General features: G+C 40.5%; 5 protein-coding genes across 11 annotated transcripts; 1 reads left to right on the top strand and 4 right to left on the bottom strand.

The window, feature by feature from the left end:
- Positions 1–2,804: 2,804 nt before the first annotated feature.
- Positions 2,805–21,570, bottom strand: LOC109414474 (dehydrogenase/reductase SDR family protein 7-like). 2 transcript variants are annotated; one of them, XM_062851689.1, is made up of 5 exons: positions 21,461–21,566; positions 21,197–21,370; positions 20,989–21,132; positions 9,301–9,766; positions 2,805–3,146 (listed from the first exon to the last, which is right to left on the bottom strand). In XM_062851689.1, the coding sequence occupies exons 2-5, from the start codon at positions 21,356–21,358 to the stop codon at positions 2,935–2,937; spliced, it is 984 nt and encodes a 327-aa protein (XP_062707673.1). In that variant the 5' UTR covers positions 21,359–21,370; positions 21,461–21,566; the 3' UTR covers positions 2,805–2,934. The 2 variants fall into 2 exon arrangements, with proteins under 2 accessions (XP_062707673.1, XP_019543857.2); XM_019688312.4 differs by having other exon boundaries at positions 21,197–21,570.
- LOC115261839 (uncharacterized) lies at positions 11,377–18,599 on the bottom strand. 3 transcript variants are annotated; one of them, XR_003895029.2, is made up of 3 exons: positions 11,765–18,599; positions 11,645–11,705; positions 11,377–11,591 (listed from the first exon to the last, which is right to left on the bottom strand). XR_003895029.2 is itself a non-coding variant. In XM_062851647.1 (3 exons), the coding sequence occupies exon 3, from the start codon at positions 17,945–17,947 to the stop codon at positions 11,930–11,932; it is 6,018 nt and encodes a 2,005-aa protein (XP_062707631.1). In that variant the 5' UTR covers positions 17,948–18,189; positions 18,243–18,303; positions 18,363–18,599; the 3' UTR covers positions 11,377–11,929. The 3 variants fall into 3 exon arrangements, 2 of the variants coding, with proteins under 2 accessions (XP_062707631.1, XP_062707630.1); XM_062851647.1 differs by having other exon boundaries at positions 11,377–18,189; positions 18,243–18,303; positions 18,363–18,599; XM_062851646.1 differs by having other exon boundaries at positions 11,377–18,303; positions 18,363–18,599.
- Positions 21,571–22,809: 1,239 nt separating the features above from the next.
- On the top strand, positions 22,810–75,342 carry LOC109414473 (E3 ubiquitin-protein ligase TRIM37). 2 transcript variants are annotated; one of them, XM_029872315.2, is made up of 14 exons: positions 22,810–23,144; positions 23,204–23,425; positions 23,494–23,659; positions 39,893–40,196; positions 40,261–40,368; positions 40,635–40,844; positions 42,102–42,634; positions 42,691–42,923; positions 45,003–45,390; positions 45,454–45,579; positions 45,697–45,752; positions 73,630–74,355; positions 74,785–74,843; positions 75,061–75,342. In XM_029872315.2, the coding sequence occupies exons 1-14, from the start codon at positions 23,061–23,063 to the stop codon at positions 75,074–75,076; spliced, it is 3,231 nt and encodes a 1,076-aa protein (XP_029728175.2). In that variant the 5' UTR covers positions 22,810–23,060; the 3' UTR covers positions 75,077–75,342. The 2 variants fall into 2 exon arrangements, with proteins under 2 accessions (XP_029728175.2, XP_029728177.2); XM_029872317.2 differs by lacking the exon at positions 73,630–74,355.
- On the bottom strand, positions 33,598–37,202 carry LOC134288027 (uncharacterized). Of its 2 annotated transcripts, none has more exons than XR_009997705.1 (2): positions 33,849–37,202; positions 33,598–33,791 (listed from the first exon to the last, which is right to left on the bottom strand). XR_009997705.1 is itself a non-coding variant. In XM_062851645.1 (2 exons), exon 2 carries the CDS (start codon positions 36,754–36,756, stop codon positions 34,120–34,122), a length of 2,637 nt encoding a protein of 878 aa, XP_062707629.1. In that variant the 5' UTR covers positions 36,757–36,977; positions 37,035–37,202; the 3' UTR covers positions 33,598–34,119. The 2 variants fall into 2 exon arrangements, 1 of the variants encoding a protein (XP_062707629.1); XM_062851645.1 differs by having other exon boundaries at positions 33,598–36,977; positions 37,035–37,202.
- A 7,494-nt stretch (positions 75,343–82,836) lies between the features above and the next one.
- Positions 82,837–107,601, bottom strand: LOC109621324 (calnexin). Of its 2 annotated transcripts, none has more exons than XM_062851672.1 (7): positions 107,440–107,601; positions 88,031–88,540; positions 87,561–87,694; positions 86,886–87,474; positions 86,687–86,827; positions 83,868–83,996; positions 82,837–83,511 (listed from the first exon to the last, which is right to left on the bottom strand). In XM_062851672.1, the coding sequence occupies exons 2-7, from the start codon at positions 88,538–88,540 to the stop codon at positions 83,188–83,190; spliced, it is 1,827 nt and encodes a 608-aa protein (XP_062707656.1). In that variant the 5' UTR covers positions 107,440–107,601; the 3' UTR covers positions 82,837–83,187. The 2 variants fall into 2 exon arrangements, with proteins under 2 accessions (XP_062707656.1, XP_062707657.1); XM_062851673.1 differs by lacking the exon at positions 83,868–83,996 and adding an exon at positions 83,631–83,747.
- Positions 107,602–111,308: the final 3,707 nt, after the last annotated feature.

Raw genomic sequence — 111,308 nt, 5'->3', positions numbered from 1 at the left:
AGTGGTTAAATATTTGGCATTTGGGCAAAAAGCGTACCTGCACCTTTTGTTTCAATTTCTCTATTGAGATCTCTATCGGTTCAGAAAATCTGCAACAGGGTTGCAATGCAAGGTCTATCGAGGGTTGAAAAAAAAAATAGACACGCTATAACTCAGGTAGGGTTCAGACCGCCTTATTGTATACGTGAGAAAACTTCGTAAAGAACAAGTAGTGACCTTCGATAGTAGAATGAGCGCAAATTATTTGCATTGATCATGTTCAACTTCAATCGTCTTTTATTTAGAGTTACGCTAAATGACCATTCTACAAAACGATCGTCGTGCCAAATTACTATATATTATGTCAAGTGACTGTACGCAAAATGGCATTATGCCAAACGAGGTAGAACCACCAAAACCATAGCCTTTGAACAGTTTTCCTTCGTCCCTGTAGGATCATCACCAAATCTTGCTTCGGAGAGGAACTAGTGCTAATATACACCCTGAAGGGCCTCTATAGCCACAACTGGAAATGCGTGGGTATTTAGCATGACCATGCTGAGGGTGACGGGTTCCATTTTCGATCAGTTCAGGAACTTTCCAAATTTCCTTGATTTCCGTAGGCATAGAGTGTCTCCGTGCCACGTTAGGCAAGAAAAAGAAGTTTAACTTCCTAGTCATGAAGCTTAGAATTTCCTTTTTGTCGTCGACATGTGGGGCTGGGTCGTCCCAGATCTGAAGACAAAGCCCTGTCCGCTTGCACACACAAGCACTTGCGAAAATCGTGGTTACATCTGTCCAGACCCTCACCAGGATTCCTTTCCACTGTCTGGGTCGAATCCTCTGCACAGGATTGCCTGGAGTTGTGTGTCTACCGCGGACACACGAACAGTACGTGCTTAACCGTTTCAGATTAGTAGTCTGATCATTGTTAATTATATGTGGCGGGCAAAAAGACACTGTATTTCCAACAAAGCCAAGAAAATGTTCATCTCGAAAAGTTCCTGGACTGACCGGGAATAGAACCGGTAACCCTCAATATGGTTTTTCTACAGATATTACATATCTGTGATTTTTCTGAATTCCCGTGCACTTACCGCTTTTTAGCTATATGGGTCAGGGTCACACAAAAACTCTGCTTCTTCTCTGCTTTTGAAAATACACTACTCTTTTGATAAATATTGCCATAATCATGTGGCTCATCAATAAAGCATACCATGAACTGGATATGATCTTGGGAACGGCTGTTTTTGAATTGACGGCGTCGAATTTTCATTTCAGCCTTTTGAGTTTCGACTTATCGCACGTATGCAAAATCAAAAATGTTTTATGCCATTTTCCAATGTCGGCAAACTTTAAATTGATCAACGATCGACGATCAAATCTGACAATACATGTCACTGGTTGCTCCCCCGTGATTGATCTGAGCTGGGCTGGGACACTTCACTTATTCTCTCAAAGTGCAATTTAAGTAGATCATACATTTTTGATCAATAACGGCGCTGGCCACGTCCTTATAGTCAGCTGGGAAGGAAAAGGAATGTTAGAGTGTGCTGGTTATTGCTACTAGAGACCGAGAGCACCTCTGCGTCCCCACAACCCGCACGAACTGGGGTATTTGTTATACGGAAATGATGGGAGATCTTGGGGTCACCGTTGGGTCGGTGATGCGATCCATGGATAAGGGTTATTTATAGTGATAGATTGTGTAGTGAATACTATGAAGGTCAAGCGCTTTGGTTTGCATAACTTGTAGGCGTTATATAAACTGTGCTATGAAAGTTGGAAAGAAGGGAAACAAATTTTTCAATTTTTCAATTCGTTTCTGGTTCTAGCGCTGGCTATGAACATATACATGAGTTGCATATCTAAAGAAGAGAGAGAGAGAGAGAAAGTAGATAGAAAGATACAAAGTATGAGGAAAGGGACGGGCCGGGGATTGAACCCATGACCTTCTGCATACAAATCAGAAGCGGTAGCCACTAGACCACCAAGCCCGTCGATGTTGGCAAACTTTAAATTGATGCTAGAAAGTCACTGGCGGTCAAATTTCAAAGCAGTGAGAATTTGTTTTAAGACTTTTTTTTTAATTTACTTATCGATCAGCCTAAGGCATCAGTGTCTTCTACTGTACAGAACGGAGTCGTGGCAGTGGCTGTCAGTCCATGGTAGTCACATTCTGCGAAGGGTTCACAGATCGATTGTCATTTGATTGGTCCATCTTGCTCGCGACCCCGTGTAGCCTTGCTCTAGTCGGATTCATGAAACCATCCTGATAACGTCTGAAGATTAATAATGTAATCGATGATGGACTGCACAGGAAAGTTAAGAGGGTAAATAAATTGCGCTCAGTAGTGTGATTGCGCGTTAACTCTACTTTAATTTTAGAAATGACCCAGTATAGTGCTCTAACCAATTTCAGTTCCCTATTTTTATTTTATAAAGGTATTGATTCACATATTATTCAGTTGTTCAGTATTTAAAGGCAAAACATCTTGGAAATAACATCGATGTCGGATGAACAACCTTTAAAGCAGTATTAAATGTTAAAAGCCCAAAGTGTCAATTAACCAGATATTAATGTTTGATGGATCAAATTAGCATCACGACATATCCTCGTTGGGCAAACAAGCACAAATAAATATTGCAACGGTATTTGAAACTTGGGCTAAAGTGACCTTCAATGTTTTTGAAATATATATATTTGCAAGTATAGCAAAAGCAGTGGATAGTCAATATTTTGAATGTATTAACACAAATAAGAATGAATGTTTTAACATGGCAATACTGTTCTTTTTGTTCTATCTGTTTGAAAGAAAGGTCCATAGATAACGAGTATTTTGTATTTGGAGGATCGAGAATCCTCATAGTCACGTGAAGCCATCACAGAAAGAAACCAACAATCTTTGGTTTAAATTTACCCACCTACCTTTATCATCATCATGCTCTGCATGATCAATCGTCTTTGTTGGCGGTTGAATCAATCTTCTGTGCCCGTCTTGCCATTATCCAAAAATATAACGGTGGACACAAATGGCGGATCCAGTATGCTACTCGTGGAGCGATGGGGGCGATCGTGATGTCATCCTCGTCGCGTAGAACAGCTTTCAGTATTAGCTTAGCTACCTTTTCCGGTGAAGCGCCGGTTGCAGTTGCGGCGTCATTTTCTGAAACAAGAACATGAATCAGTGTAGCGATAATCCCGTACATAATGCTAGCAATCTTCATTCAAAAGTGAAAGAGACTTTCAAACAAAAATCATTTGGAAATCACTGAGCTAAATGAACAGCGTTTTTTCTCTATTTCTTGCAACATAAACTACATAGTTATCCAAAGTAACGTAAACGTAAAGTGCTGCGAACGATACTCGGCGGTAAACTGTATAAACGGTAACGGTATAACGGTAACGGTATAAAGAGATGGATATAGTGAAGCGAATACAACACGGCAGGCTGCGGTGGGCTGGACACGTAGCTCGTATGCCGGAGGTACGACAAGCTAAAATTATATTCAGCAGAGATCCAGGAAGAAGTCGTCGGCTTCGTGGAAGGCCACGCACACGTTGGCTTTTTGCAGTTGAGGAGGACCTAAGGACTCTAAACGTTCAGGGCGACTGGAAGCGATTGGCCCAGGACCGAGGCCAGTGGAGACGGATACTTCATTCGGCGTAGACTCACCGCTACGAGTTGTAGCCCATCAAGTATCAAGTAAGAATTTAGCAATCAAATCATAAATTGCGTATTTTTTTTTGTTTTAACTGTATGTCAACATATTATTATATGTTACGTATATTGAATTTTCTTTTTGAGTTGCTTTAGAAATTTATATTAACAAATATTGGACACAACAGTTCTAACTACATGAAATTACAAGACATTGCATACATTTAGGCGTTTATCGATTTCCGTCCCAATTTTCAAAATTGACTTCAATTCGTGAAAACACACTTCGTTAAAAGATTCAAGACCTTATTTAGGTTCTACTATGATCGATCTACCGAGGAAAGGCCACAAATTGAAAAAATAACCTGTGGTACTCATCCAGTTGACGTCTCGACTAATAATGATAATCCCAAGATCTCGGCCTACATTGATGTGATAAACTACCACATCTCCTTTTCTTTAACAGCATACCAAGTTTAGCAGACATTGGCGTTTATTAGAGACGTGAAACCTACTTTTTTTATGCTTTTGCGTTTCTAGTAGTGTTTATAATAGAAATATCTTTCCAAGGCAACGCCGTCACTAATAGAATCACATGGATATCCGATAGATATGACTTGAATAAGCGCGATATTCTTACATGAGAGAGACTTTGGATTCGAAACCGACCTTCGTCCATTAACCGCAATCTTTGCCGATATTACTTCCAAGAAAGAGAAGACATGAGGCGCCATGCAAAACCCTCTGATATTCAAGTAGGAGATCGCGTGTTGTTACAAAATCTTGTATCGTCCGGAAAACTCACTCCAACATTCAGCGGCACGGAATACCAAGTCATGGAGAGAAGAGGAAGCCGTGTAAAAATTGTTGATCCTTTATCGAGAAGCGTTCTTGAAAGAAATGTCGACGGATCTTGATTTTTCCATGGGGTGGATCTTCAAAATCGCTGAGTCGTATTGCTAAACGCTCCGATAATCGCTTCGAAAGCTCCAAAGCAAACAGGGTTCGCTCGTCGCCAATGTGGTACTCATCCAGTTGACGTCTCGACTAATAATGATAATCCCAAGATCTCGGCCTACATTGATGTGATAAACTACCACATAACCAAAACGTTGTTGTAGAGCAGTGGTGCTCAAACTGCGGCCCGCGGGCCGCATGCGGCCCTCGAAGCTCTTGTTTGCAGCCCGCAGAGGATTTTGAAAAAAAAAAATTACTGATTATGGTTCAAATTATGCAAAAATATTATACTAATGCTCAATCTTATGCAAATATTTATTTCCAATTTGAGATGAAATGATTTCGATGGCAACATTAATACACACTTATTTCTGAATTGCCTGTTCGGTACTTTTTTGACGAGATTATAACAGCAGTACGATCTCGGTAGTTTCGGTAATCGATTTTACTGAGGCTCAGTAAAACAACTGTCAAAATCGTATGGAAAAGGTAAACAATGCATTTTTGCTGAACGAGTTCGGTGCTCAGCAGTTTTAATCTCGTCAAAAAATTACCGAACTCGGTAATCAAAATTAAGTGTGTACTCTTAATAATTTTCTAAGATTGAAAAAGTTGTGAAAAAAAGTTATTTTAGTTTGTGTTAATCTTAACTGTAGATTTTATCATTATTTTTAGATATTTGGTCTTACCGAGGTAAGATTGAAAACATGATTCCAAGTCCCGTTTCTTTTAAGAAGCGGTTTAAATACTCTCCAAAAAATCTTTTGCTTGGTCCACAATTCTCAAAATAGTAGTAAAAAATAATGTTAACCCTCGAGCGATCGCGCTATTTTATTTTGAACAACACGTTGAAAAAATCTCGCTTTTCGTACTCAGCATTAGCGTGCTACTGACGAAGATGGCCAACCGCACGAGTTACGGAAGGTTAAGCAAATATTTTGTTTGTTATATAAAACTTCAACCATGCTACAGTATCTACAGTTTCTTCTGTAGTTTGAAGCTACATTTTGAAGATGGTGTGTAGATAATCCAGCCATAAGTAGCAATAAATGATAAGCTACTACAAAAGACTTGCAATTGGAAAGAATTTTCTATTTTCAATGTGTTTTCGATGATCTAACTGAGATCTTTGAAAATGTTTAAGTGCAAGGGATACTTGTCGAAATTATCCAAAAACCTATGGTTTTCCAATATGTACTAAAATTGCCTTAGTAAAAAAGTTAGAAAACTTTTAATATAATATTCAAGGCAATTTTTATCCTGCGACCCGAGGCTCAGACGTAAAATCTCAATTTGGCCCGTGATAAACATCCACCTGAGCACCACTGTTGTAGAGCAAAATGTTTGAAGGCGATCTCCTTTGGCCAACCGACGTACCCCACTGGGTTTCCGTATAAATCCGGAACCGGTCAACCAACTTGCCCAACCGATGCATTCTATGAAACGGTAGTAATTTCCGGTTGTTTAGTCAAATTTTCATCAAAATCGGGTGAAAATTGAAGAAAATAGAGCTAAATGAACATCAAATTTTAAGTGCGCAAAATACGTTGGTGACGCAAAGGTTAAGGCTATGGATCGCCAATCCGGAGATGGCGGGTTCGATTCCCGTTCCGGCCGCGAAAATTTTCATAGTGTATCATTGTACTTGCCTCACAATATACAAATTCATGCAATGGCAGGCAAAGGAAGCCCTTCAATTAATAACTGTGGAAGTGCTCGAAGAACACTAAGTTGAAGAGAGGCAAAAAGGCCAAAGAGCCAAAAACAAGAAGAAGAAGAAGCTTTTAAACCGGTTTTGATTTAGATTTTGTTATAGGATAAACATCTGTTATCTGTGCTAGCACGATACAAGCGTTTTCGAGCTATGAAACTATGGAACAATAAACGCGATGGAAATGTATCCACGGATCGGTAAGTATAACAGCGAGGAAAGTAAATGATAATGCTCGAAGACGACCAAAAAAACAGGCCGCCAGGTGGTACGGAGGGTCTTCCTTACTTTAAAAAAAAACCTGATTTAGTCCACCTAGGTATAGTGAACAGAACCCTTCTTAAACTATTCAAAATCGTTCCTCTATTATTCGATTCGTATGTAAAATATTTCTTTTGCGCAATTTTGATTTTTTTGTTGTTCTTGAAAATAAATTCTGTTCTAATAAATTATCATATCTTTAATGTTCTTGTCAAATAAAAAAATGTCTAACGCGCGCACATAAACATTAATCCGTTCACAGTTAGAATAAATCATCCTAGTTAAACGACATTTAGCGTTATAATGTACCTAAACCATAATTACAGCCCAGTCGTAGTTTCCGTTGAACTTAAGTGTAGTGTGTACAATAAATCACAGTTTAGTTAAAATTCTCGATTATCTGTTCCATAAAAAGAAATCCCGCTCGACAGTGATCCAAACCTACAGACGCTCTTATGTGCGACAACACAACCCTAAAAGGTGTTACGGGCTCCGTTAACGATCGAGCATCTCTTCCCCTCAACTATTCATCTATCAGCACGGGTCGCCTGACACCTTGGATTGGGGTCCCCTGTTTGGTGAACTTTTACCCCTGGAACAGGGGGTCCGTAGTCATATTCTAAGCCGGCAGCTACACGGGCAGATGGTATCAGATTGTCGGAATCTCTCTATGGCAAATTCTTGAGCGCCAAGCGAATGAATCGTTTCTGTATCCGAGCAATTCTAATGCACCACGTAACTTGACATGGATGCCACACGAACGAAGCATTCTCCATAATTGGGCGCAAAAGAGCACAGTACAACAATTTCCAGCAGTGCGGGTTCGAGAAATCCTTGGCTACTATGAAAATGAAGCCCAACTGTCGAATCGCTTTTGAAACAATTTCAGATCACTGCAGATCAAAACCCATCTTGGTATACAGACGAATTCCCAAATCTATTGGGCAAGTAACTATTTCCAGAACGTTTCCGATGGTAGTCAAACATTACTGGGGTTTTCAAGCGATGGAAGGTGATCACTTGACATTTCTCAACGCTAATAATTATGTACATAGTGTCAGCGATCTCTGTTGGCGCCATCTTCGGTACGAATCACAATATACTATTTTAAATCGTCAGCATAGGTAAGCTTGAATTCTTTGCCTAGAACCAAAGCTGCAACGTTGACGAACAAGATGAATAGTAGCGACCGGAGGCAGCTTCTTCGAGGGACATCAGATTTAATTAAAAAATATATTATAGTTTCAAACAGTTTTGAAGCAACTGACAGACTAGTGATGCCACAATAGTTCGTAACATTATGTCGATCGCCACGTTTGAAAACGGGTGTCATGAACGATTGCCAACGGGTACTCATAGGTTGCGTCTGTAATATCCAGCGTTGAAGCGGAGTAGGGTGGGGCGGGGCAAGATGGGTCGCATAAGGATGGATCACCATAACTTTGTAAATACAAATCGTATTGGTTTGTATTCGTCCGCTACTCTTTAATACACTAGTTAGCTATGCTAAAAGTCGATAAAAAGTTCATTAAATACAAAATATGATGTTAAACGAGCAGTTTTAAAAAGTGATCGATTTTGCACCGTGAAAAAAGTGCGGGGCAAGATGGGTCTCCTTTTAAGTAATTCACATTTTCTCAACGAAAAACGTCAAAATATAAGATTTGTTCCGCATTCACATATGCTCCATATCCATACTGAATAAACAAGAGCTACTAGTAAACATTTTATAGATTTATTTGGAATATAAAAAACTTTACGATTTGAGTGGTCCTAAGGCGTCTTGAAAATTGATGTTTTCATTAAAAAATTATCATAATTTTATGTTATAATTTTGAGTGTTCATTCCGCTTGATTGAAGTCATTTATGAGATAGTCTTGTAATAAAAAATAAATAACTTTTGAATGCACCAAAAATACGTTCAAAATTGAAGGTGACCTATCTTGCCCCGCGGCCGTTTATATGGAGATTATATGGAATGTATCGCATAAGAAAAATGGCTAAAAACCATTTTATTTTTTATTTCCAATGAGAGTGAATAATTTTTCAATCAATGCCCCAAACTTTTGTATATTCATGCTGGTCATCTAACAAAATTATTAATCTCAACAAAACATGAGTAATGCGCCCAAAAATGGCACTGACCCATCTTGCCCCGTGACCCATCTTGCCCCGCCCCACCCTATGTGACAAATAAGTGCTCTCAAGTTGAAGTATTTAATCTACGAAGTATACCGTAACTACGCTAACGCTAACGCTAATAAGTGCTCTCAAGTTGAAGTATCTAACTATAAACTGTTCTACTAAATTAGGCGAGTCCCTGTCATTTCTAAGCATAGACATTTCGTTGGGAGGCGGCTTCCACGCGAATGAATAATTCATTTCAAGAACGGTACTCAACTAAACGAAGACTAGTTAGAGCATCCGTAACAGCGGCTACAACTTGAGCTACGCTCAACGCTATCATTTTAATTTAGCCGCCCTTTTCCACACCGGTCGCTATCAAATTATTTGCCTTTATTCGTATCTGGCGGGTTGTCATATTTTCATAGCATTTTTAGTAGCGCAACTGTCGCGACGCTTTCAAAATAGAAAGGAATTTCATTCCTAAAATAGCTCAAACAGATATTGGAAAACATGTTGGTATTAATTTAAAAAAAAAGTTACCTTAGCAATACAAAAAACAGTAGTTATTTGTTTTTATGTTTTACTATCATAAGATTACTTACTTCCATACTGATTCCCCGTTCCGGTGAGTGCATTGAGAGATAACGCAGTGCTTATGTATCCGGGTGAGACCAACGTCACTTTTACGTTGTGTTCGGCCATTTCTGCACGAAGACTGTCGCAAAAAGCTTGCAGAGCATGTTTTGAAGCGCCGTAGGCAGACCGATGGGGAATGCTGAACTTTCCCTGGACGCTTGAAATGCACACGATTCTGCCCTGTTTGCGTTTGATCATCGACGGGAGGCAGGCCTTTGAGAGGGCCACCGTGCCGAAATAATTGACCAGCATCACCTTGATGTCGACGTCCAGCGCGGTGGACAGGCAGTCCGACCTGACGCTTATGCCGCCGTTATTGATGAGAATGTCTATTTGTCCATGGATTTCCAAAACTTCTTGGGCCTTATTTTGGAGCGAGTTGATGTCCGATAGATCCAACGGAATCACCACAGGAGAGTGCGTAACAACGGTCTGGAAAGATTTTTTTGTTTTTGAAACTTATCCAAAATAACTTTAGACACCGCGATATCAATTATTTTGATTTGTCAAAAGAAGTGGTTTATACTTAAAGCAATATGTAAAAAGTTACTATTATCTGCGGCCTCGGTTATTGAATAATGAGTTACAAAGTTATTACATAATTCATTACATACTAGCTGTCCCGGCAAACTTTGTCTTGCCAAGCTGTGGTAGTAGACCGGCCCAAAAACAAAAATGTCGAAAAATTCCACGGGGCACCCTCTAAAATCGTGCCTATGGATGAGAAGAGCAATCTGTGAAAATTTCAGCTTAATCGGTTTAAAATTGAGCTGGCGCAAATGAGTTGAAGGGTTGTATGGGATTTTCAGTTCAAATATATGGGAAATTGGATGGCCTACAGTCTCTCACTCAGTACGCTGGTTCAACGAGTTCGATTTAGCTCAGAATTGAAAGAATGGTAGTTGATACCCTAAGGAACAATTTTGTAGAAGACCATATCATGATAAAACTTAATTTTACTTGCAGTTTCAGCTAACGAAAGCAGGATGAGGACATCTTCCCCTGTTTACTCTTGGTTGTTACATGCAGCACGTGTTTGATGTTCGAAACTTGCGCTCTACATCATAGGCGGCTATGTTGTCCTTCATTTCAATTGCTCACGCACGTGTGCGGGTATCGAAACAATGAAGAATCACATAGCTGCCTATGATGTAGCGCGCAAGCTTCGACCGACAAACACGTGCTGCATGTAACAACCGAGAGTAAACGGGGGAAGATGTCCTCATCCTGCTTTCGTTAGCTGAAACTGCAACTAAATTAAGTTTTATCACGATATGCTGCCTATGATCGCATAATTGTCCCATATGAATAGGAAACCCAGCAAAGATGGGACTGATATGCGACCATGGGCAGTATGGTCTTCTACAAAATTGTTCCTTAGGGTGTCAACTACCATTCTTTCTATTCTGAGCTAAATCCGTCTCGCTGAACCGGCGTACTGAGTGAGAGACTGTAGGCCATCCAGTTTCCCATACTAATCCCATACAAACCTTCAACTCATTTGCGCCAACTCAGTTTTAAACCGATTGGGCTGAATCTTTCACAGATTGTTCTCCTCATCCAAAGGCACGATGCTAGAGGGTGCCCCGTGAATTTTTCCAACTTTTCTTTCTCGCCATACAAATGTGGGCCGGTCTACTGTGGTGGTTTGACAACTGTTGAGGTCATAACGTCACCGCACTCTAGATTGGTTTCATTTCAATCGTGTTGATTTCCTTCCCAGCTCACGAAAATCAATACTGAGAGGAATTCTATCGACTGAGGGAATCTGGCAGTAATATTTTATCGGCGTAGCAGTCTCTTTAGGAAATCAAAAGCTAATTTGTTTCAATGTCCGACGTTTCGATGTATTTAACACCTTTTTCAAGGATTCTAAAAGTGATTACAAGGATTACATTAATATCGCATAGTCAAGGAAACTTACGCAAATCTTACAGAAACAGTAGCAATTTTATCAGGAGGCTCTTGTTGAGCAGTGGTCATTGAACATTTAAACATTCGAACAAATACTTCCTATAAACATTATAAAAAACATTAATCATCTATGTTGTCGTAGCAACAGAATCAAAAGGCGTCACGAACTTTATAACGTATTTATTCGTGTAACGTTAAAGTTTCCTACAATTACAGACTCATGATTAGGAATTTGGTTATGTTGTTAACTGTATGTTTACTCACGTTTTATGCGTGTAATGATTGATTTAACGTCTCGCTGCTCAGTGTTATCAAAGATCGTGTAAGGTAAAATATCGCTGGCCTAATTGAACAATTTTCTTTAGAAAACGCAAGATTTAGTAATTGCAAATTTACCTTATAGTCAATAACAACTGCGGTGACGGACCAGTTTCGTTCGATAACCTCACATGCGACTCTAGGAACAAATCTGATTATTATGGGCGATTTCAGTCTAGTTTTGCACAAAGTTCTCACCTGATAGTTGAATTAACGCTTAATGATAACTAATAGGTTAAATAATAACAAATTCAACAAAATCAAACGAAAAATATAAATCGAATTCAATATCGCGACCTCACGCTTCAAAGATCTTATTGTTTAACCCTTATTCGTTGACACTTCCAAATCTGTCACTCCGTCCTATGACATAGATGTCACTCCGACCGAATGTGCAGGGCGCTGGGCAGCAGATGCGACACAACTAGAGGGGTGTTCGCAACAGTCCCCCCCAGCAGGTGGACCCTGGTCCAGCATGCTTCCGTTACCTGCAATGTCCAGCACTGCCAGTTTGACTACCGGTCGCTCGTAAATTCCGGTAATGGTTTGAACCGTCGCTGATCGTACCTGACCATCCTTCGAAGTGTTGATTGCTATCACTCGGCCTTTGGGCCAGCAATTTCTCGGAAAAGCGGAGTCCACGATGATAACGACATCTCCCACAGCAATCGGCTTCGCAGGGCTAAACCATTTAGTCCTGCGGGTGATTTCCGGAGCATATTCGTTGACCCATCGTTTCCAAAAATAGTTTGCTAGGATGTCTGAAGTCTGCCATGAGTGTTTCACGGCCTTAGCACTGTCACTATAGGGTACAAGTGGTTTTGAACCATTCGACGAGCCGACCAAAAAATGGTTCGGTGTTAAGGCCGGTGATGACTCATCGTCGATAGGGACATGAGTTAAAGGCCTGCTGTTCACGATATTTTCTATTTTAATCATTGAACTTCTTAAAACTTCGTCGGTGGGTGAATGATTCAGTTTCATTTCTGACAAGATCCGCTTCACAGTCTGTATTAGTCGCTCCCACGAGCCACCCATATGAGGGGAGGCAGGGGGGTTGAATCTCCAAGTTGTGGAAGGTGTTGTGAATTCCGACGCCAACTTATGGTTATCGATCAGAGCTTGTGCTTCCTTCAACTCCTTGGATGCCCCCACAAAGTTGGTACCGCGGTCACTTATTATTTGTATCGGAGTTCCTCTTCTACCAAAACAGTTGTTCAAGGCCATTATGCACGAATCTGTAGACAGCGAGTTGGCAATTTCAATATGAATGGCCCTAGTCGTCAAGCAGGTCACCAATACTCCCCACCGTTTCTCAGGCCGTCGTCTAACTGTAACCTGATAGGGCCCAAAATAATCAACGCCCACATACGAAAACGGGCGCACGTAAGCCGCCAACCTTTCCTTTGGTAAGTTGGCCATCATTGGAGGATCCGGTTTGGCTCGGCGAATTTTACACCGTTGACATTCTCTGCGAACTCTATTACACTCGACACGCACTTTCGGTATGTAAAACTTTCGTCGCACTTCGTTGACGAACGTTTCGTTGCATTGATGGTGGTATTTTTCGTGGATATCTTGCAGCACTAACTTGGTAAGGGGGTGACTTCGAGGCAGAACTATTGGAAATTGCGTGTTTTCACCGGCAAAGTCACATGCATCGATGCGACTATGTATACGCAGCAATCCGGTGATGTCGAGAGACGGGCTTAATTTGTAGAGGGAGTTTGTCCTGGGTAAAGTTGACTTTCCTATTGGATTCTCGTGGCGGGACAGCGTTGTCATCTCGATGCCATAGCATTCCCATTGAGCACGCTTGTAGAGAAAGGTTTGCGCTTCTGCTAGCTCTTCGCTAGTTAGCGGTCCTCGAAGAAGTGGCACATCCTTCATTTTTCGTCTGATGTTAGCAGGAAACCGCAGGACTAAAGCAGACATTCGTTGTAGACGATTCCAATTTGAATAGTTTTCAGGTCGCAGCATATCGTTCCCTTCATTGATATAGTGGTGAAGTAACGTTGGCCGCAGCTCTTCAACGGTTTCTTGGTTGAACGATGTGCTTGGCCAATCCTCTTTCGGCCTTGATAGGAAAGGAGGTCCAGAGTACCACCGAGACTGTACATCGAAGCTTGGATGATCATTCCATTTTGTGCCCTCATCGGCCACGTTAGTTTTACCTGGCAACCACTGCCACTCCGATAATTCAGTTGCTTCTAATATTTCACCAACACGAAAGGCGACAAACTGCGAGTACTTCCTGTGGTCTGATTTTAGCCAACACATAACGTCACGTGCGTCCGTCCAAAAGTACCGTCTGGTGATTTTAATGGAATGCCCCTCTTCGATGCTTTTTGCTAACCGCGAACCTACGACTGCTGCCTGGAGTTCCAAGCGTGGAATCGACACAAATTTGATCGGCGCAACTCGACTTTTAGATCCTACCAGCGAGCATGAGATTTGTTCTCCTTCAGTGAACCGAAAGTAACAAACGGCGGCATATCCGAGCTCGCTGGCGTCAACAAAAGTATGGATCTCCACGGTCCTTTCAGTCCCTCTGGATGGGGACTGGTGGTAACATCGAGGGATTCGTACGGATTCAGCCGCGGGAAGTAGACCTAGCCAGTGATTCCATTTTTCCATTTGCCTCTCGCCAATTTCGTCGTCCCATGAAATGCCTTCTCGCCAAATTTCTTGGAAAAGCAATTTCAAGAGTATCATGTAGTTAGATAACAGGCCAAGGGGGTCGTAGACCGACATCAATATACGCAGGACGTCCCGTTTAGTGGGATGTTTTTGGCCTGTGAGCAATTGCTGATTTCGCTCGGTGGATAGCTTGTAGCGGAATGTATCTGATTTGGTATCCCACCACATGCCTAGGACCTTTTCTAGGATCGCTTCTTTGTTCACGTCCAGGTTCTTCTCCGTTGTTACGGTTTCTCCTAGCGCCTGTACCACCTTCGGTGAGTTGGAGATCCAATTTCTCATCATAAAACCTCCCTGCTGATGTATATGGCGTACGTCCCTCGCTAGCTTTATAGCATCTTCTTCCGTATCAACGCTCGCTAGCATGTCGTCGACATAATGTCCCTTCTCAATAACTTCTACGGCTTCCGGAAATTCCGATTGAAAACGAGTAGCGTTTTCTTTAACCACGAACTGCGCGCAACTAGGAGAACATTTGGCGCCGAAGGTCATTACCGTCACTATGTACTCACCGATCGTGCCATCTTGACTGCACCAGAAAATACGCTGGCATTGTTGGTCGTTTTCGTTCATTCGGATGCGAAGGAACATTTCAGCGATATCGCCAGAAATAGCAATACGTTTCTCACGGAATCTATACAGCACAAACGGTAAAGCATTAAGCTGGTCCGGCCCCTTCATGAGAACATCATTGAGAGAGGTCCCTGCTGTGGTCGCTGCCGCATCCCAAACGATTCGAACCTTGTTAGGTTTGTTCGGGTTGTATACGGGAAACATTGGTAAGTACCATACACGACCACCTGGATTTTGTTGTTCTTCCGGGGAAATTTTTCGAACGTAACCTTTTTCCATATACTCGTCCATCTTGTTAGTCAACGTTGCAGCTAAATCAGAGTCCCGCTGCATCCTCTTCATCAGACAGGTATGACGTCGGAGAGCCATAGGCTTGCTATCGGGAAGTTTGACATCATCATACTTCCACAGCAATCCAGTACAGTATCTTCCATTATCAAACGTTGTTATAGATCGCATCATCTTCATGGCACGTTCATCTTCGGACGAGAGGAGTAATCTTTCCGGCTTCGAAACCCCTAAGTTTTCCAATGCGAAATAGTTTTTTACCGCAGTGTTTAATTCAACGTCATTTACGTGGTGGCAAACGTGGAAGCTATGTGGAATCGACGTTGAGCTAGATCGTCCTCCTGAAGAGCATGTTCCAAACACCATCCACCCCAATCTCGTTTTGGCTGCAATGGGTTCGTGTTCGGCTCCTTCCCGACTTTCCAGGGGGTGAACTAGTCTAGCGTTGTTCATCCCGATCAGGATTCGTGGCTGAACATCTGAATAAGATTCTACCGGTATTCCCTGTAGGTGATCGTACTTTGTCGCCAGGTCTTTGAACGAAAGAGATTGATGGGGTAGCTGCAATTCCTTAACGGTGAATACTTCAGCAAGTCGGTGTTTGCTTGATTCTGCGCGTGGCCCGGAAACGTCCAGAGCAACGATTTTGGCTGAATCTTCATACCGGCAAGCATCGCCCGTCCAGCGAAGACATAATGGATAATTCTGTCCTTCCAGACGCAGCTCGGACGCTAGTTTCTCCTCCAATAGTGTTACCGAAGATCCAAGATCCAGGAAAGCGTAGGTTCGAATCTTTATTCCTCGGTTATGAAGCGTAACCGGGACGTACTGGAATAGAACAGGTTTGCTGTTTGCTTGATGAGTGTTACAGTTGTGTGCAGCATCGCTGTGCTCGGCATGATTGCTTTCGCTTTCCTGACATCTCGCAGCCGTACTTGTAGCAGGAATCATTGATCGGTTGTCCTTGGCATCATTGTGCAGCAGTCTGTGGTGCTTAAAGGTGCATCCATATTTCCCACAGGTCCTGGTCGACTTGCACGGTCCTTGATGCTTCGCGAGACAACTTCGGCATAGTCTGTACTCACGGACTAGATTCCATCGTGAAGGATGGTCCAGGATTAAAAACTGCTTGCAATCACCTACGCTTTCGCAGCCTCCTTGGCAAATTATGCATCCACTGGAACTAGCTGTCAGTTTTGGTTTGAATTCACGTGATTTCAGGTTAGTCTCAGTGTGAGTGTTCAGAAACCCGTCATCTCTTCGTACACGTCGCGCTTTCTCCTGATCGTTCTGAATTTGAGGTATAGTTACAGTACTCGCCGCCTCGGCGAGCGTGTACAGCCACGTGCTGAATTCTGTCAGGGTGACACGAAACAATCCTTGTCGATGGGTCGCCCAATTCAAGCGTATCATGGGCGGTAGGCGATCTACAAGACTCTGTAGAAGAGAAATATTGCAAAGATGCTCGTCTAGGTTGCAGTTTTGAACCGTTGCGACCATATTCCTAACGGCTATGGCAAAGTCGATCAGCGTATTTAACTTATCGGGCTTCGGTGCCGGTAGAGAATGTATCTTTTGAACAAGCGAGTGGACGATTATTTCTGGTCGACCAAAAAGCATTTTTAAAGTTGCTATAACACTGTCGAGGTTTCCTGGGTGAAGCAACTGATAACGTACCGCTTCGAGCGCCTTTCCTTTTAAGCACTTCTGCAATCTCATCATGTTTTCTTCCGCGGTATACCCACAGATTCGCGTTGTGCTCTCCAAGGTGCCGTAAAATAAAGGCCATTGTTCCGGGTCGCCGTTATATTCCGGTAGCTCCTTTGACACGGCCTGACGAGCAGCAATTTGGCTTCTGTTAAGCATTGTTGAGTCATTACCAAATCCAGTCCATTGTAGGGGATTTGCGAGGGGAATATCTTGATTCGCCCGATTTTGCACCGGAGATGGATGCGATTGGAAACAAATGCCTCCACGAGGTGGCCTACTAGAGCTTTGAGGATTGAACACCGGAGAAGAGTGGTACTGCGGATTAGGTAAGACTGGAGCTGGTGGTAGGCTAACTGTTGCCATCCGTGGTTGATGAGCTGAGAATAGACGACACTGTTCAGCGGAGGTCACTGCACCGCCGGTTTGCGTCGCCGTTGGAAAAATGCTGGTAATCGGAGGAGGTGTTCGGTCGACTAATAGCTGGTACCTCTGTAGAAGATGCTTCATTTCGAGAGCCTGCTCTTCCTCTAAGAACCGGAGCTGCAGTTCCGATGGTAGCTGAGAGACAAGGTTCTGACGAAGTAGCGAATCGGATGTGGAATTCATTGTTTGTGGTGGTGGAGCAGGCGCAGCGTACAGTGGCAGTGTCGAAGGTGCGGTTGTCGTCAACGGATCGTTCAATGGAATTGATACGAAACTTGTATAGGTGCGTGTTGGATCGACGTGGCCACCACCCGATGATGACGGGAGCAGCAAAGCTTGATTTAGCGATAAGCTAGTAGGCATTGAGGAAGCTGCATTGAAAACTCCTTGCGGGTTGTGAACCACTGAAGAAACTGCTGGTTGCGATACTGCACTGACGGGTGGCAGCATATTGCTTATTGATGTAGTGGCGGCCGTGGCCATCGCTTGAACAGAGTTTCTGGCATTATGACATCTCTGACAACTCCATTCGTAATCAGCAATAGCTTCAGTCACGCCGACACAAGCGAAGTGAAACCATTTTCGGCATTCGTCGCAGCTCACCATTTGGCTAGTGTCCGGTTGTCCACATAGGAGGCAGCTTTGCTCTAAGCTGTGTTCGTGTTGATCTTCATACAAACGCGACATTTTTCACTAGAGCAAAACGAAACTTTAAAATGTTGTCGTAGCAACAGAATCAAAAGGCGTCACGAACTTTATAACGTATTTATTCGTGTAACGTTAAAGTTTCCTACAATTACAGACTCATGATTAGGAATTTGGTTATGTTGTTAACTGTATGTTTACTCACGTTTTATGCGTGTAATGATTGATTTAACGTCTCGCTGCTCAGTGTTATCAAAGATCGTGTAAGGTAAAATATCGCTGGCCTAATTGAACAATTTTCTTTAGAAAACGCAAGATTTAGTAATTGCAAATTTACCTTATAGTCAATAACAACTGCGGTGACGGACCAGTTTCGTTCGATAACCTCACATGCGACTCTAGGAACAAATCTGATTATTATGGGCGATTTCAGTCTAGTTTTGCACAAAGTTCTCACCTGATAGTTGAATTAACGCTTAATGATAACTAATAGGTTAAATAATAACAAATTCAACAAAATCAAACGAAAAATATAAATCGAATTCAATATCGCGACCTCACGCTTCAAAGATCTTATTGTTTAACCCTTATTCGTTGACACTTCCAAATCTGTCACTCCGTCCTATGACATAGATGTCACTCCGACCGAATGTGCAGGGCGCTGGGCAGCAGATGCGACACAACTAGAGGGGTGTTCGCAACAAAGGTCACAATCTTCTAAATTATACATAATAGTTACCGGCACAAAACACTTAATTTTAACACTTATTACAATATTTTCTTTTCTTCGTCGCAAAACTTGTTTATCCAACTGTCGTTTCGGTCCTATTTTTACTAACTAATGTTGCATGCAAGTACGTTCTCAAGTTTGGGTATTGATTGTCGGGTCACGATCTTCTTCTGGTGGGTCATGTTGTATTCTGTCTGTGTTGTTCTGTTCTCTTCTTTGGTGTCTGATTGTGTGTAGCACACCACACCTGATTTCCTAAAGAGACTGCTACGCCGATAAAATATTACTGCCGAAAATCAATACTTTATCAATTTTCTTACTTTTCTAGTTGTTTTTCGTAACTTTTTAGACATATAAACACAGCCAACACGAATACGAACCGAACCGTGCAAGAGTCAAGCTCAGTCTTGTGCATTATCACCATCATAACACAAAAAGCCGCAACATCAACATTGCCCTTCTTCCCCCATCAACGCTACAGCCGACCGTCTCTATGTTGCTATCGAACACATTCGAGACGAACGCATTGATACGGTGGCTGCCGCCGCCACGCTCTTTCTCTGCAAATCTCTTGAGTAGCCGAACACTTCTTAACCGTCGTTCCGACGCAGAGCTATGTCACTCACTGCTGGGTGACTCTCGTCTGAAAATGCCAGGATGAGGGTCAATTTGTTAAGTAGAATAGAGGCTTGCATCAAAAACATAACCTCATCGAATTCTCATACGATTTGTAAACATTGCCCTCAATTTTTTTTTGAGGGCAAGGACGGCTTTATGGACCGACGCCGAAGGAAAGAAAGAGAAGGGGACAGTGATGACGTCAGCGTGCAAGCGCTCATTGCATGGCGCAGCAAACACAACCATAGCACGCCCTATGAATAGAATGCAAAGCGTAGAACAAAAACTCGCTTCGGTGTTTCATCGTGTGGTTCGAAAACAAGAGACGATCGCTGCTGTTGGATGTGGTTGACTCTGCATTGAACGAGGGTTGGCTTGAGTGGCTTTTGCATGAATCGATTATGTTTTGATGGACTGCGTTTGTCGTATGAAGTGATGGTTAGAGCGAGTGTCATTCGACATTGACCCTCCTGAAACTCCACAACCCTGGTCCAAGCTTATCGGTTCATCCGTTCTTGAGTTTTGTTGCCTCAAAGGGACTTCAAACTCATTTTTATATATATAGATAGATAGAATAGATAGATAGATAGATTATTCCGGTGTATAATTGAATATTTTCCAAACTACGTATTTAGAGAACCTGACAGACACTTTAACGTTCCAACCGGGTTAAAACCTGCTCCCCAGCTTAGTGTTCTATCAGCACTTTCACCGGGAATCGAACCCATGCTGAATATCCACGCCTTTACAACTCTAGACAAACATTTCAAAATGGCCTATCTGCTTTTTGTAAACAAACATGTTTCTGTCTCTGTAGGGCCCATCTGCATCAACCCACGCACACCAACACCCTTAACAGATAGCTTGCAGAACACCCTTTCTGATAAGGGTGTTGATGTGCGTGGGTGGATGCAGATAGGCCCTGCAGAGACAAAAACATGTTTGTTTACGCAAAGCAGGCAGGCCCTTTTCAAATGTGCGTCTAGAACTGTGGCTATATGGGCCCTTCCGTGAAAGCCGCGGAGACGCAGATGTGACCTTGGTCCCTAGTAGCAATGCACGTCGCACTAACATTCTATTGTCGTTTTCGTTTTTGCGGTGGAGCTACACCGGTGTAGCACTTTTGTATCGAAAATGTTCGTTTTTGATTTTCGTGCTACACCGGTGCAACACTTTTTCTGCACCGCGCATGATAGTGTAGCACTCAAAAAATCGGGAGTGTAGCTGGTGCACACCGTGTCCACCAATCAGCGTTTGCAAAGTTATCAATATTTTGATGTTTATACACGCACACCAATGCAACTGCACCGAAAATGTTCGTTTATTCTGCAAAAAGTGTAGCACGAAGCGGTGTAGCACCGCCGCAAAAACGAAAACGACATATCCTTCACTCGATAATCTCCCATATCGTTAAAAAGCTTGGAATTTTTAATTTGCACATTGAGGATGGTATGCTCCGTGTGTTGGTTCCTAGTTCAATTTTGAAAAATGTGGTCAATCACGGTAGTACGGTCATACTTCAGTTTGTTTCAATATGATGCATTGAATGCATTACAGGTAAGTACAGTGATTATTGACCGTGATTAATTATCAACAAGTAACAATCGATATGCCAACAAATGCTTATCATCGACCAATGTTCCCAAATCAATGACCTCAAGCACGATTCGAACCCATGCTCGCAATGATGATGATTGTGAAGGTAACACAATAATTATTTAATAATTATATTTACCGTGTGGAGGGCCAGCAAATCCTTCCGAACCCGCTCCAATTCGTCTTTCCGTCTGGCAGCTAGGACGACTTTGCAGCCCGCTAGGAAGAACGTATGAGCCAGAGCTTCACCCAGTCCCGAACTGGCGCCAGTGATTAGCACTACCTGTGAACAAAAAAAAAAGTGCAAATCACACCATGCAAAAGCAATCATTTCCAATTGGTTTCACCTTTCCCGGCAGACACTCGCGGTATCGTCGCTCCCTTATTATGCCTATGATTTTGAATATCAGATGAGGCAGGGTGAACGGTAGCCATACTGTGGACAAAATCCACCAGAAAAGGCTTCCCTCCGAACGGCACAGAGCTGGCGATTCCTCCAGCTGTTTCATCTTCAAGGTTCACTACGAAATGCACACCGATTGATATCCAAGCAAAACGCAATATATCTAAGGATTCTCCACGGCTAGTCCACCGTATAGGCAATGAATTACAATTATAACTATTATCCAATCTAAAATTTCAGCTCGTTTTTGTCGCACTTTTATTCACAGAAGACTGACCGCAACCATCCACACAGCGCTGCTAATCCAAGAAGACTGCGGAAGAAAATGTAAACAAACATGACGGTCATGACGTTTGAAGAACACTATTCACATCTCTGTTCTCCTGGCGCACGCACATACAAATCTTTTCAAGCTCAATAAATATATATTTATAAATATAAGATTTTTTAATAGAAATTAAATTTTCTAATAATTTGTAATCTTATGTAATTTGTAATTGTATTTATTAATCATACAAAAACCAAGTCTTGAATAAAGTCAAGGCCAAGGAAACCGTAAAGGGAAACAATACTAATGAAAACAATCATAAACAATTAACAGTGCTTATTTGAAATCGCTTCGGCGACTCGCAATAAGCTGATTTAAAGGTTACACTGAACCTCTAAATTTGATCCCGACGTTCATGGATCGATTCCAGTCTCGGGTTTCAACCAGGGGACCCGCATGCGGCCCTATAGGCCTATATATACACGCTAACCTGAAACTACCCATCGACTGGGTCGATTCGACCCGGATTTTCATGTTGTTAGCAGTTGTCATAATCCGGGTAACCCGAAAACCCAGATTCGTTGAATTTGGGTAAAGATCTGGGTAATCGGCACTTTGTCACTTTTCAGCTTGAGAATATGGCAGCGGTCAGGAGAACGCTGAAAACTATGAATGTTTTCGCGAAAAATATGCCGATAAATGACGGGAAAACAGTGGAATTATTCCGGGGAACTGTTTTCCAGCATCAGGTAAGTGAACAGCACATGGAAATTAAGAGCTTTTTATTTAAAATCTAAATTGAAAATAAATTAACAAAATCAAGGCCCCGGAGGAGCTGGGTATCGTTTACCCAGATTTTGCCACCAACATCGGTAACCCAGATTTGAGTAAAGGTGCCTTTACTCAGTTTAGAGTAACTGCAGTTTTGCTCAGTCTGGGTCGCTTTGACACCAATCTGGGTAACTGAGGGTTAGCGTGTAGGCCCTATAGGCCTACTGCTCATCTTTTGCGAGTGTGTTAGTGTGACTGGCAACGCGACCAGAAGCTTAGTTGAATCCTGCTTGGAAATCGGTTTGTTTTGTCGATGGGGATGGCCCGCGAAATCGCATTATGTTGTTTGGGAAGGCCCGCTCGATGCATGTTAGGTAGGCGTAGTTTGTTCGAGTTTGACGTGCCTGCACCCTCCCTGGTTTCAACCGCGACGAAATATTTTTATTTATTCATATCGAAAGTCATGGCTGCAGTTTTCAATAACTTTATTGCTGCACAAGACCTTTTGAAAAGTTACGCGATAACTATCCCGTTTGCGGTTGTCAGGTCCAGTCAACAACAAAATTTGCAGCTTCGTCCCATTTTCTTTGTGCACTTTCTTTGTGTAAATTTGATCGCATTTTTGTGAAATAAATACGGTTCCGTTTGGCTTCGGGTTGGCCCGACCTCGGCCAGTATCAGTGCTGAAAGCGACTAATGTGCCCAAGTGGAAGATTTTGATTCGCTCACTGCGGCTAGCGAACCGATCCGCAATTATTTATTTTGTTCAATGGCGAAACGTCTTGGCCCTGGCGCTCCAGCGACAAATGGAGCGAACAACTCTTCCCCAGGCCAAAATGAGCATCTCCGGGAGGTTCGTATGAATGATTTTCTGGAAGTTTTTGTAATTTACTTTTTGTTTTTGAATTCAAGACAATCAGCGATGTGTTCCGGTGTTTCATATGCATGGAGAAGCTGCAGGAGGCCCACCTATGTCCGCACTGCTCAAAGCTTTGTTGCTATCTTTGCATTTCTCGCTGGCTGACGGAGCAACGGCGGCAGTGTCCCCATTGTCGGGCAACCCTGCATGTGTCGGATTTGGTAAACTGTCGCTGGTTCGAGGATGTCGCCGTCCACATTGAGAACCTCCAACAGGTACGTGTTTGAGGCGGGAGGCTTAAGTTAAAACCGCAACGCATAGTAATTGAGTCGCTATTTTGCAGATTTGTCAGAACATAAAGTCCTCAAATTTGAACCATCGCGATCAGGATCAATGTCCGACGCACAAGGAGAAGTTGAGCGTGTTTTGCTGGACATGCATGAAGTGCATTTGCCATCAGTGCGCTCTTTGGGGCGGAACCCATTCCGGACATACCTTCAAACAATTAGGTAAACTGATTTCCTTCTAATTTTACTATTAAAGAGATGTGTCCAATCTAGTAAATACTGCATAATAGTTCCTGAAGGTTCCTTAATATGTTATACCGTGCGAGCATCATATTATAGACAGCTCCATATTCTGAACAGTCAGCGAATCCAAAATAGATTTTTCTCTTATAAAGCAATATCGAGAGTTGAGGAATTAATTTTATTGAGGCCTTCTATGATCCAATCGTTACAAAACATATAGTTTTTGACTCAATTGCGAACGTAGAGAATGTGTTTGTTAATAGTAAGTAACATTATGTGTTCAGAATAAGGACCACGGCTTCTTATGGTATCCATAATTAGGAACACGTTGTCCTCCAACAAAAATATGTCTAGATCGTAAACTGCAAGTTATTATAAAATCAAATATAGGTATATACATTTGGCTAAATAACCAACCTACTTATTCATTTATTAATATTATTATTAACATCAACAGACATCTTATGCCCCAATGATGGCCTCTTATAACTAATACATCATTCGAAGTCGGGACATTGTTGTTAAAAGTAGCAACCGCGTACGCGCTCGAAATACCGTTGTTTTTGGTGGTTTTTCGCGATTTTTTTTCGGACAGACCATCCACTGTGTTGCAGTTGGAGTGGACTAGTGTATCTACTAGAAAGCAGGTCAAAATCGGTGAAGAAATAGTTTAAGTGAAAAGTTTTACCATCGAAGTGTTAGAGTGACAGAAGTAACACTTACGTTCTGTATTAATATCAGTGTTTCCCAATCAACGCGCTGCGGACCACGAAAAGAAAAATAAGTAGTCAACACACTCTTCTTGTGGCCAGCCGGCGCCATGCTGGCTAATGGCCGACCACCCCATCCAGGGGACCCAGGGGGCCCCGGTGGTGGTCACAACAGTGCGGGAAATCGACGATATGGTGACTACACCGGCCAACTACTGCCGGACTATATGGACCCAGAGGGTACAGCAGGTCAGCTGCAGTATCTCAAAATGGAGACAACCAATGGTGTGATGCCGCAGGATCCCTTTCTCCTCCGCCTATCTGTGGAAAAGGCAATCGGAAGTCCTATCTTCGGGGCTTTCAAGGAGAATAAGGGGCTATCCTACGTCCTGAAGGTGCGAAGCCAGGAACAAGTGAACCGACTACTACGTATGACACAGCTCCAGGACAGCACTCCCATTCGAATCTCGGAACATCCGTTTTTAAATCAGAGGAAATGCGTCGTGACGAACCACGATTCCACTGGACTGACCGATACATACCTACTTGAGCAACTGTCGCATCAAGGTGTCAAAGAGGTGAAGAGGATCACGCGACGAACTCCGGAAGGCAAACGCGAAAATACAGCCACCGTAATCCTTACGATTAGGGGTACTGTCATTCCAGACCACATTGACTTTGGGTGGTCCCGATGTAAAACACGCAAGTATTACCCATCCCCAATGCTATGCTTCCGTTGCTGGGAGTACGGCCATACTGGGAAGCGCTGCACAAGTCCGCACCGCGTTTGTGGTCGATGTTGCCAAATCCACCCCGAGGATCAAAATGAAACAGCCGGAACTGATCAGATGCCAAAACCAAGATACCAGTGCCAGGAGACACCTTTCTGCAAACACTGTAGTGCAGGAGATCATCCCGTGTCCAGTCGCAAGTGTGCAGCATACGAGAAAGAAATGGCCATTCAACACATCCGAGTGGATATGGACATCTCCTATCCGCTAGCACGCAAAGAGTACGATGCCCGACATGGAGCTAGTCGAAGTAACGACACCTTCTCAGGAGTCGTCAACGCCAGTAAAGATACTGAAATACAGGAACTCAAGGACACAATAAAGAAGCTGCAAACAGACGCCGAAGCGAGGGAAAAGAGGATGGCAGAGATGGAACGAGCGTTACAAAGCCACACCGTTACTGACCGCATCGAAACGGTAAAAGAGCATGGTACCATCGGAGAGCTTGTAAAGCAGGTCGCGGCCCTCACCGAAACGGTAAAAAACCTACATGACTCGCTAGCAGCTAAGGACAGATTCATCGTACGACAAAATCGCATCATCTCCGAGCTCAGAGGAAGTCTGAAAGCACCCAGTGAACAGGACACCCCGACGATCGTTGCTATTGAGGAACCACAGGACCAAATGGAAACTACTGCCTCCCAAATCTCTTCGGATGATTCTGCCACCAAGTCGCCCAATCTCAATTCAAAAGTAGCTGAACGGGTCTCAAACTGGATCTCCAGTGTGATACCGGAGAAAGAACGGAATCCGAGCAATGACAAAACAAACGATGATAATGTATCGGTCCATAGCATGGCTTCGAAAACGACAGAAAAATCTAACGCCACTCACAACTCCAAGAGAGTCCACTCGGGCTCCGACTACAGCTGCCCCTCCGGAAATTCCAAAGGATCACCCACCAGCTCCAAGCGGAAAAATAAACACCGCAGGAAAGGTGATAAAACCAGAAACTAAAAAGAAAAGCATTCACGCTCAGTCCTCTATCATCTCAACGGCCTAATCAAGGTAAAACATCCCTACAAACTATCCTTTTCACTGCGCAACCAACTGTAGGAAAAGAGGAAATGCAAGAGTCGACTGAGCAAACCCACAGCAATACCACAAATCGAGAAAACCAGCCAAACACAACAACGACAACAGGGGCAACGGATAGCCGGGGCCCCGTTAGTGCGGAAGTTACACCCCTACCGGAACTGGCGGACAACCTCCGGCATCCTAGCGTAACTGTTGTCTCCGGGACGCACAAGGGTCATTGTACCCGTTCCCCGGGATTCCCAACATACTGTCCGGGCAACCAGAGCCCCGTCGGTGCGGAAGTCTTGGTCGTACCGGAACTGGCGGACAACCTTTGGGACTCGGTCAGGGTTGGAAGAGGGACGCAAAAGGGATTCACATCCTATTCCCCTAAGGACAGCGAGGGAGACAAGAAACTGGATACCAAACGAAGAGCGAAGATCGGGACGCCTAATACCCCGAAGGACAACGATGGATTCAAGCATTTTCCTAGGAGAAATCCGCGAAGAGCCTGCCGCGCCCCAATACTGCAGAAAGCCTCTGATATTTCGGAATCCCAGCGTCACAAGCCAGCGGCTCCTTCATCTCTGCCTAGCCTGGGTTCCACGTCGGGGCCTGCACTGGGTGGAGCTCTGTTGGGGTCCGCACGCGGCCCATTTTTTGTTCCAGAAAGTCCTAATATGGCAATATCCCGAAACTCAATTCCGTCTAAGAGTATCACCGTCAACGAGCCTGTTACAGGGGAGGCATTTTTCGCAGCTCTCGGTGTGGAGACGACAAACGCACAACTCTATGATACGCTGCACCGTTCTCGCTACGGCAATCAGGCTGTGATACTACCCGGATGTTCGAATCTGCAACTCTCATTGAGTACAAATTCCAAGCCACCCACCCATGCACAATGGGAAAACTCCGCAAACCAAAAATCTACTGTTTCCACAACTTCCTCGATTGCCCCTACCACACCACACCGTTCAGCTAGTCCGCCGCCGATTATCAGTAGCAAAATTTTCGCAATACAGTGGAACATGAATGGTTTCTTCCATAATCTCTCAGGCCTCGAAATGCTCGTCCGCGACCTCCAACCAACTGTACTTGCACTGCAAGAAATCCATCGAACAACGCCGGCTGCAATGAACAGAACACTTGGAAGCAGTTTTAGATGGTATACCAAAACCGGATCTAATATATACCGTTCAGTGGCTTTGGGAATATCCACCGAAATACCAGCCGATGAAATCCACCTCAACACTGATCTGCCTATCGTAGCGATCCGCCTATTATGGCCCTTCCCTGTATCGGTCGTGTCATTCTACCTACCAAATGGGAAAATTCCGAACCTCAAAAAACAACTGGAAAAAATCATTGAAGCAATTCCAGACCCGATGATACTAATGGGAGACGCCAACGCACATCACAGGGCTTGGGGTAGTTACCAGAACTGCCCTCGCGGTTCAAATATTTTGAACGTTGCTAACAAACATCTACTAGCTCTTCTTAATGATGGCACTCCAACCTTCATGCGCAAAACCACCGAGTCTGCCATCGACATATCATTGGTATCGTCCCGCCACAGTAACAGATTTTCCTGGACTGTGGATACAGATCAGCATGGAAGTGACCACCACCCAATCTTGCTATCTCTTACTGGACACACCACACCTGAAACATCGAGGCGACCCAGGTGGAAATATAGTGAAGCGGACTGGGATAGTTTCCAAACGGCTGTAGAGAGTAAACACTACGCATCGGCACCATCAAGTACAACAGAATTCATCGACATAATCAACAGTGCGGCCAAGGACACGATACCCAGGACAAGTCCCAAGCCGGGGCGACGCGCCTTGCACTGGTGGTCGGACGAAACAAAAAGAGCGGTCAAGGCCCGACGCAAGACTTTAAGAGCTTGCAAGCGGCTTCCGAATGGGCACCCGAACAAGAATGAAGCCATCAATCGATATCATGAAGCCCGTAATAGCTGCCGCCAAGTGATACGAGAAGCAAAGGATAGATCCTGGGCTGAATTTTTGGACGGTATCAGTGACAGCCAGTCCTCAAGTGAAATATGGGGTAGATTCAACAGTCTACAGGGTAAAAGGCGACATAAAGGCATTGCCCTAAAAATCGACGATATAGTAACAAGAGACCCGATCATCATCGCAGACACACTGGCGGATCATTTTATGGACGCTTCGTCCATACAGCGGTATAGCAAAACCTTTCTGGATCGACATCCATTTGCAGCAACGGCTATCGAAAATTTCGTCGTTCCACCAGATCAGGGACAGAACTTCAACGCTCCTTTCTCTATGAGGGAATTGATGTTTGCCCTTCAAAAGACCAGAGGCAATTCAGCTGGCCCTGACGATATTGGATACCCAATGTTAAAAAATCTATCTATATGTGGTAAGCGTTATCTTCTCGAGAATATCAATCGTGAATGGGCCAACGGGACCATCCCAGAAGAATGGAAACATGGGCTAGTAATTCCGATTCCGAAAGGCACCGGACCAAGCAACACGGTTAAAAGCTATAGGCCAATCACCTTAACCAGCTGTGTGGCGAAAGTGATGGAACGAATGGTGAATCGTCGACTTGTCGAATTTCTTGAAATGAGTAAAAAACTTGACCCCAGGCAGCACGCATTTCGACCTGGCTTCGGTACTGGCACATACCTCGCTTCTCTGGGTCAAATTCTGGACGACGCCATGAGGCAAGGTGATCACGTTGAGTTAGCCTCGCTGGACTTGGCCAAAGCCTACAATAGGGCATGGATGCCTGGAGTGTTGCGTCAATTGGCGGACTGGGGCATTACTGGAAATATGCTGAAATTTCTGCAAAATTACCTGTCTCACCGAACTTTCCAGGTCGCTATTGGTAATCATCGCTCGAAAACGGTTTGTGAAGAAACCGGAGTCCCACAAGGCTCCGTCATAGCCGTTACCCTGTTTCTCGTTGCCATGAACGGTATTTTCATCAGATTGCCGGCAGGCATTTTCATCCTAGTGTACGCTGACGACATTTTGCTGTTGGTGGTGGGCAAGCACCCTAAAATGATTCGTAGAAAGTTACAAGCAGCTGTATCTGCCGTCGGTAGGTGGGCAGCCCAGAGCGGGTTTGACATAGCAGCTGAAAAATGTGCAAGACTACACATCTGTGGAAGTAATCACAAACCGCCGAATAGACCAGTGGCCATCAATGGTATTCCAATACCAATGCGGATGGCTTTCAAAATATTAGGAGTGACACTAGATCGCAGGTTGAATTTCCAAAACCATTTCAAAAACGTCAAAGATAGTTGTAAAAACAGGTTGAATCTCATTAGGGCGATATCTGGGCGACGTACACGTAGCGACCGGATTACAAGGTTCCGTGTAGCCGATGCCATCATTGCAAGCAGAATCCTGTACGGCATAGAAATCACTGGTCGCGCTTCAGATGAACTTCTACGCATACTCGAGCCCACTTTCAATAAAACGATCAGAATCATCTCAGGACTATTGCCATCTACACCAGCCCCAGCAGCCTGCTCGGAAATGGGAATCCTGCCACTCGAATTCAAGCTAGCGCTTACACTCTGTAACCGAGCGATCAGTTTCCTGGAGCGTACCAAAGGTAACAGGAACCTTGGCTTCCTTCCCTATCAAGCCAATCGTGTCCTGCAGACTCTGGCTAATTGCCGGCTCCCCCCGGTGGCTGCGCTTCACCGCGTCGGGCCAAGAAGCTGGTTAGCGAAGAATATCCTTATTGACAACTATATCAAAACAAAATTCAGGAGAAATGCCAACCCCAGTCAAGTACAAGCTCATGTCAAAGAGCGAATCAACCAGAAATACGCCCTGGCAGATGTCAGATTCACAGATGGCTCCAAAAGGAACAACTCTGTGGGTGCTGGAATTTTCGCTAATGGAATCAGTGAATCCCACAAACTTCCAAACATCTGCTCTGTTTTCTCAGCAGAAACAGCAGCGATTTTTCGAGCAATATCTCTACCGAGCGATGTTCCAATTCTAGTGGTTACTGATTCAGCGAGCGCATTGCAGGCTATTGAATCCCCGACAAACAGGCACCCATTTATACAATGGATACATAGCACGATGGAAGAACAAAATAAGGATGTTACATTTCTCTGGGTTCCTGGTCACTGCGGTATACAGGGTAACGAAAAGGCGGACGCACTGGCAAACCTCGGCCGGCAAAGTCGTCTGCTAACACCAACGTCACCAGCTGATGATGTACGTTTGTGGGCAGGGTTGACAATCGTCCTTCTCGTCACCACTGCGTGAAGATAACAATAAACCAATCTTCGTCCGAAAGAACAACGGTGACGATTAGCCTTTTCGTCGCCGACTGCGGGCGTCACGACGAAGCTTAATCATAAATAGTCACCCATCAACTTTTTCGTCGTCCTCTTTGTTCTCTGGAAACGAACGACGACGGGCCAAGCGAACACCAACTGGGAATAGCTTTTATTGGCGTTTCGGCACTTACGGTGGTGTGAAACCTCACTAGCTCAGTTGGTAAGAGTGCTGGATTGGCAATCTAGAGGTTCGTTGTTTGATTCCAGGTGCAATTATTTTTTTATCAAAATCTTTTTTTTTGTGTGTTGCTGGTGGCAACATTGGCTCCGTCGGCTAGACGCACTTGGACGAAGAGCGAAACAAAATGAAGGAAGATTTTGTTTTCGTCACGACGCAAGGCCTTCACGACGATTCGCTGGCTTGAATGAGTCATCCGATGTGGAACGAGCAACGATGACGATCTAGTTTTCGTTCTCGTCGTCGACTTTTTTGGTCGTACGGCGACGATTTTCAGCCCTGTTTGTGGGTCAAAAACGTCATCTGGGACTCTTGGGCCCAGCGCTGGAATGGAGACCGTACTTGTTTTGCCAGAAAAATAAAACCAACCGTCGAACGATGGGAAGACCTAACATCCCGGAGAGAGCAAGTGATCCTCTCCCGACTACGCACGGGTCATACTAGACTCTCGCACAATATGAGCGGAAGAGGCGATTTCAAAATACTCTGCGAAAACTGCAACACCCACAACTCTGTTGAACATTTCATCGTCAACTGTCCGACCCTGGAAAACCTCCGTATAAAACATAATATTACGTGCATCCAGACAGCACTCAGTCCACAAAAAACTGGACAAACCGCTTTACTAGACTTTCTAAAGGATGCAAAGCTATACGACGCTATATAGCTAAAACTACAACCTCGACAAAACCTATGACGACCCCAGCAAGAATAAGGATAAGAGATGGATACCGGAACAACTACAGAAATTCCTTCGAAATTTGAAGCCTTTGCTTTAAAACAAAATCCCATCTGGACTGAGAGTTATGTAAATGAAATGTAGCAGTTATCATTGCCAGCTTCCCTTCCCCCTGACTATGAACCAGGTTTCCTTTCCCAAAACACCCTATCCTCACTTAGCACAGAGATGAACCAGCCTAGGGCTGAAAATCTCTTTAATAAAGACAAAAAAAAAAAAAAAAAAAAAAAACTAATACATAACTATAAAAACTAAAAACAAAACTGCATTTGAAATACCGTGACCGCACCTAATTCCAATCAGCTCCTAATTCCGTTCACACGAATCAAAACATCGAGTATTAGCCGAAATTGTCGCAAATCTTTAGCAAATTGATTTTTGTAATTTTCAATAATTATGTCCACGCCAGAATATAATCAAAAAGTTAAAGGGTTTCTTGTGTATTAATTTGAAAATACATCAAATGCCATTATTTATCCAATCGGCCGCCATATTACTTTTTTACTTTTGTGGACCTGTGAATTGCATCAATTTATACATTTAATGAGTTTTCATTGAAATACTAACAAAATCAATCAAAAAAGCACCATAGCAGAACAATAAAGGACATATTTTTATAAATTTAACATCAAATCATCTTATCGAAGAAGACTTCTGATGCTAGAAATGAAAAAAACACATGACCGGAATTAGGATACTACAGGTTGTACTTGCTCCTAATTCCAATCACCATATAAATGCAAAGGAAACTATGAAAAATCTGCAGTACAATCGAAACAACCAACTCCAGCATCAGTCAAGGCTCCCTGACGATTGATGTTTGGTTCATATCATTTCAATAACAATTTTTGAAAACGACCTAGGTATAATCAATGGTGTAGCATTGATTATACGTCGTTTTCAAAATTTGTTACTGATTTATTGGTTGCCCCAGCTAGCAAGCATAAATTGTGGTGTCGTCGGTTTAAAGATTTATAGATGACGTCAAACCCGACATAAACCTATCATTGACCTGTTTTTATTTTGGTCTCCAAACCCAACATAGACCCAACAGTTATGCAATGTGGGCCCAACATTCGATAAAATTTGACCCGACTTTGACGCGACATTCGACACTCTGGTGGAATTTTGCAGTTTTCCCAGAAAGCTCTCAAAAAACGCAACCACATTAAAATAATCCAATGTTATTACTTCAAATTATTATAGAACTAACATGTTTTGACAAGTAAATAAATGTATTTCGACATATAAAATATAAATATAACCATAAAAACCTATGCCAATATGATTATTTTGTCAACTTGATAATTACTTGGAGTGATCGGAATAAGGAACACAAGTGAACGGAATTAGGATCATACTGATTGGAATAAGGAACAGCAACTTGTTTCAAATAGCGGCAATTTTCCAAATAAGTTGAGTGCTTGCAACCTTGATTATATTTTTCTAGCAGTATAGAGTCATAATGAAACAGCGTTGCACAATTACAGCCACTAAATGCAGAACATGTATTTTCTACAGCTATTAGACTTAGTTCATCGCCTTAAGTGAACGGAATTAGGTACAGTCACGGTACAAGACAAAACAGAAACAAAAATGCAAAAAACATATAAAATCACAGTTCGTTATTGTTCGTAAAATATCTGCGGAATATTTGGCGCATCGTTTGGCGGGACAAGTGGAAGTCGAAAAGTTGGCCAACTCTATTGAGCGCACGTTCCAATCCAATCAGCGACGTGTGTTGACCGTAATTGGTTCGTCGGAAAGGCAATCTAAGCATTGCGTTGCTCCGAAGGGCCCTAGGACGAACGGTCAAGTCAACCGCTTCCAGAATGGCAGGGCAATCGACTCTTCCCTGCAAAGTGTCGGCAATAAGCATAGCCTTTGCCATATCCCTGCGCTATTGGAGAGTTTCGAGTCGAATCAACTGACATCGATTGCTGTAGCTTGGTAACCGGAGCGGATCACGCCATGGAAGCAGACGGAGCGTATAACGGATAAAACGATGCTGCACTGATCCGATTCTGTTAGAACCATTTTGATAATGCGGATACCAAACAGCAGAGCAGTATTCGAGGGTTGAACGGACCAACGAGCAGTACAGGGATTTTAAACAGTAAATGTTGCGGTAGGTTTGGTGGAGTTCTCCCAGCAGAAATAAAACAGTCCCAGATTTGGTGTTTATCGGCTTAAAGCTAAAATATATTGTAAATAAGAGTTCGAGTTCATGCGTTTAAGTTCAAGATGTACTCACAATTCAGTCTCCGACCTACTCTTGACCTAGCCCGCAACAAAGTGATATGTTTTGACCTTTTCCTACAAATAGGTGTATAAGTTAAACTAAATAAAGTGTAAATATAAGTATAAAATTACAAATCAAAAACCTAGCAACGATCTACTCGCGCACTACTTCTAACATCACTCTGAAAGCATTTGTTATTGTTTATCTATCTATTATGTCTTTCTGGATCTATGTTGACTCGTCGGATCGTTCGCGTCAGGTTACCATAGGGATGGTTGATACAAGGGGCTGTTGTGGCTAACATTCTCCCCCCCGTGTCGCCTTAACTTCCGGTTCAGCGTCACAAAGCTCAATAGGTCCAACACAGCCCCTTTTGTTAAGCGCCATGTTAAACGCAGAAGTCTATGATGAACTGTAGCTATCACTTTGATAATCTACGGTTGCTGTCGGCATGTAGTGTAGCATGCGGTGATGCCGCTTTGGACAACCATTGATTCCGCATACCTGTCCTTTACAAGGCCACCGTGCGTGTGACATAAGGCAGCGAGCACAAAGTTTGTGCATCTTCACTGCTTCCCACCTGCCATCCAAATCAAGTGCGTTAAATGACGTGCAGCTACTGATTTGATGACTGTCTACATCGCAAATTGAGCATTTGCTCTGATTATTTCTTCCTTTTTGCACCTGTCCATCAATTCCAGCTTTCTCTACATCTTCTCTATAATTCGGTTCTATTTGTTCCGAAGATCCATGCATATGAACAAAAGATCTATCCTTCGGTCTAGTTCGCTCATCTTTCAAACAATTCTGCGGAATATTAGCAAGCTGTGTAATGCCACTTGCAGCCGAAGTAATTTTGGCCATGTACTCACTAAATACATTTAAATCTACATCCGGAACTTGTTCCTGATGAAGCGCCCAGTTAAACTTTACTGTTGTCGGTAGCTTATCGACCAACTCCTGGAGCAATATTGGGTTAGTAAGATACCTGTGTAACCCGACTGCTTTAAGGTGCCCGCAAAGGTTTTGTACCACCAATCCAAAACTAACCAGTGTTTCCAATTTATCTGCTTTAGGAGGTGGTGTTGCTCGAACTTTAGCAATCATATTGTTAACGATTTGTTCCGGACGGCCATATAACAATTGCAGGGTCGACAAAACATGGGGAACTGTAGACGGATGTAGTAAAAAACTACTCACGGAATCCTTAGCACTACCTCTCAGACAACGTTGCAAACGCAATAGGTTTTCTGAGTTAGTATACCCACAAGTTTCTGTTGAATGTTGATAACTGCTAATGAATAGAGGCCAGTCGACCGGATCTCCAGAAAAAATCGGCAATTCCTTGATGACTACCAGTCTAGCGGCTAGCTGTTGAGGCGATGGCCCCAAATAAGAGGCAGCCTGGCTTACAGCTTGAGACGACAACTGCGAATCCATAGCCGGTAGTAGAGGACGATGGAAAGCTCGGTTTAAATCATAGTTCATATGATTTCCCGCATCAGACGCACTCGCATCACCTATCCACGACGGTGGAGGAGGGGGTAGCGTAGAATAACAATCTGTGTCTACTGATTGATCTTCGTTCCGCTTGATTATCTGTTGTATTTCTTCGTAGAAGTCCCAATAATCCTTCTCCGCTTTCTTTCGCTGACGAATGGCCTTTTGCTCACGCTGATCAGCCGCTTCATTTTCAAATTGCAGCTGTTTTTCCCTGCTTCGCAAGGTCTTAATTTCGTTCTGCAGCTCTTTAACCTGATGCTGCAGCGCCTCAAGTTCACGATCTCGTCGCTGGAGTTGAGCCTGCAAATCTGCTTCGGAAGTGCGCATCCGCTCCCTGTCCTCGACAAGTATCTTCTCCAAAGCCTCAATCTGAGCTTCCAGCTGAAACTTTTCACGATCTCGTTGTTTAAGCTGGATATACAAGCCGTCTTCCCTTTCTCGTACCAGCTTCTGCTCAGTTGCGTGCTGAAGCTGCAAACTTCTAATCTGGTTCACCAGTTCTACTTCTCGTTTTCGCCATCCGTCGATTTCTGGCTGCTCTTTCACCATCATGTCCGCTTCCGTTTCCCCCTGCAGCTGATGCGCATTGTGTTTCCGGAGCTCACTAGTTTCCATACTCCAACGCTGATAGCAGTGAGCGCCAAAGCGATTAACTTTCGAAACTGCCCCTGAGTTTACTGTTGCTTCTTCAACTTTTAAGAGATTGGCATACGGTTGCAAATTGACGAACGGCAAACGTGATGAGTGTTTGTCCTGTTCCTGTCTATCCGCCTTTGGTCCAACGGCGATGGCTTCAAGAGAGTCCTCAGACTCATCCCCGATCGAGATACTTTCCAAAATTGGTGGAAACGATTTCACCTCTGATTCCAATTCTCGTTTCCCATCACCTAGAGGATGTTGCAGTGTGGATACAGCAGCCTTGATTGGCGTTGAAGAAACATGCACTTCAGCTAGACCTACGCCCTCTGGATGAGCGGTAATCGCAGATGTCGGTTGGGGTACTTGTCGAACGTCAACGACGACCTCGCCGGCTTCATCGATCACCTTTGATTGATTCACCCAGTCCTCAGTTCGTTTTGCGATTCTTTGGCTACTCCGCATACTGCAAACGCTTTTTCCTTCTTCTTCTTCCTGTTGCCTCAGCAATTCATGCTTCCGAGCGATAAACTCTTTTCCTCGCTCTAGTTTTTGCTGAAGTTCCTTCTCATTCAAAGCCCGCTCTCGTTCGATCTTCTCACGATTCAGATCGTCGATTAATTGCTTCTCCTCTTCCAGACGTAGCAATTCACGATCTAGTAAGGCTTTACGAGAACTAGATGTGCCCGAAAGCGCACTAATTATACTCGATGTCGTTTTTGATACACCACAAGCATTTGCGGACATACATGCTCCATCTCTATCGATTATGGATTGGATAAATGAGCCTTCTGATGAATGACTCGACATTTTACCATCATCTCCCGGCATGAGATTAGCATTCCCCTGCTGAATTCTCGTCTGAGACCGGGTCTGTCGAACATTCGCTTGCGAATTCATTACAACTCGGATGAATTCTTTAAGTTTGTTGCGGTAGGTTTGGTGGAGTTCTCCCAGCAGAAATAAAACAGTCCCAGATTTGGTGTTTATCGGCTTAAAGCTAAAATATATTGTAAATAAGAGTTCGAGTTCATGCGTTTAAGTTCAAGATGTACTCACAATTCAGTCTCCGACCTACTCTTGACCTAGCCCGCAACAAAGTGATATGTTTTGACCTTTTCCTACAAATAGGTGTATAAGTTAAACTAAATAAAGTGTAAATATAAGTATAAAATTACAAATCAAAAACCTAGCAACGATCTACTCGCGCACTACTTCTAACATCACTCTGAAAGCATTTGTTATTGTTTATCTATCTATTATGTCTTTCTGGATCTATGTTGACTCGTCGGATCGTTCGCGTCAGGTTACCATAGGGATGGTTGATACAAGGGGCTGTTGTGGCTAACAGTAAACGTCGGTGAAGTTCTTGGCGTTGCGAAAAATGAATCCTAAGGTCCTAGATGCTTTGTCAACGATATATGCGACATGGTGCTTAAACGTAAGCTTAGTATCCAGGATTACTCAAAGATCTTTCACTTAATCGATGCGTTGGATTGTTACGTCACGGAGCTTGTAGTTGAACTGAATTGGTTGACTTATTCGGGAGAACGAGGTCACCGAACATTTACTTGGGTTCACAACCATCCGATTTAATGCGCACCATGTTGCGAAAGAATCGATATTTTCTTGAAGTTTCAAGGCGTCAGAGATGGAACGGATTAAAAAGCTTCATATCGTCCGCGTATGACAGCCGAGGACATCGCAGTATGCGGTTTACGTCATTAAAATAGAGTAGGAAAATCAGAGGCCCTAGGTGACTTCCTTGGGGAATTCCGGATGTTGCCAGGAACTCGGTGGATTGGCAATCGGCGCAGTATCATAACGTCCGAGGCCATAATGTCCCAGGGCTTTATGGCGCATTTTTTCGGGGCATAACGTCCAAACATGCAAGTATGCCACGAAGTTCAAGGTAAGAAGGCACATAGGATATTAGGGGCTGTCCATAAACCACGTGGTCATTTTTTGGGACTTCTCAACCCCACACCCCCCCCCCCCCCCCCCGCGTGGTCATTTGTCCACACAAAGTTTTTTATTCGTCCATACAAAATGGTCATTGGCCGAACCCCCCCTCATGACCACGTGGTTTATGGACAGCCCCTTATGGCGCACCTAAACTTTTGGACGTTATATCGCAAAAAAACGCGACTTAACGTCCGCGACAGTATGGCCTCGGACGTTGTGATCCGGCCCCTTGGCAATCGCCTACGGAGACGCTTAGTTTACGCATAGTAAGATACGATTCAAACCAACGCAGAAGGTTGCCAGTTACGCCGAGTCTCTCTAATTTAGCAGTTGCGATGGCGTGGTTAATTTTGTCGAAGGCCGCGGACAAGTCGGGATAGATGACATCTGCGATTTTTCGGCAAAGCTGTCAGCAATATCAGATGTGAGGCACAGGAGATTAGTAGCGGTGGATCTGCCCGGGAAGAATCCGTGTTGCGTTTCGTTCAGGTATTGTTTACAATGAGACAGCAGTGGGTCCATCAAAACTATTTCAAACAGTTTTAGGGATCGCGCATAGACACGAAATACCCCGATAGTTGTTGGCATTTTGCCGGTCGCCTTTCTTGTACACAGGAAACATCGTAGATGTCTTCCAAATTGATGGGAACACTCCATTGGACAACGAGAGATTTTAAACACGTGCAGTATGGGAATCAGCAAAGTTTCAATGTGCTTTTTTCAGAAAATCAGAAGGAATTCCATCCGGCCCGGGTTTCGTGGATGTTTTTAACCGCGCAGCCGCATCGCAAATCATTGTCGCATCGACAACAAAGTTGGCCCAAGAGTGTCCCCTACCAAAGGAACATTATTTGCTGCCTCAGCAACACACGCTGCCGCCACGCTATGTCTGAACCAGCAGATTATAAAAATCGAATGTACATCAGGTTTCTTTCCACGGTATATCAGAATTCATGCTGTATTATCATATGCAGAAACTTTTACAATATTTCATCGGGGAAATTTTGAGTTTTTCATCTTTTTAGCTGTTTTTCATACGAATTTGCATGAAAATCCCATTTTCGGTCAATTTCTCTCCCATACAAAATGTATGGAAAAATTTTCACCGATAGAATATTTTGAAACCTTCTGCAAATGAAAATATAGCTAGAGTACTGATGTTTGGTGAAAATAAACCCGATGTACATTCGATTTTTATAATCTGCTGGTACCGACATAGCGTGTGCCGAAAGAGTTTTATTGCAGAAAATGCTGGAGAATTTTTCTGCAAAAAGCTGGCAAATAGTGTCTGGTGTGGATGCCACCTTTTCGCCCAAAGTCATCGTCGTAGGAAGACCAGATTCTTTCCTTTTCTCATTCACGAACCTCCAAAACTCCTGCGGTTTGGACTTCAGATTTTGCTGAATTTTGCGCTGATATCGATTGAAACACAGACGACTAGCGATCTTGTAGGTACGCCGAGTTCAATCTGGTATAGTGCTCACGGAGAGAGAAGGTCCGGTATTTCGAATAATGCTTAAGTGCAGTTCGTTTCGTTGTCTTCATCCTGCACAGATCGCGAGTTATCCATGGATGGCTATTGTTGGCGCGAATCTTTTTAGGCACATGCCTATCGACGATATGTCCCAGAATGTGCGAGAGAGCCCGCGCTGCAATGTCCACGTCACGTTCATCGAGAACATCATTCCAGTCAATAGCTGCCAGGTATTCGGTAATGCTCTGATGGTCGGCTTTACAAAAATCGTAAAAAACCGAACTGATCGATTGCGCCAAGCTAATCTGGTGATCATGGAGTGTGATAACTAACGCTTTGTGGTGACTGACATCCTTGACCAAAGGTGACGGAGCATCGATAACCTACTTGATGGTATTGTGGAGCAGTACCTCTAGAAACAAAAACTTCTATTTATTTCAACCTTTATTGTGAGATTCTCTTAATCGTTCAGAATATGGTACCGCACGGTAGCTCAATAAGTTCATCAATCCATGTCGGCTAATCTCTGAAGATTTCAATGCAAAACAAAATTACCGAACTCTATTTAGTTGTAAATTGATTTTACTTCTCTTGCAGAACTCGTCTACGAAACTCACCTAGCTCAGGTGAAAGAAGAACAGCAGCAGCTCAAGAGTCGCCTGTTAGAGTTGATTAGTCTGGTGCAGGACGTCGAGCAAAATGTGAACACCGTTCGGAGTGCCAAGGATGAACGTGTCAGCGAAATGAGGACGGCTGTCAATCTAATGGCAGGCCGACTCGAGTCACAACTGAAGGGTAAATTCGGCACCCTAATGGACCGAAAGACCTCGTTAACCCAAGAGACTGAACAGCTGGAGCACCTACTGCAAGAAATTGAACATCAGCTGAACACCTGCTCAAAGTGCGTTGTTTCTTAGATTAAATCTTGGAGAAGAGCAATAAAATTATTTTGTTTTGTTTTTTAGATCACAGCTTATAATGAAATCGGCCGAATTGCTTAAGATGATTAACCAAGTGCGCACAAAACCGATGACCAGTTACGTAACTGCACCGGTGCCAGCTGATTTTATTAGGTAATTTTAGTTATTACCCGTTGCAAGAAAATAGAGAGCGAAAAAGGTGCAAAATCGCTAATAGACCTCCGCTGGTATGTTTAATCGTTATGGTGTCTTCTACAATAAGTGCGCGAATTGGCCAAGGAATACTGCGCCGAAATCACCGAAATGATTTTTCTTACAGGCGGAGGTGTATGGGCGCTTGCGCGTACAAATTTTCGCGCAACGCATAATACATACTCATCAGCATTTTCTTTCCTAAAAATCTCGTTTTTTTTTTGCAGCGAAATTGTACCAGCGTACGACACCGGAGTATTTATTATGCAAAATTTTACAAAACTGCAGAAAAAGGCTGAGCCAGTGTATTCTAGTCCGCTCTATGTGAACGGACTTTGCTGGAGACTGAAGGTTTATCCTGGGGGTAATGGTGCCATGCGCAAGGAATACCTATGTGTGTATCTAGAACTGACTGTTGGATATCCGGAAGCGAGCACGTAAGTTAAATTATTTATTTTATACAAAACACACTGCAGTGAACTTTTCGTAAAGGAAATTTTCCTGATTTCTTTGGGCATACAATATCTTTGTGCCCGTCAGATGCAAAATGGTCATTGGTAGGGAAGCTCTCAGCTAACTGTGGAAGTGCTCAGAGAACACTAAGCTGAGAAGCACGTGAAAAAGAAGAACGTCGCTATAAAGCTCCATTGAAGCACTCCCGAGGAGATATCGAATTTGCAGGACCACACTAAATTGACAGAAACGCATGTTGAACGGTCTGAAAAGGTCAGTTCTCCGTTTCTGCAATGAAATAGTGCAAAAAGCGTGGGTATTATGATTCTTTGCCTAATTTGATGCTGTTTGAGTAAAACTTTGGGCAACAGTGTTGTTGTTTTCTCCATTTCTTGCAACATAAACAACATAGTTATCCAAAGTTTTGCTCAAACAGCATGAAATTAGGCAAGGAATCATAATACCCACGCTTTTTGCACTATTTCATTGCAGAAACGGATAATGGGGCACGTTCGGTGTAGTACTAAATTTGTAGTAATGAGCTGAATTTTAGTATGGTGAGAAGGTCAATTCTCCGTTTCTGCAATGAAATGATACAAAAAGCGTGGGTATTATGATTACTTGCCTAATTTCATGCTGTTTGAGCAAAACTTTGGATAACTATGTTGTTTATGTTGCAAGAAATGGAGAAAACAACAACACTGTTGCCCAAAGTTTTGCTCAAACAGCATCAAATTAGGCAAAGCATCATAATACCCACGCTTTTTGCACTATTTCATTGCAGGAACGGAGAACTGACCTTCTCACCATACAAAAATTCAGCTCATTACTACAAACCTAGTACTTCACCGATCTGTCCTATTGGCCTTCTCACCATACTAAAATTTAGCTGATTACTACAAATCTAGTACTACACCGAACGTGCCCCAAGGAGAAAGCATTATCCTCTAGAGGTAGGAACGGTTCAGTTACAATTTGCATAATGCTGGCACTAAAAAACAATATCGCCATTATGTGCGCATAGAGTCAGGGATGGCATGCTCTTCAGTGTGAGTGCAAGTGTGCGCGGTTTTAATATGAAAATTAGCTGCACTGTGCACATTTTCAGTGCGGAATGCCACCCCTGCATATAGTAGCATCTGGAAGTTTAAAATAATCAGCTTCCTTCTTATACTCGCAAAAAAAAATAGTAACTAAACCCTGATAAGTGTATATTTTCTATTTTCTTTTATTTTTGAAAGGTATGAATACCGGCTGCAAATGATACATCCCAACACATCGAAAATCATTCAACGAGAATTTGTATCTGACTTCGAAGTTGGTGAATGTTGGGGGTACAATCGATTTTGCCGACTCGATGCGTTAGCTGAGGAAGGATATTTAAACACAATCAACGATACTCTAGAGTTGCGATTCCAGGTGAGGCCAACTACATTTTACCAAAAATGCCGCGACCAACAGTGGTACATCAATAACCTGTTAAGGACCCAAGCCCTACATCTGACAGAGATAAAGACTCTGAGTGAACGATTAACGCGAACCGAGCGAATGCTGGGAACAACGAAACAGGCATCTTCCATCGTTGCCGAAATTGCACCTCATAAGTCGCACAGTGCATCAGATGCTATTGCAACTTCTGCATACAATAGCCGTAAAGCTGATAGTAAATCCATAGTAAAAATCAATTCCAACACGAGACGGTTATCAAACAACGAAACGCCTGCCAAAAGTTCTAGCAATCCGTCGCGCACAAATTATGGTCATACATCTGCGGGTAAATGAAACTCATACTCATATGAATTCTCGAAATAAACAAATCTTACTTTTCAGATGAATTTAGCGCTCTACTTTCAACGCTTCAAATGCAATCATACAATATTGCCACAGAGAGCAGCACAACATCAGCGTCCCATTGCAACGAATCTCAATCGAAGGCCCTCATCAAAATGGGACCAAGCTCCTCCGGTACGGCTGCAGGACCAAATAATAATACTCATCTGCTCTCAGTTTCACAATCATCGCCAAATTTTCAGTCTCACAGTAGTAATTCCGGTACGGATTCGGTAAGAACGATATTGATTATGATATTTGTCTTTTAAGCTATTTCTACTATTGAAACAACGATCAATGGATAACTAGAATAAAATAAAATAAAATTCTTAATCAATACTTTCAATGAGACACGTTCGGTGTAGTACTAGATTTGTCGTAATGAGCTGAATTTTGGTATGGTGAGAAGGTCAATTGGGTTGTTTAGTGAATAAAATATTGCTATTTTCTATGGCCTAATCGAAAGAGCTCATTTTTCTGAGTACAACGTGATTTTATTGGATTCCAATACCTTTGTTTTGATGGTTAAATTAACAAAACAGTTTTAATTTTCGTGGATAGAATGACAGTTCAATCGATAAAGTGACAGTTCGACCCGAACAAAAAAATTTTCCCATATAAACTTTAAATAAATTTTAAAAATAGTTCCCGGACTCCAACAATTATGAAATTTTGGATTTCGACTAATTTTTGGGCGGAGAATCCGATTATGAAATAATCGTGATACCCCTAAAGAACCCAATTCTCCGTTGCTGTCAAGAAATGGTGCAAAAAGCGTGGGTATTATGATTCCTTGCCTAATTTGATGCTGTTTGAGCAAAACTTTGGATAACTATGTTGTTTATGTTGCAAGAAATAGAGAAAACAACAGCACTGTTGCCAACAGTTTAGCTCAAACAGCATCAAATTAGACAAGGAATCATAATACCCACGCTTTTTGCACCATTTTAATGCACAAACGGAGAATAGACCTTCTCACCATACTAAAATTCAGCTCATTACTACAAATCTTGTACTTCACCGATCTGTCCTATTTGTAGCCGCAATAAGTACTGGATTGAAAGTAGTAAGCTGGATTTTTGTACGGTGAGGTGATCAATAGGACGCCATCAGTGAAGTGCTAGATTGAAAGTAGTGAGCTGGATTTTTGTATGGTGAGATGATCAATAGGACGCGATCAGGAAGTACTAGAAGTGTAGTAAGGAGCTGAATTTTAGTATGGTGAGAAGATGAATTCTCCGTTTCTGCAATGAAATGGTGCGAAAAGCGTGGGTATTATGATTCCTTGCCTAAATTGATGCCGTTTGAGTAAAACTTTGGGCAACAGTGTTGTTGTTGTTTTCATTTCTTACAATTTAAACAATACAGTTACCCAAAGTTTTACTCAAACGGCATCAATTTAGGCAAGGAATCATAATACCCACGCTTTTCGCACTATTTCATTGCAGAAACGGAGAATTCACCTTCTCACCATACAAAAATTCAGCTCATTACTACAATTCTAGTACTACACCGAACGTGTCCTATTCTTCATTTCTGCAATAAAATGGTGCAAACTGCATAGGTTTCTTGACTTATTTGTTTGTTGTTAAAGTTGCAAGAAATAAATAATACAACAACACAGTCACCCAAAATTTTGCTCAAACAGCATCAAATTAGACAAGAAATCATAATTACCTACCTATGCTGTTTGCACCGTTGGAATGGAGAATTGATCATCTCACCATACAAAAATCTAGCTCACTACTTTCAATCTAGTACTTCACTGATTTCGTCTTATTCTCCATTTCTGCAATGAAATGGTGCAAGCAGCGTGGGTATTATGGTTTCTTCCCTAATTTGATGCTGTTAGAGCAAAATTTTGGGTAATTGTGTTATTGTATTATTTATTTCTTACAACTTCAACAATAAATCTAACACAAACTTTTGCTCAAAAAGCGTCAAATTACTCAAGAAATCATAATACCCACGCTGTTCGCATCATTTTATTGCAGAAATGAAGCATTGATTATCTCACCATACAGAAATCCAGCTCACCACTTGCAATCTAGTATTTCATTGATTGCTTCCTATTATAGCTACGATTCCCACCACAAAAATCAAATAAGACAAGAACTGTATGAAAGCCTATTAAATGTAATCGAAATGTTAATATTTTATCAGCAATTAAACATTTTGTGTAATGCTCGTCATTCATCAAGTGAACGATAAACTTTTCCATTGACGATTGGATCTTTTTGAAAATATTAGAACGTCGACATTGAAGCTAATTATGTGTTTACATTATTTTACAAAAATATTGTTCATAACAGGATGACGATTTTGCTTCCGATCGAAATGAGCTTAAGGATACCAAGAGGAACATTCGTAAACTAAACACTGCCGAAATACATATATCTTTCGAAGATGCGAGCTCTTTCGAAGACAATGACGCCGATCCTGAGGAAATTTTATCTGGAGAAAATGATGTCGAGTATGCTGAACTATCCATGACGCAGAGACTACCACCGAAATCAAATAACAACACGGCAGACTCCAGTAATTTAACCAACACTAACCAGTCCACGGTTGTCAGCGGTGCAGTGGCAGAGGACACAACTGCCATTGACGAGGAGCTAATGTTACTAACCTTGTTTGACGATTCTCCGTTGAACTCTACTTCTCTAAATGAAAGCGGCTCAATGTTAAGTAACCAAACAAGTGCGTACATTCTTTTCAGGGTCAATCTTAAGAACCTTAGAATACATTTTTATGTTTATGTAGGTCGTACATCGCTCCGACAACCGGTGATATCTGCCAGCGTTTTCGAAAGTCTATTGGAGCCACCTAGATTGAATGCCATACCACTCACCGTCAATGATTCGGATTCAACAGAAAGTAATTCGAACTGTAAGTATATATGCAGCATGTAAATGCCAAAACTACAGAAAATAGTCGAGCTCAATCATGTTGATAACTCCCCTGAATCGTACGATTAAATTTTTAATGAGTTATGTCTTTTCCTAGCTGCAACTACCACATCCTCCAATGGTGACGATAGCAATTTAGCATGGAATTCTCAGGTAAGTAATGTGCCCACCCAATTTTCGTATGTATGACAGCAGTTTGATAGATTTCCTATGGGAAACCCATAAAAAACGCAAACCTCTACGGAACGGACGCTATGCATCACCGTAATGTTTACGGTGATGCATAGCGTCCGTTTCGTAGAGGTTTGCGCACGCGCTCCACTACTCGAAAGATGGTGACGCGTCGATCGTTGCAAGTTTATCGTTTGAAATTCAATAGGCTTATTCGAGTCATCCCCAATTAGAATGGAGAGACGAACCAGCCAAGGGCTGAAAGTTTCTTTAAGATTCAAGGATTCGTCATTGACATAATCGTCATCATTGAAAATACGAAAGCAGTTTTCTCGTTCAAACCTGAAATTTCCGCAGTGAAAATGTGTTCACAGTACTTCATTCGCCACCCGCAATGCAGTGAATAACTTTTAATTGCTGTATTTTAAGTTTTGAACGAAAAAACTGCTTTCGAATTTTCAATGATGACGATTATGTCAATGACGAATCCTTCAACCTTAATAAAGACAAATCAATCAATCAATCAAATCCCCAATTGTAAAGGCGCTACATTCTGAAACATCTTCACGTCCAATTCTCGTGTAAAATCACGTACAATTTCGTTTTCCTCTTTCCGGTCCCTTTTACACGATTTCGGTGATTCTTACATGAAGTCAGGTCAGTTCCACCTTTAATTCATGTACGAGTTACATGATTTTTCTGTATGAAAAAAATATGAGTAGAGTAAGGTGGGGCAAAAGTTCGACCCTAGTTAAAAAATCATTTTTTTTAATCGAAGCAGATAAAAATAAATGAATACCTCGTGGTGATTCTACCATCCATGAGCTTTGCTGAACAAAGTTACGCCAAAAGTCTTTTCATTTTTGTAAGTAGGCATTAGGCCTTAAAAGAAGAATAGAGCATGGACGTACCTGGTCTCATCCCAGGGGCACCTAGCCTGATGAGAGTGAGGTTGGGGGGATCTACGATGGCCCACACCGTCGTTGGTCGCTGGTCGTCGTTTCGCTGGCTGGAACACATCCACTTCGCGCACTAACGTAGTCGTCCGGATGAAGACGAAAAGACGCTATCTTCAGCCGAGGCCAGGGTTCGGATAGGTTTGGGTCTTATGATTTCTTGAGCACTCGCGGATCACAGGCTTTCGGGGGTCTTGAAGTTCACCCGTATGAACACTGTCACCCTATTGGCCGCCACTGATTTACCTGGCCCTAATCACAACCACGTGGGAATCACTTCCACTCCCCCGAGTCGCGGGCGGAGGATCACTCCGTTTCAACGGTTCACTCCCACACTTTCGCGCCGCGGAAACTTAACGCGTCCACTGGTCAATCACGGGTTCGCGGGACCACGATAGCCTCTTCGTCGCACTACAAAATTACTTGACTCTTTTTTTGCTTTTTGGAGTACTAATGGCTTCTTCTCTAACACTCGGAGGACACACCTGATCGCTTTCAGCGCTCAAACCAAAGAGACCCGTTTCGCTGACTCGGGGCTCGGACCCGGATCAAGCTGGCTTCACTCGTCTAATTTTTTTCTCTTTGTGCCTTGTCTAATTGAATTTTTATTGCACTCTATGGGCGCGTGTGGGGGGAATGGTGTACAAATTGGGCATTTTATCGGAAATAATTTAACAATACTAAACCTAGCTCCTAACACAAAACTAATTAACAACCATTTAAATATACATATTTTTAAATTTTATGGGACATGCACATTAGGGTGGCCCACACTTATATGAAAAACAAAAATTTCGAAAAATACCAAGTCTTACCTCCTGAATCAGTTGTTTTTGACTCCCAGAAGCTACGTTCAAAATTTGAGCCAAATCGGTTGAGCCTAAGGGGGCGCTCAAAACGCTTGAAGTTTGTATGGGAAAACTTGGCCAAATGTATGCAGAAATTTTAAGTTGTCGAATTTTGCCTCTAGGTGGCGCTGTAAGCGTTCAATAATCAAATCCTTTGGTATTTGACTATATGCCAGAGAACTTTGTCGAAGACCGCGAAGTGATCCGACGGCTGTGAAAAAAGTTATACCCTAGGCAAAGTGAGGCAAAGTACTGAGATTTTGTTATTGATATTACCCTGATAAAAAATATCATAAAAATAAGATAAATTTTATTGTTACAACACCATTTTTTCGAAAAATATTCACCATTAAACGTATTGTAATTTACACAGCACACTCACCATCACCCCTATTGTTCTATACCATTCGGCGAATGGTAAATGGCACTTTTACAATAAAAAATGGTGGTCGTTATGTATCTTAACCATAAAATTTTGAGAAAATTTTCATACACTTTTTCGCGAAAAACAATAGAATGTATTGTGTTTTTATGAGACATTTTTGGGGCAATTTTCAAAAGAAAACAATATATCTTAATGTTTTTTCATTGTTCTTACAATACAAATACAATTAATTGAATGGCGTCAAATGAATCGTTGTTACAATAAAAATACAATAATATTTGTTGTTGTTTGTAAGCAGTTTTCGCTTTTGAAAATCCATAGAATTTATATTTTCCGCAAACATTTATATCCAGCATTTACGAGCACTAACGGCCGCCAGAATGATATGCACATTTTAGGATAAGAATCAAACACTCTGATGTCTGTCTGGTATGCATTGCTTGGCAGCTGTTGATAAGATCTATCTTCAATCTTTTCAAATAACTGCCAAATATCACAAGTCAGACCTCAGGTCGTATGATCCATACCATAAATCGTTCACAATTCATGTGGCCATTAGTATCTGTAAATGCTGGGGAAAAATGTTAGCGAGAAATATGAATTCTCTGGTTTTTCAATGGCGAAATCTGTTTATCAGGGTGTCTACTACCTGGAAAAACCTGGAAAACCGGGAATCCTCAGGGAATTTTATTTAACAGGGAAAACCCTGGAATACTCAGGGAATATCGTGAAGACTCAGGGAAATTTTGGGCCAATGAAAAAAAAACAATAAAAAATTGGGTCGGTTTTTCCAGGAATTCTGTCCGCGTTTGTTTCTGGAATACCTCTTGAAATTCCTCCCAGAGTTTTTTACGAGATTTCTTCCGTATTTTTTCACGCCATTCGTCTTAGTATTCCTTCCGGAAATTCTTCCGGATTCCTACCTGCATTTTTCCTAGATTCGAACATTTATTCCGGGATTCTTCCCTGAGAATCTTCCGCAATTCCGATTGATTTCTTTTGCAATTTTTACGGGGATCATAGTGAATTTCTCTAGAAATTTTCCTAATATTGGTCCCGTGGGTTCTACCAGGATTCATCCCGAGATCTCCACAACAGTTTCTCTCAGGATATTCCACAGATATTGTTGCGGAATTTCTGTTAGAGTTTCTCTCGGAATTCCTCTTGAAGGAGTTATTCCTGGGATTTCTACTTAAGGTTCTCCAACGGTTTAATGAGTTTTTCACTAACTTTCTGCTGGAACTCCTTCCGGGATTTCTTCCGAAGTCTCTCCTGTGATTTGTTCAAGATATTTCCCATAGCTTTCTCCTCCTTGGATTTCCACAGAAGTTTCAGCTGGTATATATCCCAAATGTTGTCGCGGGATTACTTTTGAGAGAGGCTTCTGAGAGAAAGATTTTTTCCGGTGTTGATTCTGGGATGTCTCAGAGTTTTTTTTTTTTCTAAATTTATACTGGACTTTCTCCTTAGATGTTTTAGAGAGTCTTCTGGGATTTCTGCGGGAGCTACTGCTGGCGTTTGTTATGAAGTTCGTTCCGTGATTTTTTTTTCTTCGGATATTTTCCAAGGCTTTTGTTGTAGTTGATTATCTAATTTCTTAGAGTGATCCACCTGAGATTATTTTCTTAGAGATTTTCATATTTTCAGAGCTCTACCGGAAATTATCCCGAGATTCTGGATGCTCCTCTTTGGAATTTCTTCAAAAATTTCTGCATTTTTTCCAAGAGTTTTTCTCGGAATATCTCCTGGAATAACTCACGAAATTTCTTGTAAAAAATACTTACTTGAGGAGTATTTGAAGGAATCTCGGTCATATTTTGCGAAAATCTTTGCAAAGACTTATCGAAAGGAACTAAGGAAGAAATCCTGAGAGAAAATGGGATGTCTCGGGAAAAAGTTCTGGAACCAATCCCAGGAGGAAATATTAAGGAAATTTAAGGAGGAGCTCTGAAAACCTCTAAAATTAATCCCGAGAAAAACTGCGAGCGAAATTCCGCAAGGAAATCCACGAGGAATATCTGAAAACTGCCTTGGGAAAAATCCCTGGAAGAACTTTTGCAAAAATCCCTAGAGAAACTCATGGAAAACTGTCCCGAAATCACTAAGAGAAATTCCTGGAAGAACTTAGGAAAACATTTTGAAAGATCTACAGGAGGAATCCAGCGAGAAACTGTGAAAGAAAGTCCGGGGTGTACGTACTCTAGCAGAATAATACGTAAATAGTTAGCAGAATATCAGAAATGCGTAAAAACCTGGATGTACTTGGGAAAACTGAAGAAAGCCAGAAAAGAAAATCTTTGATATTTTCAAAAGAAAACTCTGAGAGAAACTGGAAATGAATTTATAGGAGGAATTCTGCACGGATTTGAAGGAAGAATCGTGGGAGAATTTCAAAATCTCAACATTAGTACACAACAAGCACAGTACAAACATCCAAGTTCAAATTCAAAACTGTGTATGGAATTTAACTGTCATATGGTTGAACTCCTGAATGTTTTTTTTTCCTGATGTTCTACAGTATTTTGATGTCATTGTAGGTGGAAATGTCAGAGCATTTTTTTGCAATTAACCCAAAAGAACCTTGGGAAAAGTTTAGAAATAATCCTCAACCGATTTTTTCGTTATTTTCAAAAGATTTTTGTTAAACAGTTCTTTAAAGAATGTAGCGATTTAGTGGAATCTCTTGAATAATAAATCTTGCACATTTTTCCTTAAATTTTTCTTTTAAGTTTTGAGGATATTATCGTATATGTTTTTAGAAGTATAGAAATTTTATAAAAATTAGGCTAATTTTTGATTAATTAATATTTAATATTTCCCTCTGGAAAAATCTGGAAAACTCAGGGAATTTTTTTTTGTCTTATGAGTAGACACCCTGGTTTATATAACAACAAATATTATTGCATGTTTATTTAAGAATCGGTTCAATTGACCCCATTAAACTAATTGTATTTGTATTGTTATCAATGATAGTTTACTACTTACTAGATTCCTTTAATTTATTGGAAAACATTAGAAAAATCATTGTTCATCTTTTTCTTGTCGTAACATCCTCACTTGGCTAAAACCGAAGACCACATTATCAAGAAGACTTGCAACACTGCTGAAAATCGGGAGTCACTGCTAGCAGCGCCACCCCGGATGAAGGTGGCACTATTCATGATAGTGTGTGTAAATTTTCATACTCGCGCCAATACACTCTTACACTTTTATGCAAAGGTACCACCTTAGCTCACCAGGCGGCGGTGCCATCGGTGACGCTTGCCGTTAGTATGGGAAAATAACAGAGTTGCATGTCTTCTTGATAAAGTAGTCTTCGCTAAAACGTGATTTTCAGCTAGTTTTCTATAAGTACTTCCTCAGTTATTCATTGAGAGCTTCCTCTGCCAACACGGCTTGACATCTGTCAGTCGTTGAAGCTTAAGCGAAACAATGATTTTGTTTTTGATTATACAAACATGATCCAAGCAACAATAATATTTATTGTTATTTATTTGTTACGAATTGTTTTTAAGTGTAATTGACAAATAAACTCTTTTTTAATAAGAAGTCCATGAGAACTCTGCAGGCACTTTTGCAACTATTTAAAAACAAATTAAATTAATTTTTACTGATAGTTACATTAAATTATTATAGAGCTATTGAAAAACAATCGAATCAATTAGTCACTAATAAAGCTAATGTTCACTTATTGTACGAACTATATGGGTTTGATTTCAATTGTAAAAAGTAACAATATATCTACTATGTGTTTTTTTGTGAACGATAAAACCAGTCATATGTTAATAATATTTACCATGTAATGAATGGTAATTTTTTATCCGGGTATTCCTTTACATGTACATACTGGAAAAATAACAATAAAGTTTATCCACAGACAAACAGACGTAACACTCTGATAATTCCCATCGTACATCGATTTAACGGCCTTTTTCAAAATTGGATAGGTGGTCAACTGCCCACCCGTGGCGCTCGCATCGTTTTTGTTCGAGTTTGACGTTTGCTCACTACCGCCACCTAGTTGATGGTCGGCCAAACTTAGTCGTTTTAGCATTGGGCGAATATGTTTCCGTGACTATGATTTGAATCGAAAATTGTTCGAAGTGTTACGTCTGTTTGTGGTTTATCCTCACTTTTTCTAGGGTATAACTTTTTTCACAGACGTTGGATCACTTTGCGGTCTTCGACAAAGTTGTTTGGCATATAGTCACCTACAATAATACCAAAGGGTTTGATTATTGAACGCTTACAGCGCCACCTAGCGGCAAAATTCGAAAACTTAAAATTTCTGCATACATTTGGCCAAGTTTTCCCATACAAACTTCAAGCGTTTTGAGCGCCCCCTTAGGCTTAACCGATTTGGCTCAAATTTTGAACGTAGCTTCTGGGAGTCCAAAACAACTGATTGAGGAGGTAAGACTTGGCATTTTTCGAAATTTTTGTTTTTCATATAAGTGTGGGCCACCTTAATGCACATGTTACATTTTTGAGTTACAACAGTTTTCGTATGTGTCTTATTCGAACTCTTGCCCCACCACTGAGGCAAAAGTTCGAATCTAATGTTTGTGTAATTTCGCTAACCGTAGCACATTATTTTGACACCTTGGTAATAGGAATACCTAAACCAATTAATATTTGATGTTGGAACTTGAATACACTTTAAAGTTCGATCTGGATTTTACCCAATTCAGGGTTAAATTTACTATACCAAATATTAGTAGTTATCCGCCAAATTAAGATACTTTAGATTAGATTTTTTCAACTTTAATCGAATTTTCCCACTGATTTCATCATTTTTAGAGATAATATTTACATTTTGCAGAATTTTAAGTTTCTACCTAAAGTAAAGTTGCTACATGACTCTAACTTTTGCCCCACTATGTGTAAACTATGATTTCCAAACCTTTTTTGCAATAAAATTATACATGCTAAAGCATCTTCAAAATATACACTCCCGTTCAAAAGTTTGGGGTCACCCCCTCAAAAACATGTCATTTTTTAGGCCCATATCTCCGCCAATTTGCGTCCGATTTCAAAACCCTAGGTTTCATTCAAAAGATAATAAGTCAAAGAAACTTTGAACATGATTTAAAAGAAACTTTTTAAAAAAAAATTGTATGTAAACTTAACCCAAAGTTGCCAAATTTTCTGAAAAAATAATATAAACTTACGGCAGTGTCGCTGGAAGTTGGGTCGACCAAATTTTAAGATGAGAGCGGTAATATGACCCATTTTCTATTAGCTTTCAACTGCTTTTTACAGAACTTAGCTAAAAAATCTATAAAAAAAGTTATTAAGTAAATTAATCCTTGATGTCATCGACCAAAAGTTTGGGGTCACCCCTCAAAATGATGTATCGGCCAAAAGTTTGGGGTCACTATCGTAAAACATGGAAAAGTGATTTGTTGATATCTTTGCCATCTTTCATTCAATTTTAATTCTTCTTGGCTTATTTGAAACAAAATGAATGATACTTACTGCATAGACATTGAACCACACATATTTGTTGAAATTTACATACTAAAACATAACGTAAAATTGCCACATTTTTTGAAGCGTGGTAAAATGTGCTAACTTTACATAACATTTTTATATACAAAAATCGTTAAATACGTTAAGTTAAAGACATCAAACGTAAATTTAGTTAATTGGGGTATTGTACCATTTGGGCAGGTGTACCTATTTTGGGCACTTGCCACTATAACTAAGTCAATTTCAAACCGATTGATTTGAATTTTTGTACAGAGTTAGACACTGTACGTGCCTAACTCTGTACAAAATTTCAATTCGATCGGTTTGAAATTGACATAGTTATAGTGGCAAGTGCCCAAAATAGGTACACCTACCCAAATGGTACAAGACCCTATCTTTGAAATGAGTCAAAAATAATTAAAATTGAACTATAGATGACGAAGATATCACCAAATCACTTTTCCATGTTTTACGAAAGTGACCCCAAACTTTTGGCCGATACATCATTTTGAGGGGTGACCCCAAACTTTTAGTCGATGACATCAAGGATTAATTTACTTAATAACTTTTTTTCTCGATTTTTTAGCTAAGTTCTGTAAGAAGCAGTAGAAAGCTAATAGAAAATGGGTCATATTACCGCTCTCATCTTAAAATTTGGTCGACCCAACTTCCAGTGACACTGCCGTAAGTTTATATTAATTTTTTAGAAAATTGGGCAACTTTGGGTTAAGTTTACATACAAAATATTTTGAAAAAGTTTCTTTTAAATCATGTTCAAAGTTTCTTTGACGTATTATCTTTTGAATGAAACCTAGGGTTTTGAAATCTGACGCAAATTGGCGGAGATATGGGCCTAAAAAAATACATGTTTTTGAGGAGATGACCCCAAACTTTTGAACGGGAGTGTACCTAGTTACGCCCACAAAATAAACTATCGTATTCAATTTCATTACAATTCCATTCCATGCGTTAGAAGAACCATCGCATATTACAATCTTTTGATCAAAAACCTACATTTTGTCATAATTTTTCGAAATATCGATCAACTTTCTTATTTTTTGGAGTGAAAGGCTCTTCTTCAAAAAGACTTAGAACAACCTTGACATCCGAAAGAAATAATTTGAATAGAGTTTAAAAACTTCAAAAGAAACTCTTGTCCCACTCGAACTTTTGCCCCAGACGAATTTCGCACCAACTCGTCTTCGGGGTTGGCAGCACCCCCTCAGAATGTTATGAAATTTTGTAGGTTTCAAGACTTTACCTTTTCAAGCAACTTTGCGTATTTTGTTTTTTCAAAATTAACCTAGACTAACATTTAAAAAGAGTCAAAGTTCTTTAACCGTTTTTTTTTCACAAAAAATAACTCGAATATGATAAGATGTACAAAAAAGTGATGTATGGGTGACATTTAGAGAATTGTCCAAGCTTTCATGAAAAAATATTTTAAAAATTCTAAATACATTTTTACACGCTAAAAAATATATTTTTAAAATTAAAAGTCAATTTACAGAAAATGCCCACTTTTTTATGTTTTGAAATTTTTTTCCAAGAAAGTCAATATTGTTGCCTAACTTTCCTCCATACATCACAAGATGGGCACTTTTAAGGGAAAAAAGTTTTTCTAACAAAAACTTTTTCATGTTAGTTTTTTTAGCGTGTGGCGCATTAGCCGTTTTTTTCACAAAAAATATAACTCGAATATGATAAGTTGTACAAAAAAGTGATGTATGGGGGTCTTTTAGGGAATTGTCCAAGCTTTCATGAAAACATATTTAAAAAATATAAAAAAATGTTTTACACGCTAAAAAATATCTTTTCAAAATTAAAAGTCAATTTACAGAAAAAGCCCACTTTTTTATGTTTTGAATTTTTTTTCCCAAGAAAGACAATATAGTTGCCTAACTTTCCTCCATACATCACAAGATGGGCACTTTTAAGGAAAAAAAATTAAAAAAAAAACTTTTTCATTTTATTTTTTTAGCGTGTTGTGCATTAACTCGTACAGTAATGTATCCAGAATCCTTATGACAATCCATTAAAACTTAATGGGCTCAACTACTTTTTTAATATCTTAACGTGCTTGACATTGAAAACGTACTTGATATTGGAAAGGGCTCAAGACAAATTTGCTTTTAGGGTTTTATATCAATGAAAACGCTTGTGTATTGATGAAATATGTACATATGTATATGTGTATTCAATTATTTTCTTTTCTACAATATATACATCCTTCTTTTATACATTCTATTGTAACGTTTTTTGAATATTAGATCTTTAGTCTATCTGAAACAAAGTAAACTTTTTTGGATTATCTTTTGAATTCGAAAACTTCTTCGCTTCAATTTGATTTTCAGAAATTGGCACAAATGAATGAAATTTTTGTGTACCAGGTATTGTTTTTACGTGACTGTATGTGTATAGTTCTTCAAGTTCATCCGTCATTTTTGCATATTGTTCATTTGAAATAAAGCAGAAATTCAAAAATGTTATATGTATATCTGACTGTTTAACTGCCCATTCATACAGTTCTCGAGGAGTTGTGATTGTGTTTCCATAATCTCGAGCAAGACTTGCTCGTTTTGCCATTCGCTTGAGAGTACCTCCAACAGCGTCACATGGACCTTTGCCATGTGAAGTTGCGAAGAAGTGCCATTCTGCTTCCAATCCATAATTGGACCGAAAACTGCACAAACTGGCAATTTTTTTTTTTGTTCTTATAATGAGCTGCTGCTCCATCTGACATGAAAGTAATTTTTGAGAAATCAATCGATTGTTTAATGAAATCCAGCAGTTTTGATATAAATAACTGAACTGCTGTTGTATCGTGTGTAAGTACTTCAGATATTATTATAAAGCTCAAGTTTTCCAACTTATTTTCTTTTATGTAGTACACTTCAAAGGGGTGAACGGTAGCTTGAGAATTATTCCAATGGTAACCTTGAGCTGAATTTTGAATGATAAATGAATAATTTTCTGAAAAGTCACAAATTGTTAATACTTCACCCTGTTTAAGAGATTCTTTTTTATCCCGCAAAAATGAGGATTGTTCTTTATAAATGAAATCATGAGTTATAAGCTTATCAACTTTTTCTACAAAATACGGAACAAACTCGTCTATAGTCTTAGTAATAGTTTCCAAATTGCATCGATCAGTGGTTAGCCATTGTTGAAATAAAACCGATTCTTTATCATTCGCTTCTTATAATGATGTTAGTTCACTGGTTCTAGGCACACAATAATACAATTTCAGCAAACAGAATGCTGTTTTAAGCATTCAGATATCAAAACAAGCTGAGAAACAGGTTCTATTCCAGTTGGGATGTAACGCCAAGAAAAAGAAGGCACCCAATCAAACAAAGTTGTAATGCCCATTGAGTGTTATTAAATGGGTATAAGGATTCTTGATACATCCTGTACGAGTTAATGCGCAACACGCTAAAAAAAAAAATAACATGAAAAAGTTTTTGTTAGAAAAACTTTTTTTCCTTAAAAGTGCCCATCTTGTGATGTATGGAGGAAAGTTAGGCAACAATATTGACTTTCTTGGAAAAAAATTTCAAAACATAAAAAAGTGGGCATTTTCTGTAAATTGACTTTTAATTTTAAAAATATATTTTTTAGCGTGTAAAACTGTATTTAGAATTTTTAAAATATTTTTTCATGAAAGCTTGGACAATTCTCTAAAAGTCTCCCATACAACACTTTTCTATAGGTCTTGTCATTTTTGAGCTGCATCGATTTTAAAATTTTTTTCGAAAAAAAGTTAGGCCCTCTTCAAATGTTACTCTTGAAAATTTTCGAAAATTTAAGTATGCAAAGTTGCTTATAAAACCTAGTCTTTGTGCCCACCAAGTTTCATTCGATTCTGAGAGGGTGTTGCCAACCACTGGTCGAGTTGGCGCGAAATTCGTCCCCACCATTTATACTGAGTGATCAATATGGCGGCGGATGGATCAGCAACATTTGTTGTTTACAAATCAATTTCTTGTGTAAATCCTAGCTGCTAGCTACCTGACTCTTGTTCTTCATTCGGAAAGTGAACGCCAAGGCGAACAGACCTCTTATCGGAGCGTAGCTGAGAGTGAATTTTCCGGGTTTTTCTTGCGAAGACGAAAAAGTGAAAAGTAGTTGGTGGAAAGAGTGAAGATTTTGTTAACGAAGAGAACTTGAGGAAAAGTTGAAATAATCAAGAGTGAAGCGGGAAAACTAAATATTCTGAGGACGGCAGCAGGAACAAAAAAGGCGGATAGTGGAGGCGGCTCGGACCCGCCAGACCCAGGAGCACATGGTGGAACAAAGATGGCGGTTGAGACGAGAAATGGAACCAACACACACGCAGAACAAGAGCGAGAGACGTATCTGTACACGGTTCGCGACGAGGCGCCATACCGCGTATACATCGAAGGCACAGGAGATGAACGAATAAACAAATTCGCAGTAGGATCGATGATCAGGAAACTGGAAAAGTACCGAAATCATGTGACGGATCTACGTTATCTGGGACGAAACAAAATCGTAGCGTTTTTCAACAGCTACATTAAGGCAAACCTGTTCGTGGGAGAAGATCGTCTGAAGGAAAGAGGTTACAAAGCGTACGTGCCCCGGCATCTCATCAGTGTGCGAGGAGTGCTGGTCGGAATCCCAACCGACATCTCCGAAGAGGAAATCATGATGGAGATTGAAAGCGAGTATCAAGTGATCGATGTGTATCGGCTGAATCGATTCGTCGATGGAAGGGCCAGACCGACAAACAGAGTGAGTGTGACCTTCAGAGCAAGCCGACTGCCAGAAAAGGTGAAACTTTTCTGTTGCACAAATCGAGTCCGACCATTCATCCAGAAAGTGTTGTTCTGTGGAAAATGTCACCGCTTCAACCACAAAACCAACAACTGCAAAGGACGACAACGATGCTCAAGGTGTTCGGAAGTCCATAACGAGGAAGATGACGACTATAACAACTGCCAAAAACAGGTCAAGTGCTTCTACTGCAAGACTGCCCACAGCACCACGGACAGGAACTGCCCAGAGAGAGACAAGCAGGAACGGATCAAGGGATTGATGGCAAGACAAAACCTAACCTACGTCGAGGCTCGAGAGATGCTGACACCTCGCCTGAACAGCAACATGTACGACTTGCTAGCGGATGGAGTTGAAAACCCAACACCAGCGGAAAGTTTTGCGAAGATGAATGAATTTAACAAAATTCAATAACATATTAACTAGTAAAAATACAAAATCAGCTCCAGGAGAAGATAAAATCTCATACGACATGCTACGTGCATTGTCAAACGAATCAAAACTTTCAATAATTAAGGAAATCAACAAAAACTGGCGAAATTGTACTCTTCCACTTTCACTGAAAACAATAAAAATCGTAGCAATACCTAAACCGGGGAAGGACCAGACAAACATAGATGGGAAACGTCCAATATCACTTGTACCTACAATAACCAAAATAATCAACTCTGCAGTCCTAGAAAAACTACAACACGCAATAGAAACAAACAACATAATTCCAAATACTTCTTTTGGTTTTAGAAAAAACAACTCCACTATAACATGTACAAACTTTGTAATTAACACAATAAAACAAAACAAACGGGAAGGATTTTTAACAGCAGTAATATTTCTAGATCTATCAAATGCTTTCAATAAAGTTGACACAAATATACTAGAACAAATAATGAATAATAATTTAATACCCCTCGAAATTGTAAACTGGGTCACGAACTTTTTAAAAAACAGAAAAATAATATTTAAAACCAGAAATGGGTCCATTGAGAGGTTTGTGTCTAATGGTCTCCCTCAAGGTGACGTACTTTCACCAACGTTATTCAATGTTTATACAGCTCAACTGCACAACATATCGAATGGGGACGTTGTACTTGTGCAATTTGCCGATGACTTCGGTCTCATTATCAAAGCTAAAAATTTGGAAGAATTAAATCATAAAGCTCAGCAGGCTGTGGATAATTTTAAAAATATATTTTTTAGCGTGTAAAACTGTATTTAGAATTTTTAAAATATTTTTTCATGAAAGCTTGGACAATTCTCTAAAAGTCTCCCATACAACACTTTTCTATAGGTCTTGTCATTTTTGAGCTGCATCGATTTTAAAATTTTTTTCGAAAAAAAGTTAGGCCCTCTTCAAATGTTACTCTTGAAAATTTTCGAAAATTTAAGTATGCAAAGTTGCTTATAAAACCTAGTCTTTGTGCCCACCAAGTTTCATTCGATTCTGAGAGGGTGTTGCCAACCACTGGTCGAGTTGGCGCGAAATTCGTCCCCACCATTTATACTGAGTGATCAATATGGCGGCGGATGGATCAGCAACATTTGTTGTTTACAAATCAATTTCTTGTGTAAATCCTAGCTGCTAGCTACCTGACTCTTGTTCTTCATTCGGAAAGTGAACGCCAAGGCGAACGGACCTCTTATCGGAGCGTAGCTGAGAGTGAATTTTCCGGGTTTTTCTTGCGAAGACGAAAAAGTGAAAAGTAGTTGGTGGAAAGAGTGAAGATTTTGTTAACGAAGAGAACTTGAGGAAAAGTTGAAATAATCAAGAGTGAAGCGGGAAAACTAAATATTCTGAGGACGGCAGCAGGAACAAAAAAGGCGGATAGTGGAGGCGGCTCGGACCCGCCAGACCCAGGAGCACATGGTGGAACAAAGATGGCGGTTGAGACGAGAAATGGAACCAACACACACGCAGAACAAGAGCGAGAGACGTATCTGTACACGGTTCGCGACGAGGCGCCATACCGCGTATACATCGAAGGCACAGGAGATGAACGAATAAACAAATTCGCAGTAGGATCGATGATCAGGAAACTGGAAAAGTACCGAAATCATGTGACGGATCTACGTTATCTGGGACGAAACAAAATCGTAGCGTTTTTCAACAGCTACATTAAGGCAAACCTGTTCGTGGGAGAAGATCGTCTGAAGGAAAGAGGTTACAAAGCGTACGTGCCCCGGCATCTCATCAGTGTGCGAGGAGTGCTGGTCGGAATCCCAACCGACATCTCCGAAGAGGAAATCATGATGGAGATTGAAAGCGAGTATCAAGTGATCGATGTGTATCGGCTGAATCGATTCGTCGATGGAAGGGCCAGACCGACAAACAGAGTGAGTGTGACCTTCAGAGCAAGCCGACTGCCAGAAAAGGTGAAACTTTTCTGTTGCACAAATCGAGTCCGACCATTCATCCAGAAAGTGTTGTTCTGTGGAAAATGTCACCGCTTCAACCACAAAACCAACAACTGCAAAGGACGACAACGATGCTCAAGGTGTTCGGAAGTCCATAACGAGGAAGATGACGACTATAACAACTGCCAAAAACAGGTCAAGTGCTTCTACTGCAAGACTGCCCACAGCACCACGGACAGGAACTGCCCAGAGAGAGACAAGCAGGAACGGATCAAGGGATTGATGGCAAGACAAAACCTAACCTACGTCGAGGCTCGAGAGATGCTGACACCTCGCCTGAACAGCAACATGTACGACTTGCTAGCGGATGGAGTTGAAAACCCAACACCAGCGGAAAGTTTTGCGAAGATGACAGCAGGAAAATACACGAAAAGAGCACCCCAGAACACCGGAGCACTGCCGAAGCGAAGGGCAGAGATACCAACGCCGAAGCCACACGACACAACTCAACAGGCAGCAAATGTTAACGAGAAGCGCAAACGAGTGGAAGAAGAACGGATCCGAATCCTGAAGGAAAACAGGACGGACATGTCAACCGACCAGGGAACAGCGCTGCACAACAAGCACGCAGTAACCGACAAGGAACGATGGGAAAGGATTACGGAAGAAGCAAACCAGGCAGCAAACGAGACGGCAGAGCGGAACATGCGCGGAGCATTGATGAATTTCTATTCGGACCTAGTACAGAAGAACGATCTACCTCGAGAGTGGCAAGAAATCATAAAACAAATCTCCAAACAACATTTCAAGCTAGATAACGCAATATTCTAAATCTCAATCTTTTACAACAATGGATTCTTTCAGGTTGATACAGATCAATATACAAAGCTTATCAAAACACAAGGAGGAACTTCAGAGGTCGCTGATTGGAGGTGACTATTCGGCGGCCTTACTATCGGAAACATGGACAGATTCGAACCAAGAGCATTCTAGTAAGTACCATATATCGCGATACCACAGGTTTTTTTATTCAAGGGAAGATAATTACGGAGGGACAGGAATTTATTTGAGCCAGGATTGGGGTTACTCAGAAATAGAGTTCCCGACTTTATCGAGAGAAACACAGGTGGTAGGAATAAGAATAGTACGCTTGGACATGGTTATAGTTTCGGTATACATAGCACCGTCTATAACCCCACAAAACTTAGAAGACGACTTAACAAAGATTTTAGAAACAACTAAAACGTATAAGAAGGTTATTGTGGGTGGTGATATTAACGGGCACCATACGACCTGGGGTAACGATTATGACGACAGGAAAGGCGAAATAATTATGGACAAAATCAATGATTACAACGTTATTCTACTTAATGACGGATCGAAGACCTATTTTCCAATAGAATTAAATAAAAAGCCTTCATCGATTGATATTTCCTTTTGCTCTCCGGAAATGTACAACAACATAACATGGAAAACCTTAGATTACAATGTCGGTAGCCATCACATAGCAATAGAACTAAATTACTCAACAGATAATCACACAAATAGAGAGGAATATATTTTTAATTACAAGAAAATAAAACAACAGATTGGGGAACTAGATCCACAGAGAAACAGACGTCACACTCTCATTGCTTCCCATCGATCACCTTTTTAACGGTTGATTCAAATATTCAGTAGTAGGTCGATCTACCACTCGCGGCGCTGGTATCGTTTTTGCTCCTGTTTGACGTTTGCTCACTACCGCCATCTAGTGGCGGCCCGGCCAAACACAATACGTTTAGCATTGGGCGATTACGTTTTTGTAACGGTGTTTTTTAATGAATTTTGTTCTAAGTGTTACGTCTGTTTCTCTGTGCTAGATCTATCAGGCATTACTGATTACAATGATTTTCAAGAAAAAGTAGATAAGATTTTTAAAAGCAACAAAATTAAAAACAAACGCTGTCCAAAATACTGGTGGTCAAATAAAGTAGAGGAAGCATGGGGAAATAAAAACAAAACTAGAGCAGACTATAATAAACAGTCATCACAAGCTAACCTTCTAAAATTTAAAAAAGCACAGGCTATTTTTGAAAAAGCTAAGAAAGAAGAAAAAGCAAATAAATTTAGGGAATTTGTGGAAAGCATTGATCCATCGTTAAACTCTTCTCAACTTTGGAACAAAATAAATAGACTTACCGGAAAAAATAGAAAAAAACTTAACAATAACATAATAATAGAGGATGATAACTTAGCAAATCAGTTTTTGGACAAACATTTTGGCAAAAGCCAATTTGTGATAGTCGAAGGGTACTACGGAAGCGTAAATTATAACATAATGAATTTAACAAAATTCAATAACATATTAACTAGTAAAAATACAAAATCAGCTCCAGGAGAAGATAAAATCTCATACGACATGCTACGTGCATTGTCAAACGAATCAAAACTTTCAATAATTAAGGAAATCAACAAAAACTGGCGAAATTGTACTCTTCCACTTTCACTGAAAACAATAAAAATCGTAGCAATACCTAAACCGGGGAAGGACCAGACAAACATAGATGGGAAACGTCCAATATCACTTGTACCTACAATAACCAAAATAATCAACTCTGCAGTCCTAGAAAAACTACAACACGCAATAGAAACAAACAACATAATTCCAAATACTTCTTTTGGTTTTAGAAAAAACAACTCCACTATAACATGTACAAACTTTGTAATTAACACAATAAAACAAAACAAACGGGAAGGATTTTTAACAGCAGTAATATTTCTAGATCTATCAAATGCTTTCAATAAAGTTGACACAAATATACTAGAACAAATAATGAATAATAATTTAATACCCCTCGAAATTGTAAACTGGGTCACGAACTTTTTAAAAAACAGAAAAATAATATTTAAAACCAGAAATGGGTCCATTGAGAGGTTTGTGTCTAATGGTCTCCCTCAAGGTGACGTACTTTCACCAACGTTATTCAATGTTTATACAGCTCAACTGCACAACATATCGAATGGGGACGTTGTACTTGTGCAATTTGCCGATGACTTCGGTCTCATTATCAAAGCTAAAAATTTGGAAGAATTAAATCATAAAGCTCAGCAGGCTGTGGATAATCTAAGTTCAGAGATGGAAAAACTTAAGTTTACCGTCAATTCAGAAAAAACCAAAGCAATATTATTCCAGAACAGCAATAACATAATAAACATCAAAATAGATAACCAATTAATAGAAACGGTAAGACACCATACTTATCTAGGAATAACGTTAGACAGATTCCTCAGTTTTGGCGCCCATATCAAACAAACTAAAAACAAAATTAACGAGAGATTAAATATGCTAAAAGTGATAAGTGGCATCAAGAACGGTAGCCACCCACAAACTATGATAACTATTTACCAATCCCTAATAAGAAGCACCGCGGAATATGGCGCGTCCATTTTCAATAATTCTAAAAAAACCAACAGGAAAACCTTACAAACTGCTACAAATTCTGCGCTTAGAAGAATAACCGGTTGCACTCGTTCCACTCCACTAAATACCTTAATAGCAATATCTGGTCAAGAACCAATTGAACTTCGTCATCAATACAGTACAACAAAAGAAATAATCCGGTACTTCCACAGTAAGAATATTGTTTACGAACAAATTGCGTCGACAGACTTTGAAACCATACCCGAAGAGAAATTGTCCTATTTAGAAAAAGTATATTTAGATAACCAAGATCTTATCAACAGTATTTCTCCTTTAGAAAAGCTATCACTACAACCATGCAATTTAAAAATAGAATGTGATATAGAGCTAATAACGGTCAAAAAATCAGAATTAAACCCAATCCGCCTCAAACAGGCTTCATTATGTATAATGAACGGAAAATACAAAAACAAACCTAGGATATTTACCGACGCATCAAAAATTGAAAACACATGCGGTGTAGGTATATACAATGAATATTTGGGAACGAGACAGGCGGTTAAACTTCTAAACGAAACGTGTATAACTACAGCAGAACTAATCGCTATCGATTTAGCACTAAATAATATAAATGAGAATCAAATATACAATGCAGTAATATACACTGATTCTAAATCAGCATGTAAAATACTACAAAACGCAGGTAAGCAAGCTAAAAATTCAAAACTTATAAATGAAATGATATGTAAAATCGTGCGCTGGGGTGTTGCTATACAGTGGATACCCAGCCACGTTAACATTAGGGGTAACGAAATCGCGGACTCATTAGCAAAACACGCAATTGACGGAACTATAACCATGTCCAACGTTATACTGATCAAAGATGCTTTTGTGATTCTTAACAACAAACTACTAGAAAAGGTTAACCTGTGGTATCGCGACTATGTTGAAATCGAGGGTAAAGGAATTAAGTTCTACAATTTCCAAAATGTAATTGAAAAGAGACCGTGGTTTTTCAATACGGATCTGTCTGGGACCGAGGTAAGGCTGTTGAATAGATTACTATCTGGTCACGACTATTCGAAGTCCTGGATTGCTAAAATGAAGTTAGCTGACGATCCTGATTGTGCAATATGCCAAGAACCTGAAACAGCAGAACATGTCGTATTGTTCTGTAGTAGATTTGTGAGAATCCGTGCAATGTACTCCTTCGAATGTAAATTTAAATCTTTGCTTGATTTGTTCCAATCAAAAGACCTTGCTACATTCAAAGAAGTAGTGAAATTCTTAAAACAAATAAAACTAGAATTGTAATTCAAATCAATATATCGATGTGAAACGCATGGTTTGCAAATGCTGGTAAGCCCCAACAATACTGTCCGAGCGACAATAAAATCAATCACAGGGCAATATAGTCTCAGTCACTCAGCCCTCCCCTCGAACTGTTGCAATGGCAGTTCAAATAGAAGGAAGAAGAAGAAGACTCTTGTTCTTATTGAATTCTGTGTCGTACAGCAGTAGGGGGAGGCGGGGCAGTATGGACACCCTAAGGTTTTTGCCAACTTTACCTGGCAAGATGCCATAAAAGTTTAATTTTTTGATACATGTATACTTTTTTAAGTCTCTTTAGCATCTATTGCACACGAGTGTAAACGAAAAACTTGATTTATCCACTTCAAAAAATGTTTTAAAAAATGTTACTATTTCATGACCGTCTTGAAACATACGGGGAGAATGGACATAATGAGACTTTTACGAATTTCGTACATTATTTACACCTATAAAGGTATTTCATTACAAAACAACTACTATGGATGAATAATTCCCCAAAATGAACTTTTGTTTAGATAATTTAAATTCATACTGTTTTGGATAAAGCTTTGTTTCCACCGCAGTAGCCTGCAGTAGGCCCGACTTCCGCTGATGATACGCCTCCGAATGTCACGGCTCACGTTGTTGTCAGCCGTCAGTAAGGATCCGAGGTAGACGAATTCCTCCACCACCTCGAAAGTATCCCCGTCTATCGTAACATTACTACCCAGACGGATCCGGTCGTGCTCGGTACCGCCTACCAGCATGTACTTTGTTTTTGAGGCATTAACCACCAGTCCGACCTTTGCTGCTTCGCGTTTCAGGCGGGTTTACAGCTCTGTCACCATTCCAAATGTTCTTCTGGCAATAATGTCCATGTCGTCCGCAAAGCACACAAATTGTCCGGATTATGTGAAAATCGTTCCCCGGCTATTGAGCCCGGCTCGTCGCATCACACCTTCCAGAGCGATGTTGAAGAGTGGGCATGAGAGTCCGTCACCTTGTCGCAGTCCCCGGCGAGATTCGAATGAACTGGATAGTTCACCCGAAACCCTTACGCAGTTTTGGACACCGTCCACCGTTGCTTTAATCAGTCTAGTCAGCTTCCCAGGAAAGCCGTTTTCGTCCATGATTCTCCATAGCTCTGCGCGGTCAATACTGCCGTATGCCGCTTTGAAGTCGATGAACAGGTGATGCGTTGGGACCTGGTATTCACGACATTTCTGGAGGATTTGCCGTACGGTAAAGATCTGGTCCGTTGTCGACCGGCCGTCCATGGAGCCGCCTTGATAACTTCCCACGAATTCATTCGTTTTAGGTGACAGACGACGGAAGATGATCTGGGATAGCACTTTGTAGGCAGCATTCAAAATAGTGATCGCTCTGAAGTTCTCACATTCCAAATGGTCGCCTTTCTTGTGAATGGGGCAGATTACCCCTTCCTTCCACTCCTCCGATAGCTGTTCGGTTTCCCAGATCCTGACTATCAGCCGATGCAGACAGGCGGCCAACTTTTCAAGGCCCATCTTGATGAGTTCAGCTGCGATACCATCTTTACCAGCTACTTTGTTGGTTTTGAGCTGGTGAATGGCATCCTTAACTTCCCTCAGTTCATTTCCGGGAGCTGGTTCATTTCCGTCCTCCGCTGCACTGGCGTCGTCGTTTCCTCCGTTGTCGTGCGCTCCCGTGCCGAGGTTCTCCACGCCGTTCAGGTGCTGATCGAAGTGCTGCTTCCACCTTTCGATCACCTCACGTCCGTCCGTCGAGAGGCTTCCGTCTTTATCCCTGCATATTTCGGTTCGCGGCACGAAGCCGTTGCGGGATGCGTTGAGCTTCTGGTAGAACTTCCGTGTTTCTTGGAAACGGCACAGCAGTTCCATTTCTTCACACTCCGTTTCTTCCAGGCGGCGCTTTTTCTCCCGAAAGAGGCGGGTCTGCTGTTTTCGCTTCTGTTTGTAACGTTCCACGTTCTATCGAGCCCCTTGCTACAGCATTACCGCTCTCGCTGCGTTCTTCTCCTCCAAAACCGTTCTGCACTCTTCGTCGATCCATTCGTTCCGTCGATTCCGTTCCACGTACCCGATGGTGCTCTCGGCTGTGTCGTTGATGGCTGCTTTTACTGTACTTCAGCAGTCCTCTAGAGGGGCCTCATCGAGCTCGCCCTCGTCTGGCAACGCGGCCTCGAGATTCAGCGCATATGCTGAGGCGACATCCGATTGCTTCAGTCGCTCTAGGTTGTCAAATTTGCAAGTAAACGATAACAGTTAGAAGTTTGGCGTCAAAGAACGAATTGTAGAGTGGAACAGGGGCCACAACTTTGCCAAAGAAAGAATTTTAATTTATTACGCATGTTTCAAAGATAATTGACATAAACAAATTAAAACACACTTTTTTTAGCTATTTCGCTCTAGAAAACTTAGTTATTTAACTAAACCAATCGATTCAAAGATGCCATTTGAGAGAAAATTCAATAATCTTTCGAATAAGGGCAAAAAAAAAACTACGATAAGTTTGACCATTTTAAAGTTACAGCCAGTTAAGGCAATAAGAGCAAAAACATGGGGAGTTCGATAACTACGTAACGGTTGAGATTTGACCATATGCGTAGAACAATTTTTTTCACCATTTATGGTCCTCTATCACCCTTTAAAAAGTTTGCACTCAGGAACCTAACACCCTATATACCCTTAATGTCCCAGTAGCCGCTCATGTTCCAATAGCCGCTCACGAGCGTAGAAAACAAAATTCCCTGCAAAAATACGATCTTTAATTTTCCACGGATATTCAAAATATGCGTGCTGAATTATACACGGATGAAGACAATCATACATATTTATGCCAATAAACATCATTTTCAAGACGGTGAGCGGCTACTGGTACACTGACAGTATATATATATATTTATATATATAAGATACCAAAAACTTGATCTTTTGAGGAAGGCTTCGAAAGAAAGTCACTCAAAACTTTTATATTTCTACCAAATTTTTCAATTTCCGGAGTTCTAAAAATTTTGATTAAGACTTTGAAATTATTATTTTAATTTTTTAGGATTCTGCTTATAGTTCGATTCGGGAGTCGAAATATCATTTTGACTTACGTCACTATCGTATTTTTTTACATTATTTTAAGATTTTCAACCCCAAACATGATCATTTTCGTATCGCAAAAAATCTGCGAAAATTGATAATTCCTGCTAATTCTGAAAACCCCTTTTTGAGTTGTGTGCCTCTTGCAAAAATGCAAAAAATAGCCCTTCCTTGTCACAGTCAGCCATCCTGACTTGTTACCCATTTAATTTATTTTTTTTCCTAAAATTTGGTAAACTATGTACAGGGGATAGACAAAATGATCGGGACTGGCAAAATTTTCACTTTCCGAAAAATGTTCAACTAACTGTAACTTTTCGAAAAGTGCATCGAATATTCTCAAATTTTTACTGTAAGTTCTTCAACTAGTTGTGAATCAGTGGACAACATTTGGAAAAGATCGGACAATTCTTCACGAAGTTATAAAGATTTTTTAAAAAGATAAAATTATCCTATAGCCAACTTTGAGCTGTTATACCTCCGGATTCAATAAACCGATTGCAATAAAATTTTGACCATTCATGACTTATATAATGAACTCTGGAAAACATTTGACTTAACTTAAAATTTTTAACAAGCGAAAAAGTTATAGCGATTTTATTTTTTCACGATTTTTTAGTAAATTGGTCTATTTTTAATATGCATCCCATTACTTTTTCAATTTATTAACGGCTTTGTTGTTACTTTCCCACAAAACGCATTTATACAGGGTGTTAGGTTCCTGAGTGCAAACTTTTTAAAGGGTGATAGAGGACCACAAATGGTGAAAAAAATTGTTCTACGCATATGGTCAAATCTCAACCGTTACGTAGTTATTGAACTCTCCATGTTTTTTACTCTTATTGCCTTAACTGGCTATAACTTTAAAATGGTCAAACTTATGACAGTTTTTTTACTCTTATTCGAAAGATTATTGAATTTTCTATCAAATGGCATCTTTGAATCGATTAGTTTAGTTAAATAACCAAGTTTTCTAGAGCAAAGTAGCTAAAAATAGTTTGTTTTTATTTGTTTATGTCAATTATCTTTGAAACATGCGTAATAAATTAAAATTCTTTCTTTAGCAAAGCTGTGGCCCCTGTTCCACTCTACAACTCGTTCTTTGACGTCAAACTTCTAACTCTTATCGTTTTCTTGCAATTTTGATTTAAATGTGCGGCACAGTGCGCAAAAAAGTGCTTACCATGACGATTTCAAATTTATGATCTGAAATGCGACGTTCAAATCGAAATTGCAAGAAAACGATAAGAGAAAGAAGTTTGATGTCAAAGAACGAATTGTAGAGTGGAACAGGGGCCACAACTTTGCCAAAGAAAGAATTTCAAATTATTACGCATTTTTTCAAAGATACTTGACAAAAACAAATTAAAACACACAACTTTTAGACTATTTGCTCTATAAAACTTAGTTGTTTAACTAAACCAATCGGTTCAAAGATGCCACTTGATAGAAAATTCAATAATCTTTCGAATAAGGGTAAAAAAACTGCGATAAGTTTGACCATTTTAAAGTTATAGCCAGTTAAGACAATAAGAGTCAAAAACATGGGGAGTTCAATAACTACGTAACGGTTGAGATTTGATCATATGCGTAGAACAATTTTTTTCACCATTTATGGTCCTCTATAACCCTTTAAAAAGTTTGCACTCAGGAACCTAACACCCTGTATATAAGTCAATTAGAGGGAAACTAAATGAACTATAATTTGCATCTTGAATTTTGAAACGATGTTGATGTTTTGGATAATTTGGTGTTTTATTAGAAAAATAATCTAATCGTTATAATTTTCTTCCGTGTTAAGAATATTAAGTAAAGTCGATGGTTTATCATAGTTCATTATATAAGTCATTAATGGTCAAAATTTCATTACATTCGGTTAATTGAATCCGGAGATATAACAGCTCAAAGTTGGCTATCGGATAATTTTACCATTTTCAAAAATCTTTATAACTTTGTGAAGAATTCTCCGATCTTTTCCAAATTTTGTCCACTGATACACACTAGTTGAATAACATACAGTAAACATTTGAGAATATTTGATGCAATTTTCGAAAAGTTACAGCTAATTGAACATTTTTTGAAAAGTGAAAATTTTGCCTGTCCCGATCATTTTGTCTATCCCCTGTACATACTTTATTGAACAAATTTAAATGTTTTTTACTGCAATCCTCCAGTAATTTAAAATTTTTGTTATGTTTCTCAAAAAGCATTTTTAAGAAGCTTTTTTCGGATTACAGTGAGGGTTCGCTCGTTGGGTCACGACTGCGCCCCGATTAGCGAATCGTGTTCGTTCGTTGGGGCAACTGACAACCCTAATAAAAATATATTATACACTGGCGATTTAGTGAATGATTGTATCATTCCATGTATGATCAACATGATAGCCCGAAAGGGTTGTTAAGCACGTTGTATCATATTTTTCTATTAGGGAACTGATCAAAATGCTGTACACACACGCAAGTGACGAGAAATACGTCACGAAACACTCACATACTTGCACAAACGATCTGTATATAGGAGCTGCAATGCGACGGCGATCAGACGTCAAACTCGTTTTGACATCGATTTTGACATTGACAGTGCTTTTTAGTTGGGTTTTGCTCCAACCAGTGAACATTCAACTATCAAGACAGCCCATCTAACGAGCCGCCAACGAACGAATCGGAACTGTATAAGAAAACAATACATTAAAGGCTTTTCAACGATTTATACCCTCAGCGTACCAATAGCCGCTTGTGTTAAAATAGCCGCTCACGAGCTTAGAAATGAAGCGAAGACTACTTTATCAAGAAGACATGCAACTTTGTTATTTTCCGATACTAACAGCAAGCGTCACCGACGGCACCGCTGGTGAGCTAAGGTGGTACCTTTGTGTAAAAGTGTAAAAGTGTATTGGTGCGAGTATGAAAATTTGCACACACTATCATGAATAGTGCCACCTTCATCCGGGGTGGCGCTGCTAGCAGTGACTTCCGATTTTCAGCAGTGCTGCATGTCTTCTTGATAATGTGGTCTTCAAATGAAGTTTACTTGCAAAAATACAATGTTTTTATCACGGTTATTTAAAATATGCGTGCCGAATTACAGTTGCACGGAGAGGATTGCACATATTTATGTCAATAAACATACGATTCATGACGGTGAGCGGCTACTGGTATTTGAAGTTTTGAACTGAAAGTGGTACAATCATACAAATTATTTGTTAAAAGTTGCTGGTGCACCGCGACATTTTTGAAAATTTAAAAAGGCGCCGCGTAACCAAACAGTTTGGGAACCTCTGTCGTACAGAACCAAACGTGCCATTTTCTGGAAAATTCAGATGCGCTTAGTGTCTAAGCCTTAGACCCGGTAGGTAGAAACTTTCGAACAAATTGTGTGTTTGAATTGAGGAGATTTTGTTTGCAGCGGGAAATCTTCCGGATCCGGTGTATGTCGCCGTAGACATTGAGAATGTTTAAATTTGAAGTCATTGCAAAAGAAAAAAATCTACTTATAGAACAAAGTATGAGCGAAGACTACTTTATGTTTCATGATCACCAAATTTCTCAAATCGATTATTTACCAAAACAATTAAATTTACCTTTATATCAAAACATCAAGTCGAAGCATTCCATTAAATCAGTGAATGCTGGCCGAACTTGAATCGATTCGATAACATCGATGTTTGAGCCAAGTATGACCATTGATAAGTCCAATACCTACTGCAGTTTTCCATGCGACAGCCGAAGTATAGTTTGCAATTGGCTAGTGTATTAGAATGGGTTCAAATCCCACCGGTTGCAAGATGTTTAGGACAATTTTACGATAGTTACATCTTATTTTGGCTGACACCTCTAACTACTGATATTGACTAAAATGACTCAAAGTAATAAAAATAATAATTAGAATATGGTCGGTGTCTCATAATAGTATGTTTTCTTCAGCTACGATGTTTCAAAACGGTTTGGATAGGAGGAATAATGGTCATTCGACAATGGTGCACATTAGGGTGGCCCACACTTATATGAAAAACAAAAATTTTGAAAAATGCCAAGTCTTACCTCCCAAATCAGTTGTTTTGGACTACCAGAATCTAGGTTCAAAATTTGAGCAAAATCGGTTGAGCCTAAGGGGGCGCTCAAAACGCTTGAAGTTTGTATGGGAAAACTTGGCCAAATGTATGCAGAAATTTTAAGTTTTCGAATATTGCCGCTAGGTGGCGCTGTAAGCGTTCAATTATCAAACCCTTTGGTATTATTGTAGGTGACTATATGTCAAAGAACTTTGTCGAAGACCGCGAAGTGATCCTACAGCTGTATAAAAAGTTATACCCTACGCAAAGTGAGGCAAAGTATTGAGATTTCATTATTGATATTATTCCTTTACATGTATTGGAAAAACAACAAAAAAGTTTATCCTCACTTTACCTAGGGTATAACTTTTTTCACAGACGTTGGATCACTTTGCGGTCTTCGACAAAGTTGTTTGGCATATAGTCACCTACAATAATACCAAAGGGTTTGATAATTGAGTGCTTACAGCGCCACCTAGAGGCAAAATTCGAAAATTTAAAATTTCTGCATACATTTGGCCAAGTTTTCCCATACAAACTTCAAGCGTTTTGAGCGCCCCCTTAGGATCAACCGATTTCGCTCAAAATTTGAACGTAGCTTCTGGGAGTCCTAACCTACTGATTTGGGAGGTAAGACTTGGCATTTTTAGGAATTTTTGTTTTTCATATAAGTGTGGGCCACCTTAGTGCACATTGGTCATAAAAAAATGTTACAAATTGATTTATTACCTTCATACCAAAGAATAAAAATAGAAAGAATAGGGCACTTGCTGGCTTTGTTTAGTGTGCCCAACAGACCCATTTGATTTTGCTGTGAAACGTTTCGTAACGCGATTCTCATTACAAAGCGTTACCAGCAAAATCAAAGGGTCTGTAGGGCACACTAAACAAAGCCAGCAAGTGCCCTTGCCTCTTATTGCCTTGTTCTATGTAAACGTCAAACGATACGACAAGTGGCGTTCTCTAAGCGTATCAAAGTGGAAGATCTCTGTAAAAGTGTTCGTGATTTGTCATAAAAGAAGATGGCTTTTATCTGCAGATAGCGCTGCGGTAGTGTTCAAGAGCATTAGCTGAGTAGGCATTCTTGATATTCTTATTCTTTGATCATACATTATTTTTACAATTATTAAATTTAATTTTATAAATAATTTTAGTTTCTTATTTATATTTTCCTTTTTCTTTATGTTTGATTTAGAAACCGTATGACCGATTTGATCGCATGTTGAATAATATTCAGCTAATGGAGAATACTGCCATGGGTGTATCATCAAGATCAAACGCGTCAACTATTTCAAAAGCAAACATAATTAACTGCCGTTTGCCAGAGGATACTCATCAAGCTCCAGAAGCTAGTTTGTCTGCTCCAGTGTCAAAAACCACCAGTACAAGCGGAAGGCATGCTTGTCAAAGTCATGCATATGATGCCCTTTCGTCTTCTGCCAGGACTCGCAAACGGGAACGAGATTGGGACAGCCAACACCGAAACATTCTTTCTATCAGTACAAATAGAAGTAACTCGCCGCTAGCGGTGGATTTGAACTTAGCCACATCTTCCAACGATGCCAACCCATCGAAAAATTGGGTGGGAATATTAAATCTCGATAGAACCAACGTGCCATCGACGTCGAAGGATTACCAAAACCATATTGCACATGATACTCATTTTTGGACAAACGTATTTTTTCCATCCACAAGTGCGGAAGGTGTTGGACCGGCACACCAGCAACATAAAATGGAACAAGACATCGGAAATCAGCTTGATACCCAGGAAAACGCGTCATCGACATCCGTGCAACCGGCTTCCTCCAACAGTGATCCTGCATGCTCGCAATCAGACGTTAGCCGGTTTACTGTACATTATTTGAACAAACTAAAGAAGATTAAAAAAAGTTCCCTCAATAGGAACAGAGATTTCGATAATGTGAGTAAATCGGCATTCTAAATTGGTGGCTTGAAAAGTATGATTTTCATTATATTAGGTACTTCATTATGTTAGGTCAACCGTATCATTTTACAAAGTGTCTAGAGGTTTATTGAACTGCTAGGCACCTCAATTAGCTAGTTTTGCCGTAATTAATTTCATATGATAGTTAAACTATTCGATAAGCATATCTGCAAATTGCAAAAAAAAAAGTAAAATTTGACATTTCTTTGGCATATCTGTATGTACAATCAAACAGCAATACTGCAAGTCAAAACAAGAACGCAATAGGCAGGCAGTGCAAAATTTTACCAGTTATCGAGTTTTTAATAAAACTGGGTGGGTAACTAAAGAAAGTAAAGACCGTTCCTATTTGCAGCATTTACAGCTCACCGGCGATCATTCATGTTTCGTTTCTGTCTCTTTCAGGTTATTAATGAAAGCGCACGGAATACATCTACATCATCTCAGCTCAACATAAACGAAAGGTTTGTTCTACACTGATTATAATAGAATAACTTTGGTATTTTCAGCAGAGTATTATTTTGTTTATTATGAGTATTTTTTTAGTTTGGGAAGAAAAGAATTATAACCTATTTCGAGTTCAATAGGTTTGCAGTTCACACACCATGACGAAAAAAATAGTTCTGAAAAGCAACATAAGTTTCCTACCTACCTAACAAAATATTTTATTTGTCTTTTCAGCTTGTCTGATGAGTAGGTTTGCCATGAAATAACAACATCAAAGCGGAAATAAGAACTGAATTAAAGATTTTATTCGTACTTTTATAAAAACTATACTTAGCTAGTCTGAAATACGTAGTTGCAATTTCAAAACATCGTAATACGTCATATACTCTCGACATTAGACAAAATTTATTGACTGAATTCGTAACATTCGGAAATGAACTGATATTATAAACAGTCATCCTATTGAAATTAAATGTTTTAAATAATCAAAAAAATATGGTTTGGAATAATTAAAAACGTATGTTTTTATGCATTTATGATGACATCCTATAGGGATCTTTGATTAACCTAACAAACGAACGATAACGCGATGCTAAAAAGTTTTATTATTTGATTTCATATAAAAGACATCGTTGGGGTAGGCGAAGCGGAATTTTCTTCCAGCACACAACATTAGTACTTCTTTATGAACGACGTATTAACCGTCTCGCGTCTATATGGAGGAGCACGAAGCGTTTGCAGACAACGACAGTTCACTAGGCCTTTGGATAGGATAGAGCACGTAATCCTCAGAAACAGTTCACCAGCCGTGCACGGAGCATGTCGTCCAGTAAGACACTGTTGCCTACTGACTCAGAAGGTTACGGTAGAAGGTGTGAAAGTTTTGGTTTTGTTGTATGGCCCATTCTATTTGTTCTTTTGTTTTGCCATGTCAAGATTTAAAGCATGTTATTGTTCAGATAATTGTTATGCCCAGTAATTCAGTAATCTGTGGGTGTGTCTATGATCTGTAAGATGGTTGATGTGTTTGTTATGTTCATTTTTGTTGTTCTTCATTTTAGTATTTTATTTTATTTTATTGATGCACAAGGGGGTCATGGTGTCATGGGGCCAAGTCTCCAATGCAAGTTCAAGAATTCACATCGTCATAATACACCGTGGAATTTGGGAGTAGGCATTGCAACCTCTTTAGCCATGTGGCTTTTAAGTTTTGCGTGGCCTTAAGGATGAGGAAAGGTGGATTTTGCGTATTGAGCTGTGAAAGAATGCGGTGTTAATTAAATAGTCAACGTTATTTACCTTTGCGTATTTTCACACAAAATGAACAAGTTTGACGATATGATGCTTGATTTTCAGTGAACTATAGTATACTGCATGCTTATTTAACCAGCCACTTGTCATCCAAATACTACCCCACAGTAAAAAAGCGAGCCAACATCTCTGACCCCATTGTGCGTTGAACCCCATTTTGACAGCAAAATTTGTAAACAGTAAACTTTTCTGGACCAACACTTGAAAAGCGCGTAATATTTTCCTCAACAAAAAAGAAAATTTTCGAAAATACTAGAGAAATTATGAAAAAATCTAATTCTCTTAGCTGAAATATGTTACAATAAATAAAAACGTATTCAAATTAGGCCGCAATTGGTGATGTAAAGAACTTTTTTTGTTAAAGAAAAAATATCACTCGTAAACTGCGCCTAAATCAAATGTTTGACCTGAAACAGATGATGACTTCAAAAACATGGCCGCATCGCAGCTGGTTGTATTTAACCGCTGAAGCTCAAAAGTGCTTCCTTGAGTGTTCGCCACATATTCGCGATTCTAGCTGATGGAAATAGCGTTTTTCTGGCGAAGCTCTCACTGAAACATTCGTTTTGGAAGCAGCATAAAACGAAGAACTGGCTGGCATGTCTACTTGTGCTGCTGCTGCTCAGAAATGCTTTCACCTTGACTTTTGCAAAGTTTTCACCTTACCTACCTCTTCAATCATCCTTATAACGATGCTCTGCACCGAGCTCCTGGCATAAATCGTAAATATCGGGAGAAATCTCCCAAATAAACCTCCAAGATTCGTTTTCGGTTTCAAAAGTTTGGATCGTTGTAAATTTCTGGCGAAAATAACAAAACATTGCTCTGTCAAATGCGATGCCGTAATACCTTTGCTTAGCTTTACCCATCGATACCGAACAGAACGATAAAGGTGTCTCGTGATCAATCTCTGTGTTTCCATACCAATGTGCAACGTTACGTTGGTATCGAAAATTGAATAGGGGAACTTACGTATTTTCGGCAGTTTTGTTCTCTTCGTCACGGGGTTTTTTTTGAAACCCATTGATCTCAGATTTGGCCTCAAATGCTGAGTTATATGCCCAAATTTCGGGCAATTTGTCTAACAAAAACCCCCCATGACGAAGAGAACAAACCTGCCGATAATACCATTCGTCACCCTATATTCCGATAAATATTCGTGAAGAAAAACAAAGTTCTAGCGACAACATAAAATTAAACGAAATGTTGATAAATTTCGGTAAGGATTTTTTTTTGCAATTTCTCATCGTAATAGGCTGTTTTACCTCACGCAAATCTACCAGGAAAAGGCCTACTTTCCCACACTAAATTAACAGTGCGGTAATGGTTCATTACAGCACTGATTTGCGTTGCGTAATGAACCATTACAGCACTGTTTTCAATTTTGATCAACTTCTTGTGCTTTCTGGATGCAAGTTTGAAAAATTGTGACAAGTGCACAGTATAACCTACTATGAACATCAGTGTGCAGTTTGATGAAAAAGTTTTGTTAAAAACTATCATCAAGTGGTAATTTATGAAATTGCAAAAAACTTTGTACGCAACTCGGTGCAGAACTGGATTTTGACAGCACTCGTCGTAATTATCCAACTCGGCAAGCCTCGTTGGATGAATGTACGACTCGTGCTGTAAAAATATTCATTCTGCACCTTGTTGCGTAAACTATTATTATCATATGAACGATAAAGACTCTTTTGCAAGTGTATACATAGTGTATATATAGTTATCTATCGATAAAGTTGTTTAAATATATGTAACGAAATAATCTGTAAAGAATAGTCGGCACTAACCTTTATATTTCGGCAAAGAACTTTAGCAGTTCGTGAAATGGTTGACCGGGAGAACGCCATCATCTGCAACACCAGCAAGATGCTGCCCGCGCGCGCTCTCCGCGATTATTTTAATATGTAATTATTGTAGTATTGTGAACAGTGTAAATAGTCCTGTAAATAAATGTGCATGTTTTTATTACGTAATGCCCGCGTGTGGGAAGTGCTTTATTCGGCCACATATCCTCATTCCCCGGACATGAAACTGGGACTCTTATTCGATTTGAACATCTTCCAGCAAATCTTCCGGAGTTGGATTAAAGTGCAATAACAGCAGCCCAAATGGTCCACTGCACGAATTTATGTTGGCCAGAAAATTTGACGTTTGGGAGGTGCCGGCTCCGCTCAAACGTCAGATTTTCTGTGAGAGTAAGGGGCGATTTCTTCACCCTGGCTTAAGCGTTAAGCCTACACTGCAAAAACTGCAATTATTTATTTTAGAGTAAGGTGGGGCAAAAGTTCGACCTTAGTTGAAAATTCAACCTATTTCAAAAAATCGAAGCAGATAAAAATAAATAAATGCCGTGTGGTGATTCTACCATCCATGAGCTAAAATTTTGCTGAACAAAGTTACGCCAAATGTCTTTTCAATTTTGAGCTACAACACTTTATGCACAGAGAAACAGACGTAACACTTAGAACAAAATTCATTAAAAAACACCGTTACAAAAACGTAATCGCCCAATGCTAAACGTATTGTGTTTGGCCGGGCCGCCACTAGATGGCGGTAGTGAGCAAACGTCAAACAGGAGCAAAAACGATACCAGCGCCGCGAGTGGTAGATCGACCTACTACTGAATATTTGAATCAACCGTTAAAAAGGTGATCGATGGGAAGCAATGAGAGTGTGACGTCTGTTTCTCTGTGCTTTATGTATGTGTGTGTTTTATTCGAACTTTTGCCCCATCACTGGGGCAAAAGTTCGAATCTAGTGTTTGTGGAATTTCGCTAACCGTAGCACACTATTTTGACACTTTGGCAATAGTAATACCTGAAACCACTTAATATTTGATGTTAGAATTGGAATACACTTTAAAATTCGAGTTGGATTTTACCCAAATCAGGGTTAAATTAACTACACCAAAAAAATAGTAGTTTTCCGCCAAATTCAGATAAAACAACTTTTTTTTCAACTTTAATCGAATTTTCTCACTAATTCCATCACTCTTAGAGATTATATGTACATTTTGCAGAATTTTAGGTTTATACCTAAAGTTACCACATGACTCGAACTTTTGCCCCACAATTCGAACTTTTGCCCCACTATGTGTAAAATACGATTTCCAAATCTTTTTTGCAAAAAGTTATACATGCTAGAGCATCTTCAAAATATACCTAGTTACGCCCCAAAATAAAATATCGAATTCTGTTTCATTAAAATTTCATTCCATGTGTTGGAAGTGCCATCGTATGTTACAATTTTTTGATCAAAAACAAACATTTTGTCATAACTTCTCAAAATATTAATCAATTTTCATAATTTTTGGAGTGAAAGACTCTTTTTCAAAAAGGATTCGAACAACCTTGACACCCGAAAGATATAATTTGAATAGAGCTCAAAAACTTCAAAAGAAACTCTTGCCCCACTCGAACTTTTGCCCCACTTTACTCTATGTGAAAGTACACATCGATTCAATCGACCTTCTCACACATGTATTTTATTACCCAAAATATAACAAACATGGTTACTGTTTATGTTCATTGGTATGTGTGATCACCCATAGCAAAAAAAAAGTGTGTACACACATAATAACAATGTATATCGAAACCGTGTTTACATCAGTGTCTGGGTCAGCCGCCGGCGATGCTCAAAGTGAAAAAATGGCGACTGAAACACGTTTACAAAATAACGTGCTGCGGGAGTTGCAGTTCGTAGTGGAGATATTTCTTCGTGAATCATCGCGACCCTATTCTCTGGAAGTCTGGAGCATGACATAGTCGTCCTCAATCGCTTCAAATTGAAATAACTCAAGAATTCTCAGAAGCACAACTTTAAAACATCATCCGAAAACCTGGTTCGGAACTGAAAAGTTGATCGATTGGTCACTCATCGGTGGTAATCAATTGACCAACTTTTTAATGAAATACAGGGTGCAATACGATGTTTGACTCTTCCCAAATGAGCTGTTTTAAAATCATGTTAACAGCTTTTTGGATCAAACTTGTAATGTCGTTGTAACATTAATCTCCGATAAAATTATATTGTCTAATATAAAAACCATATGAGCACATCTATCGAATATATAAGTGATGATATTCATTTCATGTGTCATTCTCAACTCTTTTCATGTGTGATCACACATCAAAACGATTAATAGTAAAAAAAAATTCGTTATGTGTGTCACCCATAAACATCATTTGTCCAGAAAAATTGCAAAAATATATGTGTACAAAACATAAAACAATTGTTTGCAGTTTTTGCAGTGAGTTTAACTGTATGGGTAAGCCTGGCTTACCAGTTAAGCCGAGGTGAAGAAATCGGCCCTAAGGAGACACACAAACATGTGTAACAGTTACACATTCTAAAAAACAGCTTGTACACTCTTCTAGATGCAAAATTTCGATATTTTTTTTTTCGTTTACCAAGGTCACTAGTAATCCAAGCTAGATTGCCGTACAAAATATTTTGCGAATTTCACGATTTTGCGGACACAGGAGCTGATTTTGTGAGTGTGCAAGTGTTACTACATTTTTGGTGTAGCCTGGAAATTATGCGCTTTAGTGCTGAGCGGCCTTAGCGTGTGAGCTACATATTTTGATTTTTTTTTCATGATTTTAGAACTTTATTTGGTACCTAAAATCAATTTCAAAGAGATTTTTCAAAAGCACCTTTTGACAGCTAGGCAACTGCTTGACAGCTTCGCCCAGTTCAAAATGCTACGAGGGGTGATTCGACAAATTACTTCCATACAAACTTAAAATTAATTTTTTAATAGGTTCCCCGGCACTACAATTCATGAAAATTTGAATTTCGGCTCAGTTTGGCATGCAGATTCAGAAAATGGGATTATCTCAAAACCGCTGCGCTAAAGAAGCCAAATTGAATGCTAACTGAACGTGTAAACACCACCATTCATCTCAATTGAGCAATTCACTTGACTTGAACGAAAGTTGAACATGTTCACTGAGCCAACTCTCCCGATCACAGTTATATGTCAGTCCTATATTACTGCACTATTGGAATATCATATGAATCTAATCTTGGGTTGAAAATGGGATGTGAGAATTCTATGCGACGCATGTGGTATGACTCTCAGATCGCCATCATATTGTTATATGTCTTGCATTTTGCTTCTATCATGTGGGCTAGGTGCGCCAATGTATATGTAAACTCCAATAATATCCTTCACATTTTGAAAAAAAAGGCTCAGGCTGGAGCGAACTCACAACGTCTAAATGACCGACGCTGCTAGCCGCACGACCACGAAGTACTGGAATTGCGAAATTATGCAAAACGTATTCCACTTTATCTGCCAATGTTGCTTTTCCACCCGGCCAAAGTTATATGCACAGCTAATGTATCGATTGTGTTATGTGCATATAACTCCGATATGCGCAAGTGTCATTGAGTTTTATTATTTAGAAGACTTTTCATTTGGAACTGTTTATGGTATGATACGTATAATGATTCATTTGAAGTGAACGTGTCAGACTAGGGGTACAACGTACAATGTATGTGTAGTGTTTGATAAAATAGGCTCTTAGAATTATTTCAGTGTTGAACATTTTCATTCAAATCAAACGAAATCATCTCACTTGCCTCGTCTAACCCTTTCGTGACGAACCAACACAATTGTGCTGTCCTTGTTGTGCTGTTCAGCGATAACAGTTTTGCGTATTTTTTCATCTGTTTAGTCTTTATTTTATGTGATGTAAATTGTTTTAATAATTCAGCCATTACTTGCACTTGTATGTGTGCAAACTTGTTTACGTTGTCTATGTGATTTACTATAGTATACATGGGATTTACTATAGTATGTATACACAAGTTAAACAAAAAGTGGACAAAAACCATAAAACATGAAAAAGTTTTATCTGTCGCATATTTTTTATGTCCGTTTTATCTAGGTAGTCAAAGCTAGAAATCGAAAGACAAAGAGTAGTTCTTTCAAATGAGGAAAAAATTGTCGTTTTGTTGGGAAATCTAAGAGTTCTAGAGAGCCAAAATTGAGTCATTTGTATAGAGATTTCACTTTTCCTTGCGCTCCGTCCCGAAGGGCTAAACCCGCATTTCATGTGAGTTGACTTCAAGCGAAGACGGCTAATAACAAGACAGACAACTACCCTCTTGCTCCATATATCTTGGGAGCTACAAGCACACTAGCGCCGCGAACGACTCCAGGGAACAACATCATGAATCAGTGTGCGTGAGATGTTACAAATTCTGTGTACATAATACACTAATATTATTAGAATGTACACGCACACAATAATGTTTTAATGTTCCTGTGAATCGTTGAGGGCGTTTCAACCATGTCGCCTGCGACAGGGTGGGAGCTGTCTGTCTTGTTATTAGCCGTTTTCGCTTCAAGTCATCTGTCAAAGTCAAATGAGACGAATTCAATTCAGTTTGCTTACACACCACACGAATTGAACAATGTAAACACTTGCTTCCACTCAGATGCATTCAAGAGGACACTCAAGCCATTTGCTCAGTCTAAACACATCATTCCATTAGATTAAATATGTTTGAGAATTTAGCAAGCGAAATGCTCGTTTTAGTTGAACAATGTAAACCGGGCATAACGCTCACTTGAAAGCTGTTTTCAGTTTGTGGGGACGAAAATAACTAATGCAGCCGAGTATAGGTGTGACGTCTCAGGGTATGATAGCACATTTGGGAATGTTTTCGGAGAAATCGTTTAAACCATTTTGTATTCATATTGAGCCAAACTAATCTGGCACGAATGGTACACACATTTATTGATGATGACTTTCCAATATGTGCAATACGATAGACAAACGCGCTTCAAAATAGTTGATAATTTATATGAAACCCTAACCTATTAACGACACTTATCCATTCGCAATGCAAAATAGTATGCATTTAAATTCGAACTAAATAAGAAATGTTACCATACTGATATCGCACATTGGTTTTCCTCTTTGTTGAATGGTATGAGTAAAAGAATGATTATTTTGGTTTGGAAAGTCACATTAGACAGGAGATAATGAGAATCCGTTAAATAAAATAAGTAGGAAAGCAAGAAATGCGAACGTTCTACTCTCTCCTAGGCTTCCGTTTCTTGACTCCTCCTTCTGCTTCCTTCGTCGTTGGACTATTATCTGCGTGCAGATCATCAGCTACCTCTTTGCCTTCCGGGACACCTTCAGTCTCATCTGCTTCCTCTTCATCTTCATCTTCTTCCTCGTCTTCGTAGTTATCGTTTTCCGCCTCTTCTGCATCTGCGGCTTCTGATTGCAACCGGTCTTCTTCGTTTGAGTTTAGGTTGGCTTTCGATTTGACTGTGTCATCTTTGGCTTCACTGTCATCAGGAACATACTCATCGGTTTTCTTGGCACGTGCCGTTGGAGACGCTGTGCTCTGATTATGAAATTTGAAAAAGAATGATTAGTTACATGTATTTTGACATGTAAAGGCAAATTGTGATTTTGATTTATGGCGGGATCAACGCGTACTGAATTGAATAAAAGTTGTCATACCTTTGAACAAGCCAAGTAGATGAATATTGCTAGCGGTAAACCTACGACTACTAGGAGCACTGCCCACATCCATGGGTTTTCGTTTGTAAATTTCATTACGCGGGATACGACTGTTTCCTAAATGAAAAAAAGCAGAAGAACAGCAGGATATTATGGGGAACTAGCAATACTACTCCAAGTTTGGTAATGCGATGACTCGGAAGCTGTAACAGTTGAACAAGTTGAATATTATCAAACCTCTTTATCTCGGCGCTTGAGCAGGAACCAGACATATGCGATGACAGGGATAGAGCAGTAAACAAAGTACGCGAACCAATATCCTGGTTTGTATCCCATATACCTCATCGCGCGATCCCATAAAGTATTCTGTGTTTATTAAAACCAGAGAGCGTAATGAAATGGTATTGGGTTATATTGACACACGAAATAGGTACGGAATAACTCAAGTGGCCTACAATATTTTTAAAGCTTAAGTGTCGATTATCGAGCGGAGATTTTATGACACAAATCCTTCATTCGGAAAAACGGAGCTGATCTTCTGGTAGTATTCCATGGGGGTTCCATAACGTATTGCACATTAATAAACATTTGTGTAGCCGACATTTTTCCAAAAATTGTCGGAAATTCCATGAATAAGTTTTTGCAGTAGTTTTATCGTAGTGGTAGTATACTGCCCCCACTCGCAAACAGTCCCATATGAATAGGAAACCCAGCAAAGATGGGACTGTTATACGAGTAGCGGCAGTATAGTTATCTACTAAGTATAGTTTAATAAGTAGTGATACATAACACTTGCACATATGTACAACGAAGTAAAAACGGAGGTAAAATAACTTAAAACGCCGTTACGGTGATCACGATTTCTTGAAAATTAGTTACCCGATTTGCAAACTTTTTTTAACTGTTCGTATTTCAAATCTCGAGGTACTGGGACGAAAAAAATTCTACGATAAAAATCCACGTTGAGCGAAAAAGTCGTTGTTTATGGTCCACTGGTATATATTATATGGTATATATTAACCTGCATAATATATAACTCAATACCGACTTTTAAAATTCTTATTTTGTATAGAAAACCTAACATTTATAATATGGTCTATCCCAAAAAAACACCTACTTTTTGGTCGAGCTTTGACGCTCTGTTTTAAATATCTTCAGAGGTTATAAAATTCCGTTCTCTGGTAAAATTACCTCTTCAATAAATTTAAATACATATCCAATTGAAAAAAAATGCAAATTATCATCTTTATGTATTTTTTATTTGCGTAATTGTTCTTTGAAGACGCATAAGAGAGGTCCTCGAAAAATGGCTCTTATTCATTTTTAAGAATTGCGCTAAACTGCGGAGAGAATTTTTCTTGATAAAAATAATTGTCCTATATCATGAGCATTCTGGAAAAGAATATACTTGCGGAAAAATAAGAGAAAAAATTGAATACCTATTTTCCCACAGTTTTCGCAATTTAAAATTTTTAGGAGGTGTCCAAAATTTTAAAAACATATGTGCAATATTTGAGATAAAATTCCAAGTTAAATGATTATTTTTTTGAAAAACAGAACTGCCATTCTTTACTTAGAAGATTTTTATAGTATTTCCAAAAATAAAGTTATGTTTATTCCGAACAGATTATTTTTTAGACAATTGTGAACGTTTATAGTATAGGTGATTAAACCAAATTAGCAAGACATTTGTGTAATGCAACGTACTCGGCAACGTGTACGTATCGTACACAACACACAAACCAATAAGTCTACAGTAGATCCTACCAGGGTGCGATGCCGCCATTTTTAAGAATCCAACATCTTGTATGTAAACATTTGTGTATCCACAAAGAATTCCATTGTGGATACACGATAGATGTTGCTCCTGTCAGATGTATTAGGTGGGATTAGGGTTGCCACATACGTGGCAGATCCAATCTTTCCCCCGCCTATACTGCCACTATTCACATAACAGTCCCATGTTTTCTGGGTTTCCTACAGAGCTTACAATTCTCATTTTAAAGAGTGAAATTCAGCGTGAATTCTGAAAATTCTCAACTGAGGAATCAAAATAAAATTCATTTTGGTGAATGAATTTTCTCACTTATTCATTAATTTTTCTGTCACTGACTATTTTCACTGAGAAATATAACTAGACCGTAACTCTCGATTATTCTTCCAATCACCTCAAAACATGTGTATAGTAGTTAATTAGAATACTAACACCGACGAACCGACGTGACAGTGGTGATTCAAAACTGTCCCCCCCCCCCAAATTTAACGGTCGACCAGTGAAGCGAGCGAACGCTTCTGTCAAATCAGCGCAGACACGAACCTCTTCCTATATGAATACACGGGGGTTTGAAATCATGCTACCAAAACAACGCGAATCGTTATAGAGGAGGCGGTAGTGTTCTACTATTTTTCATCATGGCGTCGGGGACAACAAATTTGAATTTATTTGTTCTAGCTGTCACGTCGGTTCGTCGGTGATACTAATTTACTGCTCTATTTGTCCATTAAGTCGGATTGTGCGTCTGTTAACAGAAATTGGACATTTTACGACGAGCGAAAAAATATTCGTGACAGAGAATTGAATGAAAACAGAGAGGCATTCAGCTGACAATGAATGTGGCCAAACACGAATGAAAAAATAAGAATGTCAATCTTCACTTTCAAACTTCTGGAATGGACTACCAACGACTGTCAAGCAGGAGCGTCGGTTAATGGTCTTCAAACGTGCTGTAACTAGATTGTAGTATACCTAGAGTTAGAGCAGATTAATAGTAGTTACTTGATAATCGAATTTTGTTGTTCCTAATGTAAATCTTCAGTAGTTTAGTTTTGTTTCCTTGCCCTGATATAAAGTATATGTATACTGACAGGATACCGTATTCAATAAAATTACAATTACAATTACAATTACTTCGAATTTTTTACATACTGGTTTCCCATTCACATGTGACTGTTGAGCGAATGGGGGCAGTAACCCTTTACCCAATAGTACTTTCCAATAAATCATTCAGAGTTTTTGGAATGATATGGGAAGCAGCTCCTATAAATTTTCAACTTACCGCTTCTCTATCGATGAGCTTTCTCTTCAAATCATAGGTTTGTGCTGCCCAATCTCTAGCCAGGGTTTCATCATCGACGATGATGAGGTTATCAAAAAGAATATCACTGGACATTGACCAAAGTTCGATACCAATGGCGGCCTACGAGAAAATCAAAACATGAAACTCACTCGTCATGGTTTTAAACCTTATAGCTTACAATGGTAGTCATCTTGAAGGGGTTTTTGTCTTCGAAGAAGTCCGGGTTAGGTATTTTCCTCGGAGCCCACTTGCCCTGATAGTTGGGGTTATCAATAAGTGGTGCACGCCATTTGCCTTTGTAGTTGGGATTGGAAACCATGGGTGCCTTCCATAGGCCACATCCGACTGCCTTTTCACAAGCGGGATTAGCAATGAGCGGTGCTTCCCACTCTCCGTCCATTTCCACATCCCAATCAGCTGGCTTTTCCGCATTGGGGTCAGGAATCATTTCTTCAACGTCATCGAGCCATCCTTCCGGCTTGGACGCGCTGGGATCAGGGATTTGTGGTGGTTCATCTTCATTCCAGTCGTCCGGCTTGTTGGCATCAGGGTCCGGAATCTTTTCCCGTTCATCCCAATTTTCCGGCTTGAAGTCGGTTGGGTCATCGATTTCCTTCGGAGGATTTACCGGAGGCGTGAACTCGGTAAACAGTGAACCCTCATTGATTATTTTATGGTCAACACGGATTACATAAGTATTATCTGGGCGTACCACGAGCTGGTACAGATGCGGTTGCTTGTCCTTAAATGGGTCATCCAGACGATCCCTGTAACGGTAAAAGTGATGTAAAAAAATGTATACAATTGCATCATTTAGCAATGGAAAGCGCAAGCTATAAACGTTGTTACTCACTTTGCTTTCCTGCAATGCTTTTCTGTGATGGTACCGTTAATGGGATTAACATGGCGGAAAATAAAATGCAACTTGATATCATTGCCACATTTATCTGGCCCAAACATGATCGTGTAGGGTGTTTTGTCCCTGAACTGTGAAAGCAATGTGAAAAACAGATTAGTCACTATTTTTCAGCTATGTAGGGGCACAATGGACACCTTAGCAAACATGTTTTTATAGAACTGCAAAATAAACTAAAGATGTTAGTACACAGGTCAACTGTTTGACAACCACAAATCAATGCTCAAACATCTGGTTTGACTCGATCGAATTTTCATTAGTAGGTATCAAACCGATGCTCTTTTAGTTCATTCCTCGTCAAATGTCTGACCGGGTTTCCGAAAATTGAATGGTTTGCGTGAAAATAGGAATGTCCAAAATACCCCTCAAACCCATAGCTATAATATGTTTAACTCTTGAATACGCACCTGTTTAAGATCTGTTGTCTCTTTTCCGGACGAAAGCAGCTTGATGTATGAACCACCGCACTCTTGACCATCCTGTAGGTTCACTTCGTACTGCACTACCAGGGGTTTATCGGAAAAAACGAACGGGCGATTCAGGCGCGATGCAATGGCGGCGTGCTTGGCCTTCGATTTCAGTACCAGACCTAAATCGTTTGGTAGCAGAGGTCTCTTGGGTAGCTCAACGTCCCACTCGCCATCGTACTTGGCGATCTCGTCAGCAGTGTCATCTTTTTTTGCCTGAGATTTGATCCACTTGGAAGCGAATTGTTCCAAATCGTCGAAATGGTCAGCAAAGTAGAACTTGGCAGGGTCAGCGTATGGGCTTTCGTATGAGAGGTCATTCGCAGCTGAGCTTTCGGAGGTATCCTCTTCCGTTTCCACCGTTACTCCATCGTCATCAGCATAGGTCAAATTTGTCAGCAATAAAATGCAAGCGAGCAAAAGAAAGCTTTTTGCTTTTCTTATTTTCATCTGTAGGAGGATTTCAATAATGAGTTCATCACAATTACATTATCAACCATTGCGTAAAAATATGTAATAATGTTTGCAAATCTCAATCTAAACAACATTTCAATGAGTAAATATTTTCGCTACCCCAAAGACTTCCACAACATGATTGCCGAATAAAAAATCCCTAAAGCAAGGATACAAGTGCATGATGATATCTGGAGCTCGATTTGAATAGGTCGTATGTGCTTTTGTCGATATAAAATTCGATCAGTTTATTTTAGTCATTGTAGCAATATGGAAGATATTTTGCAAACTTTTAATAATGGAACAGTAAGCCTGTTTTGTGAGGATTCTGCTGTATGTATCAACTTTGCTCAATTTAACCGGTTTTCGCTATAATAAGCGAATCCAAATGATCGAATTTTTAATCGACAAAAGCACATACGACCTATTCAAATCGAGCTCCAGACATATTCTTTATGATTGACACGACTTTTTTAGCAAAATGTTTTTTGCAATTTCTCATTTTAATAGGCTGTTTTGCCTCACGCAAGTCTGCCAGGAAAAGGCCTACTTTCCTATACCAAATTAACAGTGCTGTAATGGTTTATTACAGCACTGATTTGCGTTGCGTAATGAACCATTACAGCACTGTTTTCAGTTTTGATCAACTTCTTGATGCTTTCTGGACGCAGGTTTGAAAAATTGTGACAACTGCACAGTATAACAGTATAACCTGCTATGATCAGACTTTCTTAAGGGCTGTTTGCAGATCGGAAGGAATTTCTCGGCCTATCTTGATGCATGGGAAAAACCTTGCCTGAATCGCCCAAGAAACCGTTTTTCTTCGATCGCAGTACCCAGTTGCGAAGAAATGACAATTCAAATGGCAATCACTGTAGAAATTTTCTGCCAGGAATCGGTCAAGAAATTTCTTGGGTGATTCCTTTTAAACTCGAAGCTAGGCTTTAAACATGGCTATGAACATCAGTGTGCAGTTTGATGGAAGAGTTATGTTTAAAACCTATCCTTAAGTGGTAAATTATGAAATTGCAAAAAACGTTGTACGCAGCGCGGTGCAGAACTTGATTTTATAGCACTCGTCGTAATTATCCAATGAGGCTTGCCAACGACTCGTGCTGTAATGGTAGTTTACGCAACAAGGTGCAGAATAAAGATTTTTACAGCACGAGTCGTACATAATTACGACGAGTGCTGGAAAAATCGAGTTCTGCACCGAGTTGCGTACAACGTTTTTTGCAATTTCATAAATTACCGCTTGAGGATAGTTTTTAACAAAATTTTTCATCAAACTGTACACTGATGTTCATAGCCATGTTCAAGAAAGTCTGATCGTAACAGGATATACTGTGCATTTGTCACATTTTTTCAGAGCTGCGTCCAGAATTCACCAAGAAGTTGATCAAAACTGAAAACAGTGCTGTAATGGTTCATTACGCAACGCAAATCAGTGCTGCAATGAACCATTACAGCACTGCCAATTTGGTGTGGGAAAGTAGGCCTTTTCCTGTCAGATTTGCGAAGGGTAAAACAGCCTATTATGATGAGAAATTGCAAAAATAGTTATTTATGTAACGAGTTGCAAAAAGTTGATTTTTTCAGCACGAGTCGTACATTTATCCAACGAGGCTTGCCGAGTTGGATAAATACGAAGAGTGCTGAAAAAATCGAGTTTTGCAACGAGTTCCATACAAAATTTTATGCAATGATTTTTTTCATAATGCAACCCATTTGAGTTGCATAATGTTCATAATGCAACTCATTTGAGTTCACGTTTGAGTTGCATTATGAACATTATACAACTATTTTTCATTATGCAACTCATTTCAGTAGCATAATGAGCCAGTTCGGAAAAATTGGCCATTATGATATCAAAATGAGTTATATAAAATGTAAATTATGATACTGAATTGCATAAAAATCTTTATGCAATTCAGTATCATAATTTACATTTTATGTAACTCATTTTGGTATCATAATGGCCCATTTTTTCGAACTGGTTCATTATGCAACTGAAATGAGTTGCATAATGAAAAATAGTTGTATAATGTTCATAATGCAACTCATTTGAGTTGCATTATGAACATTATGCAACTCAAATGGGTTGCATTATGAAAAAATCATTGCATAAAATTTTGTATGGAACTCGTGGCAAAACTCGATTTTTTCAGCACTCTTCGTATTTATCCAACTCGGCAAGCCTCGTTGGATAAATGTACGACTCGTGCTGAAAAAATCAACTTTTTGCAACTCGTTACATAAATAACTATTTTGCAACTCGACACGTTCTGGCACCGAAACGGCCTACTTTTTCTCACTATATCAAACAGTTGCATTATGGTTCATAATGCAACTCATTTCGGTTGCATTATGAACCATAATGCAATTGTTTGATCAACAATCTGAGTTTTCGCCTTGGTTGCCACTGTTTTCACTATAAGAGCTTGCAAAACTGTGACGGTTATAGCACAGCTTTCTTGATCCAAACTTCGGATCTAGTACACTGCAGCACGTGGTCGTTCCGATTGAACTACCGCGAAACATGATGGTGCTAATGGAAATGATTATATTCTAGTGAATTTTTTTGGCCATTGCAAAAAATGTTGTATGCTACTCGTTGCAAAACTCGATTTTTACAGCACTCTTCGTATTTATCCAACTCGGCAAGCCTCGTTGTACGACTCGTGCTGTAAAAATCATCATTTTGCCACTCGTTGCATAAATAACTATTATTCTGCACCTTGTTGCGTAAACTACTATTACCTGCTATTTACCGTAGCTGTCAAATTCAACAATATTTTTTGTTGAATCAAATTCACGATGCAAATAGAATCAATAAAAACATATTTTAGGCCGAAAAATAATGCAGCATTTTTTATTAAAGTACCATCGCAAATTACAATTTTTCGATCAAAAACCAACATTTATTCTTAACTTTTCGAAATATTAATCCATTTTCATAATTCTTGGAGTGGAAGACTCTTATTCTAATAGGTTTCGAACAACCTTGACACCCGAAAGAAAACGTTTGAATTGAGCTCAAAAACTTCAAACCCCACTCGAACTTTTGCCCCACTTTACTGGTTTGTTTTCTCAGAAATTGAATCGATTGTGTTTGATTACGAACGCACTTTCGTTGGAATTTTAATTCCTATGAAAACGGGACCTTTTCATTGCATTACATTTCTGGAAATTCTGAGGTAACAAAATCAGAACTGTACACGCTAAGATCAGCTCGGTATTTTCCCCATCTTTTTACTGAGTTCTCAACAGCAGATTTAACTCGGTACGCTCGGTTATCCCTTTTGCTGAATAATCTGTAAATGAGTTAACGAGCTCTGCAAAGGAACTGTCAAAAATTACAGATGAACGGTAAATATCGTTACTGATGATTGGTAAATATTGATTACCGAGTGTACCGAGTTAAATCTGCTGTTGAGAACTCAGTAAAAAGATGGAAAAAATGCTGAACTCAGCGAAAAATTTACTGAGCTGGAAAATTAGAATCTTAGTGTGTACAGAAATCGATGCTTCATTGCTTCTCAATGATAATGGAGTAGTATGAAATACATTAAATACTAAATATGCGAGTATTGCCGCAATAGGGGCTGTCCATTAATTACGTAAGGGTTTATGGGGGGAGGGGGGGTTCGAGAAATTTTATGTGCCATACAAAAATATTTGGGTTCTCATACAAAAAATCTTACAAGGGGGGGAGGGGTATCGAAAAATCACAAAAATCCCCTTACGTAATAAATGGACAGCCCCAGATCTAAATACTAGCCGCAGTGGCTCATCCGAAAGAAAAAAAAAACACCTGGACCTAAGGGAGATGTTACATTGTAACATTGAGTTTAACTATCTTGAATTCTTGTAATAAATCTAGCAGTAAGGATAGATGATAAAAACATCAGCCTGATGCAGTACACACCAAATGCCAACGTGTTTGGATTCGTTCCGAAACAATAACGAAACACTAGGCTAGTTTGCCATTTAATTTTTACTGAAAGAAGCACACTCTGAGTTCACAAGATAACCTCTAGAAATTGTTCTTACGAAAGTATGATCCTTGAGCTGAAGCCACTTGGGCTGTACCATTTTGCATAAGTCTTGATCGTTGCTGTTCTTTTAAGCTAAATATTGATCTGCGCAATCCTAACCGTAGCTACTGCCTAAATTAATCAGAATTACACTATTTGTAATTTTTATATTCGTCAAATTAAGAATAATAAAAATGTTAACAAGGCTTGTTCAGTCTCTATCAGTATCTATACTGGCAAAAGTTTATTAGGTACACGTTAGGCAGTAGGTACCTATACTACCCCCATTCGCACAACAGTCCCATGTGAATAGGAAACCCAGCAAACATGGGACTGTTATGCGAATAGGGGCAGTATACTGCCGTGAATCGCATATCTGTCCCATTTGCATAGGAAATCCAGCAAAGATGGGACTGATATGCGATTCACGGCAGTATAGGTATGCACATGTAGGGGGTTGTGGGGCAAGATGGCCACCCTGTGTTTTACGCATTATTTCGCAACATTTTTTTTTTTTTTTGAGTTGGTGATGATTATAAACTATGAAACATGTTTACAACTACGAAAAAGATACAATTAGTTTAAAAAATCCATTGTAAATTAGTGTTTGAAGTTTGAGTGCTTAAAAACAGGGTTTTCTTATAATAATCGGTCATGTGTTTTAAGGGTTAATATTCTCCGTGCAGTTGAAACCCGGAATTTTCGACTAGCGAAGTTGGATTTTTCTCCAAATCCGTACGTCGGATCTAACTTCGGAAATGATGCGCTGTATAGCGAACCAGGTTTACTATACAGTGCGCTACTTCCGAAGTTAGGTCCGACGCACGGATTTGGATAAAAATCCAACTTCGCTAGTCGAAAACTACGATTTTCAACTAAATTGAGAATATAGAAATATCGTCGTTTACATATTAAATTGCCCATTGCACGGTGACGTCATCAAGAAATCGCTCTCTTTCTCTCCTACGGGAAATTAGAAAACAACAGGACCAACACCTGTCAAATTTGACAGGTACTGGTCCTGTTGTTTTTAAACTCTCTGAAGGAGCAAAAGAGATAGAATTTCGCTGTGAGGTGGTCTATTATATATTCGAAAGTGCCAATATATGGCTGTTGTTATAGACTGTTTCAGAAATTATAAATACACTTTGTTCATTAAACTATATGAACTGTTCTAATAATTTTTACCAACTTCTTTCAGAGTATAGCATATTGTACTCCATATTTTTATATTTCCTTTCAATTGTCTTGATATTTCAAAGAACAGTCGAGTTCTCTAACATATAACATAATTTTTCAAATTTGCATTTGCACAAAGGTGTTTTTTAATGATATCAACATTTTTTATCTCTAAATACCACAAATTATCTAAATTTTTATCACATTCGCTTTCTCAACAAGTTGTCTACGGAATGCCTTGATCAAAATTTGGGGAAAATCGATAAAAGCATTTCCACAACATTTTTTTCGGAGATCAAGTTTCTTATTTTTTAAGGTTTTCTACGGAACATAAGAACTACCACACAGTTTCTTAGCTTTCCTGAACGCATTTAATCTAAACAAACATATTTTTTCAGCTCATTCGATCCTTCAGATGCCAAAGCTTGTCATACCATAAAAATGAATGCAGTAAGCAGTAATTAAAGCATTCGTTTGCTTAACGTTTGTTGCAACTGGTGTTGTTGAGAAATTTCAAACAAAAAAAAAATGTATACAGAAGGTGGTTCTTGATCAACTATTCCAGTAAAAATTACTCTTACTACCCAGTCTTGTTAGCGATCATAGTCTTTGACACCTTTTCGTCATATAGCCCATATAGCCGAGGCGGTAAACGCACGGGTATTCAGCTTGACCATGCTGGGGGTGACGGGTTCGATTCCCGGTCGGTCCAGGATCTTTTCGTAAAGGAAATTTCCTTGACTTCCTTGGGCATAGAGTATCTTCGTGCCTGCCACACGATATACACATGCAAAATGGTCATTGGCAGAGGAAGCTCTCAGTAAATAACTGTGGAAGTGCTCATAGAACACTAAGCTGAGAAGCAGGCTTTGCCCCAGTGAGGACGTTACGCCAAGAAGAAGAAGAAGAACCTTTTCGTCGATATTCGGCCGCCATTGTCTCCAACATTCACAACACAAGCGATCAAACTACTGTACGGAACAAAAATGTCAAATGAATGCGCTTGACCACGAATGCGCCTTCGGGAGATGATTTGGTTTTTGTTATTCCTGTCTTTCCCATAAAAAGAGCTGTTTTGGATAAATGTATGTGTCGTAATCGATTTATCACACACGAATAAACTAATATTATACCAATATTAATCAAAATTGTCTGAAATCTTGCAAAAAGCGTTAGGGCCGATTTCTTCACCCTGGCTTAGGTGTTAAGCCAGGTTTAACTATATGGGTAAGCCTGGCTTACGAGTTAAGCCGAGGTGAAGAAATCGGCCCTTAGGGCCGATTTCTTCACCTCGGCTTAACCGGTAAGCCAGGCTTACCCATACAGTTAAACCTGGCTTAACGCTTAAGCCAGGGTGAAGAAATCGCCCCTTAGTGTATTTATAATTTCTGAAACAGTCTATAAGTCATGGAAATGAAAGTCAGATATTTTCAATAGGAGGCAATCAGTGAAGTACTAGATTGAAAGTAGTGAGCTGGATTTTTGTATGGCGAGATGATCAATTCTCCATTTCTGCAATGGAATGGTGCAAACAGCGTGGGTTATATGATTTCTTGCCTAATTTGATGCTGGCTGAGCAAAAGTTTAGGTAACTGTGTTGTTATATTATTTATTTCTTGCAACTTCAACAACACAGTAACCCAAACTTTTGCTCAAACAGCATCAAATTAGGCAAGAAATCATATAACCCGCGCTGTTTGCACCATTTCATTGCAGAAATGGAGAATTGATCATCTCACCATACAAAAATCCAGCTCACTACTTTCAATCTAGTACTTCACTGATTGCCTCCTATTCATTATAACTTATAAAAACCCGATTTAATCCACCTATGGTGTACAGAACCCTTCTTACACTTATTAAAACTATTGTTGTATTATTTGTATTTACCATATTAGCATCATGGACCATGGACTGAACTACCAGAAATGCCAGACACCTTCTAGAAACTTGTGTGAAATTAAAAAAAATAGCTTACATATTCTGGAATATTGTATCTTTTGTTAACTGCCAAAAGATCTCGAATCGATTAACAAATGGATAAGAAAACCAGCGAGATACACTTTGTCTAATATCTCTTAATCAGTCGAATAAATTAGAATTCCTGTTTATTTGTAATATGTTATTTATAATTTTATTGAAATCAATAACCTGCTAGTATACACTTTATATGAGGTCAGCATTATTGAATGAACAATAATTTCCCATAGACTGGTCAAAAGCTCATGCTAGATAACAAACGAATATAATAATAAAAAAAGGATTTTATTGAAATACTCTTCGAAAGATATTTCAGTAACCAAATGTCCAATCGAAATAAAATTTCAGGGCCTTTTACAAGGATACTGTAGCTTTCATTTGGTGCTAAGAGAACCCAAACCGGTTGACAGACAGCTCAGATATTTATTATGATACACTTGATCAAAAATCTCTCAAAAGGTTAACTTGTATTACTCTCAAGTACTCTTTGAAAGATATCTCGATAATCAAATGTCCAATCCTAATAAAATTCTATAGGGTTTTACTAAGATGTTGTAGCTTTCATTTGATGCCAGGAGAACCGAAATCGGTTGACAGACGGTTGAGATATTTGTACACTTGGTCAAAAATCTCAAAAAGTTTAGTTGAATAAATCCTAAGTACACTTCGAAAGATATCTCTGTAACAAAATGTCCAATCCTAATAAAATTTCTGAGCAATCTACTAGGATGTTGTAGCTTTCATTTGGTGCCAAGAGAACCCAAATCGATTGACACACGGCTGAGATATTTAATATGATACTTTGTTAAAAATCTTAAAAAGTTTAGTTGTATAACTCCTAAGTACTCTTCGAAAGATATCTCAGTAACCAAATGTCCGATCGTAATAAAATTCAATAGAGTTCTACTAGGATGTTGTAGCTTTCATTTGCAACTAAGAGAATCCAAATCGGATATCAGACGGCTGAGATATTCATCAATATGCTAAATGTCAAAAATCTCTCAAAAAGCTAACCTATATTACTTGAAAGTACTCTTCGAAAGATATCTCGGTAACCAAATGTCCGATCGTAATAAAATTCAATAGGGTTCTACTACTAGGATGTTGTAGCTTTCATTTGCAACTAAGAGAATCCAAATCGGATATCAGACGGCTGAGAAACGTGCGTGACTTTTTTTGTAACATACGCACACACACACACATACACACATACATTAATATTGGGGCAGCAGGGACAGGAGTCCAGGGGCCTGACGAACCCCCCCTTCTGCGAGTCGGGTGGAAGCTTGGGAGTCTTCCCGAAGCGAAAACCGTTCACACACCCGTGTGAATTACCACCTTTGGCGCTTCCTTCGGGGAGTGACCGGGCTTCTGGTCTCCAGACAGCTCAAGAGGAGGATGCCTAGGATGTGGCGGGGGTTCAACAGTGGGCTCTGTTGGATTCCCATAAAAAGCCACACATCTGCAAGCAACTCCGTACAAGCGACCTGGTACCGCTTCCAAAGTGCCTTAGCCCAAACACCCGGCGTGCCAACCGGCACATTAGGATCGACGCCAGTAAGACCCTAATTATGGCAAACTGGCAGCACATGGACATGGACACGAGCAAGGAATACGTATATACTACCAAACGCTACAGAGCTGACAACCGTACTATTCCACTACCCTAGTAAGAATGGGTGACACCTTTCCGAAACGGCGAGTGGGCTAATGGTATGGTTGCCCCCGTCCCGTTAAAACCTTGGCAGGCCTCCAAGTACGTTCCGAACTCGGCACCTTAGCCGGTGGAAGTAGGCTCAGTTGAACATTCCTGACTAATGCCGATCTGGCTCTGAACACGGTTCCCCATAAAGGACCGTGTCAACCCTAGCATGGCCTCACTGCTTGCAAAGATCACCATGGGATCACGATGGCAACTACTTACGACGGGCGAAGATAGCGGCTTGGAGGGGGGACCCAACCAGATGGAGAAGAACAACAATCACACAACAACGGAGGTAGCAGATGATAAGGATGCGAGCGCATTCCTAAGGAGCAGTAGGTTGACACGTTCGCCGGTAGAAACTTTTAGTATCGCGGCAACCGATAACAGCAGCACGCCACGAGGTGGACAACATGGACTCTTCGGAGCAAAAGGGGTAACGAGTCACACCAACACCAACCAAGCGGTAGCACTAAAGGAGGGCCCCCGGTGTCTACACCGAGCAGCAGCACCACTCAAGAAGGCCTACAACTTGCGAGGCCCAAGGTGTCAATGGTGGAGTTGAACAGGAAGGTCATCGAGCTGCACGAATACGTAAAAGGCCGTAACAACGTGCACACTGAGATTAAGCAAAGGGTGTCGAGCCTCAGGTATGCCGTGTTGGAAGCTGACCGCGAGCACACAGCGTTGCGTAAGAGAGCTGAGACTGCTGAAAAGGCTTTGAAGCTGGCTTTGGAGCAGATTGCGGCGGTGGAAGCATCAACAGAGTTACAGGAGACGCCGAAAGGGCGCAGAAATAAGAACTCGAACAAGCGGGATAGAGAAACACCAGGCGAGGAGGAACGCCCGAAGAAGACAAAGAATGTTCAAGGTAGCGAGGAGTTGAGCGACGAGAGAGCCAACAGCGATTGGAACGTCGTCAAAAATCGCAAGGAGAAGAAGAAAAATCAGCCCAAAAAGGAGGAAACGAAAGGGAATAATCGGATCGAAAAAGGTAGAAAGCCGGCTCGAGACGAAAGAAGATCCAAAGAGAACAGGCAAGAACGCCGTCTGCCCCATCGAGAGAGACACATGGGAGACGCCCTGCTGGTCAAGGCAAACGACCAACAGTCGTACGCAGCAATCCTCAAGAAAGTCCGAGAGGATCCGGAGTTGAAGGAACTGGGTGAGAACGTGGTGAGAACCAGGCGCACTCAGCAAGGAGATATGCTCTTTGAGCTGAAGAAGGATCCGGCGATTAAAAGTTCTGCCTACCGAGAGCAGTTCGCCAAGTCATTGGGCGACCTCGTCGGGGATGGTGGGAACGTGAAAGCTTTGTGCCAGGAAGCAACGATCGAATGCCGATACCTGGACGAGATCACAACAGTGGAGGAGCTTGGGCGTGAACTGAAGACGCAATGCGAATTGGGAGAAGAGGTTCTAACGATCCGTCTGACGAAGGGGTACCAAGGCACACAAACAGCGATGATTCGACTGTCGGTGCCTGCGGCAAGGAGTGACCGCAAACGGGTGTTGAGATGCTTCAAGTGCATGGGCTTTGGACACATGTCGGCCAACTGCAAAGGCCCAGACAGATCTGAACAATGCAGAAAATGCGGAGAGAAGGGACACTTTGCGAAGGACTGCTCGCAAGCGCCAAAGTGCATGCTCTGCACAGCGGAAGAAGGAAACGTCCATTCGACGGGTGGATACAAGTGCCCTGTATATAAGAAGGCGATCGCAGGCCAACAGTAATGGAGATAATGCAGATCAACCTGAATCATTGTGATACCGCACAGCAACTGTTGAGGCAGTCAACAACGGAAGCAAAGTGCGATGTTGCGATTATTGCAGAGCCGTACCGAGTTCCTCTCGGTAACAACAACTGGGTGTCAGATAGCACGGGAACGGCTGCTATACAAGTGATGGGAAGATTTCCTATTCAGGAAGTGATTGCAAGCACGTACGAAGGTTTCGTCATCGCCAAAATCAACGGTATCTTCATATGCAGCTGCTATGCACCCCCAAGGTGGACAGCGGAGAAATTCGACCGGATGCTGGAGGAGTTAGCCGACAAGCTGGTTGGACGTAGGCCAGTACTGATCGGCGGAGACTTCAATGCGTGGGCCGTGGAGTGGGGTAGCAAGCTAACCAACGCAAGAGGTTACAGCCTGCTGGAAGCACTAGCGAGGTTGGAGGTACAACTGTGCAACGTTGGCACCGTAAGCACATTCAGGAAAGACGGGCGGGAGTCGATCATCGACATTACCTTCTGCAGTCCATCGCTAGCAAGCAACATGAACTGGAAAGTAAGCGAAGAGTACACCCACAGTGATCACCAGGCGATCTGCTACAGCGTTGGCCAACGGAACCCTACGGCCATGCAGAGAAACAGAACATGCGAGCGAAAGTGGAAGACGAAGGCCTTCGACAAGGACCTCTTCGTTGAGGCACTCCGTATGGACAGTGACACTCCAGACCTAGATGCGGTAGAGCTAACAAGAGCGATTACAAGGGCATGCGACACTACAATGCCACGGAAACGGGAGCCAAGGTACAGACGACGTCCTGCGCATTGGTGGAACGAGACACTCGGCACTCTCCGTGCTGCCTGTCTAAGAGCCAGAAGACGCTACCAGAGGGCAAGAAACCTCCCGGATAGGGAAGAGCGGAAGTTAGCGTTCCAGGAGGCCAGAGCCGCATTTAAAAAGGAGATAATCGTGAGCAAGTCGAACTGTCACAAAGAGCTATGCCGAGAGGCCGACGCAAACCCCTGGGGTGACGCGTACCGAGTCGTGATGGCAAAGATTAAAGGTCCAGCGACGCCAGCAGAAATGTGTCCAGAAAAGCTGAAGGTAATCGTGGAGGGTCTCTTTCCGAAGCACGAACCAACGACGTGGCCACCAACACCGTATGGTGAGGAGGACGAAGCAAGTGCGGAAGCTCGGCAGGTCTCCAATGTCGAGCTGAAGGCAGTAGCGAAAAAACTGAAAGGGAACAAAGCCCCGGGTCCGGACGGGATCCCCAATGTGGCGTTAAAATCGGCGGTCCTAGCTTACCCCGACATGTTCAGGACGGTGATGCAGAAATGTTTGGAAGAAGGCCACTTCCCAGACATATGGAAGGTGCAGAAACTGGTTTTACTGCCAAAGCCTGGAAAACCGCCGGGGGATCCAGCATCGTTTAGACCGATATGCCTGTTGGACACACTTGGGAAGCTGCTGGAGAAGGTCATCCTTAACAGGGTGGTGCCGTTCACAGAAGGAGAACGTGGACTGTCACAGCTGCAGTTTGGATTCCGGAAGGAAAAGTCGACGGTGGATGCTATCCGGACGGTTCTGGAGAAGGCCGAGAAGGCGTCAAAACAGAAGAGGAGAGGAAACCGGTACTGCGCCATAATCACAATCGACGTCAAGAACGCGTTCAATAGCGCCAGCTGGGAGGCCATCGCCGTAGCGCTGCATAGAATGCGAGTTCCAGACTACTTGTGTCGGATCTTGAAAAGTTACTTCCAGAACAGAGTCTTGGTGTACGACACTGAAGCTGGGCAGAGGAGGATGAAAGTGACGGCGGGAGTTCCACAGGGCTCCATCCTCGGGCCAACGCTGTGGAACGCTATGTACAACGGAGTGCTTACGTTGCAGCTACCCACAGGCGTCGTGCTCGTGGGTTTCGCGGACGATATCGTCCTATCAGTAATAGGCGAGACACTGGAAGAGGTGGAGATGTTGGTGGCAGAATCGATCGGCATCATCGAAAACTGGATGGATGGAGTCAAGCTAAAGATAGCCCACCACAAAACGGAGGTACTTTTGGTGAGCAACTGCAAGGCAGTGCAGCGAGTGGAAATCTCCGTCGGAGAACACGTAGTAGCGTCGAAGCGAGAGCTGAAGCACCTGGGTGTGATGATTGACGATCGGCTAAACTTTAATAGCCACGTCGACTATGCCTGTGAAAAGGCGGCGAAGGCGATCAACGCACTGTCGAGGATTATGCCAAACACCGGTGGTCCGAGAAGCAGCAAGAGGCGGTTGCTAGCTAGTGTGTCATCTTCGATACTGCGGTACGGAGTCCCAGCCTGGGGTGCGGCGCTGAAAACAAAGCGAAATCGGATGAAGCTAAACAGCGCGTTCCGGCTCATGGCCATGCGAGTAACGAGCGCGTATAGAACAATATCGTCGGAGGCAGTTTGTGTGATTGCAGGGATGATCCCGATCTGCATCACCTTGGAGGAGGACATCGAGTGCTATGAGCGGAGGAGGACCAGCCAAGTGAGAACGTTGGTGCGAACGGCCTCAATGACAAAGTGGCAACAGGAATGGGATTCCACGGAGAAAGGGAGATGGACCCATCGGCTCATCCCTGATGTGTCGACTTGGGTGAACAGGAAGCACGGAGAAGTGAACTTTCACCTAACCCAGTTTTTGTCTGGTCACGGCTGCTTCAGGCAGTACCTACATCGGTTTGGCCATGCCGCTTCGCCCTTTTGCCCGGAGTGCGAGAACGTGGAGGAGACACCGGAGCACGTAGTGTTCATCTGCCCCAGATTCGAGGAAGTAAGAAGATCGATGCCGACATTAAGCGTGGACAACGTCGTCGACGAGATGTGCCGCACTGAAGAGACGTGGAATGCGATCAGCAGGGCAGTCACAAAAATGCTGACGGAGTTGCAGAGGAAGTGGAGGAGCGACCAGCAAGCTGGGATCGCTTAAAGAGTAAGTGCATAGACGATGAGCACAGTTTAGAAGCGACAAAAAGTGCATGAGCACTATAACAGAAAAGCGCATGAGCGCATTGCCCCCCCTGAAGCAGTCGCATCAGTGGTACCAGGGGGATTGAGGCATCTAGGTGTAGCAGAGTTTTTCCAATCGGTTTTCTCTGCTGGGGAGGTTGGGAGGAAAAAAAAACACATACACACACACATACACACCCACACACAGACATTTGCTCAGTTCGTCGAGCTGAGTTGATTGGTATATGAGACTCGGCCCTGCGGGCCTCGGATCGAAAGTCGTTTTTTCGAGCGGTATTTATACCCTTCTTATGAGTGTAAGAAGGGTAAAAAATACACAGATAACGTAATTATTCTGGGCAAGATGGCCACCAACACGAAACTAACTTTAAACAGTCTCAAAACTTCGTACAAAGTCCAGATACTATGCAAAACTGCAGCAAACAAATTGTTTAGGGGTAGGCGGGGCATAATGAGCAGCTTAAGCATTTGGCCACCAAATCCAGTAAATTAAGCGCAATTAATTTGTAATTTTTACGTATAATCCTCATTTGAACCTTAACTGACAAAAACTAATCGTTGAAATTTCGAATAAAGCTATAAATGTTGCAAAATTTACTGTTTTTAAAAACGTATAAAATCGTGGATTGCGTTTTGGGTGTGGGACATAATGAGCAATCTAGGTGGGGCAGGATGATCAATCCCTGTTTTGTACACAATCAATTGCTAATTGATTGTTCTTGTCAATAATAAAGCATACCGGCAACATCCAATGAGAATTTGAGGGGATTATGGGGTTTAATTTGTAGGGAACTGTAGGGTTCCACGGAGTTTACTATTAAGACATTTTTAAACAGATACTGATTTTTTCAAGCTAATAAATTGAAAATTAATGACAAAACCTTACTATATGCATCGTAACAAAGAAAAACAAAAATGAAATTCGTTTGTTTAAGATGTTAATCATTTTCATCATTTTTTCATCAGTTGCTCATTTTGCCCCACCCTACTATCAACTTTTTAAAGTCTATTTTTTTAACAAAATAATTATACAAATATTTTGAAAGTATTACATGACCCAGGAAATATCAATAAACTTGATAGATACCCACTACGTTCTTATTTCGATTCCAAAACCTTATTTTAGGTCAGCTGATTCTTATAATATTTTCCCCAGTACATGACCCATTCACGCATTTTGATTATTTTTTCAAAGAAAACTACTTTTTTGACAAATGTTTCGTCACCAATTCATTCTTCCCGTAACGTGGGTAGATCACCTAAAAACGGTGCGTTACGGTGTAAGATCTACCACATTGCATCAAATTTTAATCTTGCTATTTTACTTCCTAAAGTGGTAGCATACCAGATTGAAATTTGATGTATTTTTGTAATGGTTATGTTTAAATTTATGTTTTGTTTTTAACTTCTAATAAACCTTTTTGTTTCAGGAGGATTCAGGTAATTTCATTGTATAATACTACCATGTTTTAAAAAATAGTAACTGTAACGAGCGTATCACTTATGCCTTATTCAGTATATATTACTTAATCCTTTATTCTGTTTTCAGTGAAGCACCACCATTCCTGGCGCACTAATTAATATTCTTTAGCAAATCACCGTATACATCACCATAATAATACATGCGAACATGTTTTAATATCTATATCGTTATCTGAAAGCGTTTGGTACTTTCCCCTCGATTTCAAGGTGTAGAATGTTTTCAAATATTGACTATGTTGAAATCTTTCTATCCCTTGAAATCTTCTCTGCGGTACATGCTGCGCAGTTGGCCTGGCCGTTAGACAAGAAAAATGATAGACTTGAAAAGTCTTCATTTTCCAGGATGCATTCAAGTAATGGCTGCGTTCAAGGTTGCAACCATTCATTTGCAAAAATTTACATTCATTTGCTATTATCTCAGTTCAGAAGCATGCTATCGAAAAACAATGTATGGATGAATTTTACCTTGTAGTTTTATCTAAAAGTTTGCCGAATAACATTGGGGTCGCAAACGTATACCAAAGTCGTGAGCGAGCTGTGAAGGCAACTCTCCACGCGGTGAATATAAATTTCATTCACGCTGTGGAGAGTTGCCTTCACAGCTCGCTCACGACTTTGGTATACGTTTGCGACCCCAATGTTATTCGGCAAACTTTCAGATAAAACTACAAGGTTAAATTCATCCATACATTGTTTTTCGATAGCATGCTTCTGAACTGAGATAATAGCAAATGAATGTAATTTTTTGCAAATGAATGGTTGCAACCTTGGCTGCGTTAGTGTGAGATTAGATTAGATTAGATTAGAAATGTTTCGTCACCAATTCATTGGATTTCAGATTTTTAAGCTACAGCCAATCAATTTGTTTTGAAAATTTGGAAATTGACAGTGAAAATACAAGGTGCTCATTATGCCCCACCTGCTCATTATGCCCCGCCTACCCCTATATCAACTGGTGCTAGGAAAATTGATTGCGACGGAGATGCTACCTCATCACAACTTTGGGGTTATTTGCTATTGAGAAGCGATTATGTTTCTTGAATATTTTAGTCTGATGCAAGAAAATTATAGCTAAAATCACTGCTAAAGTTCGTGTTACAATAAGTTTATGCATCTGCACAAGCATTGTTTCAAGAAAAGCACATTTGCTAAAAAAATACAATAAAATGTATTTAATCATTTTTAATTACCTAATCATTTATTTAATTTAATCATCGCAAATTTTCAAAGAAATGTCTATGAATTTTGTCACATGTTTCCTTGACCCGATAAATGTACAAGATGGTTCACGTATGATTAATAAATTCGATTACAAGCATTGTCATAGAGAAAATATTTGCAAAAAGCGAAACCTCTTTAGCCCTTTCCTTCCCACGACTTTGAACGGCTATATCTATGCCAAAAAAGCGTTTCCGAAAAAAGTGGTAGAACAAAAGTTATTGCAAATTGGCTAAATTTTTCGAAATCAATGAAAAAAATTTTGGTTGTAAATCAATAGGTTTTTGATTGTTTATCAATAGTTCAACTATTGAAACAAGTAGGTAGTAATTGGGTTAACCTTATGAGGTTATAACCATATTCTAAAAATTATTGCATCATATTCATCTAATTCTGTTTGTCCGGAGTTCGTCGAAAATCGATGGTGCTCTAGAGCAACCATGGGAAGTAGAGGGTTAGGGAAGGTGTTCCGAATTATTCGATCTTGATGTATTTCGATTACCTAGGGATTAAAACACAATAATTGTCAAAATTAAACACTGTGGTCAACTTGCCCCGAGGGGGTGCCCGTCTTGTCCCATATAGCGAAATTTTCATGTCAAAACACACATTTTTTAAATAAATTTTAGCATTCAAAGTGAAAAATAAAATGCTTTTTGTGTTAAGAGGGTAGAAAAGACATGAAATGAAGCGGATGATTGTTAATTAGATATATTTTCATTATAGTTACTGCTCCTTCGAGGCCTAAGCTTAGGGTGACCAATGGGTCACTGACCATCTTGCCCCCTAACTCCCTATGTTTTTGCTACCAACTGAAGATACACACTACAGAGATTACTCTCATGCTGTTAAAATTCGAATAGGTATCCGAGCAAAAACATAAACATTTGGATTTCGGACCAGTTTGAGAGCTTGAGCTTGAGAGAGAGCTTGATTGACCGCCCGTGGATGCTACTCCAGTATCGCCAGACCAGCTACACTCACACAAGGACCAATGAGAGATAACTGCCGGGGACTAGCAGGCATCTTCAGTGTGTGAACGTTGGTGATCTTCTATTTTTAGGGCGATAATGGCGCCTGCCACGTCAGGTTGCAGGTCAATGTGGGGAAGGGGTAAGGAAGTGATGATTGCAATCGTTTGTATCCACATCTGGCCGAATATACCTCTGCGCCAGCACAAATTCATGCGGATGTTGGAGTGTTGGTGGGAATTGGTTGGTAGAAGGTTCACACATTGGTGTGTGGATACCAGAGGAAGGTGATAGAATTGTGTGTTTTTATTATTTTGAAGATGTGCGGCACAGTTCGCTTGATTGCATAACTTGTAGGCGTTTTTCTAATAGGATTGTGACACTGTGCTGTGAAAGTTTGGAAGGAAGGGAAACGGCTTTTTCAACCCGTTTCTGTTCTAGCGACGGCTATGAACATCTTTATATACATGAGTTGTATATGTAGAGAGCAGAGAGAAAGTGTATAGAAAGATACAAAGTAGGAGGAAAGGGACGGGCCAGGGATTGAACCCAGGACCTTCTGCATATAAATCAGAAGCGGTAGCCACTAGACCACCAAGCCCGTCTTCATTTGGATTTCGGACCAGTTTGGTGTACATATTCAGAATATGGAATTATGTAAATAAGTAAATTATATAGTAAATAAGTAATATTATGAAATCTCACAATTATTGTAAGATTTCATGATAATGTAGCGCATTGCTATACCTATACTAAGGTGACATTGGGTATTATTGCCAGGTTTGTTCTCTTCGTCATCAGGGGTTTTTGTTGGCCAACTTGCTTGAAACTTGGTCGTATAATTGAGCTTAGTTGGGAAAGATTCGAGGCCAACTTTGAGTTCAACAGATTTCAAAAAAATACTTCATGACGAAGAGAACAAAACTGCCGAAAATACTTTAGTTCCCCTATTACCTATCAATCCAAAAAATGATAAAATATAGATACAAATCATAAAAAAAGGCAATTTGATTTGATTCCGTGCGGCATAATGAAAAAAGTACCAAAAATCAAATCCCGCTGTACTTATCAGTGTTACAATCGTTTTTTTTTAACTTTTTATTGTCCTGAGATTTTTTACATGTATTTTTTGCAATTTTAATTTGTTTAAGAACGATAACTGGTTACAAAACATAAGCTCAGAGAGCACGTTCAATTAAATTCTAATTTGTAGATTATGTAGTGCGATAACTAAACTACTATCACCACACCAAGGTTTTGCAACACGGACTATCGAAATCAATAAAAGAAATCTTTCCCTCACACCCATTTTCGAGGGTTTACGTGGACTTTACCGCACTTTGTTCTATTTATGAACCACATTCAAATCCTATTAACCGGCACATCAGAGCAATCAATATTTTGATGCCAGCGCTCCATACGTCGATAGTAAGCGGGCGATATATTTACTGTGACTGGACATTTTTCCGGCTTCCAGGGGCAAAAATTTGAAATTGCTTTGCGATGTAGCTCTCCCTGCCATTCGGTCGGCTGACTCAGTAAATTGACAATTTTCAGCTCCCAAATCAAATAGAATAGTTCTTTTTTAAACTTACCTTACTGTAGCGAATGAGGAGGAAAATAATTCCTCAACGGCAATGAAAAACGTGACACCAAATTACACAAAAAAAAAGTGATCCAATTAATTAAGGATAGAAGGAAAATTCGGTTTGATGTTTTGCAGAAGAACGTCTACTTTCGGATGACTTCGGTGGATTTTTATTACCTTTTTTTTATTACCTTTTTACCTTTGATTTTTATTACCTTTTTCTTGCCTTTTTTCAAAGTGACATTCATTTTCTTCCATTTTACCACTATCCTTTTTTACCGAATGACAACCCGGCTGGCTGGTGCACGGAAAAAATAGATTTTTCGAGCAGTATTTATAGAGCTTGCTGACGTTTATTCACCTTTCTCTTTCAAACGTGCAGGCGGAATAGGATTTGTTGTCATCAGGAAAGGTTTCTCGATGAAAACAAATCCTATCCCGCCTGCATGCTTGAAAGAGAGATGCGAATAAACGTCAGCAAGCTCTATTGTCGGGCCACCAACCGGACGTCGCACAATCAAGTCGCGATGCGACCCAACTCGCGACGTTTTTGAATCATGTAAAAAATATTGGTGATTTGATGTTGCATGAAGAAGAAGAAGAAGAAAAGCGATGATGTTTTGAAAAATCCCTATCTCTATAACACAGGGGAAGATTTTAAAATGCCTCCGGGAATGCCTCTATAAAATCTAAAACAAAATCTACCCAAGTAACCATTAAGCCGTAAAAATGGCATTAAATTGGTTCTATAGTGGAATATAGAACCTGGCTAATTGGTTCTATATCCTCTAATAGAGCTGCTCAAAAACCACTTTCGGACTTGGCTTCGTGGTTACTTGGGATTGTTGTCAATAGAGTTAATAAACTATAGAACACGAATGTCGCTGCTGTTCCCTTTGTTCTCGTTCGCAAACATGACTGCATACTTTTTCACTTTGACACTTATATCCCTCCATGGTATGTTGCACCAAGCGAAAAGAAGAAGTTTTGACATCCGAGCCACAGACAAACAGACGTAACACCTTGAACCTGGTGGAAAAGTTGCATGAATCACTGTGTTGTGCAATATCGTCAACAGAAGGCGCTAATGCGAAACATCAAACGCATAGAAAAACGATGCGCGCGCCTCTGGTTGTGAAAACCACAACTATGAAAATTTTAAATCTGGAGCTCGATTTGAATAGGTCGTATGTACTTTTGTCGATTAAAAATTCGATCAGTTGCATTCGCTTATTATAGCGAAAACCGTTGAAATTGAGCAAAGGTGATACATACAGCAGAATCCTCACAAAACAGGCTTTCTGTTCCATCATTAAAAGTTTACAAAATATCTGCCATATTGCTACAATGACTAAAATAAACTGATCGAATTTTATATCGACAAAAGCACATACGACCTATTCAAATCGAGCTCCAGAAATGATCGTTAAAAGCGTGGTCGATGGAAATTTCGCAAGTGTTACGTCTGTTTGTCTGTGTCCGAGCGGTGTGCCGTTTACAAAAAGGTATACAATTTTTCATCGTCGGCAGTGTTGCAATTTTTCGACAGGCCTTTATGATAGCGATATTTCGCTTTTTTCATTTTCTCCGTGTTGGTTTTCCTGTCAATGTTGCTTTCCGATCAGCAACACGGGAGCGATATGAAATAGGTACTCACACTCGCACGCAGCGTGCTGAAAGCGAGAGCTGACAGGGCTAAATTTCCATTCAATTTTCTGTAGTTGAGTGTTTTCACCCATGGTAGCGTATAGGGCACTCACTCTCACAAGCCACCGCTTGAGACGAATGGCCTTTCAGCATGAGTAGTGTGTGGATGATTGGGAATTGATCTTGTTGGGTCGCTCACGAATGGAGCTCTCGGACTCTGTCAGTTCTCACATCGAGGAACTGAAAACGACCTCCGCAGTCATTCATTTTCGGCTGAAAAACAGGCACTGAGACTGATATTTTGCAGGACTGATCGTCGGTCTATTGAGCATTGCAAGGATTTCGAGACGATCGTGCAAATGTTCAATCTATGAAAGAACAATGTTCACACATCCAACAACAGCACGTAAAGTGCCCCACACAATGCATACGTTTGCGTGTGCGTGACAGTAGTTTGACACATTTCCCATGGGAAAACTGTTGAAAAAACGCAAACCTCGACGGAACGGACGCTATGTGTTCCAGGCTTAAACAAACTGATTAGTTGAAACATCACCCCAAATCGCGCACCCACTGCTAAATTAATGTTGCGGCGACTAAGCAATGTATGCTGGAACCGGTGTGAACACTTTGTGGTGGGACGCGGATGACGGCATTCCACCGAAGGAATTTCTGCGACGACGTTTTGTCGCTTGATCGGCAATCGTGGGTTTCATCGCAATCTCCTTCTGTTGTTTGCGGATCTTTTTCGAACCGTAGTTCATCCGAACCACGATCTGCGATGATCCGTGTCCATCGCCTGGCCGCGGCGGCGGCTTAGAGCCGATGCACACGAGCGTTACTTGACGCTGCGTGAATTCACGCTGCGTCGCCGCAGCGTTCCTGTGGGGCATGCGTTGACATTGCGTGACGCACACGGTGCGGCGCGGTTGCGGTGCGGTAGCGTTGGGTTCTCGTGTGCATCCTCCCATTTGATTGTGTGTAACTCAGGACGCACTTGCGTGCACGCTGCGTGGACGCGCCGCCCGTGTCGTCGGCTCTTAGATGACATCTCTTTTCCCAGGGCGTTAGCGACACACCGGGAGCACTACACGGAATCAGAAATCAACCCAAACATAGGTTCTTTTCAATCATATCGGCTCATCCGTGTGAGAACCCAAATTTGGCTATACCGCGTTAAAGCTCTGAGTGGGTAGTTTCCGTTTGATCCCGGCAGAAAATTGTAACCTATCGCAAAGTTCTTTCTACCTAGCGTCGACTTTCGAAGTACCCTAGTGGGTTGAAATAAACCCACTTTTGAGTAAACGGCAAAAAACCCAAATTTGGCTTCTCGCACGGTCATTATCGGCTATAGGTAGCTGCTTCTCGCTTTGTTTTTGACAACATTGCGAGCGGGAGAGCGAGAAAACAACCCACTGCTGGGTGAAAAGTTCAAGCGGTTTACTTAATTTTGCGTTCTTTTAACGTATTTTTCAGGTAATCTGTTTTTTTCCGTGTATCCAGCTTTTTACGCTAACGTGAGGGGTGATTCGAATATGGCGTTTCTTGCCGACGACTAAATTTCAGTTCAGTGCTATCCTAGTAGACTGTTAGAATAGTTTGTTGATTGAAGTGTCAACTTTTTTCACTTGATTCGCATCAACAGAGATCCTCAGCGTATTTTAAAATAATGTTATATGTTTATTTTTAAGAAAGTAATTAGTTTTTATTTCGTTTTAGATCCAGCAGCCTTATCGCAAAAATTGGAAGTCAGAGGACTGAAAATAGCTGAATTCAACCGGGACAGTTCTGATAATTTTCATGAACTTTGGTTTAAATCCCGTCGTTTTCAGCGTTTATGACTTTATGCGAAAGAACGATTCTAGTTTTGGCAACTCCATTATATTCGGAGACATAAACTGAAACAGAACAAAATACTCTAATAATAAGGAACCACCTGTGTGTTTTTATTATCCAACCAAATAATTTTATTAGCTTGACCTAGAATAAATTACTTCTCTATAATCATAAACCAATGGCTGCCGAATTGGGCATTCCCTAACCATACACAACATTTGAATTCAAACTTAGACGACATTCTGCTCTATTTGAGATCATCAACGTAAAAACCAGGGTAAAACATTAGTTTGGGCTCTTATGTATTATACACTGCCAAGTTGAAAGCTGGATAGTGCAGGAAAGTGTGGACTTTGTGCGGACTAGATTGATTCGTCGAGACTCGAAAGTGTA

The sequence above is a fragment of the Aedes albopictus genome, chromosome 2 (genome assembly GCF_035046485.1).
Source record: "Aedes albopictus strain Foshan chromosome 2, AalbF5, whole genome shotgun sequence".
Lineage (NCBI taxonomy): Eukaryota > Metazoa > Arthropoda > Insecta > Diptera > Culicidae > Aedes > Aedes albopictus.
The sequence above is the reverse complement of the archived record's forward strand: the minus strand, read 5'-3'. Positions and strand labels throughout refer to the sequence as shown.

Bases quoted from the DNA above. Each gene is read 5' to 3' on its own strand.
- LOC109414473 (XM_029872315.2), top strand. From the start codon at position 23,061: ATGGCGAAACGTCTTGGCCCTGGCGCTCCAGCGACAAATGGAGCGAAC. The intron at 40,845-42,101 runs GTAAGTTAAATT...TATTTTTGAAAG, and splicing joins GGATATCCGGAAGCGAGCAC to GTATGAATACCGGCTGCAAA. The intron at 45,753-73,629 runs GTAAGTAATGTG...TGTTTGATTTAG, and splicing joins ATTTAGCATGGAATTCTCAG to AAACCGTATGACCGATTTGA.
- LOC109621324 (XM_062851672.1), bottom strand. From the start codon at position 88,540: ATGAAAATAAGAAAAGCAAAAAGCTTTCTTTTGCTCGCTTGCATTTTA. The intron at 87,695-88,030 runs GTGCGTATTCAA...TTGCTTTCACAG, and splicing joins AGACAACAGATCTTAAACAG to TTCAGGGACAAAACACCCTA. The intron at 83,512-83,867 runs GTTTGATAATAT...TTTCATAATCAG, and splicing joins TCAAGCGCCGAGATAAAGAG to AGCACAGCGTCTCCAACGGC.
- LOC134288027 (XM_062851645.1), bottom strand. From the start codon at position 36,756: ATGAATTCGCAAGCGAATGTTCGACAGACCCGGTCTCAGACGAGAATT.
- LOC115261839 (XM_062851646.1), bottom strand. From the start codon at position 17,947: ATGTCGCGTTTGTATGAAGATCAACACGAACACAGCTTAGAGCAAAGC.
- LOC109414474 (XM_019688312.4), bottom strand. From the start codon at position 21,358: ATGAAACAGCTGGAGGAATCGCCAGCTCTGTGCCGTTCGGAGGGAAGC. The intron at 21,133-21,196 runs GTGAAACCAATT...TTTTGTTCACAG, and splicing joins GCGAGTGTCTGCCGGGAAAG to GTAGTGCTAATCACTGGCGC. The intron at 3,147-9,300 runs GTAAGTAATCTT...TTCTTGTTTCAG, and splicing joins AACGGGGAATCAGTATGGAA to AAAATGACGCCGCAACTGCA.